General features: G+C 33.1%; 3 protein-coding genes across 3 annotated transcripts; 2 read left to right on the plus strand and 1 right to left on the minus strand.

The window, feature by feature from the left end:
- Positions 1-22,300: 22,300 nt before the first annotated feature.
- Positions 22,301-37,624, plus strand: LOC143230161 (vascular endothelial growth factor A-like). Its single transcript, XM_076463241.1, has 5 exons — positions 22,301-22,584; positions 23,625-23,651; positions 25,639-25,817; positions 34,829-35,121; positions 37,439-37,624. The coding sequence occupies exons 1-5, from the start codon at positions 22,521-22,523 to the stop codon at positions 37,485-37,487; spliced, it is 612 nt and encodes a 203-aa protein (XP_076319356.1). The 5' UTR covers positions 22,301-22,520; the 3' UTR covers positions 37,488-37,624.
- Positions 37,625-38,299: 675 nt separating this feature from the next.
- On the minus strand, positions 38,300-52,185 carry LOC143230160 (major facilitator superfamily domain-containing protein 6-like). The gene is made up of 4 exons (XM_076463240.1): positions 51,936-52,185; positions 42,322-43,793; positions 40,423-40,569; positions 38,300-39,239 (listed from the first exon to the last, which is right to left on the minus strand). The coding sequence occupies exons 2-4, from the start codon at positions 43,319-43,321 to the stop codon at positions 38,827-38,829; spliced, it is 1,560 nt and encodes a 519-aa protein (XP_076319355.1). The 5' UTR covers positions 43,322-43,793; positions 51,936-52,185; the 3' UTR covers positions 38,300-38,826.
- Positions 52,186-54,886: 2,701 nt separating this feature from the next.
- Positions 54,887-121,604, plus strand: LOC143228464 (tyrosine-protein kinase Btk-like). The gene is made up of 9 exons (XM_076459720.1): positions 54,887-55,031; positions 68,855-69,088; positions 74,484-74,579; positions 77,089-77,170; positions 79,268-79,447; positions 117,857-117,900; positions 118,364-118,450; positions 118,720-118,784; positions 121,535-121,604. Exons 2-9 carry the CDS (start codon positions 68,909-68,911, stop codon positions 121,602-121,604), a joined length of 804 nt encoding a protein of 267 aa, XP_076315835.1. The 5' UTR covers positions 54,887-55,031; positions 68,855-68,908.
- The last annotated feature ends 1,546 nt before the right edge of the window (positions 121,605-123,150 follow it).

Genomic DNA, 123,150 nt, shown 5'->3' on the forward strand with positions numbered 1-123,150 from the left:
CTAATGATATGACAGTTTACCTTGAACTTGTGTACTTTAACTAATGATATGACAGTTTACCTTGAACTTGTGTACTTTAACTAATGATATGACAGTTTACCTTGAACTTGTGTACTTTAACTAATGATATGATATAACAACTTACCTTGAACTTGTGTACTTTAACTAATGATATGACAGGTTACCTTGAACTTGTGTACTTTAACTAATGATATGACAGTTTACCTTGAACTTGTGTACTTTAACTAATGATATAACAGGTTACCTTGAACTTGTGTACTTTAACTAATGATATGACAGTTTACCTTGAACTTGTGTACTTTAACTAATGATATGACAGGTTACCTTGAACTTGTGTACTTTAACTAATGATATAACAGGTTACCTTGAACTTGTGTACTTTAACTAATGATATGACAGGTTACCTTGAACTTGTGTACTTTAACTAATGATATGACAGGTTACCTTGAACTTGTGTACTTTAACTAATGATATGACAGGTTACCTTGAACTTGTGTACTTTAACTAATGATATAACAGGTTACATTGAACTTGTGCACTTTAACTAATGATATGACAGTTTACCTTGAACTTGTGTACTTTAACTAATGATATAACAGGTTACCTTGAACTTGTGTATTTTAACTAATAATATGACAGGTTACCTTGAACTTGTGTACTTTAACTAATGATATAACAGTTTACCTTGAACTTGTGTACTTTAACTAATGATATAACAGGTTACCTTGAACTTGTGTACTTTAACTAATGATATTACAGTTTACCTTGAACTTGTGTACTTTAACTAATGATATGACAGGTTACCTTGAACTTGTGTACTTTAACTAATGATATACAGGTTACCTTGAACTTGTGTACTTTAACTAATGATATAACAGTTTACCTTGAACTTGTGTACTTTAACTAATGATATGACAGGTTACCTTGAACTTGTGTACTTTAACTAATGATATGACAGGTTACCTTGAACTTGTGTACTTTAACTAATGATATGACAGTTTACCTTGAACTTGTGTACTTTAACTAATGATATAACAGTTTACCTTGAACTTGTGTACTTTAACTAATGATATGACAGGTTACCTTGAACTTGTGTACTTTAACAATGATATAACAGGTTACCTTGAACTTGTGTATTTTAACTAATAATATGACAGGTTACCTTGAACTTGTGTACTTTAACTAATGATATAACAGGTTACCTTGAACTTGTGTACTTTAACTAATGATATGACAGGTTACCTTGAACTTGTGTACTTTAACTAATGATATAACAGGTTACCTTGAACTTGTGTACTTTAACTAATGATATGACAGGTTACCTTGAACTTGTGTACTTTAACTAATGATATAACAGGTTACCTTGAACTTGTGTACTTCAACTAATGATATAACAGTTTACCTTGAACTTGTGTACTTTAACTAATGATATAACAGGTTACCTTGAACTTGTGTACTTTAACTAATGATATGACAGGTTACCTTGAACTTGTGTACTTTAACTAATGATATGACAGGTTACCTTTAACTTGTGTACTTTAACTAAAAATATAACAGTTTACTTTGAACTTGTGTATTTTAACTAATCATACGACAGTTTACCTTGAACTTGTGTACTTTAACTAATGATATGACAGGTTACCTTGAACTTGTGTACTTTAACTAATGATATGACAGGTTACCTTGAACTTGTGTACTTTAACTAATATATGACAGGTTACCTTGAACTTGTGTACTTTAACTAATCATATGACAGTTTACCTTGAATTTGTTTACTTTAATTAAAGATATGACAGTTTACCTTGAACTTGTGTACTTTAACTAATTATATGACATGTTACCTTGAACTTGTGTACTTTAACTAATGATATGACAGTTTACCTTGAATTTGTGTACTTTAACTAATGATATGACAATTTACCTTGAATTTGTTTACTTTAATAAAGATATAACAGGTTACCTTGAACTTGTGTACTTTAACTAATGATATAACAGGTTACCTTGAACTTGTGTACTTTAACTAATGATATGACAGGTTACCTTGAACTTGTGTTCTTTAACTAATGATATGACAGGTTACCTTGAACTTGTGTACTTTATCTAATGATATGACAGGTTACCTTTAACTTGTGTACTTTAACTAATGATATGACATGTTACTTTTAACTTGTGTACTTTAACTAAAATATGACAGTTCTCTTTGAACTTGTGTATTTTAACTAATCATACGACAGTTTACCTTGAACTTGTGTACTTTAACAATTGATATAACAGGTCACCTTTAACTTGTGTATTTTAGCTAATAATATCACAGGTTACCTTGAATTTGTGTACTTTAACTAATCATATAACAGTTTACCTTTGACTTGTGTACTTTAACTAGTGATATAACAGATTAACTTGAACTTCTGTACTTTAACTAATTATATTACAGTTTACCTTGAACTTGTGTACTTTAACTAATGATATGACAGGTTACCTTGAACTTGTGTACTTTAACTAATGATACTACAGGTTACCTTGAACTTGTGTACTTTAACTAATAATATAACAGATTACCTTAAACTTGTGTACTTTAACTAATAATATGACAGGTTACCTTGAACTTGTGTACTTTAACTAATAATATGACAGGTTACCTTGAACTTGTGTACTTTAACTAATGATATGACAGTTTACCTTCAATTTGTGTACTTTAACTAAGATATAACAGTTTACCTTGAACTTGTTTACTTTAACTGTTAATATGACAGGTTACCTTGAACTTGTGTACATTATCAATTGATATAACAGGTCACCTTTAACTTGTGTATTTTAACTAATAATATGACAGGTTACCTTGAATTTGTGTACTTTACCTAATGATATAACAGGTTACCTTGAACTTGTGTACTTTAACTAATGATATGACAGGTTACCTAGAACTTGTGTACTTTAACTAATATATGACAGGTTACCTTCAACTTGTGTACTTTACCTAATGATACAACAGGTTACCTTGAACTTGTTTACTTTAACTAATGATATAACAGGTTACCTTGAACTTGTGTATTTAACTAATGATATGACAGGTTACCTTGAACTTGTGTACTTTTTCTAACGATATATCAAGTTATCTTGAACTTGTATACTTTAACTAATGATATAACAGTTTACCTTCAACTTGTGTACTTTAACTAATGATATAACACGTTACCTTGAACTTGTGTACTTTAAATAATGATATGACAGGTTACCTTGAAGTTGTGTACTTTAACTAATGATATTACAGGTTACCTTTAACTTGTGTACTTTAACTAAAAATATAACAGTTTACTTTGAACTTGTGTATTTTAACTAATCATACGACAGTTTACCTTGAACTTGTGTACTTTAACAATTGATATAACAGGTCACCTTTAACTTGTGTACTTTAACTAATAATATGACAGGTTACCTTGAATTTGTGTACTTTAACTAATCATATAACAGATTACCTTGAACTTGTGTGCTTCAACTAATGATATGACAGTTTACCTTAAACTTGTGTACTTTAACTAATAATACGACAGTTTACCTTCAACTTGTGTACTTTAAATTATGATATAACAATTTACCTTGAACGTATGTACTTTAACTAATGATATAACAGGTTACATTGAACTTCTGTACTTTAACTAATGATATGACAGGTTACCTTCAACTTGTGTACTTAAAGTTATGATAAGACACGTTACCTTGAACTTGTGTACTTTAACTGATATACAACAGGTTACCTTGAACTTCTGTAATTTAACTAATGATATGACTGGTTACCTTCAACTTGTGTACTTTAACTAATGATATAACAGGTTACATTGAACTTGTGTACTTTAACTAATGATATGACAGGTTACCTTGAACTTGTGTACTTTAACTAATGATATGACAGGTTACCTTGAATTTGTGTACTTTAACTAAAAATATAACAGTTTACCTTGAATTTGTGTACTTTAACTAATGATACGACAGTTTACCTTGAACTTGTGTACTTTAACTAATAATATAACAGTTTACCTTGAACTTGTGTACTTTAACTAATGATACGACAGTTTACCTTGAACTTGTGTACTTTAACTAATGATACGACAGTTTTCCTTCAACTTGTGTACTTTAAGTTATGATATAACAATTTACCTTGAATGTATTTACTTTAACTAATGATATAACAGGTTACCGTGAACTTGTGTACTTTAAGTTATGATATAACACGTTACCTTGAACTTGTGTACTTTAAGTTATGATATAACACGTTACCTTGAACTTGTGTAGTTTAATTAATGATATAACAGGTTACCTTAAACTTCTGTACTTTAACTAATCATATGACAATTTACCTTGAATTTGTTTCTTTAATTAAAGATATAACACGTTACCTTGAACTTGTGTACTTTAACTAATGATATAACAGGTTACCTTGAACTTGTGTACTTTAACTAATGATATGACAGGTTACCTTGAACTTGTGTACTTTAACTAATGATATAACAGGTTACCTTAAACTTGTGTGCTTTAACTAAAGATATGACAGTTTACCTTGAACTTGTTTACTTTAACTGTTAATATGGCAGGTTACCTTGAACTTGTGTACTTTAACTAATCATATAACATTTTACCTTGAACTTGTGTACTTTAACTAATGATATAACAGGTTACCTTGAACTTGTGTACTTTAACTAATGATATGACAGGTTACCTTGAACTTGTTTACTTTAACTAATCATATGACAGGTTACCTTGAACTTGTGTACTTTAACAATTGATATAACAGGTTACCTTTAACTTGTGTACTTTATGACTAATAATAATGACAGGTTACCTTGAACTTGTGTACTTTAACTAATGATATAACAGTTTACCTTGAACTTGTGTACTTTAACTAATGATATGACAGTTTACCTTGAACTTGTTTACTTTAACTAATGATACGACAGTTTACCTTGAATTTGTGTACTTTAACTTATGATATAACAATTTACCTTGAACTTATGTACTTTAACTAATGATATAACAGGTTACATTGAACTTCTGTACTTTAACTAATGATATGACTGGTTACCTTCAACTTGTGTACTTTAACTAATGATATGACAGGTTACCTTCAATTTGTGTACTTTAACTAATGATACGACAGTTTACCTTGAATTTGTGTACTTTAACTAAAAATATAACAGTTTACCTTGAATTTCTGTACTTTAACTAATGGTACGACAGTTTACCTTGAACTTGGGTACTTTAACTAATGATATGACAGTTTACCTTCAACTTGTATACTTTAAGTTATGATAAAACAATTTACCTTGAATGTATTTACTTTAACTAATGATATAACAGGTTACATTGAACTTGTGTACTTTAACTAATGATATAACAGGTTACCTTGAACTTGTGTTCTTTAAGTTATGATATAACACGTTACCTTGAACTTGTGTAGTTTAACTAATGATATAACAGTTTACTTTAAACTTCTGTACTTTAACTAATGATATGACAATTTACCTTGAATTTGTTTCCTTTAATTAAAGATATAACACGTTACCTTAAACTTGTGTAGTTTAACTAATGATATAACAGGTTACCTTGAACTTGTGTTCTTTAACTAATGATATGACAGGTTACCTTGAACTTGTGTACTTTAACTAATGATATAACAGGTTACCGTAAACTTGTGTACTTTAACTAATGATATGACAGGTTACCTTGAACTTGTATACTTTAACTAATGATATGACAGTTTTCCTTTGACTTGTGTACTTTAACTAGTGATATAACAGATTAACTTGAACTTCTGTACTTTAACTAATTATATTACAGTTTACCTTGAACTTGTGTACATTATCAATTGATATAACAGGTCACCTTTAATTTGTGTATTTTAACTAATGATATGACAGGTTACCTTGAATTTGTGTACTTTAACTAATGATATAACAGGTTACCTTGAACTTGTGTACTTTAACTAATGATATGACAGGTTACCTTGAACTTGTGTACTTTAACTAATATATGACAGGTTACCTTGAACTTGTGTACTTTAACTAATGATACAACAGGTTACCTTGAACTTGTTTACTTTAACTAATGATATAACAGGTTACCTTGAACTTGTGTATTTTAACTAATGATATGACAGGTTACCTTGAACTTGTGTACTTTAACTAAAATATATCAAGTTACCTTGAACTTGTATACTTTAACTAATGATATAACATTTTACCTTCAACTTGTGTACTTTAACTAATGATATAACACGTTACATTGAACTTGTGTACTTTAAATAATGATATGACAGGTTACCTTGAACTTGTGTACTTTAACTAATGATATGACAGGTTACCTTTAACTTGTGTACTTTAACTAATAATATACAGGTTACCTTGAACTTGTGTACTTTAACTAATCATATAACAGGTTACCTTGAACTTGTGTACTTTAACTAATGATATGACAGTTTACCTTAAACTTGTGTACTTTAACTAATAATACGACAGTTTACCTTGAACTTGTGTACTTTAAGTTATGATATAACAATTTACCTTGAATGTATTTACTTTAACTAATGATATAACAGGTTACCTTGAACTTGTGTACTTTAACTAATGATATGACAGGTTACCTTGAACTTGTGTACTTTAACTAATGATATGACAGGTTACCTTGAACTTGTGTACTTTAACTAATGATATGACATGTTACCTTTAACTTATGTACTTTAACTAAAAATATAACAGTTTGCTTTGAACTTGTATATTTTAACTAATCATACGACAGTTTATCTTGAACTTGTGTACTTTAACAATTGATATAACAGGTTACCTTTAACTTGTGTATTTTAACTAATAATATGACAGGTTACCTTGAATTTGTGTACTTTAACTAATCATATAACAGTTTTCCTTTGACTTGTGTACTTTAATTAGTGATATAACAGATTAACTTGAAATTCTGTACTTTAACTAATTTTATTACAGTCTACCTTGAACTTGTGTACTTTAACTTATGATATAACGATTTACCTTGAACTTATGTACTTTAACTAATGATATAACAGGTTACCTTTAACTTGTATATTTTAACTAATCATACGACAGTTTATCTTGAACTTGTGTACTTTAACTAATGATATGACAGGTTACCTTCAACTTGTGTACTTTAACTAATGATACGACAGTTTACCTTGAATTTGTGTACTTTAACTAAAAATATAACAGTTTACCTTGAATTTGTGTACTTTAACTAATGCTACGACAGTTTACTTTGAACTTGTGTACTTTAACTAATGATATGACAGTTTACCTTGAATTTGTATACTTCAAGTTATGATAAAACAATTTACCTTGAATGTATTTACTTTAACTAATGATATAACAGGTTACATTGAACTTGTGTACTTTAAGTTATGATATAACACCTTACCTTGAACTTGTGTAGTTTAACTAATGATATAACAGTTTACTTTAAACTTGTGTACTTTAACTAATGATATGACAGTTTACCTTGAATTTGTTTACTTTAATTAAAGATATAACACGTTACCTTGAACTTGTGTACTTTAACTAATGATATAACAGGTTACCTTGAACTTGTGTACTTTAACTAATGATATGACAGGTTACCTTGAACTTGTGTACTTTATCTAATGATATAACAGGTTACCTTGAACTTGTGTACTTTAACTAATGATATGACAGGTTACCTTGAACTTGTGTACTTTAACTAATGATATGACAGGTTACCTTGAACTTGTTTACTTTAACTGTTAATATGGCAGGTTACCTTGAACTTGTGTACTTTATCAATTGATATAACAGGTCACCTTTAACTTGTGTATTTTAACTAATAATATGACAGGTTACCTTGAATTTGTGTACTTTAACTAATGATATGACAGGTTACCTTGAACTTGTGTACTTTAACTAATGATATGACAGGTTACCTTGAACTTGTGTACTTTAACTAATATATGACAGGTTACCTTGAACTTGTGTATTTTAACTAATCATATGACAGTTTACCTTGAATTTGTTTACTTTACTTAAAGATATGACAGTTTACCTTGAACTTGTGTACTTTAACTAATAATATGACATGTAACCTTGAACTTGTGTACTTTAACTAATGATATGACAGTTTACCTTGAATTTGTGTACTTTAACTAATGATATGACAGGTTACCTTGAACTTGTGTACTTTAACTAATGATATACAGGTTACCTTGAACTTGTGTACTTTAACTAATGATATAACAGGTTACCTTGAACTTGTGTACTTTAACTAATAATATGACAGGTTACCTTGAACTTGTGTACTTTAACTAATAATATGACAGGTTACCTTGAACTTGTGTACTTTAACTAATGATATGACAGTTTACCTTGAACTTGTGTACTTTAACTAAGATATAACAGTTTACCTTGAACTTGTTTACTTTAACTGTTAATATGGCAGGTTACGTTGAACTTGTGTACATTATCATTTGATATAACAGGTCACCTTTAACTTGTTTACTTTAACTACTGATATAACAGGTTACCCTGAACTTGTGTATTTTAACTAATGATATGACAGGTTACCTTGAACTTGTGTACTTTAACTAATGATATATCAAGTTACCTTGAACTTGTATACTTTAACTAATGATATAACAGTTTACCTTGAACTTGTGTACTTTAACTAATGATATAACACGTTACCTTGAACTTGTGTACTTTAAATAATGATATGACAGGTTACCTTGAAGTTGTGTACTATAACGAATGGTTTAACAGGTTACCTTGAATTTGTGTACTTTAACTAATGATATGACAGGTTACCTTGAACTTGTGTACTTTAACTAATGATATGACAGTTTACCTTGAACTTGTGTACTTTAACTAATTGATATAACAGGTTACCTTGAACTTGTGTACTTTAACTAATAATATTACAGGTTACCTTGAATTTGTGTACTTTAACTAATGATATAACAGATTACCTTGAACTTGTGTGCTTCAACTAATTATATTACAGTCTACCTTGAACTTGTCTACTTTAACTAATGATACGACAGGTTACCTTCAACTAGTGTGCTATAACTAATGATACGACAGTTTACCTTGAATTTGTGAACTTTAACTAATGCTACGGCAGTTTACCTTGAACTTGTGTACTTTAACTAATGATACGACAGTTTACCTTCAACTTGTGTACTTTAAGTTATGATATAACAATTTACCTTGAATGTATTTACTTTAACTAATGATATAACAGGTTACCGTGAACTTGTGTACTTTAAGTTATGATATAACACGTTACCTTGAACTTGTGTAGTTTAATTAATGATATAACAGGTTACCTTGAAACTTGTGTACTTTAACTAAACATATGACAATTTACCTTGAATTTGTTTCCTTTAATTAAAAATATAACACGTTACCTTGAACTTATGTAGTTTAACTAATGATATGACAATTTACCTTGAATTTGTTTCCTTTAATTAAATATATGACAGTTTACCTTGAACTTGTGTACTTTAACTAATGATACGACAGTTTATCTTGAACTTGTGTACTTTAACTAATGATATCACAGTTTACCTTGAACTTGTTTACTTTAACTCTTAAAATGGCAGGTTACCTTGAACTTGTGTACTTTAACTAACGATATAGCAGGTTGCCTTGATCTTGTGTACTTTAACTAATCATATGACATGTTACCTTTAACTTGTGTACTTTAACTAAAAATATAACAGTTTACTTTGAACTTGTGTATTTTAACTAATCATACGACAGTTTATCTTGAACTTGTGTACTTTAACAATTGATATAACAGGTCACCTTTAACTTGTGTATTTTAGCTAATAATATGACAGGTTACCTTGAATTTGTGTACTTTAACTAATCATATAACAGTTTACCTTGAACTTGTGTGCTTCAACTAATGATATGACAGTTTACCTTAAACTTGTGTACTTTAACTAATGATACGACAGTTTAACTTCAACTTGTGTACTTTAAGTTATGATATAACAATTTACTTTGAACGTATGTACTTTAACTAATGATATAACAGGTTACATTGAACTTCTGTACTTTAACTAATAATATGACAGGTTACCTTGAACTTGTGTACTTTAACTAATCATATGACAGGTTACCTTCAACTTGTGTGCTATAACTAATGATACGGCAGTTTACCTTGAATTTGTGTACTTTAACTAAAAATATAACAGTTTACCTTGAATTTGTGTACTTTAACTAATGCTACGACAGTTTACCTTGAACTTGTGTACTTTAACTAATGATATGACAGTTTACCTTGAACTTTTGTACTTTTACAAATGATGTAACAGGTTATTTTTAACTTGTGTACTTTAACAAATGATATAACAGGTTACCTTGAACTTCTGTACTTTAACTAATGATATGACAGTTTACCTTGAATTTGTGTACTTTAATTAAAGATATGACAGTTTACCTTGAACTTGTGTACTTTAACTAATGATACGACAATTTACCTTTAACTTGTGTACTTTAACAAATGATATGACAGTTAACCTTGAACTTCTTTAATTTAACTAATAATATGACAGTTTACCTTGAACTTGTGTAATTTAAATAATGATATGACAGTTCACCTTGAACTTGTGTAATTTAAATAATGATATGACAGTTTACTTTGAACTTGTGTACTTTCACTAATAATATGGCAGGTTACCTTGAGCTTGTGCACTTTAACTAATAATATGACACGTTACCATGAACTTGTGTACTTTAACTAATGATATGACATTTTACCTTGAATTTGTGTACTTTAACTAAAGATATAACAACTTACTTTGATCTTGTGTACTTTAACTAATGAAACGACAGGTTACCTTGAACTTGTGTACTTTAACTAATCATATAACAACTTAGCCTGAACTTGTGTACTTTAACTAATAATATGACAGTTTTCCTTTGACTTGTGTACTTTAACTAGTGATACAACAGATTAACCTGAACTTCTGTACTTTAACTAATTATATTACAGTTTACCTTGAAATTGTGTACTTTAACTAATGATACGACAGGTTACCTTGAACTTGTGTACTTTAACTGTTAATATGACAGGTTACCTTGAACTTGTGTACTTTAACTAATGATAACACAGGTTACCTTTAACTTGTGTGCTTTAACTAATAATACGACAGTTTACCTTGAACTTGTGTACTTTAACTAATATATGACAGGTTACCTTGAACTTGTGTACTTTAACTAATGATATGACAGGTTACCTTGAACTTGTGTACTTTATCTAGTAATATAACAGTTTACCTTGAACTTGTGTACTTTAACTAATGAAACGACAGGTTACCTTCAACTTGTGTACTTTAACTAATGATATAACAGCTTAGCCTGAACTTGTGTACTTTATTTAATAATATGACAGTTTTCTTTTGAATTGTGTGCTTTAACTAGTGATATAACAGATTAACTTGAACTTCTGTACTTTAACTAATGATACGACAGGTTACCTTAAACTTGTGTTCTTTAACTAATGATACGACAGTTTACCTTCAACTTGTGTACTTTAACTAAAGATATGACTGTTTACCTTGAACTTGTTTACTTTAACTGTTAATATGGCAGGTTACCTTGAACTTGTGTACTTTAACTAATCATATAACATTTTACCTTGAACTTGTGTATTTAAACTAATGATATAACAGATTACTTTGAACTTGTGTACTTTAACTAAAGATACGACAGTTTACCTCGAACTTGTGTACTTTAAGTTATAATATAACATGTTACCTTAAACTTCTGTACTTTATCTAATGATATGACAATTTACCTTTAACTTCTGTACTTTAACTAATAATATGGCAGGTTACCTTAAACTTGTGTACTTTAACTAATGATATGACAGTTTACCTTTAACTTCTGTACTTTAACTAATAATTTCGCAGGTTACCTTAAACTTGTGTACTTTAAGTAATGATATGACAGTATACCTTGAACTTGTGTACTTGATCTAATAATATAACAGTTTACCTTTAACTTGTGTACTTTAACTAATAATATTACAGGTTACCTTGAACTTGTGTACTTTATTTAATGATATGACAGTTTACCTTCAATTTGTGTACTTTAACTAAAGATATAACAGTTTACCTTGAACTTGTGTACTATAAGTAATAATATAACAGGTTACCTTAAACTTCTGTACTTTAACTAATGATATGACAATTTACCTTTAACTTCTGTACTTTAACTAATAATATGGCAGGTTACCTTAAACATGTGTACTTTAAGTAATGATATGACAGTTTACCTTGAACTTGTGTACTTTATCTAATAATATAACAGTTTACCTTTAACTTGTGTACTTTAACTAATAATATGACAGGTTACCTTGAATTTGTGTACTTTAACTAATGATATGACAGGTTACCTTGAACTTGTGTACTTTAACTAATAATATGACAGGTTACCTAGAACTTATGTACTTTAACTAATATATGACAGGTTACCTTGAACTTGTGTACTTTAACTAATCATATGACAGTTTACCTTGAACTTGTGTACTTTAACTAATAATATGACAGGTTACCTTGAACTTGTGTACTTTAACTAATGATATGACAGTTTACCTTCTATTTCTGTACTTTAACTAAAGATATAACAGTTTATCTTCAACTTGTTTACTTTAACTGTTAATATGGCAGGTTACCTTGAACATGTGTACTTTAACTAATCATATAACAGTTTACCTTGAACTTGTGTACTTTAACTAATTATATGACAGGTTATTTTGAACTTCTGCGCTTTTACTAATCATATGACAGTTTACCTTGATTTTCTGTACTATAACTAATGATATAACAGGTTACTTGAATTTGTGTACTTTAACTAATGATATGACAGGTTACCTTGAACTTGTGTACTTTAACTAATGATATGACTACTTACCTTCAACTTGTGTACTTTAACTAATGATATAACAAGTTACATTGAACTTGTGCACTTTAACTAATGATATGACAGGTTACCTTCAACTTGTGTGCTTTAACTAATGATACGACAGTTTACCTTGAATTTGTGTACTTTAACTAAAATATAACAGTTTACCTTGAATTTGTGTACTTTAACTAATGATACGACAGTTTACCTTGAACTTGTGTACTTTAACTACTGATATAACAGGTTTCTTTGAACTTGTATACTTTAACTAATGATATGACAGTTTACCTTGAATTTGTGTACTTTAACTAATGATACAACAATTTACCTTTAACTTGTGTACTTTAACTAATGATATGACAGTTAACCTTGAACTTATGTAATTTAACTAATTATATGACAGTTTACCTTGAACTTGTGTACTTTAACTAATAATTTCGCAGGTTACCTTAAACTTGTGTACTTTAAGTAATGATATGACAGGTTACCTTTAACTTGTGTACTTTAACTAATAATATGACAGGTTACCTTGAACTTGTGTACTTTATTTAATGATATGACAGTTTACCTTCAATTTGTGTACTTTAACTAAAGATATAACAGTTTACCTTGAACTTGTGTACTATAAGTAATAATATAACAGGTTACCTTAAACTTGTGTACTTTAACTAATGATATGACAATTTACCTTTAACTTGTGTACTTTAACTAATAATATGGCAGGTTACCTTAAACTTGTGTACTTTAAGTAATGATATGACAGTTTACCTTAAACTTGTGTACTTGATCTAATAATATAACAGTTTACCTTTAACTTGTGTACTTTAACTAATAATATGACAGGTTACCTTGAACTTGTGTACTTTATCTAATGATATGACAGTTTACCTTCAATTTGTGTACTTTAACTGAAGATATAACAGTTTACCTTCAACTTGTGTACTTTAACTAATGATATAACAGTTTACCTTGAACTTGTGTACTTTAACTAATCATATGACAGTTTACCTTGAACTTGTGTACTTTAACTAATAATATGACAGGTTACCTTGAACTTGTGTACTTTATCTAATGATATGACAGTTTACCTTCTATTACTGTACTTTAACTAAAGATATAACAGTTTATCTTGAACTTGTTTACTTTAACTGTTAATATGGCAGGTTACCTTGAACATGTGTACTTTAACTAATCATATAACAGTTTACCTTGAACTTGTGTACTTTAACTAATTATATGACAGGTTATTTTGAACTTCTGTGCTTTAACTAATCATATGACAGTTTACCTTGATTTTCTGTACTATAACTAAGGGTATAACAGGTTACTTGAATTTGTGTACTTTAACTAATGATATGACAGGTTACCTTGAACTTGTGTACTTTAACTAATGATATGACTGCTTACCTTCAACTTGTGTACTTTAACTAATGATATAACAAGTTACATTGAACTTGTGCACTTTAACTAATGATATGACAGGTTACCTTCAACTTGTGTGCTATAACTAATGATACGACAGTTTATATTGAATTTGTGTACTTTAACTAAAAATATAACAGTTTACCTTGAATTTGTGTACTTTAACTAATGCTACGACAGTTTACCTTGAACTTGTGTACTTTAACTACTGATATAACAGGTTTCTTTGAACTTGTATACTTTAACTAATGATATGACAGTTTACCTTGAATTTGTGTACTTTAACTAAAGATATAACAACTTACTTTGATCTTGTGTACTTTAACTAATGAAACGACAGGTTACCTTGAACTTGTGTACTTTAACTAATCATATAACAACTTAGCCTGAACTTGTGTACTTTAACTAATAATATGACAGTTTTCCTTTGACTTGTGTACTTTAACTAGTGATACAACAGATTAACCTGAACTTCTGTACTTTAACTAATTATATTACAGTTTACCTTGAAATTGTGTACTTTAACTGTTAATATGACAGGTTACCTTGAACTTGTGTACTTTAACTAATGATAACACAGGTTACCTTTAACTTGTGTGCTATAACTAATAATACGACAGTTTACCTAGAACTTATGTACTTTAACTAATATATGACAGGTTACCTTGAACTTGTGTACTTTAACTAATGATACGACAGGTTACCTTGAACTTGTGTACTTTATCTAGTAATATAACAGTTTACCTTGATCTTGTGTACTTTAACTAATGAAACGACAGGTTACCTTCAACTGGTGTACTTTAACTAATCATATAACAGCTTAGCCTGAACTTGTGTACTTTATTTAATAATATGACAGTTTTCTTTTGAATTGTGTGCTTTAACTAGTGATATAACAGATTAACTTGAACTTCTGTACTTTAACTAATGATACGACAGGTTACCTTAAACTTGTGTTCTTTAACTAATGATACGACAGTTTACCTTGAACTTGTGTACTTTAACTAAAGATATGACTGTTTACCTTGAACTTGTTTACTTTAACTGTTAATATGGCAGGTTACCTTGAACTTGTGTACTTTAACTAATCATATAACATTTTACCTTGAACTTGTGTATTTAAACTAATGATATAACAGATTACTTTGAACTTGTGTACTTTAACTAAAGATACGACAGTTTACCTCGAACTTGTGTACTTTAAGTTATAATATAACATGTTACCTTAAACTTCTGTACTTTATCTAATGATATGACAATTTACCTTTAACTTCTGTACTTTAACTAATAATATGGCAGGTTACCTTAAACTTGTGTACTTTAACTAATGATATGACAATTTACCTTTAACTTCTGTACTTTAACTAATAATTTCGCAGGTTACCTTAAACTTGTGTACTTTAAGTAATGATATGACAGTATACCTTGAACTTGTGTACTTGATCTAATAATATAACAGTTTACCTTTAACTTGTGTACTTTAACTAATAATATGACAGGTTACCTTGAACTTGTGTACTTTATTTAATGATATGACAGTTTACCTTCAATTTGTGTACTTTAACTAAAGATATAACAGTTTACCTTGAACTTGTGTACTATAAGTAATAATATAACAGGTTACCTTAAACTTCTGTACTTTAACTAATGATATGACAATTTACCTTTAACTTCTGTACTTTAACTAATAATATGGCAGGTTACCTTAAACTTGTGTACTTTAAGTAATGATATGACAGTTTACCTTAAACTTGTGTACTTGATCTAATAATATAACAGTTTACCTTTAACTTGTGTACTTTAACTAATAATATGACAGGTTACCTTGAATTTGTGTACTTTACCTAATGATATGACAGGTTACCTTGAACTTGTGTACTATAACTAATAATATGACAGGTTACCTAGAACTTATGTACTTTAACTAATATATGACAGGTTACCTTGAACTTGTGTACTTTAACTAATCATATGACAGTTTACCTTGAACTTGTGTACTTTAACTAATAATATGACAGGTTACCTTGAACTTGTGTACTTTATCTAATGATATGACAGTTTACCTTCTATTTCTGTACTTTAACTAAAGATATAACAGTTTATCTTCAACTTGTTTACTTTAACTGTTAATATGGCAGGTTACCTTGAACATGTGTACTTTAACTAATCATATAACAGTTTACCTTGAACTTGTGTACTTTAACTAATTATATGACAGGTTATTTTGAACTTCTGCGCTTTTACTAATCATATGACAGTTTACCTTGATTTTCTGTACTATAACTAAGGGTATAACAGGTTACTTGAATTTGTGTACTTTAACTAATGATATGACAGGTTACCTTGAACTTGTGTACTTTAACTAATGATATGACTACTTACCTTCAACTTGTGTACTTTAACTAATGATATAACAAGTTACATTGAACTTGTGCACTTTAACTAATGATATGACAGGTTACCTTCAACTTGTGTGCTATAACTAATGATACGACAGTTTACCTTGAATTTGTGTACTTTAACTAAAAATATAACAGTTTACCTTGAATTTGTGTACTTTAACTAATGCTACGACAGTTTACCTTGAACTTGTGTACTTTAACTACTGATATAACAGGTTTCTTTGAACTTGTATACTTTAACTAATGATATGACAGTTTACCTTGAATTTGTGTACTTTAACTAATGATACAACAATTTACCTTTAACTTGTGTACTTTAACTAATGATATGACAGTTAACCTTGAACTTATGTAATTTAACTAATTATATGACAGTTTACCTTGAACTTGTGTACTTTAACTAATAATTTCGCAGGTTACCTTAAACTTGTGTACTTTAAGTAATGATATGACAGGTTACCTTTAACTTGTGTACTTTAACTAATAATATGACAGGTTACCTTGAACTTGTGTACTTTATTTAATGATATGACAGTTTACCTTCAATTTGTGTACTTTAACTAAAGATATAACAGTTTACCTTGAACTTGTGTACTATAAGTAATAATATAACAGGTTACCTTAAACTTCTGTACTTTAACTAATGATATGACAATTTACCTTTAACTTCTGTACTTTAACTAATAATATGGCAGGTTACCTTAAACTTGTGTACTTTAACTAATGATATGACAGTTTACCTTAAACTTGTGTACTTGATCTAATAATATAACAGTTTACCTTTAACTTGTGTACTTTAACTAATAATATGACAGGTTACCTTGAACTTGTGTACTTTATCTAATGATATGACAGTTTACCTTCAATTTGTGTACTTTAACTAAAGATATAACAGTTTACCTTCAACTTGTGTACTTTAACTAATGATATAACAGTTTACCTTGAACTTGTGTACTTTAACTAATCATATGACAGTTTACCTTGAACTTGTGTACTTTAACTAATAATATGACAGGTTACCTTGAACTTGTGTACTTTAACTAATGATATGACAGTTTACCTTCTATTTCTGTACTTTAACTAAAGATATAACAGTTTATCTTGAACTTGTTTACTTTAACTGTTAATATGGCAGGTTACCTTGAACATGTGTACTTTAACTAATCATATAACAGTTTACCTTGAACTTGTGTACTTTAACTAATTATATGACAGGTTATTTTGAACTTCTGTGCTTTAACTAATCATATGACAGTTTACCTTGATTTTCTGTACTATAACTAAGGGTATAACAGGTTACTTGAATTTGTGTACTTTAACTAATGATATGACAGGTTACCTTGAACTTGTGTACTTTAACTAATGATATGACTGCTTACCTTCAACTTGTGTACTTTAACTAATGATATAACAAGTTACATTGAACTTGTGCACTTTAACTAATGATATGACAGGTTACCTTCAACTTGTGTGCTATAACTAATGATACGACAGTTTATATTGAATTTGTGTACTTTAACTAAAAATATAACAGTTTACCTTGAATTTGTGTACTTTAACTAATGCTACGACAGTTTACCTTGAACTTGTGTACTTTAACTACTGATATAACAGGTTTCTTTGAACTTGTATACTTTAACTAATGATATGACAGTTTACCTTGAATTTGTGTACTTTAACTAATGATACAACAATTTACCTTTAACTTGTGTACTTTAACTAATGATATGACAGTTAACCTTGAACTTATGTAATTTAACTAATTATATGACAGTTTACCTTGAACTTGTGTACTTTAACTAATGATACGACAGTTAACCTTGAACTTGTGTAATTTAAGTAATGATATCACAGTTTACCTTGAACTTGTGTACTTTATCTAATAATATAACAGTTTACCTTTAACTTGTGTACTTTAACTAATAATATGACACGTTACCTTGAACTTGTGTACTTTAACTAATGAAACGACAGGTTACCTTGAACTTCTGTACTTTAACTAATCATATAACAGCTTAGCCTGAACTTGTGTACTTTAACTAATAATATGACACGTTACCTTGATTTTGTGTACTTTAACTAATGATACGACAGTTTACCTTGAACTTGTGTACTTTAACTAAAGATATAACAGTTTACCTTGAACTTGTGTACTTTAACTAATTATATGACAGGTTATTTTGAACTTGTGTACTTTAAATAATAATATGGCAGTTTACCTTGAACTTCTGTACTATAACTAATGGTATAACAGGTTACCTTTAATTTGTGTACTTTAACTAATGATATGACAGGTTACCTTGAACTTGTGTACTTTAACTAATGATATTTCAGTTTACCTTGAACTTGTGTACTTTATCTAGTAATATAACAGTTTACCTTTAACTTGTGTACTTTAACTAATAATATGACACGTTACCTTGAACTTGTGTACTTTAACTAATGAAACGACAGGTTACCTTGAACTTCTGTACTTTAACTAATCATATAACAGCTTAGCCTGAACTTGTGTACTTTAAATAATAATATGACAGTTTTCCTTTGACTTGTGTACTTTAACTAGTGATATAACAGATTAACTTGAACTTCTGTACTTTAACTAATTATATTACAGTTTACCTTGAACTTGTGTACTTTAACTAATGATACGACAGGTTACCTTGAACTTGTGTTCTTTAACTAATGATACGACAGTTTACCTTGAACTTGTGTACTTTAACTAAAGATATAACACTTTACCTTAAACTTGTTTACTTTAACTGTTAATATGGCAGGTTACCTTGAACTTGTGTACTTTAACTAATCATATAACATTTTACCTTGAACTTGTGTATTTTAACTCATGATATAACAGATTACCTTGAACTTGTTTACTTTAACTAAAGATACGACAGTTTACCTCGAACTTGTGTACTTTAAGTCATAATATAACATGTTACCTTTAACTTCTGTACTTTAACTAATAATATGGTAGGTTACCTTAAACTTGTGTACTTTAACTAATGATATGACAGTTTACCTTGAACTTGTGTTCTTGATCTAATAATATAACAGTTTACCTTGAACTTGTGTACTTTAACTAATGATATGACAGGTTACCTTCAACTTGTGTACTTTAACTAATGATATGACAGGTTACCTTGAACTTGTGTACTTTAACTAATGATATAACAGGTTTCTTTGAACTTGTGTACTTTAACTAATGATATGACAGCTTACCTTTAACTTGTGTACTTAAACTAATGATATAACAGGTTACCTTGAACTGTGTACTTTAACTAATGATACGACAAGTTACCTTGAACTTGTGTACTTTAACTAATGATATAACAGGTTACATTGAACTTGTGTACTTTAACTAATGATATGACAGGTTACCTTGAACTTATGTACTTTAACTAATGATATGACAGGTTACCTTCCACTTGTGTGCTATAACTAATGATACGACAATTTACCTTGAACTTCTGTAATTGAACTAATGATATGACAGTTTACTTTGAACTTGTGTACGTTAACTAAAGATATAACAGTTTACCTTGAACTTGTGTACTTTAACTAATGATATGACAGTTTACCTTGAACTTGTGTACTTTAACTAATGGTATAACAGGTTACCTTGAATTTGTGTACTTTAACTAATGATATCACACTTTACCTTGAACTTGTGTGCTTTAACTAATGATACGACAGTTTAACTTGAACTTCTGTACTATAACGAATGGTTTAACAGGTTACCTTGAATTTGTGTACTTTAACTAATGATATGACAGGTTACCTTGAACTTGTGTACTTTAACTAATGATACGACAGTTTACCTTGAACTTGTGTACTTTAACTAAAGATATAACAGTTTACCTTGAACTTGTTTACTTTAACTGTTAATATGGCAGGTTACCTTGAACTTGTGTACTTTAACTAATCATATAACATTTTACCTTGAACTTGTGTACTTTAACTAATGATATAACAGATTACCTTGAACTTGTGTACTTTAATTAAAGATACGACAGTTTACCTCGAACTTGTGTACTTTAAGTTATGATATAACAGGTTACCTTAAACTTCTGTACTTTAACTAATGATATGACAATTTACCTTTAACTTCTGTACTTTAACTAATAATATGACAGGTTACCTTGAACTTGTGTACTTTAACTAATGATATGAAAGTTTACCTTCAATTTGTGTACTTTAACTAAAGATATAACAGTTTACCTTGAACTTGTGTACTTTAACTAATGATACGACAGTTTACCTTGAACTTGTGTACTATAACTAATGGTGTAACAGTTTACCTTGAACTTGTGTACTTTAACTAATGATATGACAGTTTACCTTTTACTTTTGTACTTTACATAATGACACGACAGTTTATCTTGAACTTATGTACTTTAAGTTATGATATGACGGTTTACATTGAACTTTTTTATTTTAATTTATGATATAACAAATTACCTTGAACTTGTGTACTTTAACTAATGATATGACAGTTTACCTTTAACTTGTGTACTTTAACTAATGATATGACAGGTTACCTTGAACTTGTGTACTTTAACTAATGATATAACAGATTACCTTGAACTTGTGTACTTTAATTAAAGATACGACAGTTTACCTCGAACTTGTGTACTTTAAGTTATGATATAACAGGTTACCTTAAACTTCTGTACTTTAACTAATGATATGACAATTTACCTTTAACTTCTGTACTTTCACTAAAGATATAACAGTTTATTTTGAACTTGTGTACTTTAACTAATGATATGACAGGTTACCTTGAACTTTTGTACTTTAACTAATGATATGACAGGTTACCTTGAACTTGTGTACTTTAACTAATGATATGACAGTTTACATTGAACTTGTGTACTTTAACTAATGATATAACAGGTTACCTTGAATTTGAGTAATTTTACTAATGATAGGACAGGTAACCTTGAAGTTGTGTACTTTAACTAAAGATATAACAATTTCTCTTGAACTTGTGTACTTTAACTAATGATACTACAGTTTACCTTGAACTTGTGTAATTTAACTAAAGATATAATAGTTTACCTTGAGCTTGTGCTCTTTAACTAATGATACAACAGTTTACCTTGAACTTGTTTACTTTAACTGTTAATATGGCAGGTTACCTTGAACTTGTGTACTTCATTTAATGATATAACAGGTTACCTTGAACTTGTGTACTTCACCTAATGATATAACAGTTTAAACCGAACTTCTGTACATTTACTAATGATATAACAGTTTAAACCGAACTTCTGTACATTTACTAATGATATAACAGTATACACTGAACTTATGTACTCTAAATAAACATTTAGCAGTTTACATTCAAACTATTTCAATAATTCGGGGATTTAAGAAACCATCCGTTATTTTTTTTATTTGTTCGCACAACAGTTATTTTGGTGTTGAAACTATATTTATAATAATAACCCTACCTGACACATGTGGTTCTGCATCTGTTTCTGTGAGTTGCTTTATTATAGCATATTGTTAGTATTAACTCAAACACTCGAGTCAATCATAGAGCATGTTAACTTTTACTGTTTTAAAGTACACTATCAGAACAACTATGTCAGTAAGTAAATATAGCACAACTAGAATAGTTTTAACATCAGTTCTATGAACTTAACTATTGTTATTTACATTTTTTTTGTTTTACTCCAAACAAACAATATTTTTCTGTTCACTGTTTTAGATTCCAGAATCAGTTCTTATAAGAATGAAAGATGTTGAAAATCCCACTGAATTCATGACTCAATTCCTCAGCTATATTCCACTCCAAGGTCAGAATCCCTAGAACAACATCTTAAATGTGTTGTATGATATCTGTAATTCTCAGATACAGTTAGCTTCTAATTCAAAATTGTCTTCATATATATTAAACGTATTTTAAGTTTTTCATAATCTCTTTTAGAGTTCTAAACTGTATAATTCATTAGTTTGATCAAACTGGAGAACTAGTATTTCTTTAAAAGATTTACTTTATTAGTTGGTGGTTAAGTAATTAGATTAAATTAAACAGTTATTGATTGTTTTAAAGACTTCTTGTGTTCTGTTGTACTGTACATCACTTACCCACATTTTTACAGACGGTGTTAATATTTGTAAAGGAGCTCAGTTTTGAAAGTATTATTTTGAAAACAGATGTTTCAGTTTTTAATATATATTTACGTTTCTGATTTAACTTCTTTGTTAGAGTTTAGTTTGACATTACTTTTCATTGTATTATTCTTCTCTACCACCAGTTCTCTCCATGATAATTTATCTCTTTTCTGACATTGGACATTTCATCACTGTTTGGTTCAAGATTCAAGTCAACATTAACTGGCTAAGCTTTATTAAGATTTATTCCCTTTGGTTATGTTAACCATATGATCATTTAGTTTGTTTCCCTCTCTATCTCTCTCTTTATATACATATGTACTATTTTATATAGGTGGCGTTTAAATTAATTAACATTGCAAATAAATCAAAGCAATGTACACTTTTTGCATTTGATAAATCATGCTTGTATATAAGTCATGCTTGAATATAAATTTTAAAAGTTTTTTGTGGTTTGGACTTCTAACTGCTGTATCAATTTCAAACTTTTATGAATCTTGAATCTCTAACAATTTAGTGACTTTAAAACCTTGGGTGTGTTAGATCTCTAACACCATCATTGTTGGCCCTCTAACACCATCTTCGTAAATTGTAATTTGTTTTATGTCTTTCAACTTTAAAAATTCTGTATAAATTTTGAAAGCTCTCATAAATGTTGTGTTCTCACCAATGTTATTATATTTTGTTGATTTACTAAATTAATGTGTTTTTTTTTTTACAGGGAGACTGAGTTCAAAGAACGGCCAAAGTAAGTTTTTATTTTCAGCTTGTCTTCTAACATTCTTGAACTATGTGTGACAGTTAGGAAGTTTTGAGCTACTTAAATTCAAAAGTTGCTCAGAGAGCATGAACACTAAGTTCACAAGTGTAAAGATTTGTGTTTAATACAAGTTGCCATGTGTGCTGCCACCTTGTGACAATTTTCTTTACTCAGACTCATATTTTCTGGAGTAACCAGTGACTCATTAATAAACTTAATGGCTTCAAATGCTAACACTTAGGATTCCATACCTGTAGTGAGCACAGCACAGAGGGTCCATTCTGCAGCTCTGTGTTTAACAATTAACACACCTGATAAATGGTCTTTTTAACTATTGATCTTGTAACTCCTGGATCTTTTTGTGAAATAAACCCCAGTGATTGTTTGACAAACATGTTGGATGGAAATAAGAATCTGATACTACAAACATATATCTATCATTTAATTTGAAACTTAGAGGATTTTATTTTCAGTTAAAATATGATGTCTAATGAAAACTTAGTTCAACAATGTTATGACTTCATTTCCCTTTGAGTATCATGTGGAAACAGAAAGACAAAGGATACAAGTTTGGAGGACTCCAGAATAACAAAAAGAAAAAATACAATTAATGAAGATAAAGACCGATGAAATATCACAAAACAGGAAGAACAAAGTATGCACCATAAATCCTCTCAGAAACAGAAAGTAACAGGACAAACCAAATATAAACCATAAATATTCAGAAAAAACAGGAAGTAACAGGAAGAACAAAGTATAAACCATAAATACTCTGATAAAACAGGAAGAACAAATATAAACCATAAATACTCTGAAAAAACAGGAAGAACAAAGTATGAACCATAAATACTCTGAAAAAACAGGAAGAACAAAGTATAAACCATAAATACTCTGAAAAAACAGGAAGAACAAAGTATAAACCATAAATACTCTGAAAACACAGAAAGTAACAGGACAAACCAAATATAAATCATAAATATTCAGAAAAACAGAAAGTAACAGGACAAACAAAATATAAACCATAAATACTCTGAAAAAAACAGAAAGTAACAGGAAGAACAAAGTATAAACCATAAATATTCAGAAAAAAACAGGAAGTAACAGGAAGAACAAAGTATAAACCATAAATACTCTGAAAAAACAGGAAGAACAAAGTATAAACCACAAATACTCTGAAAAAACAGGAAGAACAAAGTTATAAGTATAACAGGAAATAACAGGAAGGACAAAGATAAAAACTATGAGTACTATGAAACAATAAAAGACAAAGAAAAGAAGTAGAAACTGATGTGTGGAACACCAAGAGATGAACAGTAGATGTTATTTGTTGAAACAACTGAGGAAGAAGAGATGACTATATCAAATAACAGTAGACAGATTACCTTTTAATATATAATATGACAAATAATGTTTATTTTAACAAAGAGCATGTTAATGATGTAACATTAACTCCAGTTTTACAAAGTGTATCAGGTTGTAAATTTACTCGTATTTCAACATTTTCATTTGATGCCCTTTTTAAATAAAATATTCATCACGTGATTCACTGGTATAGCAAATCTGTATATCTTATCTGACATAGCACAGCTGTTTAAGATTTATGTCTAATGTGGTATGTCACAACTGTGTGAGATTATATCTCACCAGGTGTATCACAACTGCACATTTGATTTGATATAGCACAGTTGTGTAATATATATGTTCATCCTGCTATAGCACAACTGTGTAAGTTGCACATTTGACCAGGTATAGCACAACTCCATAAACGTATATCTCACCTGTTATATCACAGCTGTATATCTGATTTGGTATATCATAACTGTGCAAGATATATATCTGGCTATGTATATCACAATGGTATGTCTGACCTCATATAGCATAACTGTACATCTACCCTGATAAAACACTTAATTTGTGTCAGACCTTGTGTATCACAACTGTATATCTTATCTGGTATATTTATCATTTTATTCAGATAATATAGCTTCCAGTGCCAAATGTAAACCTGAACTACAAGTAGTGGAAATACCAAAACCCCATGATTCTATGACAATCATATGGCCATCTTGTACTCGGATCAACAGATGTGGAGGTTGTTGTTCAAGCTCTCTACTTGATTGTGTCCCAAAGAGAACCAGCACAATACATTTGAAGGTACCTTCTAAAACCTGATATTAGGGCATCTCATAAAAAAAAACGTTTTAAAAGAAAATATCCTAGAATTTAATAAAAGTAAGTTTGGAAATTATTTAATAATATACTTGTGAAAACAGAAAATATTTTATGTTTTCTCCAAACGTTAGGCCTCATAAATGGTAAATAATGTCCTTCTAAAGGTAAGTGCCAAATAAAAGCAGTAACATCAATATGGAAGAAGTTCTGCCCTCAACACTTAAGATTTACAAAAACATCAGAGATTTTCTTAATAATTCAAGTTAACCAGTGAAAATATCACTGTGCTTCAAACATCACCACTTACTATATTCTCAATTATGTTCAAAAAGTAACCATTAAACTCTTTCTAAAGCACAGTTTATTTTCAACATAAGAATGGTTCTACATAATACGGGAATATGTTGCAAACAAATGAATAGTGGGGAAGAAATGTGTAGATTCATCTTACCCACCGGTTTTATTTTTAGCTGAAATTCAGCATTGCTGCTACTGCAAACATATCCTGTCTTACATTATACCAGTGGTTCTCAACTTGCGGCACATTACGACAATCTGAAAATTATCGCAGCACACCTGGAAAGCCTTAAAGATTTGTTTTAGGTGGTACACGTTATACGGCAAGCGTTAAAACCCTTAGAACGAAAATCACAGCCAAAGCAAGCGATAATAATGTCATTGTGCATCACGTTTAGATACACATAACACAGAAGAGTTAACTTAAAAAGCTTTAGAATGAAAATGAGTGTCGTTCTAAGGCTTTTTAACGATTTTGTGGTATAGCAGAAAAATCAAAACTTTTTATTGTTACATGTTTTCAATGTGACGCTTGTGCCTACTTCCAAGAGCAAATCAAATTGTAGCGAGGCTCTAACGTAGACAAACAAGTTCGCATTTCATCATCAACTGTAAGAAGCCTCTCTCTCTTTCTGCCTTTAATTTCAGTAGATGCTGAAAATCAAGTTTCGCAAAACCACGAAGAAACAAATGAAAGCAAAACTTCAACTGCTTTTGAACTGGTTGCAGGATATGAATTTTTAATGGAGATCCAAAACTCATCCAGGCTCTTTTCGGGAAACAATGACTGACAAAATTTGTCGTTTCGTAAATCAATGAGCTGTTCTTCTTTCTCAGTTGTAAGATTTGTTGTCTCGTTGATTCCGAATGGATAGGTTACCCAGTGATATTCGTCGACAGCAAGTGACGGAAAGTAATGTTTTAGTGCGGACTGTAGGTCGCTTAATGTGTTCACAATTTGAGGGACAACTTTCTTCTTTGACGGACATTCGTTAACAGAAGGAAAACAATTGAGGACTCCTTTCGAGATCTTATTCTTCCACAGCGTCACCTTTTCATCGAAGGCCTTCAGTTTGGACGTTGCAGTAATTGTGTTTTCAGATGGCCCTTGGAGATTTAAGTTCAGAGAATTTAATTTGTTAAACAAGTCGAAGAGAAATTGAACCTTCAGCCACCAGATCTCATCATGAAAAGAAAATTCAAAACCTGCTTCCTCAACCTCCAAGAAAGAAATTACTTCAGTTTTTAGTTGGACAAGACGTTTTTCCACCTTTCCTTTCGAAAGCCATCGAAATTCAGTGTGATAGATACAGTAGTTTTTTGTAGTCTGAATCCATCGCCTCACAGAGAAGAGAGAAAAGTCGAGATTGAAGTGGCCGAGACTTGATGAAATTCACCACTTAAATAACTTGATTAATAACAGACTGCAAATCTTTTGGCAAAGATTTAGAGGCGAGCGTCTCTCTGTGAACCATGCAATGAACAATCCTGATGTTTGGATTTTGTTGGCACACTAGAGTGACGAATCCCTTCTTTTTTCCTTGCATTGAAGGACAGCCATCGGTGCAAATGTTGACACAGTTATTCCAATGTAATTTGAAGAGCAAAATGTTTTCATTCACCAACTCGAAAATGTCTTAGCCTTTCGCTGTACTTTTTAAATCTTTGCTAAATATGTATTCGTTTACGATTTTTCCATTTTTTATGAATCGAACAAAAGCCAGAACTTGAGCTTTTCTACTAACGTCAGTAGATTCATCAACTTGAAGAGACAATAGCAGAGACAATTCATCTTCAGGCTCTTTGAAGTGTTTCAAATCCGACGACAAGTCTACAATTCTGCACGTAATTGTGTCATTGGACAGTGGAACTTGCGTAACCTTTTTGGCGGCATCCGTTCTAAGAATAGTTTCAACAATGATTGCTTATGCTGGTGCAATGACTGATTCGGCCTCTGTATGTGTTTTCTTGTATTTTGCCAACAATTCAGAAACCTTATAACTTGCAATCAATCCTTTTTAGGGCGGCTTCAGGTAGTTCACAAGCTTCCTTGATTGTTCATGTTGTTGAGCCGCGAGATTCTCGAAGTATTCTTTTGGTTTATGTTTCACAGCTGAATATTTTGTTTCCAAGTGTCTCTTCACTTTGCTAGGAACAAGCGCCTCGTTCGATAAAGCTGCATTGCAGAGTAGGCAGAATGGTAATTGAGAATGTTCCGATTCCAAAGCAATAAAACCGTATTTGATGTATTCATTTTTGTACTTTCGTTTGATTCCTTCCTTTTGATTCAACACATTCTCCTTTGCAGCACCAGACTTACTTAAATATTCTTCCATGGACAGTAGCGGCGCCAGGGGGGCTTGAGTCCACCAAAAATGAGCCAAGCCCCCTCAGCCCCCCCAATATTGTTACCTACATATATTCATAAAATATGGAAAACACAATTATCGTTGTTACTTAATAATTAACATCAAAGAGACATAGATCTGTAGAACTCAACGTCTTCATTAAGACGGAAGTATGTGTCATGCGTCCCATAGCAACGTACTGAATACACTGAAACTCATGTGTTGTATTGCCGCTCCCTGTGTAATGCCATTCTATCTTGAGCTTTGAAGAAGATTAGACAACCACGTTGATTTCAAGTTACAACAGATCATCAGGGATTTTACTTGATAAACCAAAGGTTTCACAGGTATTTACCCATTAATTTCATTTATCTTTTATTGAAAAGTAAAACATAGCATGCATATACAAGTGTATTGTGTATAGGTCAAAACTATGAAGCATTTCGCCGGTGTTGTGTTCTCTGTGAGATCATTTTGCATTGTTTATCAACCATCCAAAATTGTACTGATGATTGTAGCATACACTTAAAATTGTGACTTACAATCCAATTAATGTTATACTTATGATTACATAATAACCTTAAATGTTAACTAGCCAAATAATATTTCTAAACAATTCTAGAATGAATTTTGAAATTGTCGTTGGGCTATTTGTAGCTTTACTCTTAATGGCTTATTAAATGTTCAATCTAAGCTAATCTTGATTTCCTTTATTTTTATGTATTACCTTGGATGGAATTTAGGTGAGCTTCTACTTTTACATATACGCATATTTTCATAAACAGATGATTTCTAATTTGTAATAATGAATTATTAATCAGAGTACGAGTTTCCAATGAAAACTGCATTGAAAACGCAGTTCAAAATAGCACACCTTTCTGAAATGTATCTTTGTATTTACATTATTATAATTTACCATCTATACTTCATATTGATGGCATTTTGGGAAGCCACTCCACAGTTTACCTCAGCCCCCCCCCAACGAAAATATCCTGGCGTCGCCACTGTCCATGGATAAATGATAAAGCTAATTCATACACGATAAGCACGAAGTTCTGCAGTTGATATAAAATTCCCACCTACAGCGTAGTAGCTGTAGCTTACCGCAGAATGAACCGTCCTTCTCTGTGGGTATTTGGGTCGGTTAATTTTTGAATACCCAGGAGGGTCAGGTGCGTGAGACACTCCATCCCTAACTTTGGTGTCGTCTACTCTTGGAGTGTGTTATTGGGTCGAACTTTGGGCCAGAGTATTGTCCAGTACTCAGGGCAATTTGCCCCTGTTTTGTTTTATTTAAAGTTTTTTTCTTTTTTTCCTTCACTTGTATATATATATATGCGTATTCTATTATAGGTCTGATGTATGTTTTGTAGATTTTTATTATATTATAATCAAAATCCCAATGTAGTAATTACAGGAGATTTAAATAGCAAACAAATTACATTTAACTGTAGATGTACAAACCCAAATGGTAAAATACTTTATAAATTTCTAGTTGAAACTAATATGATATTAAATGATGCAACATCGACACATACCTCGTATGCACTTTGCACTAGTGAAATACTGGGACAATGCTTGTGTTCGTACAATACGAGTCTTAAATTTGTAAACTTCTATGTTGGTCACGATTTAGACAGTGACCACCTCCCAATTTGGTGTATCTTCAAGTTGGTCACAAGTTAGACAGTGATCACCTCCCAATTTGGTGTATCTTCAAGTTGGTCACAATTTAGACAGTGACCACCTCCCAATTTGGTGTATCTTCAAGTTGGTCACGATTTAGACAGTGACCACCTCCCAATTTGGTGTATCTTCAAGTTGGTCACAATTTAGACAGTGACTGCCTCCCAGTTTGGTGTATCTTCAAGTTGGTCACAATTTAGACAGTGACCACCTCCCAGTTTGGTGTATCTCCAAGTTGGTCACAATTAAGACAGTGACCACCTCCCAATTTGGTGTATCTTCAAGTTGGTCACAATTTAGACAGGGACCACCTCCCAGTTTGGTGTATCTTCAAGTTGGTCACAATTTAGACAGTGACCACTTCCCAGTTTTGTGTATCTTCAAGTTGGTCACAATTTAGACAGTGACCACCTCCCAACTTGGTGTATCTTCAAGTTGGTCACAATTTAGACAGTGACCACCTCCCAGTTTGGTGTATCTTCAAGTTGGTCACAATTTAGACAGTGACCACCTCCCAGTTTGGTGTATCTTCAAGTTGGTCACAATTTAAACAGGGACCACCTCCCAGTTTGGTGTATCTTCAAGTTGGTCACAATTTAGACAGTGACCACCTCCCAGTTTGGTGTATCTTCAAGTTGGTCACAATTTAAACAGGGACCACCTCCCAGTTTGGTGTATCTTCAAGTTGGTCACAATTTAGACAGTGACCACCTCCCAGTTTGGTGTATCTTCAAGTTGGTCACAATTTAGACAGTGACCACCTCCCAACTTGGTGTATCTTCAAGTTGGTCACAATTTAGACAGGGACCACCTCCCAGTTTGGTGTATCTTCAAGTTGGTCACAATTTAGACAGTGACCACCTCCCAGTTTGGTGTATCTTCAAGTTGGTCACAATTTAGACAGTGACCACCTCCCAGTTTGGTGTATCTTCAATCTCGCCCCCCACACACACACTTAAACAAAATTAAAGTAAACGATAAACTAAATTATAAAAAGTCTAATTGGCCATTATTTCAAACTGTCATAAACCAGTCTTTACCAACTGAAGTACTAAATTTTGCTGCGGACGCATCAGATATAGATGCATATAGTCATATAATCTCTGAGTGTCTGAAACATGCAGCCAACAACTAGATACCAAAACAAAAACACATCACAACAACACACTCATGGCAACCACATCAAGAAATAATACACCTAATAAAAGACAGAAAACTATGCAGACAGTATATACAAAATCGAAACCCCACACTAAGAACACAAATAAACTGTAAGAAATAAAATAAGACATCAAATCAGACAACAAAAACAAGATAGTTGGGACACATTCTGTTCAGAACTAAATCACAAAACAGATCCAAAACAATTCTGGACACACTTGAAAAGACATACGAATACAGGAAAAACAAACACAGAATACCCACCACTCGAACTACATGACAAAACAGCATACACTAATATAGAAAAAGCTGAGATGTTTAAAAAAACACGTTCAAAACACATCATGAGCCAGACATGAACAGATACTTCTATGATAAAGTCAGTAACTTTACTGATCATAACAAAAGTGTATACACACCAATATTCCCAGTAAACACATTATTAAAACCAAAGAAAATAATAGACTGCAGCACTCATCAACTAATAAAAGATATAACAGTAACGGAAGTACAAACAGCTATCAAAAACACAAAAACAAAGCACCTGGAGAAGATGGCATCCAAGCTATCCTCCTAAAATATGGCACTCAGAGATTATATGAGCATCTTACAGCCTTATTTAACCTATCATTATCAGCTGGATGTATCCCTGTTTCTTGGAAGGAAGCAGTAATATTAATGTTCCAGAAAGAAGAAAAGCCAGCAAATAAACCAAACAACTACTTCCCAATTAGCCTAACCAGTTGTATCAGCAAAATTTTAGAAAGAATAAGACATTGAGAAAGCATTTGGCACGGTCTGGTGTAACAGATTACGCCATCGGTTAACGGAAATGGCTTTACCCCAAGGAATTATTCGCTGGCTATCTAACTTTCTGGAAAACAGAACGTGTAAAGTAGATGTGAATGGGACCCACTCAGGGTCCTTTTCATCCGAGGCTGGAGTCCCACAGGGAGGGGTAGTTAGCCCTATATTATTTATCATGTATGTGAGTGATATGCCACTGTCGGACCTAAATTTAGGTTTTGCATCACAATTTGCTGATGATGTAGCAGTCTGGAAAAGTGCCCTCACTCCTTCAATGGCAGCAATAAACCTCCAACCAGTCCTAAACAATATAGAAGAATACTGACAGAAATATAGAATAAAAATTAATATTCCAAAAACCCAAGTAGTATTATTCAGCATATTAAATAAACTAAAAAAAGATCCACCCAAGTTATACATGAATGGATCACTTTTACAGACTGCTACTTCTGTAAAATTTCTAGGACTCACTTATGATACCAAATTAACGTGGATACAGCATACAAACAATATCCTGATAAGAATCTGGAAAAGAGCAAATTATGCAAGAAGTCTTTCTGGTAAAAATCAAGGAACATTACTGCAGAATGAGAACATGTTCCAGACAGCAGTTTGATTGTTTGATGCATCATTTATGATGCACAAAGTGCTTCTTGCACCACAATTAAACTAACAGTCGAACCGTTGCAGTCGAGAATGAAATTTAAGTATGAACTTCTCAGTGCTCGAGTTCAATGAAAACCATCGAAAGTTTTGGAAGGTTTCAGAGTGTCTCCATAGTAGATTTTATTAACTGATGTGTTCGACTTGCTTGTAAAATCCCAAGAAAAACACCACGGCACACCTGCCAATCTCTTGTGGCACACTGGTTGAGAATCACTGCATTATACTGATATTCTTCTTATCATGGTAATATCTTCAAAGTTAACCAGTGAACTTTTGTTAAACTGATATTCTTCTTATCATGGTAATATCTTCAAAGTTAACCAGTGAACTTTTGTTAAACTAATATTCTTCTTATCATGGTAATATCTTCAAAGTTAACAAGTGAACTTTTATTAAACTGATATTCTTCTTATCATGGTAATATTTCAAAGTTAACCAGTGAACTTTTGTTAAACTGATATTCTTTTTATCATGGTAATATCTTCAAAGTTAACCAGTGAACTTTTGTTAAACTGATATTCGTCTTATCATGGTAATATCTTCAAAGTTAACCAGTGAACTTTTGTTAAACTGATATTCTTCTTATCATGGTAATATCTTCAAAGTTAACCAGTGAACTTTTGTTAAACTGATATTCTTCTTATCATGGTAATATCTTCAAAGTTAACCAGTGAACTTTTGTTAAACTGATATTCTTCTTATCATGGTAATATCTTCAAACCAGTGAGCTTTTATCAGAGTGGTATTCTTCTTGTCATGGTAATGATTATATATTTAATGTTCATAAATATAAGGCTGTAGCCTCTGTATTTTGTTTGGTTTTGATTTTGTTTTAATTTCACTCAAATTTACTGAGTGACTATCTGCTCCAGCTGTCCCAGTAAAAGACTGGATGGAATGCAGATAGTTATCACCACTCAGTGCCAAATCTTGGGATTAACCATTGCATAATAATGTCTCCATGACTAAAAGGGCAAGCATCTTTGGTGGGACAGGGAGTGAAACCCACAACATTCATGTTGCAGGTCAAATGCCCTAACCATCAGGCCATGCCAACAAAACTGAATACATATAAAATTTGGCAGACATGGCAAATCATGCTTTTAGTTAGAACTGTATATGTATGTGAATATAATGTATTATCTATAATAATCAGTATTTTCAAAAAATAAGTACATATGTGATATGGTAGGTATGGGCAACTCGGATGTTTCATTAAAAATGGATTTTTGTGTATAGTGTGACACAAGTATTTCTAAACATAATTTGATAGACATGCTAAGAAAAACAATTAATAAGAAACCTATTTCAACATCAAAATATTTTTATTAATTCATAAACCTTTGTGTACTTAGAATCAAGGCTAGGTGACCTGAATAAGGTAACATCTTTCAGTTATATATCTAACTGCTCTATGTTATAATGGCTTATTCTAAGAGTAATCAAGGCTAAGTGTCCTGAATAAGACATCTCTTTTTAGTTATATTTCTTACTGGTTTTTGTTATAATAGCATATTCTATTCAAGGGTAATTATCCTGAATAAGGTAAAATTTTGTAGTTACATTTCTAACTGGTCTATGTTACAACAGCATATTCTAACAGTATTCAAGGCTAGGTATCCTGAGTAAGGTAACATTTTCTAGTTATATTTCTAACTGGTCTTAGTTATATTGGCATATTCTGATGGGATTAAAGGTTAAGTATCCTAAATAAAGTAACATTTTTCAATTGTGTTTCTAACTGACCTGTGTTATAACGTTATATTCCATCAGTAATAAGAGCTATGTATCCTTAGTAAAGTAAAATTTTACAGTTATGTTCCTAGCTGGCATGTATTATAATGTCATATTCTAACAGTAATCAGAGCTAGGTATCCTGAATTATGTAATACTTTACAGTTAAATGCTGAGTGAGCTGTGTTATAATGTTGTATTCTAGGAGATAGCCAAAGATATGTATCCTGCATAAGGTAACATTTTGTAGTTACATGTCTAACTGGTATGTGTTATAATGTTGTATTCTAACAGGTACTCAAAGCTAGGTATACTGAAGCAGGCACTGAAAGATTTGAGTTTCAAAATTTTGAAACAATAGACATGGAGAAACATGAGGAATGTTCATGTGAATGTAAGCAGAAGCCGTCTGACTGCACCCATTTACAGACATACCAGCAGCACCTGTGTCAATGTGTCTGTGTCAACCAAAGCACAGCTAATACCTGTAATGACGAACAGATCTGGGATTCAAGAGACTGTGTCTGCAAATGTAAAATGTCAACAGACTGCTCCACAGGGAATTTCTTCAACCATCAAACATGCAGGTAGGGTTATGTTCAATGTCACTACATCTCGACCATTAGACTCACTGTAAGATACTCCCAAACATCACTACATCTCATCCATCAGACTTAAGTAAGATACTTTTCAACATTGCTATATCTCAACCATCAGACTAAAGTGAGATACTCTTCAACACAACTACATCTCAACTATCAGACTTACACTAAGATACTCTTCAACATTGCTACATCTCAACTATCAGACTAACACTAAGATACTCTTCAATACTACTACATCTCAACTATCAGACTTACACTAAGATACTCTTCAACATTGCTACATCTCAACTATCAGACTAACACTAAGATACTCTTCAATACTACTACATCTCAACTATCAGACTTACACTAAGATACTCTTCAACATTGCTACATCTCAACTATCAGATTTACAGTAAAATACTCTTCAACATTGCTACATCTCAAATATCAGATTTACAGTAAGATACTTTTCAACACTGCTACATCTCAACTATCAGACTTACACTAAGATACTCTTCAACACTGCTACATCTCAACTATCAGACTTACACTAAGATACTCTTCAACACTGCTACATCTCAACTATCAGACTTACACTAAGATACTCTTCAACACTGCTACGTCTCAACTATCAGACTTACACTAAGATACTCTTCAACACTGCTACATCTCAACTATCAGACTTACACTAAGATACTCTTCAACACTGCTATGTCTCAACTATCAGACTTACACTAAGATACTCTTCAACACTGCTACATCTCAACTATCAGACTTACAGTTAGACACTATTCAACATTGCTACATATCAACTATCAGACTTACACTAAGATACTCTTCAACATTGCTACATCTCAACTATCAGACCTAAAGTAAGACACTATTCAACATTGCTACATCTCAACAATCAGACTTACACTAAGATACTCTTCAACACTGCTACATCTCAACTATCAGACTTGCACTAAGATACTCTTCAACATTGCTACATCTCAACTATCAGACTTACAGTAAGATACTCTTCAACATTGCTACATCTCAATTATCAGACGTAAAGTAAGACACTCTTCAACACTGCTACATCTCAACTATCAGACTTACACTAAGATACTCTTCAACACTGCTACATCTCAACTATCAGACTTACACTAAGATACTCTTCAACATTGCTACATCTCAACTATCAGATTTACAGTAAGATACTCTTCAACATTGCTACATCTCAACTATCAGACTTAAAGTAAGACACTATTCAACATTGCTACATCTCAACTATCAGACTTACACTAAGATACTCTTCAACACTGCTACATCTCAACTATCAGACTTACAGTTAGACACTATTCAACATTGCTACATCTCAACTATCAGACTTACACTAAGATACTCTTCAACATTGCTACATCTCAACTATCAGACTTAAAGTAAGACACTATTCAACATTGCTACATCTCAACTATCAGACTTACACTAAGATACTCTTCAACACTTCTACATCTCAACTATCAGACTTACAGTTAGACACTATTCAACATTGCTACATCTCAACTATCAGACTTACACTAAGATTCTCTTCAACACTGATTCATCTCAACTATCAGACTTACACTAAGATTCTCTTCAACATTGCTACATCTCAACTATCAGACTTACACTAAGCTACTCTTTCATATTCCTCCATCTCAACCTATATTTACATCTCTATAGTTTTATATTATAAATCTTAAAATTAAAAAAAGTTTAATGTTTTTTTTCAAGCATGTTTCACAAGAATGTATTATTTAACTAGAATGTATTATTTCACAATAATGTATAATATTTCACAAGATTGTATTATTTAACAATAATGTATTATTTCACAAGATTGTATTATTTAACAAGAATGTATAATTTAACAAGAATGTATTATTTCACAATAATGTTTTATTTAACAAGAATGTATTATTTCACAATAATGTATTATTTCACAAGAGTGTATTATTTAACAAGAATGTATTATTTCAAAAGATTGTATTATTTCACAAGAATGTATTATTTAACAAGAATGTATTATTTCACAATAATGTATTATTTAACAAGAATGTATTATTTAACAGGAATGTATTATTTCATAAGATTGTATTATTTCACAAGAGTGTATTATTTAACAAGAGCGTATTATTTAACAAGAATGTATTATTTCACAAGAATGTATTATTTAACAATAATATATTATTTCACAAGAATGCATTATTTATCTTGTGAAGTTTTAAAAAACATACATTAATTTTTTTCTTTCTACGTCTATTAACAAATACAATTATAAATCGTTTTACAGGTGTGAATCCTTTGTCATTAGCCGAATAGGTTCATCAAACTTTCCATAAACTTACAATGGATGTTTCTCAGTTCTCAACTTTATGCCAGATGTCTATGTAGCCAAGTTATACTCCTGCCAACTACTTCAAATATAATAAAAACTCCTTACATTAAAAAAATGTCCAATAAATGTTTGGTTTATCAACAGTTTAGTTTTTAATAATTTATTAATATTGAGTTCATTAATAAAAAATGTACAAACTAAAGTTGATTTAATGTAACAATAATAACCATCTAGCTATGAACTATAGTAACTGGAGATGGTTTAATGTAACAATAATAACCATCTAGTTATGAACTATACTAACTGGAGTTAGTTTAATATAACAATAATAATTGTCTAATTGTATAATATATTAACTGCCATTAGGTTATTGCAACTAATAATTCTCTAATTATGAACTGTACTAATTGGAGTTTGTTTATTTTAACAGTAATAATTGTCTAGGTATGAACTTTACAAACTGGAGCTAGATTATAAAACACTACTGAGTGTTGTGTTCTCATGCTACTCAGACTATTGATTCCTGTATTATCCTATATATGAGGAGGTTAGTATACAATCATGTAATCGTACAATGTTGTGTCACCAGAAACACTGGTAATCTTACAGTAATGTATTATCAACACTGTTACTAACAATACTAAACATTTATAACAACTTTTCATTTCAATAGTTATTATATTTTGTACGTAGAAACTTCTGTAACTTCTTCATTTCTTGAGACCGTAGTTATTGTTTTGGTAATGGTGAACAAGACTTTAAATAAGTGTGGAATTTAATAACATTCACACCCTCTGCTCCATTTTCCAGTGTTTGTTTTCTTTTTTATACTTATTACCTGACTCTTTTACAACATTTCTACTTGTTCCTAAAACTGCAGTTTGTAATGACTGGTTAATCTTTGTCAGTTATTTCTGTCAATTCAGTTTTAGAGAAATTCTGCTAGGTGTCACTTTTTTGTTGTATAATTCAACTGTTGTCTTTTTTATACTATTCTCCACTCTTCAAATGACTGATTTTCACATCTCTTTTAAAAACTGATACAACTGAGTCATAATTTTTTAATTCATCCTTTAGTTTCAAATCATTTCTTTCCACATCTGTCATTATACTTTCTTTTCTTAATTACTGTTTCCAGAAATGTCACTACTTTTCATTAAATTATTGAAGAAAACCCAAACAAGTAAAAACGTCACAATTTTGTACAACTTATCTCAGTATCTGTCGAGGATTCCATTTGTTCCAGATCACTCTCTTGTACAGGAGTTAGTGAAAGTCTGAATCCATGAGAAGGGCGACTTGGATATTTACTGGAGTGACTAGCTTCTCCAGTCCAGGGTAAACTATGACTCCGCCTGTCCTTCACCTGTAGACTTCCAGATGAAAAAATTTGGACATAGTGATGTTTTTTTCAAGTATAAAATGGAACAAGGTAAACTGTGACTTCGTCTGTCCTTCACCTGTAGACTTCTAGGTGAAACAACATTGATGTGATGATGTTTTTCTGAGTATGGACTAGTATAGCTACAAGTAGAAGATAAATTGTGACTTTGCCTGTCTTTCATTTGTAGACTTTTATGTGGCAGAATGTAGGTATGACAACGTTTATTGACAGACAGAATGAAAGAAACACTATTTGTAGATACATTTGTCAAAACTAAAGAGCCAAAAATAGGAACTTCCAGAAATCCTAGATGGGAAAGCACACCAGTGATCTTCAGCACTCTCTTCCATTTTTCTTGCTCGTTCTGAGAATCTGTAATTAAAGTATACAAATTATAATCACTTTCTGTATGTATATAAAGTGTGTAATTCATACGGCACTTTCAGAAATATAAAACAAGGTAAAAATAATATGGTTTTCATTGAGCAACTGCACTTTAACCAAGTTATTGCTTCAATAACATCATTATTAAGCTAATGATAATTAAGAAATGATCGTTGATACAAAATCTAAATAACATTTGTCATTCATCTGAGGGGTAAAATATGAGCACTTATAACCCTAAATACTGGGTTACAGAATACAACTCATTCTATCGCTTTCTCTTTAATAAAAGAAACTAATATAACAAACAATTTTGTTGTCTTACTACATGAAGTATTCACTCTTTTGACACTGTGATCTAGTTTTTAAACAAATACACAAAACAACAAAATAACTCTCAGTTCCTTCATTTGATAAAATGTATACTGTTCTGAAACTATGGACTAGGAGTTGTTATACAAATACACAAAACAACAAAATAACTCTCAGTTCCTTCATTTGATAAAATGTATACTGTTTTGAAACTATGGTCTAGGAGTTGTTATACAAATACACAAAATAACTCTCAGTTCCTTCATTTGATAAAATGTATACTGTTCTGAAACTATGGACTAGGAGTTGTTATACAAATACACAAAACAACAAAATAACTCTCAGTTCCTTCATTTGATAAAATGTATACTGTTCTGAAACTGTGGACTAGGAGTTGTTATATAAATACACAAAACAACTCTCAGTTCCTTCATTTGATAAAATGTATACTGTTTTGAAACTATGGTCTAGGAGTTGTTATACAAATACACAAAATAACTCTCAGTTCCTTCATTTGATAAAATGTATACTGTTCTGAAACTATGGTCTAGGAGTTGTTACACAAACAGGTATTTGTACTTACATTCTTTCTGATGGTCAACTTAGTTCAGTAATACTCAGGTATTTTTTGTACCTTACATCATTTCTGATGGTCAACTTACTTTAGTAGTACTCGAGTATTTTTTGTACTTATATCATTTCTGATGGTCAACTTACTTTAGTAGTACTCAAGTATTTTTGTGCTTACATCATTTCTGATGGTCAACTTACTTTAGTAGTACTCAGGTATTTTTTGTGCTTACATCATTTCTGATGGTCAACTTACTTTAGTAGTACTCAGATATTTGTTTGTATTTACCATTATTCTTATTTCTCAGGTAAAATAGATTCACGAGGTAACAAAAGCCACTCATTCCAGCACAAATGTAAGAATACACTCTAAATGTTTTCCGAAATCCCCAGAAGTTGATAAAGTAGCCACCACTGAAGCTGCCCAGGGACCGTCCTGAAATGTAACATTTAAAATATTTCAACTGAAACTATCAATAAACTTTAACATACAACACATCAATTACTTCAGTGATTCATGGGTATTATACAATAAACATATAACTCATTATTTTGACAACCATCATTACAACCGGTCACTCTTTTAGTTTACAGTTATTAACAAAATGTAAGATCTTTGGAATCCAGTTTCATGCATAAAAAGACACTTTACCAAACAATTTCTTCCATGACATCTAGTGTAAAAAGCTATCAACTAGCAACTTGTTCCATGGGTTTCTTAATTATAGAATCTTGTCTTGTGCTGCCCTCCAATGTTCAACCTTTCATTTACCAACTTGTATTTTATCCACAGTATCCCAACCTTTCATCTGCTAACTTCTGTAGTTTGTCCATAGTATTCAAACCTTTCACCTACTAACTTCTGTTATTTCTCCACAATATTCATGCTTGTCTTTTGTAATATCATATTATTTCTCCACAGTATCCAAATGCTTCACCTGTGAACTTGTATGATTCATTCAACATGTGTATCATGTTGTTCTACAGTAAACAAACCTGTCTTCTGATATTTTCACATTATGTAAATCTGATCATTTATCCCATGATTTTCCAACTTTTACACTTATCATGTGTTTCTCCTACTTCTAAACCTCTTACATGACAATTTGCTCATGTTCTTCCAATTAAGCTTGGCAACTTGTCATAAGCAATAAATACCAATTATGCATACAATCAGTTATAAGAATACTTGTGAACAATAAATTGATTATTGTAATCATCTTGGATGTTGTCTGTAATAAGAACTGAATGTTGAATTCACTCATTTGTTTCTCTCTAAAACTTTAAGAATGGTATAAAATTGAGTAAATGTGCAATGTGTGTTTTTGTAGTCAACTCTCCCCAGTGGGTTAGTGATAAGTTTATTGGCTAACAATGCTTAGATCCAAGGTTTTATTCTCTGTGGTATATAGAAATAAAATAATCATCATTTACCTAAAAACAACAAGAGGTTATTCTAATTGATAATTGGATATTTCTATCATATAAACTTTATTATTTTCAGATTAACATCTAATAAAAAGTATTCATTTTAAATACAAAAAGTGATAATAACTTAAATTAGAGTTAACCATAGTAGAGAATGCATGCTTGAAATATTTCATTCGTAAGTACTATGTCTTTCGTATTCTGGCATGCACTAATATCCTATATTAACTCACATTGTTTGGCGCAGCACTTCTCTCAGTGTTTGGTGCTTGGAGAACCAAACCTTGCAGGCACACTCGGAGGGTCTCCTTGTCTATATGATATAGCCCCCGAACTAAACGTGCACCAATAAGGTTTAAGACATAACAATCCATCTTTAAGATAAACTAATAATTCATCAAAAGGAGGATAAAAATAATCATTTTGGTATCAATAGTACAGGTCACACTGACATCAACATAAATTAACAAGATGTTAGTTTAACAAGTGTCTCTGATGTGAACATTAAAACTTTACTAATGATTTGTCTCCATGTCGATGTAAGAAATACTTCTGGAATTAAGTCGATTAATTTTGAGGCCAATGTAACAACTACTTCTGAGATAAAGTAATTTTACTCTAGTTTATAATTGATGGCATTTTGTTTAGATTTAACAACTTGAATCAAATATTAATGAAGATAAAAATTTAACTTTGGATATCTGTGGAATCACATATCTGAGAGACCAATTGATAACATTAAAATTTGACGTAAACTTACCCATAATGAAATGTGTACTGATCCAAAGCATCTTCATCGTGTCAATTGTCTTCAAAGGAACCAGGTGGTAGCAATATAACATTATACCAACAGCAGATAAAGTAAGGGTGAAATTCTCCAATGTTCCATAGAAAAGGCAAATATACGGGTTGTACACATATGAATATCCAATAAAACGTATCACATATGCTACAAAAGCTACAATAGTGGCATTAAAATAACCAATATTTTTGGTTATCCAAGTGGAGAAAATTGTCATTGGAATGCTTGTACCAGCATTAATGGTTAAACTCACTCCTAATAAAAAAGTAGGCGAACTCACTTCACTCTCGAGAAACCAGAAGAGAAAATTTTCTAGAAAGCCCCAAGAAATTCCCAAAATTAAGACGTGAAAAAGCATCACATTTATTTCTGGCTTCGAAAGAAGAATCTTCAAGTTTTTAAAAGAATTCTTGGAAGATAATTTCGGGCTGAAGTCAACAAAAAGAGACACAAAAGCTCCTGCTGTATAAAGTGTTGCATATAGGTAAAAGCAAGGCCTGTAGTCCTTAATATCTTTACCTGCACTTAGCAGGTCGACCAATCCGCCACTTATTGGAGCAAACAAACATACAGCAACTGCATGCCACATATGTTGGTAACCAACATCTGCATCTAACTCTTTTACAATAACTGTAGATGCAACATCAAATAGGCCATTTAAAATAGCTATTCCTAAAGATACGCTGAAACGAATTGCCAGATACATCCAGAAAGTTCTAGAATATCTCGTCTCAGATGCATTAACACACGTAGCAGCGTTACAAGCACTTCTTATGTCACAAGAAATATGACAACCTTTAAACAAAAACAATTTATTTGTAGAACCACATATCAAGTTTCGATACTGAGTTCCACCATACGTGATATTACTCTTAATGATATCTACTAAAATATTTCTAGGCACCTTGTTAAACTTTATGGATTTAACTAAGTTTGAAATTTCAAAAGTAAGTATCATGTTATCTGTAAGTTTTCCACAATACTTTGCTTCTGTGTCAAAGTTCACGAAACAGAAATCAATGGTGTTTGGAAACACTAATTCTGAGGAACAATTAGTTGAGCAGTTTGTGATTTTTAACACCAGATGATCAAGATAACTTGAATTTCGAATAGAGCACGAGTATTTGTAAATAGATAAAAGTAGGTAAAGTTTGAAAGAGAACACTTCATGCTAAAATTCAAATCATTGTGTGTCGTCTTTGTGTCAACAACAGGAATGAATGTTAATCCTAAACAAGTGATGGCGGAATATATCAGAAAAATAAAAAGCAGTAATCTAATACTGCCAACACGATCAGCTAAGATTCTAACGAAAGGCATTTCAAACAAACCAATGAAAGGTTGGACAGCAAATATGATTGCAGTTTGTACAACAGGAATTCCCAAAGACTTGAGGTGAACAGGAAAATATGGGTAGAGAGCAGCCTGACCTGAAAAAAAAATGTAGCTTCAGAAACAATACGACCTTATGTTATATAAATTTAAGAACAACACTATCTTACCTTATGTAACCTTAGAAACAAAATTTTATCTTACATTATTTAACCTTATAAATAACACTAACTTATATTACGTAAGTTTAGACACAAAACTATCTTGCGTTAGGTAACTTTAAAAACAACACTGTCTTACCTTATATAGCTTTAATAACAACATTGTCTTACATTATATAACTTTAAAACAACACTATTATGTTATGTAAGTTTAGAAACAACACTATCTTACGTTATATAAGTTTAGAAACAACACTATCTTACGTTATGTAAGTTTAAAAACAACACTATCTTACGTTATGTAAGTTTAAAAACAACACTATCTCACAATATATAAGTTTAAAAACAACACTATCTTACGTTATGTAAGTTTAAAAACAACACTATCTTACGTTATGTAAGTTTAAAAACAACACTATCTCACAATATATAAGTTTAGAAACAAAACTATCTTACAATATATAAGTTTAGAAACAACACTATCTTACGTTATGTAAGTTTAAAAACAACACTATCTTACATTGCCAATAAGAAGAATATTAGTTGCATATTAATAATTTTACATATTACATTACATTATTATATGAAATGGACGTTTATAAACTGAGATAAGGCACAGTATATTAAAACGACTTTGAAACCTCATTCTATTAACAACTTCTGCTACTGTGTATATATCTTTCGGCTGTTACTAAACGTCACATGTAAACTACGGCCAAGTAAGCCTTATTACACGTTTATTTCTTATGCAACAAGTTGATACATATTTCTTTTTCTTTTAATATCATTTAGCACAAGGAATATCCCTGTTTGGTTTCTAGCGTCGTTGAGTACAAGGGATACTCTCTTTGTTTTCTAATGTCCTTGAGTACAGGAGATATCTCTATTTTCTAGTGTAATTGGGTACAAGGATATCCTTCTTTGATTTCTAGTGTCACTGAGTAGGAGAGATAACCTTGTTTGTTTTCTAGTGTCATTGAGTAGAAGAGATATCTCTGTTTTCTAGTGTCATTGGGTACAAGGATATCCTTCTTTGATTTCTAGTGTCACTGAGTAGGAGAGATAACCTTGTTTGTTTTCTAGTGTCATTGAGTAGAAGAGATATCTCTGTTTTCTAGTGTAATTGGGTACAAGGATATCCTTCTTTGATTTCTAGTGTCACTGAGTAGGAGAGATAACCTTGTTTGTTTTCTAGTGTCATTGAGTAGAAGAGATATCTCTGTTTTCTAGTGTCATTGGGTACAAGGATATCCTTCTTTGATTTCTAGTGTCATTGAGTAGAAAAGATATCTCTGTTTTCTAGTGTAATTGAGTACAAGGATATCCTTCTTTGATTTCTAGTGTCACTGAGTAGGAGGGACAACCTTGTTTGTTTTCTAGTGTCATTGAGTAGAAGAGATATCTCTGTTTTCTAGTGTAATTTGGTACAAGGATATCCTTCTTTGATTTCTAGTGTCACTGAGTAGGAGAGATAACCTTGTTTGTTTTCTAGTGTCATTGAGTAGAAGAGATATCTCTGTTTTGTTTTCTAGTGTCATTGGGTACAAGGATATCCTTCTTTGATTTCTAGTGTCATTGAGTAGAAGAGATATCTCTGTTTTCTAGTGTAATTGGGTACAAGGATATCCTTCTTTGATTTCTAGTGTCATTGAGTAGAAGAGATATCTCTGTTTTCTAGTGTAATTGGGTACAAGGATATCCTTCTTTGATTTCTAGTGTCACTGAGTAGGATCTCTAACCTTGTTTGTTTTCTAGTGTCATTGAGTAGAAGAGATATCTCTGTTTTCTAGTGTAATTTGGTACAAGGATATCCTTCTTTGATTTCTTGTGTCACTGAGTAGGAGAGATAACCTTGTTTGTTTTCTAGTGTCATTGAGTAGAAGAGATATCTCTGTTTTCTAGTGTAATTTGGTACAAGATATCCTTCTTTGATTTCTAGTGTCACTGAGTAGGAGAGATAACCTTGTTTGTTTTCTAGTGTCATTGAGTAGAAGAGATATCTCTGTTTTCTAGTGTCATTGGGTACAAGGATATCCTTCTTTGATTTCTAGTGTCATTGAGTAGAAGAGATATCTCTGTTTTCTAGTGTAATTGGGTACAAGGATATCCTTCTTTGATTTCTAGTGTCACTGAGTAGGAAAGATAACCTTGTTTGTTTTCTAGTGTCATTGAGTAGAAGAGATATCTCTGTTTTCTAGTGTAATTGGGTACAAGGATATCCTTCTTTGATTTCTAGTGTCATTGAGTGGAAGAGATATCTCTGTTTTCTAGTGTAATTTGGTACAAGGATATCCTTCTTTGATTTCTAGTGTCACTGAGTAGGAGAGATAACCTTGTTTGTTTTCTAGTGTCATTGAGTAGAAGAGATATCTCTGTTTTCTAGTGTAATTGGGTACAAGGATATCCTTCTTTGATTTCTAGTGTCACTGAGTAGGAGAGATAACCTTGTTTGTTTTCTAGTGTCATTGAGTAGAAGAGATATCTCTGTTTTCTAGTGTAATTGAGTACAAGGATATCCTTCTTTGATTTCTAGTGTCACTGAGTAGGAGAGATAACCTTGTTTGTTTTCTAGTGTCATTGAGTAGAAGAGATATCTCTGTTTTCTAGTGTAATTTGGTACAAGGATATCCTTCTTTGATTTCTAGTGTCACTGAGTAGGAGAGATAACCTTGTTTGTTTTCTAGTGTCATTGAGTAGAAGAGATATCTCTGTTTTCTCGTGTAATTTGGTACAAGATATCCTTCTTTGATTTCTAGTGTCACTGAGTAGGAGAGATAACCTTGTTTGTTTTCTAGTGTCATTGAGTAGAAGAGATATCTCTGTTTTCTAGTGTCATTGGGTACAAGGATATCCTTCTTTGATTTCTAGTGTCATTGAGTAGAAGAGATATCTCTGTTTTCTAGTGTAATTGGGTACAAGGATATCCTTCTTTGATTTCTAGTGTCACTGAGTAGGAAAGATAACCTTGTTTGTTTTCTAGTGTCATTGAGTAGAAGAGATATCTCTGTTTTCTAGTGTAATTGGGTACAAGGATATCCTTCTTTGATTTCTAGTGTCATTGAGTGGAAGAGATATCTCTGTTTTCTAGTGTAATTTGGTACAAGGATATCCTTCTTTGATTTCTAGTGTCACTGAGTAGGAGAGATAACCTTGTTTGTTTTCTAGTGTCATTGAGTAGAAGAGATATCTCTGTTTTCTAGTGTAATTGGGTACAAGGATATCCTTCTTTGATTTCTAGTGTCACTGAGTAGGAGAGATAACCTTGTTTGTTTTCTAGTGTCATTGAGTAGAAGAGATATCTCTGTTTTCTAGTGTAACTGAGTACAAGGATATCCTTCTTTGATTTCTAGTGTCACTGAGTAGGAGAGATAACCTTGTTTGTTTTCTAGTGTCATTGAGTAGAAGAGATATCTCTGTTTTCTAGTGTAATTTGGTACAAGGATATCCTTCTTTGATTTCTAGTGTCACTGAGTAGGAGAGATAACCTTGTTTGTTTTCTAGTGTCATTGAGTAGAAGAGATATCTCTGTTTTGTTTTCTAGTGTCATTGGGTACAAGGATATACTTCTTTGATTTCTAGTGTCATTGAGTAGAAGAGATATCTCTGTTTTCTAGTGTAATTGGGTACAAGGATATCCTTCTTTGATTTCTAGTGTCATTGAGTAGAAGAGATATCTCTGTTTTCTAGTGTCATTGGGTACAAGGATATCCTTCTTTGATTTCTAGTGTCACTGAGTAGGATCTCTAACCTTGTTTGTTTTCTAGTGTCATTGAGTAGAAGAGATATCTCTGTTTTCTAGTGTAATTTGGTACAAGGATATCCTTCTTTGATTTCTTGTGTCACTGAGTAGGAGAGATAACCTTGTTTGTTTTCTAGTGTCATTGAGTAGAAGAGATATCTCTGTTTTCTCGTGTAATTTGGTACAAGATATCCTTCTTTGATTTCTAGTGTCACTGAGTAGGAGAGATAACCTTGTTTGTTTTCTAGTGTCATTGAGTAGAAGAGATATCTCTGTTTTCTAGTGTAATTGGGTACAAGGATATCCTTCTTTGATTTCTAGTGTCATTGAGTGGAAGAGATATCTCTGTTTTCTAGTGTAATTTGGTACAAGGATATCCTTCTTTGATTTCTAGTGTCACTGAGTAGGAGAGATAACCTTGTTTGTTTTCTAGTGTCATTGAGTAGAAGAGATATCTCTGTTTTCTAGTGTAATTTGGTACAAGGATATCCTTCTTTGATTTCTAGTGTCACTGAGTAGGAGAGATAACCTTGTTTGTTTTCTAGTGTCATGGAGTAGAAAAGATATCTCTGTTTTGTTTTCTAATGTCATTGGGTACAAGGATATCCTTCTTTGATTTCTAGTGTCATTGAGTAGAAGAGATATCTCTGTTTTCTAGTGTAATTGGGTACAAGGATATCCTTCTTTGATTTCTAGTGTCATTGAGTAGAAGAGATATCTCTGTTTTCTAGTGTAATTGGGTACAAGGATATCCTTCTTTGATTTCTAGTGTCACTGAGTAGGATCTCTAACCTTGTTTGTTTTCTAGTGTCATTGAGTAGAAGAGATATCTCTGTTTTCTAGTGTAATTTGGTACAAGGATATCCTTCTTTGATTTCTTGTGTCACTGAGTAGGAGAGATAACCTTGTTTGTTTTCTAGTGTCATTGAGTAGAAGAGATATCTCTGTTTTCTCGTGTAATTTGGTACAAGATATCCTTCTTTGATTTCTAGTGTCACTGAGTAGGAGAGATAACCTTGTTTGTTTTCTAGTGTCATTGAGTAGAAGAGATATCTCTGTTTTCTAGTGTAATTGGGTACAAGGATATCCTTCTTTGATTTCTAGTGTCATTGAGTGGAAGAGATATCTCTGTTTTCTAGTGTAATTTGGTACAAGGATATCCTTCTTTGATTTCTAGTGTCACTGAGTAGGAGAGATAACCTTGTTTGTTTTCTAGTGTCATTGAGTAGAAGAGATATCTCTGTTTTCTAGTGTAATTGGGTACAAGGATATCCTTCTTTGATTTCTAGTGTCACTGAGTAGGATCTCTAACCTTGTTTGTTTTCTAGTGTCATTGAGTAGAAGAGATATCTCTGTTTTCTAGTGTAATTGGGTACAAGGACATCCTTCTTTGATTTCTAGTGTCACTGAGTAGGATCTCTAACCTTGTTTGTTTTCTAGTGTCATTGAGTAGAAGAGATATCTCTGTTTTCTAGTGTAATTGGGTACAAGGATATCCTTCTTTGATTTCTAGTGTCACTGAGTAGGAGAGATAACCTTGTTTGATTTCTAGTGTCATTGAGTAGGAGAGATATCTCTGTTTTCTAGTGTCATTGGGTACAAGGATATCCTTCTTTAATTTCTAGTGTCACTGAGTAGGAGAGATACCTCTGTTTTCTAGTGTCATCGAATAGAAGAGATATCTCTGTTTTCTAGTGTCATTTGGTACGAGAGATGTCTATTTGTTTTCTACTGTCATTGAGTATAAGGGATATCTCGGTCTTGGAGATTCCAAATAATCTATATAATCTGAGTGTATGAATATTTTATCTCGGAAAGGATTGTTACATATATTTTACAAAATTAATTTATTATTTTCTGGCATCACCCTATGGTATATCAAAATATCGTACATTTCTACAGCCTGACATCGCATGACTAGTCATGGTAGATAGTGATATTACCTGTGATCTGAGGAAAAGTGGATTTATTGAGTCTGAGATAATCCATTAAAAGCAATATCTTGTTGCATATATAACACAAGTAAACTCACAGTGTTTGTATTTAATGTGTTAATAAAGATTATTATTTAACGTTGTATTCTGTCTCATTATTCTGTTCGATATCACAATTGAGTTATTCACAGACTTAGCATTACGTCACCTCTGATACTTGACCAAATTTCCTATTATTTAGTGGATTTATTTGATTGCTTGAAAGTTAACTCAGTTTCATCTGACTATACACGAACAACGACAAATTGTGGACGCGATAAGTATTGTTCAACGATGATTTATATCGGCTGTGGTTGTGACGTAACTTGTTAATATGCAATTTAGACATAGGTTTAATATAATGTATTCAATGCTCCGAAACAAGAATTATTTTCGATAAAATATCGCAGAGGAAAAAAAAAGGTGTGAAAATAAAAAAATTCGAGAACAAATGTTTGTGTTGTTTTTTGTAAGAATATAAAGATTAAACCGGAATAAAATATCTAGAGTTAACAACGTAAAGAATAAACCGGAATAAAATATCTAGAGTTAACAAAGTAAAGAATAAACCGGAATAAAATATTTAAAGTTAACAAAATAAAGGGTAAACTGGAAGAAAATATCCAGTGTTAACAAAATAAAGAATAAACCGGAAAAAAATGGATAATTTTAACAAGAGTAAACTTGAAGAAAATAAGCAGTTTTAACAAAATAAAGAGTAAACCGCAATAAAATATCTAGAGTTAACAAGATAAAGAGTAAACCGCAATAAAATATCTAGAGTTAACAAGATAAAGAGTAAACTTGAAGAAAATAACCAGTTTTAACAAGATAAAGAGTAAACCGAAAGAAAATGATTAATTTTAACAAAATAAAGAGTAATCCAGAATAAAATGGCTAGTTTTAACAAAATAGAGAGTAAATATTTTCATATATAATTTCAAAATATCAAAAGAACGTGTCGAACATTTTCAGATATAATTACACGTTATTAAAAGAATGTACAGAACATTTCGAGATGCAATCTCACAGTATCAAAAGAATGTATAGAACATTTAGAGATATAATTACACAGTATCAAAGAATGTATAGAACATTTAGAGATATAATTACACAGTATCGAAAGAACGTGTCGATCATTTTCACATGTAATTTCACAATATAAAAAGAAAGCGTCGAACATTTTCAGATATAATTTCACAGTTTCAAAAGAACGTGTCGAACATTCTAAAATGTTGTTTCAATCAATATGTGTTCAAGTATAAAAGTGGATTTATAGATTTGGTTATAGACAATAATTATCGATTGACACTGTTTGCTACTTTAAAACTCACAAATCTACATTTAATAAAAGTATTTTTTTTTCTTTTAGAAGAGTAAGGTTTGAAAACGGTTTCTGACATAAAGAAGAAACGTTTCTACATCGGAATAGAGTTTGCATATTTTAAAATTTTGTAAGTAAACCAGCAATCTTTTCGTTTCTACGTTTGCTTGTTTTTGAATAGAAATCTGCATAATTGGCTGTTTATATAAGTCTTACCCACTGAAACGATCGAAACCCAAATTTTAATGTTTCAATCATTGAGCTACTGTTCGTTTCTCACGATCTTAACATAAATAAACGAAAAGTAAACTATTGGATGAATGAAAATACTTGAAACGTGACCCGTGAGGTTTAGCAGTTGTATTTAAATACATCTGACAGAATAAAAACACAACACGCCAGCTGTTCTCTGAAACCCGGAACAAAGTAGGATGTTTGTTTTGTTTTGAAGTTTTGCGCAAAGCTACACAAGGGCTAGCTGCGCTAACCGTCCCCAATTTAACACTATAAGACTAAAGCCCGGCATGGCCAAGCGTGTTAAGGCGTGCGACTCGTAATCTGAGGGTCGCGGGTTCGCATCCCCGTCGCGCCAAACATGCTCGCCCTTTCAGCCGTGGGGGCGTTATAATGTGACGGTCAATCCCACTATTCGTTGGTAAAAGAGTAACCCAAGAGTTGGCGGTGGGTGGTGATGACTAGCTGCCTTCCCTCTAGTCTTACACTACTAAATTAGGGACGGCTAGCACAGATATCCCTCGAGTAGCTTTGTGCGAAATTCGAAAACAAACAAACAAACACTATAAGACTAGAGCGAAGGCAGCTGGGCATCGTCATCCTCCTCACACTCTTGGATTACTTTTTTTACCAACGAATAGTGGCATTCACCGCAAGTTTATAACGCCCCCCACGACTGGAAGAGCGAGCATGTTTGGTGCGACGGAGATTCGAACATGTAATCCTCAGATTACGAGTCGAGCGCCCTAACCACCTATTTATGCCGTACACAGTAAGTGAGTTCTAAATATAGTAATAATATTTGTTACCTGCATGTGTTATGAACATTAAAATCTTGATTGCCAGTAAATCCTTTCTTCTCGAATCTTCCCAGAATGATTTCATGGTAAACAAAAACAACAACAGTTTATCTATTGAATGAAACATTAAAATTGATCAGCACTGAAAAGTTCCAATCATCGAAAAAGAAATAAGTTATCATATGATTTCCTTTTCAATAATCGATTATGAAACATTTTTCTAAGACAACAACTTTCTGTTCTTCCCACAAGTGTTTAATCCTGGGTTTAACGACAGATTTTTATTATGTATGCTCACGTTACCTCACCATTCGTATCGTTAACCGAGATAACCTGGAAACCTATATCGTGCGAGAAACAAACAAGATAAACACATTTCTCAGATTAAATGATGAAGACGTTGTTCGTAGAATTTTGAATTTTCAGTACATTGCACTCAGCTTGAGAATATTTGACAAAATGAAGAGAAATATTATTTTATACTTTTTGTAACATTTTGTGTATTTAGTAATTTGGGTTGAGTTTTCAAACTTGTGTTAAAACTACAGTCCACTTATAGCTGTAAGGAAACAGTTGGAATATTTCATGCACAAGCCAGATCGTTGGTAATGTTAACTGCTCATCTGCAAATTATTTTACTAACTGCTATTATAAATAATTTATTCAGATCGAAAGGCTTTCAAACAAATAAATACATTATAAACAGTCATAAAACAATCTGAAGTAATAGCGATGGAAACTACATTGTGGTAACTAATCATTGAAGCTTGTATCACTTTTACAGAAGTGGTTGATAAATCATAACTAGAATCATTCGCTAGTAATTGGTTACCGGTCAGGGGTAGTTTTAAGCCTAAATGTCTAGTCAGCTAAAAAAATGAGGCCCGGAAGATTCTATTCATGATAATATTATACATCATGAAAAAGCAAATAGGAGCCCGACCTAAAGAGGGGTTCGATCAGCTTCAGCCGACCGTTAAATCGTCAGTGGTTTCTGTGAATAATTTGTTTTCATATGGTAATTCATCACTTATTATTAATAAGTTTTTTAGGAACTTCAAAAGAAATTCAACTATTAACTAGTATTTTCTAAGATTTGGCCTGTAAGGTGTATTCATTAGTTTTTCATGGAGTTTCGTCCATTAGAAAGAGTTCGGTGGTTTCTAAGAAGATTTGGTTGGTAAGGTGTTATTTTTAGTTTCCAAGTGGATTCATCTGCTAGAAAGTGTTTACTGTTTTCAAGTAAATTAATTATTTAGAAAAATGTTCTGTGGCTTTTAAGTAGATTCAGTCAATAGAAAGTTGTCTGTGGTTTTGAAGTAAATTCATCCATTAAAAAGTGTTCTGCGATTTTTGAGTAGTTTCATTCATTAGAAAGTGTTCTGTGGTTTTTGAGTAGTTTCATCCATTAGAAAGGCTTATATGGTTTTAATCAGATTCATCTACTACAAAGTGTCCTGTAGTTTTCAAGAAGTTTCATGGATTAGAAAGTATTCTGTGGGTTTTTAGTAGATTCAACCATTAGAAAGTTTTCCGTGGTTTTTAAGTACCTTTACTCAGGTTTCCAAGAGAGCTCAGCCGGAGTGTAATAAATGGCATTTGCAATGCATGTGTACTGAAACTGCACTTTATTTGAGATGTTTACTGCCCCACTGATACAAATACTTGTTTGTAAGTAAATGTTATCTCACTGTTCTTAATCTTTAACAAACATGGATAAATAATGGTGTCATGATAATAGGTACTTAAAGCTTAGTTCTTCTGTAAGATAAATAGCTTTATCTTGTTTTATGAAACTCTATAACACAAAATCTCCAGCTTAAAGTAAATACTACTACTTTTGTTAAATCATTCATATTTCCATATCCAAATCGGAACTACAACTTAAAGATAAACTTTTTCTCAGATTGATTTATCAGTCATACCAATTAGTAGTCACGTTTTACGTAGAAAATAAAATGATTTATAGATTCAACATTAGTGTACAGCCTCAAGTTCTGACAGAACACGTTGCACTCAGGCTCATTTCGTACGCATAGAGAAATAAAACTAACAAAAATACAAACAATTTTTATATTTCGCAAGCAAGCTACAAGAATTATATGTAGCAGAAGTGTCGCTTATGTGTCCCCTTTTCACGTCTACACTTTTGACCGATCCCAACCAAACTTAGCATGCATCCTTAGAGGTTCCAGGGACTGATATAGGAGTCGACAGTTCGGATGTAACCCCTTTATTTATTTACCTTGCTATTATTCTATTGATCTACATCAACTTGAAAGGCTTTCTTAGGACATCCTAGGAAATGGCATAAGAGGTTAAGGTTCAGATTTGCCCTCTATGACACTCCATGTGGCCCCATGTCTTTCCAAGCCCGTTAATTAGTCCGCTACAAAAGTTTAATTCATCTATCTTAGTAGAAAGACTTATGATATCACAAATCTGCAACTAAAATGTTTTATACAACCCAGAGCTGATAGACTAAAAGCAAGACAACTAGTCAACATCACCTTCCACCAACTTTAAGATTATTGGTATTTGACAGTTATTCTTATAACACATCTGTCATGCCAAAGAGTGGAATTGACCTTGAAACTTGGAGACTCGAATTCAGAGTCCGGCTCACTGACTACTTTGCAATACGAGACTCATAAATATTTCAGGATAACACAAGAACAGTACAAAAAAAGACAACAGAAGATATACCTTTAAAAATATATTTTAGCAAATAAAATTTTATAGAAAATCTGAAAACCTTCTTTTTATAGCAAGCTTCGCAAAAGTTATAATATAGTTAATAAAACAATCTGATGTTTAATAATAAGGCAACACGCCTTCGTATTTCACTGTACATAAATTTGTACCTCTGAGGGTAAAAAAATTCATATAAGCGAAATGAAAAACGAGGTTTAATGTCTATTTGTAATAATTCGACAATGACCGTATATGGCACAAAAATATGGATTAAATAACAACCTACCCTCTGGTGTCGAAGAGTCCAAAAAATGTATTTCATTCACATTAACAAATGAAAGGAAAAAATTAGGGTATGGGAATAACTAAGCGTCATTGTGGCTTGTTAAAAGAAAAGCTAGACATTTGAAGGTAAATTTACTTCTTTACAAAGTTTAGGTTATTTTTATGAACATTTAATTCAGTTGTATATCAGCAATATGGAGAAGCTGGTAGTATCTTTAACACAAGCATAAACAGTCGTTCTGTTTTAGGCCTAATGTTAGTTATACTAATTATTACTTCTACTAAGTTAGAGTACATTATTATTTCAAGTTATTGTACAGAGTAATAAAAATTAATATAAATTATAATGTAATTTTTAACCGTAATTTTGTTATTTAAATGTTTACGAGTAATATGTCATTATAATGTAAATAACATTTTGGGCTGAAGTTGTGGTGTTATAAATTTATGAAGTTATTTTAGCTTGATTAATAATTATTATTAATAATAATATTATTTGACAGTGTTTAAAGTTAATATCATAAAATTCTTTGCTGTTTATTACTTTTATTCTGAGTCGTACTGTAATTCGTGGCCTGTCTATATTTTAGTGAAATTGTTAATTCCATTACGTTTACAAAACATACTGATATTAACACTTACTAACACCATATTTATCACATTTAATTCCTGTTGTCTTTGTTATGAAATATAAACCTTTTCTTATTTTGTACTGATCATACCCAAATAAGACAGATCAATGTTCTATTGAAACTTGTAGAATGTTCCACCAACAATAAAACTTGAAATGTAAATTGCTATTTTCATAATTATTATATTAGCACAATGTACTTCCCTACAGAAGTTACTAATTCTGTAATAGATCTGCAACTTGAGTTTTTACAACCTGTGGCTCAGTAAAAACTAAAAGTTAAAAAGCAGTTTTGGTAAGGTCTTAACTTCAGTCAAGATTTACTATGAAATATTGTGGCAGGGTTTCAGTATCATTTGTTATAGACAGCAGTTCTGTAAAAATGATAGTGTGCCCCCTGATTGTAACACTTGGAGCATATTAGTTACTATATTAAGTTACAAGAAGCTGCTATAATTTTGTTAGATCTGATGTGGTTTTAGTGGAATAAAATGTGAAAAGGCACAATTATACCAAATGAAAATAAATCATACATGTTAAAAATTATAAATGTGATATTTAATTCTGTTAAGTTTTTGGTTCAAATATCAGAGTACTGAATGTGATCATCTTGTGTTAGGATTTCTAGTATTTATAACGTATTGTTACTACCTTTATCTTAGTAGCAGGAAAAAATTAAATTACAGAAGAATAATTAGGTCAGATATTGCTTTGATGTAGAAAGTAAATTATGTAGCAATTCATATTTAAATATATTCTGAAAAATCGAATCTTTGCTAATCTATTAACATGTTATAGTAATTTATTACAGATGTTAAGTTACTGCAAAAGTTACATTGTCATAACCATTTAATTACCTCTGATTAGTCACCAGGTATTGCTAAGGGATCTATATAAAGTTTTGCATATATGATTGTCATGATTTTCAAAGGACACTTGGAGATAGTGCATGAAGTAAATAATTAGTGTTTTAATTGTTTTGTAATTTGTGTTGTTCCTTCTTTAATGTTGGTTCAGAGATTGTTAGGTTTTAAAGAAACTATCATGAATGCAATAATAACCAAAAATTGTGTAGTGCTAAATGATTGAGGACACAGTAGTGAAGGATTTGTAAATAATAGTTTACTCAGCTATTAACATGCACTATATTTAGTTCAGAGACTTGTTTGAGTGATTGGCATCTCGCAGTTGATAGCTCCTCCAATGTGATTGCCACCAGTCAATCTAATTTTACCTTTTGTAATGTGAAACTGCTTCAAATTTATTTTGGATGGTTCTGGATATAAGAAACCTCTGTGTTTACAAGCATGTGTTATTGCACAGTTAAAACATTTGAAACCAGCACTAAACATTATGAGTAAACAACATGACAGTTTATGCAACAAGCTACTTGTTTTGATCAAGGTTAATAATTAATAAGTTATTATCACAAATAACATAAGTGTTACAGGGATTGAATATGTTATGTTATAATGATTTTAGAATCTTGCTATATCATTACAGTTCTTGTTTCCATGTCTTGTCATGCTTTATCTTGTAATAGCCCTCCTTTCTTAGGTTCTGTGGGAAAAGTTTGTTGTTAGGCTATCATATTTAAAGCAAACCACTCATTCTTTCATACTTTTCATAATCCATCTAGCATATGAGAAGGATTTTTTTTTCCCAATACTTGTTCCAGCAGGCTGATTGCATAGAAATTTCTAGGCTTTGAATCTTTCTACGAAACAGCATGAATACTCATGTCAGTTTTCAGTTGTTTGGATATTCATGATGTAGAAACAGCATATGCACATGTGATTTTTCCAGGTGGAGATCCATCTTGATTATACTACATATTGTTGCCTAAAACATATGGACTTTTTGTTACTCATCTATGTATTCATGGACTCTTGTCTGTTTTAAGAGTCACACTTTATATGGCTAGAGTATGACTTGTTTCAGGTCTTATTCTAGATTTTTCTGGTGCACTTTGATGATATATATTTCTTCATTTTCATACTGTTTAGCATTTAATAGGTAGTGTGTTGTCATACAAAAGTAATCAATTTTCAAAATGGTATATTACAGCCCTTTCCAAAACAAAATATTAGTACTTCAGAGCAGACAGGAGATTTAGAATTTCACAAATTGTGAAATTCCTTGCAAGTAATGAGATGATATAGTCACAATGGTTGCTACATGTCTTACTAATTTTCTAAATCCTATAAAATGTGATTTGATAGTTTCACATCAAACTTGATAATATAGGAAACTATTTCAAAAATTATTGAGAGGTTATTCAAATGATACATTCAAATAATTTTTTTAAATATGGGGTGTACTGAATAAGTTTACTCAGTTAATGGAGTAATGGCTTAGTAAGATTTATAATACAAAATATGTCATTATTACTACCACACGATGGTGATTTACATAGTTTTCTGTTCTTCACTAAAAACAGTGTTATCATGAGAGATTCTTAGAAACAATAATAAAAAAATTCTAATGAGAAATAAGCAAGTTGTGAAACCCTTCAGTAAATTTATTGTTCACCTTGTCTAAAATACAATGTTTTTGAAATTAAATATGATAGATTGTGAATTTTGCTTCTTTACAACTATTACAAATTAGAATTTCAAGTTACTTTTGTGAATTTTTAGGTTTCTTTGTGAACATCTATGATTACTATTTGGGGTTTAACTTTATTTGTGCCTTAAGTCTCAGGATCAAACTGTGTATGGATACTGGACATGGTTGCTTTATGAAAGATATAATAATTAATTCTTTACAACTGGTCTGAATTTTTACACTTGTACCTGAACTATCAAATGGCAAAAAGAAAAAGCCAATCTCCTGATGTTCATTGGATAAATACTTGGGATACACTTAACACACTAGCTTTTTGCTAGCTGGCCACCACTGATTTCAAGATGTGCAAGGAGGAGGATGTAAAAAATTCAAGTAGCCTAAAGTGTTGCACATCATTGAAATAATAATCTGTGATAACGAGAAAACACTTGTAGAGAAAATTATATATGTAAAAAGTGACTGGTACGAGTAGAGAAAGCTGTTTTTTACATATGTAATGTTGCACATCATTGATGTAGAAAAGTTAAATGAGCTAGGTATCAGCTGTTATTGCCAGATTTGTGTTTTTTAAATTTAAACTAATATCCCTATAAACATAAAAGTATGTACAGTTAGGCCAATTTTAAAAGATTTGTGTCCAGTCTGTACAATAGGAAATAGTGAGGTTGAATTTAATAAACACCTTTTTGATGTATCATCCAATTAAAGCTAGCAACAAAACAAGATTTCTTGGGATTATCTCATGACAGGTATATTCTATCTACTTTATGGTCACAACATCAATATTACATACTAGGCCTACATAGCCCATTAGTATCAGTTTATTTGAATAAGGCAAGTGCAATTCATTAATTGCTGTACTGCAACCTGATGAATGTTGAAATACATCTTGACTTTGTTTTTGTTGTAAGGATAGGGAGGTAGAAAGCAATATTTGAAACTGTTTGAAGCATGTTGACTGTTGAAGATATCAGTGAAACTGTTTATGTTTAGAACATGGTAAATGTTGATATCAATGAAACTGTGTGTTTAGAATATGGTAATGTTGATATCAATGAAACTGTGTGTTTAGAATATGGTAATGTTGATATCAATGAAACTGTGTGTTTAGAATATGGTAATGTTGAAGATATCAATGAAACACTGGTTATGTTTGGAGCATGGTGGATTTTGAAGGATATCTGTGAAACTGGTTATGTTTGGAGCATGGTGGATTTTGAAGGATATCTGAAACTGGTTATGTTTGGAGCATGGTGGATTTTGAAGGATATCTGAAACTGGTTATGTTTGGAGCATGGTGGATTTTGAAGGATATCTTTTAAACTGGTTATGTTTGGAGCATGGTGAATGTTGAAGATATCAAGGAAACACTGGTTATGTTTGGAGCATGGTGGATTTTGAAGAATATATGTGAAACTGGTTATGTTTGGAGCATGGTGGATTTTGAAGAATATATGTGAAACTGGTTATGTTTGGAACATGGTGAATGTTGAAGATATCAAGGTTATGTTTGGAACATGGTGAATGCTGAGGGATATAAATGAACCACTGGTTATGTTTGGAACATGATAAATACTGAGGAGTATAATTGAAACTGGTGATGTTTGGGACATCGTGAATGTTAACCCTTTTGCGACAGGCTCATTATAATATACAAGTTCATCTACACATTTGTACATATGTATTTGTAGTATAAATTTTGATACAATGTGTGTATCTCCACAAAATTTTGTAGACCTTCATTAAAGATTACAAGTATTTTGTACACAAAAAATTAGATATTTTTAATGAAATATTTTTACTAGATTTTTTTGTGAAAATATTCTGTCTCATTTGTTGTATGAGTGGAAAGTGATTTCATGTTATGATTAAAACAAGAACTATTCTTTGTTCCAAAAATCATAAATATTGTTTGTGCAATCTCTTAAAACCTCCTAATTACATTTCAGATGTTTATATATATATTACATTAACCTATCTGTTATACATAGATAACATCACTTGCATTGATGCAGTACACATACACTCAGGTTACATATCAAATAATCTACAACTGGCTGTTAAACATCCATGTCTTGGTTGTGTTTTCATGCACTAGCAACTAGTATGTATAGCAACATTTCAATTATTTTATATATGTATATATATTATTACAGTTTAGAAATAAATTATTAAACTTATTTTCTTGAAATATAGAACAATAAATCAAGAGGTAAAACAAAAAGTTATCTCTTTTCACTATGATATTTGAAGTTGAGTGCTGTTGGACATATGTTGCTAAGCCTTTTAAGATTTTGCATGTAGAAGTTATCAAACACAATTTTTTTATCCATGATGACGAGAAAACTCACTTGTAGAGAAAAATAAATTTGTAAAAACAGCTGGTAAATACATGGGCATTCCTCAAATACGTAACATCAGCCAGCTCATTCATCGAAGACTCTTTTAATTTCAAATCCAACTTTAATCAACTGAATCAGTTTCGATGTAATATCCCTCTTTACAACAGTCCCAACCACTGAAGTTTGCAAGATAGCCTTGGAACTCTATATCCAAGACGCTAACTCAACAATAGACATTCCCAGCAACCAATTGGCAACTGTCACAGAATTCACCACGATGAAGACAAACTTCATGTTCAACAACCACAACTATATACAAACAAATGGCCTAAGCATGGGCAATCCAGTATCACCAGTTCTAGCCAATATTTTGACACAAGTTGAAACACAAAATAATTAACACAGCATTACGTCCACCACTATACTGGTACAGATATGTATACAACATAATTGCGAAATTCACATCTACAGAACACACACTTAATTTTTCAATCACATTAACTCTATACTTCCCAAATGTTCACATGTGAACAAGATGAAAGCAATCAAATATCATTTCTTAACCTCAAAATTGAAAGAACTGACACAGAAATCCACCGAAAAATCACCCATACTGGACTATACATTCCTTGGGACTCAGCACATGAAACAAAACAAAAACTCTATACTAAGAAACCAAATAAACACAGCCACAAAACTATGCTCACCAGATAAAATTAACGATGGATTAGATGAAATGAAACAATACTTTATTGGCATCAATAAGTTTCCTCTACAAACTTTAGAAAACATTACATGCACACACCCAGGCATAAAGCAAAATCAACTAAGAAAAGTAAATATATCCCATGAATTAAAAAATCACGAAATCATATACTGCTGCATACCATATATTCCTGACATCAGCAGACAAATAACCAACATTTGGCAAAAACTAGTAACAAAATATGACATTCCAGTTAATACCAAGTTTATTTAAAAACCAGGCACAAAACTGAGGTCTATACCATGTAAAAACTACACTGACAAACACACCACTAATGTTATTTATAAAATACAATGTGATAACTGCCAAGACTTCTGTATTGAAGAAACAAGTAGAAAAATGGAAACCAGATTCAAAGAACATAAAAGTCACCTTCACACGTTTTCGAACACTGCAAATCAAATAAACACATCATAACCATAGAAAACACTCAAATACCAAATAAACAAATGCAAAACTCCAGCCCAAAATAAACCAATACAAAAGAACACCTTTATACCTGTATTAATAAATATAATCCAACATCTGAGCATGCCCTCTACATTCCCACACTCAATTACACAACCACCTTCAAACATGTGGTGAGCTACTGGTCAGTAACCCTTTCTTTCTTTGTGAACCTGAAAATGAGTGAAGAAGATCGAAACATTGTTCGCTCTTCTACACATTGCTTTCTCTACCCATATCAGCCGTTTTTGCATATATACAATTTTTTTGTTTTATATATACAGTTGAATAACGAAAGAATCATAAATGACTACACTGATACCAGAGAATTTCACTATAATGTATTAAGCTTGGTAACTAAGAGGTATTTAGATTTTACAAAATATAAAACTTCTAGCAAACTATTAAAGACACAACCTACCTTCTTCATGTGGTAGCATATGGATTCAAATGGCTGAGAACACCAGTAAGGGGACATTATAAGCTATTGATTAGTTGTTGAAGTCAGTATATGTAAGGGATGGTGTCCAAAAATGGAAAGAGGTGAACAGGGCCAGTATGTTTAATTTAATACATGAGCCATTTCTTGGTAAAATAAAAAGATTTTAGGTTCTTATTTTGTATTCTAGCTTGTTTATATTATTAATTTGAGTTCCTAATTTGTACTCCTCAGTGAGGATTCCTGTATGTTGTGAGGGAAGATTCTGTTCTTTTAGTTTACCTCCTCTGGGATCTAAATATCCACCAACATGTTTGCTGTGTGTGGCGACCCGTGTAGGGGAGGAGAGGATTCTGGTGGTTGAGGGGTTCAACCTGAACACACCACTTTGGCTTTGAATTCCTGTAGACAGGCAGCCTTTGTGTGGTCCCTCTTGGGTCAGTCGGCTGGTCCACTTTGGCTAGGGTCAACCAAGTACCAGTGTTGGAAGTTCTCAACATGGGATGTGGACATTGTGTCTGGTGCTGGTGTTTGGTTATAGTGCTCACGAAACCTTGGCATTGCTGCAGTATCCTTGGTTGACATTGTAGTGTGTCCCCTCATTGGGCTCCATGGTGGATGGGGCAAGTGGGCATCGAAATTTCCTTTTTTCCTATGGATCCTCCAAATAAAAATTTAAATAAAATAGTGAAAAAAACAGTCCATAGGTAAACGACCACATCTTGAAGTTTCTGAGCAGCAATCTTCAACATCTGTTCCACCTGTTGTACCTCATTTTCTTATCCTACATTCTTTTTCAGAGAAACTTTTAGGGCATATGGCCCCCTTTTTTATTCAGAAGGGACTGGAGAGACTTGCTTGCTCTCCAAAGTCAGTAAAGAAGCTTCAATCTGGAGACATGTTGGTGGAAACATCCACATCTCAACACACTGAACTCTTGAATTCAAAAGCAGTTGGGGATATATTTATTGAGGTTATACCTCATGCTACTTTTAATTCATCACGAGAAGTTATTTTTGAGAGGAAGTTGAAGAACATCCCCCGAGTCAGAGATTCTCGCTGGATTCTCTACTCAAGGAGTTTCTGCAGTGAGACATATCTCCACTTGCAAAGATGGAGTCACAATGCTGACCAATATTCTTGTTCTGACATTTACATTACATCGTGCACCTGCCACTATCAAGGCAGGTTATCTTAATTGTGGGGTATGGCGGTACATTCCAAACCCTCTCTGATGTTTCCGGTGTCAGAGGTTTGGTCACTTAAAGATGTCATGTCATGGTTCCCTGACATGCTCTCGTTGTGGTGGCAAGGACCATGATGCCTGTGAGTGTGAAAAAAACCCTCATTGTGTCAGTTGCAATGGCTCTCACCCATCCTACTTTCATTCTTGCCCTAAATGGTTGGAAGAAAAAGAGGTGCAGCGTTTGAAAACTATTTATAACGTTACTTATCCTAAGGCTCAAAAGTTGCTGTCCACCGCTTCATCTTGGATGTATGCTGCTGTACTTCATTCCACAACTGCAGTGGAAGTGCAGACAGATCTCTCTGTGCCTCCAAGAGAATCTTTCTCAAAACAAATGCAAAGTGTTTTGACCTCCATGGTTAAAAATGTTGATCAATCAACTTCGACACCTATCTCTGTCCCTTATATACATTCCACCATATCCCAAGATCCACATCCTTTGGTTCCAGGTGCAGGCATCTCCTCTGATACATCTTCTTCTCCCACCTCAAAATGCAAAACAATCATTTGTTCAAGTCTTCAGTCACTTGAATCCCCTTCCAACAGCAAAGACCTGCCCAATCGACCCAGGGCAGGATTCATGGAGGTTGATAGACATCCCTCACATAAGGACAGTAAGGAAAAACGATGTGGTCATAAACAGAAGGGATCTTTGGCCAATTTGCCAACACGTAATTAAAAATGGCCACCTTGATACAATGGAACTTTCAAGGTTTACTTTTTAATCTGGATGACATCAAAACACTGATTGCTTCCCACCATTCTGTATGTCTTTCCTTACAGAAAACATTTCTGAAACCTGCCAATACAGTCACCTTTTAGCAGTTTTCTTTGGACAGAAATAACAGGCTGTGTGATGGACGAGTGCATGGAGGGGTGGCACTGTTAGTTGATCAGCATGTGCCCACCCTCTCTTTGCCACTCGACACACCCTTGGAGGCAGTAGCCATCTGTGTTTCCTTGGGTCATACCATCACTGTTTATTCTCTCTACCTGTTGCCTGGAGACACCTATGATCAATCAGACCTTGACGCGCTCATTGAATAATTGCCATCTCCCTTTTTAAGCGTAGATATCATCCCCACTGGGGAAGTGCTGATGTTTATAGGCAGAGTCACTCTGTAGAGCTATGCAATCTGATCACAGCCTTTCTCTTTTCAATACTGGTTCTTCCACTTATTTTCACGTACCTAGTGAGTCCTTTACTGCTATTGATCTCTCAGTTTGTTCTTCCTCGTTATTCTCCCATTTTTCATGGAGGGTTGACAATAATCCATGAGGCAGTGATCATTTTCCTATAATTTTGAGAGGCTGGCCGTGGTTGATGCCACTTGACCAGTGTGTCTTGGTGGAAGCTGTATCAGGCAAACTGGCCCGCTTTCACTGCTCTTGCAGAACTTGATTGTGCTGTCATCTGTAGGCCATCAATAGACGCCTGTGTGGCAGCAGTAACTGATTGTATTATACAAGCAGCTGCTCAATGTATTGCTAAAACCTCAACATGTTTTTCCACTATATCGTCATCTGTGATGGAATCCTGCCTGCCACATGGCATGGAAGGCTCAAAAACAAGCCTGGGATACTTTTTGTAGATATCTCACACTCTTGAACTGCATCACTTTCCACCAGGCCTGTGCACCTGCTCGGTGGGTAAGACATCAAAGCCAGCAGGAATCTTGGATTAAGTTCACAACCAACATATCTTCTACCACTAGTTACAAAGTCATATGGGACAAGATTCAAAAGGTCAGTGGGCAGTGAAATTCTGTCCCCCTCTTGATCTTACTCTCTGATGGCCAAGAAGTAGCTGATATCCGGAGCATCGCTGATACTCTAGGTGAAAGCTTTTGCCAGGTATCTAGCACTTTTGCTTCTTCCTCCACCTTCTTAGTCATCAAGACTCGGGCAGAACGATCACCTCTTTCCTTGAGCTGATTGTCTCTATGACTATAATCGTCCCTTTACACTCGTGTAATTGAAACTGGCCCTTCATCGGTCTGGCAGTACATCGGTTGGACTAGATGATGTACACTATGACATGCTGCGCCTTCTGTCTTCTGCTTCTCTTGATATTCTTCTAATTGTTTTTAACCAGATCTGGGAGGAGAATGTTTTTCCTGATGCCTGATGCCAGGCTATTATCTAACCTTTCTCTAAGTCTGGGAAGGATCCCAAGATTCCTACAAACTACCATCCAATTGCTTTGATGAGCTGTCTCTGTAAGACCTTAGAGAGGATGGTTAATGCTCATCTTGTTTGGTTATTTGAATCAAACAGCCTCCTCTTGCCCACCCAGTGTGAGTTCCAACGATAGCGCTCCACAATGGACCACCTGATTTGACTTGAAACATCAATCAGAGGTCTTTCTTAAATGACAACATCTTGTATCAATATTCTTTGATATTGAGAAGGCTTATGATACAACATGGAGGTATGGCATTTTGCAAGACCTCCATATATGGGTTATGTGGCCATTTGCCCATTTTTATTAAACATTTTTTAATAGGCAGGAGATTCCAAGTTCATGTGGGTTTGACACTTTCCCGTTCTTTTCTACAGGAACTTGGAGTCCCTCAGGGCTGTGTTTTGAGTGTCACACTTTTCAGTATAAAGATTAATGCCATCACTGAACAACTCCCTCACAGTTGCAAACAGGCTCTATGTCGACGACTTTCACATCTTGTGTCGGTCGCTGAACATGAGATATAGTGAGCAGCAGCTACAAACTATCCTCAATCATGTACTGAAGTGTACCACAGCAAATGGCTTTAATTTCTCTCCCTAAAACCATTTGCATGCACTTTTGCTCCCAACCGGGGATTCACCCTGATCCTGAACTCGTATTGGCAAAGTTGTGCTGCCTATGGTTCCTGAGACCAAGTTCTTGGGGCTTATCTTTGACCATAAGTTGACCTTTATACTACACATTAAGCAGCTACGGTTCAAATGTACAAGAGCACTGAACATTCTCTGTGTCCTCTCTTCCACCACTTGGGGAGCGGATCGATGTTCTGTGCTGAAGATATATTGTGCTCTTATTCGATCGAAACTCGACTATGGATCACTGGTCTATGGCTCTGCCAGACCCTTGGCCTTAAAGATGCTGGACCCTATTCATCATCAAGGACTTCAGATCTGTACTGGTGCTTTCTGCCCTCCCCAGTTCAGAGCTTATACATAGAGTCTCATGAACCGTCTTTGCATCTTCTCCGTTTGCAACTGTCTTTACTATATGCTTCGAAACATCATTCCTTATCAAAGCATCCCACCTGGGATTGTGTTTTCCTTCCTCAGTGGGCTATACTTTTTCAGAAGAGATGATCTGCCATTGCTCCTTTTGGCCTTCGTATTCAGGTGCAATTGGATGAATTGGGTCAGTCCTTGGACAACATTGCAGTATCCACTAGTCAGCCCATCCCACCATGGCTTATTACAGTCTCCAAATGTGACCTTTCTTTGAGTCATCTGAGAAAAGCAGACACTCCCGATTGGAAGTACCGTCTTTTATTTACTGAACATCTTTCAAACAATATTTCCATTCCTATTTATACAGATGGTTTAAAATCAGGTAACTTTATGGGCTCTGCCATGGTTTGTTGTGGTTCGGTGGTTGCATGCAGAATCCCCTCTGCAGCTTCTGTGTTCACTGCTGTATTTCATTTCTCTTGCCCTGGATCACATAGAAGCTAAGCAGTACTCAAACTGCACTATTTATACTGACTCGCTTAGTTCTCTATTGGCCCTGGAATTGCTTTATGTTGGTTCACACCCTGTTCTCACCAATATTCAAAACCGACTGAGCCATTTCTCTTTAACATCTACTTCTATCCAGTTTGTCTGGGTACTGGGCCATGTTGGTATTTGCGGGAACGAGCTCTGACACTATCACTGCTGCAGCTAAATCTGTCTGCTCTGGCACTATCACCACTGTGCCTATTCCATACATGAACTATGGTCCTGTATTCAGGATCTAACAGTTGTTCATCTCCATGCCAACTGGCAGTCCACTTTTAGTGCACCAGTGTGTAGTTTGTTTAACACTCAGATCACAATAAGCCACATTTTAATTTCAACAACAAGTTCTGTCTTTGTTCTGTAACGTTAGACAGTGCAAATAAAACCCTATATTGGGCTTTGGCCATCTAGCTTCCATAAGGTTTGGCAAACTTCAGGTGGCTGACGGTGGTTCTTGTACTTACCTGTTAGTCTTCCTGGTGGGTTATTATAATTACCATTATGCTACAGAAAGTCATTTACAACTTCTCTTATTGTAGTTTCTCTCTTAAAGTTGTAGACTATATGTCAACATTGGTTTTATTCTATTTATGTTTTTAAACTCTGTTTTGTTTTACCTTCATTTCCTTTTATGAATTTTACTTTTTTACCAAATGTTTGGAGCAGATAACCTAGCTGCTTCATGCCATAAAACACTGAATCAACCAACCAATCAACCTAATTTGTATGCACCTGTAGCTCAGTATTTTGACAACAGAAACATCTAATTTTAAACAGTACTGCATTCAGTTTACCACACAACTTGCTAAAGTGTATATTTAAGTATGTTCTTTTAATATTTACTTTTAAATTAAGAAATTAACTCACATATAATATTAAAGTTTGAATTATAATCTACAATTTGATTTCAACTTTATTCACATAAATTCATAAAATAGTAGTTCAATAAAATATCGAATGCAAGTCAACAAACATGATGGCATGGCTTTTGACATGTGACCCATTGCAAAAGGGTTAAAAGATATCAGCGAAACACTGGTTACGTTTAAACATGCTGAGTACTGAAAGATAATTTTGAAGTTCCTTGTAATTGTAGCACATTGAATGTTGAAGTCTCAAACTTTTTATAACATGGTTAATGTTAACAGAAACCTATTATACAATGTGTTGATAGAAGGCCACGAATTGTTCTGGAAGATGGCTGCAAAGTATTTTGTGTTTACAGCTGATGAATTTTGATAACTTTGTTTGTAACCTGTAAAATATTGAGAGAATCTTGTCACTGTAATACAAGTGTTTACAGAAGTCCATGGAGTCTCTTTTTTTTCTTTCCACAACATGAAGTGTAACAAATTTGGATATGTACATGTATATAGTTTTTATATAATTGCCTTTTTATGTGCGTATGGTTCAAATAATACAAATATCTTCACTGTAAACACACATTACTAATAACATTATCTAATCTAATACATTACATTTACATTACTAATTTATGAAGTCTGATCTAATACCTTACACTAACATTATTAATTTATGAAGTTTGATCTCATACCTTACACTCATTAATAATTTATTACATCATCTAATCTAATAACTTACACTCTCATTACTGATTTATAAAGTTATATTATGTAATACCTTACACCCACATTACTAATTTATGACATCATCTAATCTAATAACTTACACTTGTATTTAATGCCATCTAATCTGTATTACCTTAAATCCATATTACTAATATGTAACATCATTTAATCTGTTTTGTTTTGCAGATGAATTGTGGTGGTGGTATTGAGTGAGTGTCAGATGAATGTCTTAACACCTTCATGCCCAGAAGACTTTTGATGAAGCTCTGCAGTATGGCAGAGATGGAGGAGGAGACAATAAAACAGGCTTTTATGGTGAAGCGTTCCCAAAATAAAAAACTTGTAGGTCCTGTTAACTTCAAATCTCGCTGGTTTGTCCTCACAGCAAAAACTCTATATTATTATGATGGAAACCCAGAAGTAAGTAATAATACATGAGTGCTAGTCATGTCTGCTACATCATACAAAATAGGTGATATGTGCATTTAGGTCTTCCAGTTACTTGTACCTGTTAAGTTAATTAATCTTATTCCAACATTGAGAACAGTTGAGTGGTAATATATTTAGCTTTAATTAATAAAGTTGTCTCTTAATGTGATTTATTTTAATTGAAAAAGTTATTCTTATGGTTAAAATATGAGTGAGGCTATCTATGTATTCATTTATGTAATTATTCCATATTGAACAATGTTTTTTATCACTTGATTATCCCATAACAAGTCCATACTACTTTGTTTTATGAACTCTAACACTTGATTATTCTGTAGGTAGTCCATATTACACAGCTGTGTTTTATGTTCTTTGATGCATGATTATTCCATAGCTAGTCCACATTACACAGCTGTGTTTTATGTTCTTTGACATTTGATTATTCCATAGTCAGTCCATATTACACAGCTGTGTTTTATGTTCTTTGACACTTTATTCCATAGTCAGTCCATATTACACAGCTGTGTTTTATATTCTTTGACACTTGATTATTCCATATGTAATACACATTACACAGCTATGCTTTATGTTCTTTAACACATGATTATCCCATACTAGTCCATGTTACACAGCTACGCTTTATGTTAACACTTGATTATCCCATAGCTAGTCCATATTACACAGCTACGCTTTATGTTAACACTTGATTATCCCATAGCTAGTCCATATTACACAGCTGTGTTTTATGTTCTTTGACACTTGATTATTCCATAGTCAGTCCATATTACACAGCTGTGTTTTATGTTCTTTGACACTTTATTCCATAGTCAGTCCATATTACACAGCTGTGTTTTATATTCTTTGACACTTGATTATTCCATATGTAATACACATTACACAGCTATGCTTTATGTTCTTTAACACATGATTATCCCATACTAGTCCATGTTACACAGCTACGCTTTATGTTAACACTTGATTATCCCATAGCTAGTCCATATTACACAGCTGTGTTTTATGTACTTTAGCACATGGTTATACCATAGCTAGTCCATATTACACAACTGTATTTTATGTTCTTTAACACTTGATTATCCCATAGGTTGTCCACATTATGCAACTGCTTTTTATGTTAACACATGATTATCCCCTAGCTAGTCCATATTACACAGCTGTGTTTTATGTTCTTTAATACGTGATTATCCCATAGCTAGTTCATATTACACAGTTGCGCTTTGTTTTTCAAGACATAATTATATCAGAGCTAAGTTTTTATTTCACAGCTGTGTTTTATGTTCTTAAACACATGATTATACCAGATCTAAGGCCATATTACACAGCTGTGTTTGACTAAGCTGGAATTTGGTTATAATATTAACCTTGGACAAATTTAGAGATGTATCTGAATTCTCTAATTCATTTATTAATTTTTCGATTGAATTGATAATTTTAAGGTAACTGCTTTGTTGCACTAAAGGTACATTTATTATATGTATCATGTGATAATTCACTTGTGTGGCCAACCATTAACACTCCTACGAAAAGTGGGGCCTATTAGGCCCCAGAGCAACTTGAAAGGTTATTAATATTAGGCTAATAATTTTGTATTTAAATGAAATTGCCATTTAAATCCATTAATGAATGGATTAACGAGATTCCCACTGCCCCTATCTACTATCTAGCGAAACCACAGCCAGGGGAACGGGCTTGGAGAAATCAGGACTAGAAACGTCTTTTCATAGGAGTGTTAAAAAGGGCTATTGTATAATTTGTATTTATTGATCTGAAGTAGACAGTGTGTAGAAGTGGTAAGTAAACAAATACATGTATGTTTTGTGTCATTGATTTAAAGAAAACCATATGACAATTAAATAACTTTAATTGAGACTTTCAATCTTTCAGTAATTACACAAACTGAAGTTTGATCACAACACATTTCAAGCAAAATTTTATTCAGATTTATTCATTTTAATCAGAATATTAGACTATATCTATTCATTCAAAACATAATGTTGATCAAAATATTTATTCCATGCTTATGGTTAGTCAGACTTTATTCATTCTAAACATGATGGTAGTCAGACTTTATTCATTCTAAACATGATGTTAGTCGAGCTTTATTCATTCTGAAAATAATGTTAGTCAAACTTTATTTCTTCCAAATATGTTGTTACTCACCCATACTAAGGAAAATATTTGTCAAACGTAATAATTGGCTGTTTTATTCTTAATGTAAAAGTAATTCAAGTAATTATAACATTTAATATTCTTACAAAAAAGTGTTTGGTTTTTTAACCTGTAGGATAAATAAAACAGTATCCTTCAGTTAAAGTAGAAAAATGGTTGAGGTTTATTTAAGCCAGTGTTTCATCATTGTGACTTCATGGAGGCAATAACCAGGTACAACGTATAGAAAGTGATTAAATAGAACCACAGTTTGCTTTGTGTCAATTCCATTCCCTTTGTTCTGTCTTTTAAATTAACCTCAGCCCATGTGTTTGCTGTGTGTGGTAACCTGTTAAATTTCTCTGCAGTTTCTCTGTTCACTGCCAAGTTGTGTACCACTTCTCTCTCCTTGGATCACGTAGAAGTTATGCAGTACACTGATTGTGATATTTACATTGACTCTCTTAGCTTCCTACTGGCCCTGGAATCACTTAACATTAGTTAAGTGGTTGACTTATTTTTTTCTTCAGTTAGTATCTACTTTTCCTGGATACCTAGTCACATTGTTAATTATGGGAACAAGCTCAATGACACAGTACTTTTTCAGATCAAACCTTAAATTATTTTTTGGCCATGATGTTTCCATAAGGATCACAAGAAGGAAGTTGTCCAGGCTAGGTTACACATTGGTCACAGTTTTAACCTATCATTTTCTTTTATCAGTGACTGATCTACCAATATGTGGCCTTTATGACACATGTCACAGTAACCCACATTTGACTGTTATGCTATTATTATAACTCTGAGCAATGACATCTTTATACATGCTTGTTTTCTGTGGGTTTAACTCTCGATAGTGTCAGTTATGATAGCAACACTGTCCATCTTGATTCTCTTTTAAACTTTTCATGAGTCATTGGCCTTTTTAATTCTATTTAATTTTTTTATCTGATATTTTTATATTTTGTACCAACAATTTGGCCAGGATAGTCTGATCCCTTTGCAGCAATACATGTCAAACGAACAGCTAACTATTTGGCCAGGATAGTCTGATCCCTTTGCAGCAATACATGTCAAACAAACAGCTAACTATTTGGCCAGGATAGTCCGATCCCTTTGCAGCAATACATGTCAAACGAACAGCTAACTATTTGGCCAGGATAGTCTGATCCCTTTGCAGCAATACATGTCAAACAAACAGCTAACTATTTGGCCAGGATAGTCTGATCCCTTTGCAGCAATACATGTCAAACGAACAGCTAACTATTTGGCCAGGATAGTCTGATCCCTTTGCAGCAATACATGTCAAACGAACAGCTAACTATTTGGCCAGGATAGTCTGATCCCTTTGCAGCAATACATGTCAAACGAACAGCTAACTATTTGGCCAGGATAGTCTGATCCCTTTGCAGCAATACATGTCAAACGAACAGCTAACTATTTGGCCAGGATAGTCTGATCCCTTTGCAGCAATACATGTCAAACGAACAGCTAACTATTTGGCCAGAATAGTCTGATCCCTTTGCAGCAATACATGTCAAACGAACAGCTAACTATTTGGCCAGGATAGTCTGATCCCTTTGCAGCAATACATGTCAAACGAACAGCTAACTATTTGGCCAGAATAGTCTGATCCCTTTGCAGCAATACATGTCAAACGAACAGCTAACTATTTGGCCAGGATAGTCCGATCCCTTTGCAGCAAAGTCAAACGAACAGCTAACTATTTGGCCAGAATAGTCTGATCCCTTTGCAGCAATACATGTCAAACGAACAGCTAACTATTTGGCCAGGATAGTCTGATCCCTTTGCAGCAATACATGTCAAACGAACAGCTAACTATTTGGCCAGAATAGTCTGATCCCTTTGCAGCAATACATGTCAAACGAACAGCTAACTATTTGGCCAGGATAGTCTGATCCCTTTGCAGCAATACATGTCAAACGAACAGCTAACTATTTGGCCAGGATAGTCTGATCCCTTTGCAGCAATACATGTCAAACGAACAGCTAACTATTTGGCCAGGATAGTCCGATCCCTTTGCAGCAATACATGTCAAACAAACAGCTAACTATTTGGCCAGGATAGTCCGATCCCTTTGCAGCAATACATGTCAAACAAACAGCTAACTATTTGGCCAGGATAGTCCGATCCCTTTGCAGCAAAGTCAAACGAACAGCTAACTATTTGGCCAGAATAGTCTGATCCCTTTGCAGCAATACATGTCAAACGAACAGCTAACTATTTGGCCAGAATAGTCTGATCCCTTTGCAGCAATACATGTCAAACGAACAGCTAACTATTTGGCCAGGATAGTCTGATCCCTTTGCAGCAATACATGTCAAACGAACAGCTAACTATTTGGCCAGGATAGTCCGATCCCTTTGCAGCAATACATGTCAAACGAACAGCTAACTATTTGGCCAGGATAGTCCGATCCCTTTGCAGCAATACATGTCAAACGAACAGCTAACTATTTGGCCAGGATAGTCCGATCCCTTTGCAGCAAAGTCAAACGAACAGCTAACTATTTGGCCAGAATAGTCTGATCCCTTTGCAGCAATACATGTCAAACGAACAGCTAACTATTTGGCCAGGATAGTCTGATCCCTTTGCAGCAATACATGTCAAACGAACAGCTAACTATTTGGCCAGAATAGTCTGATCCCTTTGCAGCAATACATGTCAAACGAACAGCTAACTATTTGGCCAGGATAGTCTGATCCCTTTGCAGCAATACATGTCAAACGAACAGCTAACTATTTGGCCAGGATAGTCCGATCCCTTTGCAGCAATACATGTCAAACGAACAGCTAACTATTTGGCCAGGATAGTCCGATCCCTTTGCAGCAATACATGTCAAACGAACAGCTAACTATTTGGCCAGGATAGTCCGATCCCTTTGCAGCAATACATGTCAAACGAACAGCTAACTATTTGGCCAGGATAGTCCGATCCCTTTGCAGCAATACATGTCAAACGAACAGCTAACTATTTGGCCAGGATAGTCCGATCCCTTTGCAGCAATACATGTCAAACGAACAGCTGACTATCATTTCTTTTTTTCTGGTGTAAGATGGTTTGTGTTTCTTTTACCTTAAAATATTTACAATTAATATTTGAAGCAGTCATACATCTTACTTCAAATAATGCTATAAATTAAAACAGGTTTTTAATAGTATTTTATGTAATATCTGTTATTTATTATGTTTTGTTTCAGAAAAGAGGTAAAGAAAAAGGCAAAGTGGATTTGAAGACAATAAAATATGTGGAATGTCTTCATGATGATGCTCTTGGCAAAAAGTTTACTTTTCAGGTAGAGTTTAAAAGTGTAAATGGATTGATTGATTTATTATTCTTAATTTTATTCTTACCTGTCTACACTACCCTCTCTTATGAGTATGATGACCTTGTTCATACTTCAATACTGTTAATTTTAGTCTTACCTGTCTTCACCTCTCTCTCTTATGAGTATGATGACCTTGGTAATTTTATTCTTACCTGTCTACACTTACCTCCCTTATGAGTATGATGACATTGTTCATACTTCAATACTGTTAATTTTATTTTTATCTGTCTTCACCTCCCTCCCTTATGAATGTGGTGACATTGTTCATACTTCAATACTGTTAATTTTATTTTTATCTGTCTTCACCTCCCTCCCTCATGAATGTGGTGACATTGTTCATACTTCAATACTGTTAATTTTATTTTTATCTGTCTTACCTCCCACCCTCATGAATGTGGTGACATTGTTCATACTTCAATACTGTTAATTTTATTTTTATCTGTCTTCACCTCCCTCCCTCATGAATGTGGTGACATTGTTCATACTTCAATACTGTTAATTTTATTTTTATCTGTCTTCACCTCCCACCCTCATGAATGTGGTGACATTGTTCATACTTCAATACTGTTAATTTTATTTTTACATGGATTAACTCCTTTGTTATTGGTTTTTTTTTCTGTATGTCAGAAGAATTTAGTTAGGTGTTTTCTGTTTCCTCCAGGTACTTTAGTGTTATTTCTTAATTTGAAGCACATTAATTAGATACAATTTTATTGTATTTAGATTTTAATTTCATGGCCAAGCGCGTAAGGCGTGCGACTCGTAATCCGAGAGTCGCGGGTTTGCTCGAAGTCGCTTAAACATGCTCGCCCTCCCAGCCGTGTGGGGGCATATAATGTGACGGTCAATCCCACTATTCGTTGGTAAAAGAGTAGCCCAAGAGTTGGCGGTAGGTGGTGATGACTAGCTGCCTTCCCTCTAGTCTTACACTGCTAAATTAGGGACGGCTAGCACAGATAGCCCTCGAGTAGCTTTGTGCGAAATTCCAAAAAACAAACATATTTTACTTTATTATATCTTATTTGTTTCAACATATTTGCATATTTGAAAGGCATATTTTTTTTTTATATCCAAGCCAACATTTCATGGATTCACAAGGCTTCTCTTCAATATGGTAATATTGGCTCTGGACACCCGATAACGTGTTACAACAAATAACAGTTTTCAAGGATAGAAAAATATAATAAATTATTAAAATAGATTGTATGTGAAATGTAAAGAAATTAATAAAAGAAGACGGTTTAAGATAATCTCATGAAATATTAAAAGGTATGCACATTTTTCCTCTGTATTAATTTGAATCATTTCATTGTACTATACAGTAAACTATGTAGTATAAGTTGACAATAGTAGCTACAGTTACTAATATTGTAGAGAAAATGAAATATATATAAAAGTTTAATTTAAATTCAAAACACATGATATTCACCTAAGAGGTTTCAGAGGTTATGCAAATGAAATTTGAAGCCTATAAGCTGGAAAAAGTAATTTTATAATTGTGTTGCTTTGTTGGTCTTATGAGAGGCTACTTGGGTACCCTTCTGTAAATGTAGAGTTAATGAAGTTTTGAAACCTTTTGATTTTATTATATAACTCAAAACAATGGTGTGAGCAACTTTCACTGAGGTGACATTGTTTCAAATGGAGTATCCACTTTCATAAGTATTATTAATAACTAGCAGTAATTAAAACCAAAAACTCATAATTCTAGTTTAAAAATTTTAGCATTACCCCTTGAAGGTAGTTTTTTTTATAGGAATTTGGTGGTCCTGATAACCTATTAAGTACAGGGTGAAACAGGAATTTCCATCCAGTTATAGATAATAAATATTGCATTTGGAATCTCATTGTATTTAGAACTTGGTTAAAATATAACTTTCATATGTCTATTGAAACACTGCATTAAAAGAAAGTAAAGAGAAAGCTTTGTAAAAAATAAGTAAATATATGGATGGCTGATGTCGATCCTTCACAAACAAGATAGTGGGGATGGCAGTTGTGTAAAGATGGTGCAAATGTTAACAATACAATCTTGTTTGTATTGTTTTTGATGGATTAATATTATTCATCTGTACATTTAATTTCTGTTTGTAAAGAGTGTTTTTTTACATATTTACAGATGTCTGAACAACCATCTTTAAGGCTTAACATTGTGTTCTTTCATTTAAAACAGGGCTCCTTTTGCTGTATATAAAGAGTACTTGAATGAATTCAGGTTAGCACTTGATACTTGAAGAACTAGCTCAATAATAAATTTTAGGCTGTAACCTGCTGACTGTTATGGTAGACTTTTTGGTGAACCTTCAGTGAGCTGCTTTACAGAGTGACACTCGTAACTAACACGTTAAGTAAAAATTATCTAGACTTATAACTAGAAAAAATGAAATGTCAAAACTGATAAATAAAGAATGGTTATTTTTGCCTGTTCAATAAATGCCAGTTGTTTTCACAATATAATTTAACTGTTTATCTCTAGGTTGGTCATAAGGATTACTGGCTGTATATAATAGCATCCTCAGAGGAACAAAGGAGAGAGTGGATTGATTCTCTGAGAAAATGTAAGGAATATACTTTCATTAATGAAATATTGTATTTTTTAATGAACTAGTTACTATTTTTGTACAAAAATAAATGGGTTTTATGTAAAACATTATGAAGGCATTTCCAATTATAACATGAACAGTGCATCAATAGTTTACCTCTGTTGTATGGCATACTGCATTACATAGAATCTTTAGTAATACATGATCAGCTTTACAACTAAATGTAGGAAACAAATGTAGGTTGAGCTGGTTAATGTCAGTTTTAGTGAAGAAATGTTTCTCAAGTCTGTACCCATGTTGATATTAGTAGAAATAATTTCAGTGTTTCTAATAAAACTTAAAAACACAAGAGCTTTTACATAATATAAATTACAAAAAACAAATAACACATTCTTGAAAAGATAAGTTTTTACAGGCATTAAACATAATATACGTATCACTGTTTCATACTATTTGGTTTTCTGAGATAGTATCAAAATGGTTTACAATTAGTGATTGCTCGATAAGGTGTTATAAAAATGTATTTGAAATGTTGTTGTATACTCTATTTTAATTACAGTTTTAATACCCATACCAGCCATTTTTGAACACATTTTTACTTTGAATGGGTTTCTCGTCATCATGTTTTTTGTTCGTGCTAAAAAATGTTTTGTTTTAAAAGTTATTTAATCACAAGAAAACTCATGCACTTTGTACTTTCCAATGTTTTTTATTTAAAGGAATAATTAAACACAAAAACTTCAAACATTGTTTCTGTTCTTAGAGAAATGTAGTTTATTTCAGTCATGACTAGTTACAATTGTGAGGAAACAACATACATTAAACCAGTGATGAGCCAAGTATAGCTTATTAGTCAGTGGGCCAAGCTGGATATTCAAGGATTAATTTCCATTATTGATAAAAAGAGAAATCACTCTTCACATTTTGGTAGTGTTATGAGAGTAGCAGTCAAATCTCACTATTAGATCAGAGTAATCCAAAAGTTGATAGTGGGTGTTATTGACTAGTAGCCTTCTCTTTAATTCATCAGTTAAAAATTAGTGATAATTAGTAACTTTAAGTCACTTTGCATGAATATCTGAAAACAAACTCAACTTTTGGAACAACACCCTTTGGGGCACCATATAACTGAAAGAAGGGTGTATAAGAACAGTTATTGAAATAACCCATTGTTTTGTCAATGCTATTCAGTGGGGGAGGAAATAAGAGACTTGGCAAAATGGTTATACTTAAGATTAACACTTTAATAAATGGTTATACTTAAGATTAACACTTTAATAAATGGTTATACTTAAGAATGACACTTTAGTAAATGGTTATACTTAAGAATGACACTTTAGTAAATGGTTATACTTAAGATTAACACTTTAATAAATGGTTATACTTAAGAATGACACTTTAGTAAATGGTTATACTTAAGAATGACACTTTAGTAAATGGTTATACTTAAGAGTGACACTTTAGTAAATGGTTATACTTAAGAGTGACACTTTAGTAAATGGTTATACTTAAGAGTGACACTTTAGTAAATGGTTATACTAAAGAATGACACTTTAGTAAATGGTTATACTAAAGAATGACACTTTAGTAAATGGTTATACTAAAGAATGACACTTTAATAAATGGTTATACTTAAGAATGACACTTTAGTAAATGGTTATACTTAAGAGTGACACTTTAGTAAATGGTTATACTTAAGAGTGACACTTTAGTAAATGGTTATACTACAGAATGACACTTCAGTAGTTGGTTATACTAAAGAATGATACCTCAGTAGATGGTTATACTACAGAATGACACTTTAGTAAACGTTTATACTTAAAAATGACATTTTAGAAAGATAAGTTAGGTTAGGAACCTCTGATGTAAAGGGGGTAGTGGGAGGTAATTTACAGATGATTGTAAAGTATAAGGTTCATAAATTGGGCTTAGTATCCAAAAACTGACATATCTCAAACTGTAATATTATAACAAGTATCTTTCAAACTTTGTAAGATATTGTAAAAGGTACAAGCTGTGAGAAACAGTATTACATACAGATAATTAATGTTAGAAAATAGTTACTAATTTTATGTTGTAGTTTACAATAGTGTCTGTTTTTACATATCTTAGTGTGTTCTGAGAACAAAACCCTTCTTGACAAGTACCATGCTGGTGTGTGGTTGAATGGGCGTTGGACTTGCTGTGGTCTTACAACCAAGTACTCTCAAGGATGCTACACAGCATGGAAACCTAGTAAAGCTGAGACTCCTATAGATAAGTTAGTTCCTGAACAGCTAGCAGTAACTTTAGGTAAGCAATGGAACCCCTTTATTAACTTTTTAAACCTGTTTGTTGTATTATTATATGTTATACTTTTAAGATAGTTTCAATAGGAAAAATCAATTTTTGAAAAAACGTCTTTGTAATCATTCATATATTGCAGAATACCAGATAGTTTTCCACAACTGTAGAGCATTTACACTGAGAGATTCTGTCAGAATGGAGTTATTGAATTCTGTGGTTGAATGTAAATTTGATTTGAATTGTGTGGGTGGACGTGAGCATAGTTTATATTGTGTGGGTGGATGAAAATGCCATTTGAATCAAGTTTGTACATTCCAATTCAATTTTTCCTTTAATAAATATTTAGTTCAAACTAAATAAAATAAGGCATGTTTATTTCTTTGAAATGGTTTGATTATATACATATCTTTAGAAAAATCACAGTTAAAATCAGTGCATTAGTTGTTGTTAAAAGCAAGTGAAATATTTGGAATTAAGTTTAAATAATTTGTTTTTAATGAAAGAAACATACGAGTGCATGTTAACCTGACTGTTAGAAGGATATGAAATACGTGACAAGAATCCTGGTAACATTGAGAGCTTTCGCAAGGTGCTCAGACTATAGGATTAGTCATTTGTTATCATCTTACTATGGCGAGGGAATGTTAGTAAGTGTGAATCTAAAGGTATTTTATTTACTGAAACTGGTCAGTATTTCTGTAACTGCATAGAAATACTAAGTACATTAGTGATTGAGATAGAAGTGAAGTATGCACCTGTGTCAGACTACAGATCAGGTTTAGTGAGTAACAAGTTTGTTATTAGGTGTGATTTTGAACGTGTGAGATATTTTATAACACATCATATTTAGTGAGTAACAAGTTTGTTATTAGGTGTGAATTTTGAATGTGTGTGATATTTTATAACACATCAGGTTTATGGAGTAACAAGTTTGTTATTAGGTGTGATTTTGAACGTGTGTGATATTTTATAACACAGGTTTAGGGAGTAACAAGTTTGTTATGAGAGATGTGATTTTTAAGGTGAGATATTTTATAATATATCAGATTTATGGGGTAACAAGTTTGTTGTGAAGTCTGAACCTTATTCATTCTTATGATGATTTTAACAGACTATTCTAATATCCTACTTAACATGTCACTGGAATTCTCATGTACCACTCTAGATTTAGATACTTAACACTAATATCCCAAGTAATGTGTCATTTACCATTCCTTAGTTATTGATTTTCATGTAATAGTATTCAACTTAACTAAATTTTAGTTTTATTGCCCTTTGAATGTTATCAGACAACATTCTGCACTATTTTAAGTTATAAATCAGTCATGACATGTACAGCTCATGTTACACCATCAAATTACATTAGCTGCAAGCTGCTATGTGCTGTCCACAAGCTTGCCTCGTGAAACATTTTCAATGTATTATTATTATTATTATTATTAGTTGTTTTACCTAATTTAAGCTTAAGTAACCTAAACAGATTCCTATTTTTATACCTTAATAAATGAATAATAAACATGAAATACAGTACTTACCCAATATCCTTTTTTCTTGCTATTGGGAAGGACACTTAGGCCTATATTCTTACACTTATCGTAGTAATGCACTAAATGTGTATATTGTTAAACAATGCACCAAAGAACATAGACCAATGAAATCTAAAAAGTAGACAGTTTTCCCTAACCCTCACATTTTTTCAGACTTTCTAGCTGTATGACTAGAGCCATTTCAAATTCATCCAAGCCTGTCATATTTCTCATGGGAACTAAGTTCGTATTCTGAGTGAAATTGACAGTTATCTGTTCAGAACAGAACATTATGCAATACATTACTTGATAAATGAAAACAATTACTTTCTGTTGATTATAGGAAATGTATAATTAAATGTAAAATAGAACTATTAACCAATCCTGAAAGTGAGGATGTGACGGGTGGGTGAAGTAGGAGGCATCTGATTTTGTTATTGGTAGTTCTGAAACCAAAATTGAAGGCATCTGATTTTGTTATTGGTAGTTCTGAAACCAAAATTGAAGGCATCTGATTTTGTTATTGGTAGTTCTGAAACCAAAATTGAAGGCATCTGATTTTGTTATTGGTAGTTCTGAAACCAAAATTGAAGGCATCTGATTTTGTTATTGGTAGTTCTGAAACCAAAATTGAAGGCATCTGATTTTGTTATTGGTAGTTCTGAAACCAAAATTGAAGGCATCTGATTTTGTTATTGGTAGTTCTGAAACCAAAATTGAAGGCATCTGATTTTGTTATTGGTAGTTCTGCAACCAAAATTGAAGGCATCTGATTTTGTTATTGGTAGTTCTGAAACCAAAATTGAAGGCATCTGATTTTGTTATTGGTAGTTCTGAAACCAAAATTGAAGGCATCTGATTTTGTTATTGGTAGTTCTGAAACCAAAATTGAAGGCATCTGATTTTGTTATTGGTAGTTCTGAAACCAAAATTGAAGGCATCTGATTTTGTTATTGGTAGTTCTGAAACCAAAATTGAAGGCATCTGATTTTGTTATTGGTAGTTCTGAAACCAAAATTGAAGGCATCTGATTTTGTTATTGGTAGTTCTGAAACCAAAATTGAAGGCATCTGATTTTGTTATTGGTAGTTCTGAAACCAAAATTGAAGGCATCTGATTTTGTTATTGGTAGTTCTGAAACCAAAATTGAAGGCATCTGATTTTGTTATTGGTAGTTCTGAAACCAAAATTGAAGGCATCTGATTTTGTTATTGGTAGTTCTGAAACCAAAATTGAAGGCATCTGATTTTGTTATTGGTAGTTCTGAAACCAAAATTGAAGGCATCTGATTTTGTTATTGGTAGTTCTGAAACCAAAATTGAAGGCATCTGATTTTGTTATTGGTAGTTCTGAAACCAAAATTGAAGGCATCTGATTTTGTTATTGGTAGTTCTGAAACCAAAATTGAAGGCATCTGATTTTGTTATTGGTAGTTCTGAAACCAAAATTGAAGGCATCTGATTTTGTTATTGGTAGTTCTGAAACCAAAATTGAAGGCATCTGATTTTGTTATTGGTAGTTCTGAAACCAAAATTGAAGGCATCTGATTTTGTTATTGGTAGTTCTGCAACCAAAATTGAAGGCATCTGATTTTCTTATTGGTAGTTCTGAAACCAAAATTGAAGGCATCTGATTTTGTTATTGGTAGTTCTGAAACCAAAATTGAAGGCTATAAAAATTTTTGTTTGTCTGAGCAATGACAATTTTATTGGAAGGAACTTATGCTTAATTGTATACATATTGAATGGGTGGTGGATAACTAGAGAAGACAATGCCTATAGAAAATGAGTTACACTGGGGGAATTCAGGATGTTATTTAAATACTGTTTTGTAAAATTAAAAAGCTTGTGTACTATTAAGATATGGATTATTAACCATGATTTTATGCTGTTGTAATTGGTATAACATAAATTAGTTGAATAAAATTTTTGATGTAAGATACTAAAACTACCATTCTTTAGTTCCAGGTGCTTGTATACTAATATCCTGCTTAACTTGGCATTTGAATTTTCACTTACCACATATCATTTGTAGATACTTGTACACTAATACCTTATTTAAATATATTGAGCTGCAGTAAATAGTCGTCTTGTTTGGAGACTGAACTCTGTTGTTGTCTGAACAGGCATTTGTTGCTACTGTGTTATGGCTACTATAAGTATTTTTTGTTCTGAAACTGAAATCATTTGTTGGAGAAGTGATTGTTTCTCCCGGTGTTATGGCTGCTGTAATGTTCATTTCTGAGACTCAAAACATTATTTATTTTGGGTTTGGCTAGGTGATTTAATTTATATAAGATTAGGACAATGTGTATTAAAATAGCCAATGTTTAATATTGGTAAGTATTTATAAATGAGACTGTTTCCAGGGTTAGAATATAATAAACATTGTTTTACTGTAAGATTGGGAACAATGTTGTACACTCACATTTCAATGTCTTACTGCATCATTTTTTGGATTGATAGTCTGGTTTTGGAATATCTCATTAAGTGTTGTCTTCATTTCTTTAATATATCTGTATGATATAATTGATTATCTGTGAGTAACAATTACATTGATTATTGTTTCATAAAGTATCAATTAACTGAAATTGTCACAACATAAATCAACTGCTTCATGTTAGGGTTTTCAGTTATTAACTGTTTTTGATTACTCCAGCTATCCAACTTGTTAAGCACAAAGCTACATAAGGGGTGGGGTTGCCTCATAGTTTCATTTAATGGTAATAGCAATGAAATGAAACTATGAGGCTTTCTGGCTACTTAAGTGTATATTTACATTGCATCTAACTTATGATTATGTAAATGTATTGTTTAATGCTGTATAAACAGGCTCTGATCCAAGGGAAAGTTCCAAATGGTTTAAACACTCCTCGTATATTTTGTTAATTAACAACTTTAATGTTGTATGAGCAGAAATAAACCTAGAGGAGTGGTCCAAGGGGGCAAATCTTCCTCAACTCAAATTTAGGGGAGTGGTCCAAGGGGGCAAATCTTCCTCTACTCATTCACTTCAAAATTTAATAACCATAATGATGCACAAGTGTCTGTGGAGAGGGACATGGATATTACAACCTCTGGAATTTAATATTGTATTAGAAAGTGTGAAAGTAGGGGGTTAATATTAGGTGGATCAAACCCCATCTGCTTATTTGTTTAAAAAAAAAAAACAGCCACATGTCACTACACTGTTATATAGCATCTAATGGAAAAATATATGATTTACTTCAAACAGTACAGCTGTAGTCTACAGTATTCCAGATAAGGCCTCAGCACCTACCCCTCTGTGTGAATTCATGTACGTGGTGAGGGGACCTCCCAGAGAAGGTTCTGTTCCTTCAGTTAACATCCTCTGGGATCTAGACATCCACCCAGGTTTGCCGTGCATTGTGGCACATGAACGAGGGGAGAGAATCCTGATGGTTGAGGGGTCCGATCCTAACACACCACTTTGGCCTTGAATTCCTGTAGACATGCAGCCTTGGGGTCCTGCCCCCACGGTCACTCAGCTAGTCCACTTGGGCTACCAAGTACCAGTGTTGGATGTTCTCAATGGGTGTTGTGAACATTGTATCTGATGCTGGTGTTTGGGTATAGTGCTCAAAAAACCTTGGCTTTGCTGCAGTGACCTTGTTTGTCACTGCAGTGCGTCCCCTCATAGGGCTTCATGGTGGGTGGGGTCAGTGGGCAGCAAAATATTCTTTCTTTATTATGGATCTACTAAATAAAAAATTTAGATAAAATAGTGAAAAAACAGTTCATAGGTAAACGACCACTTCTTGAAGATTCTGAGTAGGAATCTTCAACCTGTGTAACACCTGTACCTTATTTTCTTATACTACATTCTCTTTCACATAAATCTTAGGAGTAAATGTCTCCCTCTTTTATTCAGAAGGAACTAAAGGGACTTATTGGCTCTCCCTAAGTCAGTCAAAAAGCTTTGCTCTGGTCACGTATTGGATATTGGTGGAAACATCCACTCCTAAACACAGCGAAGTCCTTTTGCATTTGAAAGCCATTGGGGATATACCTATTGAGGTTACTCCCCATGCTACTTTGAATTCATCACACGGAGTTATTTTTGAGAGGGATTTGAAGAACATCCCTGAGTCAGAGGTCCTTGGTGGTTTCTCTACTGAAGGAGTTTCTGCAGTGAGGCATATCTCTAGATGCAAAGATGGAATTATGATACTGACCAGTGTCCTAATTTTGACTTTTGCATCACCATGTTCACCTGTCACCATCAAGGCAGGTTAACTTAATTGCAGGGCATGGCCATATATTCTGAACCCTTTTAGATGTTTCCAATGTTAGCAGTACGATCACTCAAAAGCATTGTATCATGGGACCTTGACATGTATTTGTTGCAGGTGCTTAGGACCACAATACCTATATATGTAAAACATACCCTCACTGCATTAATAGTAATGGCTCTCACCTGATATATATTTTATTCTTGCCCTAAGTGGGTGAAAGAAAAAGAGGTACAGCATTTGAAAATGATTCAAAACATTTCTTACCCTGAGGCTCAAAAAGTTGCTGTCCACCACTTCACCTTGGACATATGCTTCTGCACTTTGTTCCACTGCTATAGTGGGAGTGAACATGTATCTCTCCATGCCTATGGAGTAATCATTCTCAAACCATGTGAAAAGGCTTTTGACCTCCATGGTTAAGAAAGTTGAATCAATGTCAACACCCATCTCTGTCCCTACCATTCATTCCAGCAGACCCCTAGATCCACTTCCTTTGGTTCTAGGTATGGGCATTTCCTCAGGTGCATTTTCATCTCAGGCCCCAAGATACAAATTGATCATTTGTTCATGCCCTCAGTTGCTGGAATCTTCTTCCAATGAGAGAGACCTGTCTAATCGACCCAAGACAGGATTCATGGAAGTCAGTAGACCTCCCTCAATTAAAGATAAAAGGCGTAGTTGAAAACAGAAGAACTCTACACCCAATTCACCTTCGCATAAATAAAAATGGCCACTTTGGTACAGTGGAACTGTCGAGGTTTACATTCTAATCTAGATGACATCGAAGCACTGATTGATTCTTACCATCCTGTATGTCTTTCCTTTGAGGAAACATTTCTGAAACCTGTAAATAGTCACCTTTTGGCAGTTTACTTTGTACAGAAGTGACAGGTTGTGTGGTGGACAAGTGCATGGAGGGGTGGCATTGTTGGTCAATCAGCATGTGCCCACCCTGTCTTTACCACTCGACACACCCTTGGAGGCTGTAGGCATCCGTGTTTCCTTGAATCATACCATCACTGTTTGTTCTTTCTATCTGTCTTGTGAAGAGACCTATGATCAATTAGACCTTGATGCTGTCGTTGAACAGTTGCTGTCTCCCTTTTTAATCCTGGGGGACTTAAATGTACATAATTTCTTTTGAGGAGTAGCTGATATTGATGGGAGGGGGTCGTTCCCTAGAGTATATGCTCTTAGATCACAACCTTTATCTCTTCAATACTGGTTCTTATACTTATTGTCATGCACCTAGTCAATCTTTTACTGCTGTTGATCTCTCAGTTTGCTCTCCTTCACTATTTCCCTACTTTCTTCAGAGGGTTGATAGTAACTAACTAGATTATTTTCCTATCAGTTTGAGAGAGATATTGGCCATGGTTGATGCCACCTGATCACGTACCCTGGAGGAAGCTGGATCAAGCCAACTGGTCCACTTTCACTGGTCTCATAGAACTTGATCCTGCCATCATCTGTAAGCCATCAGTAGATGACTGCATAGCAGCAGTGACTGACTGTATTGTCCAAGCAGCTGCTCAGTGTATTCCTAAAATATCTACACGTTATCCATGATACCTTCATCTATGATGGAATCCTGTCTGCCACATGGCATGGTAGGCTCAAAAATGGACCTAGGATACCTTTTGTAGGTATCCCACACTCTTGGACTGCATCACTTTTCAGCAGGCTTGTGCTCATGCTCACGAGGTAAGACGTCAGAGGAGAAGAAATCTTGGATTAAATTCACAATCAGCATCTCTTCTACAACAAGTTTCAAAGTCTTATGGGATAAGAGTTGAAAGGTCAGTGGGCAGTGTAATTTTGGCCCCCTCTCAATCTTGTTCTCTGATTGCCAGGAAGTAGCCAATGCCTGGAGCATCTCTGATACTGTTGTTGAAAGCTTTTGCTTGGTATCTAGCACTTCTGCTTCATCCTCCACCTTCCTAGCCATCAAGACTCAGGCCAAGTGATCACCTCTTTCCTTTTGGGCTGATTATCTCTATGACTATGATCTCCTCCTTTATGTTGGTGGAACTCAAACTGGCCCTTGATTGGTCTGACAGTACATTGGATGAACCTGCTGATATACACTGTGAGATGCTGCACCATCTATCTCCTGCTTCTCTTGCTATTTTCGTGATTGTTTTTCACCTGATCTGGCAGGAAAATGTTTTTTTTCTGGTGCATGGCATCAGGTAATTGTCCTTTTTTTGTCTAAGCCTGTGAAGAATCCCAAGATTTCTTCAAACTACCAGTCACTTGTTTTGACAAGCTGTCTGTTAGACTTTAGATAGGATGGTTAATGTTCGTCTTGTTTAGTTCCTCAAATCAAACAACCTTCTCTTGCCACCTAGTATGGGTTCTGGTGACACAGCTCCATCATGGATTTGACTCGCAATGTCAATCAGAGAAGCCTTTCTCAAATGACAACATCTTGTATCAATATTTTTTGACCTTGAGAAGGCTTACAATACAACATGTAGGTATGACATTTTGCGAGACCTCCATTTATATGGGTTACGTGTCCATTTGCCCATTTTTATTTCAAAAAAATTTAATTGACAGAAGATTCATGTTTGTGTGAGTTTGACACTTTCCTGTTCTTTTCTACAGGAACTTGGAGTCCCACAGGGGTGTGTTCTGAGTGTCACACTTTTCAGTATATAGATTAATGCTGTCACTGAACAACTCCCTCTTACTGTTGCTGACGGGTTCTATGTCGATGACTGACACAAGATGTGAGGTTTATTAAGCTGCAGCTACAGACTGCTCTTAATCATTTACTGAAGCTGATCACAGCAAATGGTTTTAACTTCTATCTCTCTAAAATCATTTGAATGCACTTTTGCTGCCAACGGAATATTCACCCTAATCTTGAACTCTATGTTGGTGAAGTTGTGTTTCCCATTGGGACTTATCTTTGACCATAAGCTGACATTTATACCACACATCAAGCAGTAATGAATCGAATGTACAAGAGCACTGAACATCCTCCATGGGCTCTCTTCCACCACTTGGGGAGTGTATTGATGTTCTGTGCTAAAGATATGTTGTAATCTCATTTAACTGAAACTGGTCTATGGCTCTCCCAGGACATCAGCCTGAGGCTTTCACATTGCTTTAGCCGATAACTTGTGCACAGAGTCTCATGATCCTCCTCTTCACCTTCACCATTTGCAACTGTCTTTACTGCATGGTTCAAAACTTCAATTCCTACCACAGGCCCACTTGATGATGTGTACTCCTTCCTCAGTAGGTCATGCTTTTTCAGAACAGACGATCTTTCATTGTTCCTTTTGCCCTTTGTATCCAGGTGTAGTTGGATGAATTTGGTCTGTCCTTGGATAACATTGCTATATACATTGGTCAGCCCATTCCACTATGGCTTATTATCATCCCAAATGTGTCATTTCTTTAAGTCATCTGAGAAAAGCGGATACACCCGATTGGAAGTACCATCTTTTAATTTGCTGAACATCTTTTAAATCATCCCTCCATTCCCTTTTATACTGATGGAAAATGGAGGGTTGATTTGAAATCAGATGACTCTGTGGGTTCTGCCATGGTTTGTTGTGGTTTCGTGATTGCAAACAGAATCTCCTCTGCAGTTTCTGTGTTCACTACCATACTGTATGCCATTTTTCTTGCCCTGGAATCGGTTCATATTAATTCTCACCAATATTCAAAACATGTATACATTAAAGATTTCTATCTCACCTAAAACATTAAAGATTCCTATTTCACCTAATACATTATATGATTTGCTATAAACTCTGTTTTTACTACATGGTGATGTAAAATAAACTCAAAACTCCACAGATGTTAAAAATTGATTTTTGTTATTGTTTTCCAAACAGTCATGAAATATACATTTGTCATTATGTTAGTGTCTAAAATGCAAGTTGTATGACTGTTTTAAAACAAAGTTCATATTTTTGTTTATGCTCATCTGCAAGTGATTTACCTGTAAATAAAAAGCCCACTTTTAATTATTTGGAATTTTTCTGTGCATCTCAAAGAATTACTTTCTCCAAAGAACTTATGGCCTCTTTAATATGTATTACCCATTTCTTGATTTTCATATGTTTACCTTAGTATTTGTACAGATCTTGGTTTAATTATTTACTGATCAAACATGTCTAAAGAAAGTTGAAATCAATATTTCTTTGTAGTTTCTTTAAATGTTCCTTTTGTTATGAATTGTGAAAGTATTTGTGTACTGAATTACATCTGTTTGAAAGCTGTAGGAATTACCTTAAATGAGAATATATCAAATAACATGAGATAAAGTTAGCTTGTACAGTTGAGGTAGGTTGAATAGGTAAAAAAGAAAACTATTAAAAGTTTAACAGCAACAAATGTTTAATGTTTGTAGAATTTGTCATCGTGTGGATCAAGCAATTTATTTAGTTACAGAAATATAGTATGAAACAAGACTGGAGATTACTAAATATAGTATGAAACAAGACTGGAGATTATTAAATATAGAATGAAACAAGACTGGAGATTACTAAATATAGTATGAAACAAGACTGGAGATTATTAAATATAGAATGAAACAAGACTGGAGATTACTAAATATAGTATGAAACAAGACTGGAGATTATTAAATATAGAATGAAACAAGACTGGAGATTACTAAATATAGAATGAAACAAGACTGGAGATTATTAAATATAGAATGAAACAAGACTGGAGACTATTAAATATAGAATGAAACAAGACTGGAGATGACTATATCTAGTATGAAACAAGACTGGAGATTATTAAATATAGAATGAAACAAGACTGGAGATTACTAAATATAGTATGAAACAAGCCTGGAGATTATTAAATATAGAATGAAACAAGACTGGAGATTACTAAATATAGTATGAAACAAGACTGGAGACTATTAAGTATAGAATGAAACAAGACTGGAGATGACAATATATAGTATGAAACAAGACTGGAGATGACAATATATAGTATGAAACAAGACTGGAGATGACAATATATAGAATGAAACAAGACTGGAGATTATTAAATATAGAATGAAACAAGACTGGAGATTACTAAATATAGTATGAAACAAGACTGAAGATTATTAAATATAGAATGAAACAAGACTGGAGATTATTAAATATAGAATGAAACAAGACTGGAGATTATTAAATATAGTATGAAACAAGACTGGAGATTATTAAATATAGTATGAAACAAGACTGGAGATTATTAAATATAGTATGAAACAACACTGGAGATTGTTAAATATAGTATGAAACAAGACTGGAGATTACCAAATAGAGTATGAAACAAGACTGGAGATTGTTTCAGGTTTAATAGTTATCTTGTTGATGTTTGGTTTTACTGTTTATATTATTTAATCCCAGTGTTTATGAAAGGAGATTTTTATTGTCTTCACAAAACAAGAAGAGATGTCATCAAATATAATGGATGGAACTTAGTCGAAATTAACAATTCTTTCACCAAACTGAAAATATCCAGATTATATTTAAAAACAATTTCTGGCAAAATTGAAATTCCAAACAAAAAATGTTTTTTTTTTCACAAAATGCTTCTAGTAATGTTCAAATAATGTCTGTCACATAAAACCAAAGGTAATTTGAAAGCTACTTTGGAAAACTGAAACAGTCTTAACACCATGTTGGAATAACATAATAGTTTAAAAACATTCTAAAGTTAGTTTTGTTCTTTTACTGTACATTATTTGATTTGCAAAAACTACTACATACCAAGCTCTAGTCTTGCCAACCACAGTTATTCTTGTTGTTCTAAGCCTTTTACTGGTTGTCCAAGTTGTTTCATACTGTATTCTGTGAAGGTCATACTGGTGTTGCATGAGTAATGTTACATGAAGGTCCTGTAAGTATTACATGAGTAATGTTCTGTGAAGGTCCTATAGGTGTGGCCCAAGTAATGTCTTCAAATGTTACTTGAGTGTAACTTCAGTATTGTTCAGTGAATATCCTACAAGCATCATCCATGTATTATTCTTTGGCCCTACTGGTTTAATCCAAGTAATGCTCAATGAAGGTCAGTCAGGTATTACCGTAGTAATGCTCAGTGAAGGTCTGTGAGGGATAACTTGAGTAATACTCACTAAAGGTCATTCAGGTATAACTTTAGCAATGCTCAGTAAAGGTCAGTCAGGTATAACTTGAGTAATGCTCAGTGAAGGTCATACAGGTGTTACATGAGTAACGTTATGTGAATGTCCTCCAAGTGTTACTTGAGTGTGCTCAGTAAATGTTAGGTACAACTTGAGTAATGCTCAGTAAAGGTCAGTCAGGTCTAATTTGAGTAATACTCAGTGAAGGTCAGTTAGATATAACTTGAGAAATGTTCAGGGAAGTCAGTCACTTATAAGTTGACTAATATTCAGAAAAGGTTAGTCAGGTATAACTTGAATTATGTTCATTGAAGGTAAGTCAGATGTTATCCGAGTAATGTTCAGTGACAGTTGCACAAGTGTTACCTGAGTAGTGTTTTGTGAAGGGTCTACAGATGTTACATGAATAATGTTATGTGAAAGTCCCACAGGTGTTCCCTGAGTAATGTTATGTGAAGGTCCTACAGGAGTAAGATGAGTAAGGTGGTGTGAAGTTCGTGCAGGTGTCAGATGAGTAATGTTGAGTGAAGGTCAGTCAGGTATAACTTGAGTAATGCTTAGTGAAGGTCAGTCAGGTATAACTTGAGTAATGCTTAGTGAAGGTCAGTCAGGTATAACTTGAGTAATGCTGAGTGAAGGTCAGTCAGGTATAACTTGAGTAATGCTTAGTGAAGGTCAGTCAGGAAAAACTTGAGTAATGCTGAGAGAAGGTCAGTCAGATATAACTTGAGTAATGCTGAGAGAAGGTCAGTCAGGTATAACTTGAGTAATGCTTAGTGAAGGTCAGTCAGGTATAACTTGAGTAATGCTGAGTGAAGGTCAGTCAGGTATAACTTGAGTAATGCTTAGTGAAGGTCAGTCAGGTATAATTTGAGTAATGCTTAGTGAAGGTCAGTCAGGTATAACTTGAGTAATGCTTAGTGAAGGTCAGTCAGGTATAACTTGAGTAATGCTGAGTGAAGGTCAGTCAGGTATAACTTGAGTAATGCTGAGTGAAGGTCAGTCAGGTATAACTTGAGTAATGCTTAGTGAAGGTCAGTCAGGTATAACTTGAGTAATGCTGAGTGAAGGTCAGTCAGGTATAATATGAGTAATGCTGAGTGAAGGTCAGTCAGGTATAATATGAGTAATGCTGAGTGAAGGTCAGTCAGGTATAACTTGAGTAATGCTTAGTGAAGGTCAGTCAGGTATAACTTGAGTAATGCTGAGTGAAGGTCAGTCAGGTATAACTTGAGTAATGCTTAGTGAAGGTCAGTCAGGTATACCTTGAGTAATGCTTAGTGAAGGTCAGTCAGGTATAACTTGAGTAATGCTGAGTGAAGGTCAGTCAGGTATAACTTGAGTAATGCTGAGTGAAGGTCAGTCAGGTATAACTTGAGTAATGCTTAGTGAAGGTCAGTCAGGTATAACTTGAGTAATGCTGAGAGAAGGTCAGTCAGGTATAACTTGAGTAATGCTGAGAGAAGGTCAGTCAGGTATAACTTGAGTAATGCTGAGAAAAGGTCAGTCAGGTATAACTTGAGTAATGCTGAGAGAAGGTTAGTCAGGTATAACTTGAGTAATGCTGAGAGAAGGTCAGTCAGGTATAACTTGAGCAATGCTGAGAGAAGGTCAGTCAGGTATAACTTGAGTAATGCTGAGTGAAGGTCAGTCAGGTATAACTTGAGTAATGCTTAGTGAAGGTCAGTCAGGTATAACTTGAGTAATGCTTAGTGAAGGTCAGTCAGGTATAACTTGAGTAATGCTGAGAGAAGGTCAGTCAGGTATAACTTGAGTAATGCTGAGAGAAGGTCAGTCAGGTATAACTTGGGTAATGCTTAGTGAAGGTCAGTCAGGTATAACTTGAGTAATGCTGAGTGAAGGTCAGTCAGGTATAACTTGAGTAATGCTTAGTGAAGGTCAGTCAGGTATAATTTGAGTAATGCTTAGTGAAGGTCAGTCAGGTATAATTTGAGTAATGCTTAGTGAAGGTCAGTCAGGTATAACTTGAGTAATGCTGAGTGAAGGTCAGTCAGGTATAACTTGAGTAATGCTGAGTGAAGGTCAGTCAGGTATAACTTGAGTAATGCTTAGTGAAGGTCAGTCAGGTATAACTTGAGTAATGCTGAGTGAAGGTCAGTCAGGTATAATATGAGTAATGCTGAGTGAAGGTCAGTCAGGTATAATATGAGTAATGCTGAGTGAAGGTCAGTCAGGTATAACTTGAGTAATGCTTAGTGAAGGTCAGTCAGGTATACCTTGAGTAATGCTTAGTGAAGGTCAGTCAGGTATAACTTGAGTAATGCTGAGTGAAGGTCAGTCAGGTATAACTTCAGTAGTGTTCAGTGAAGGTTAGTCAGATATAACTTCAGTAGTGTTCAGTGCAGATCAGTCAGGTATAACTTCAGTAGTGTTCTATGAAGGTGAATTAGATATAACTTCAGTAGTGTTCTATGAAGGTCAATTAGGTATAACTTCAGTAGTGTTCAGTGAAGGTTAGTCAGGTATAACTTCAGTAGTGTTCAGTGAAGGTTAGTCAGATATAACTTCAGTAGTGTTCAGTGAAGGTCAGTCAGATATAACTTCAGTAGTGTTCTATGAAGGTGAATTAGATATAACTTCAGTAGTGTTCTATGAAGGTCAGTCAGGTATAACTTCAGTAGTGTTCTATGAAGGTCAGTCAGGTATAACTTCAGTAGTGTTCAGTGAAGGTTTGTCAGGTATAACTTCAGTAGTGTTCTATGAAGGTCAGTGAGGTATAACTTCAGTAGTGTTTGGTGAATGTCAATCAGATATAACTTCAGTAGTGTTCAGTGCAGGTCAATCAGATATAACTTCAGTAGTGTTCTATGAAGGTCAATGAGGTATAACTTCAGTAGTGTTCGGTGAATGTCAATCAGATATAACTTCAGTAGTGTTCAATGAGAACTTTGTACGGTTTAATTGGAGGAGTGTTTTTTACAGTATCTAAAGTTACATGTTGACAAACACGTGAAGGTTGTAAAGATATTTCCCTTAAGATCTATGATTGTTTTTAGTTGTGGACTGAATTATGTTGAATGGGTCTGTATAATTTACTTGGAAGTTTAATGTAATGGACGTTACTTTCTACATGTTTGTTCGAGTATGGAAAAATCCGTCTTTCACGGTTGGATCTTCTTATAATTGTTATAATCATGACATATGGTTGACAGATTTAACATATAGTCTGAAGCACTGTAGATAGTTAGAACGTATATCGTACGAAACATTTCTTGTCAGTTTCACTGGCCCAGTTACTAAAGTACAAAACAAAACGTGTGCTGATGTCACAATATTCTTAAACAATGTTCCAACTTTTGATTTTACTGCGGCACTAGCTAGCGTAACTACTCAGTTGGCGAGACTGATTGACGTTCTCGCGTGATCATGCGATGATGTAATTACCATGGTGATGAGTTCATCTTCACGCTGTGTTACTGTCAGGAGTTGTCCTTCGTCCCAATATATATCTTCTTATCGTGTAAAGAGAACTTTCTCTCTAAAGTGGGAAGAACATGAATGTGGTATTTACGTGGTTAGGTAGGAGGTTTCTACGTTCGTTTACAAATATTTGTAAAATGTTACGAAACTTCTGTTTAAAACTTTATTTGAAATGGATTCTGTGATTTTCTGTCTAAACGTTTTATATGGAATACATTCCACAATCTATTGTGTTATGTTTGTATTCGTGATTCTTGTCATACCGTTGATTATTGTACTTCATTCTATGTCGCTATAGTTATTATGTAGTGTTTATACACGTGGTTTATGTCATACCGTTGATTATTGCACTTCATTCTATGTCGCTATAGTCATTATGTAGTGTTTATACACGTGGTTTATGTCATACCGTTGATTATTGTACTTCATTCTATGTCGCTATACTTATTATGTAGAGTTTATACACGTGGTTTATGTCATACCAGTGATTATTGTACTTCATTCTATGTCGCTATAGTTATTATGTAGTGTTTATACACGTGGTTTATGTCATACCGTTGATTATTGTACTTCATTCTATGTCGCTGTAGTTATTATGTAGTGTTTATACACGTGGTTTATGTCATACCGTTGATTATTGTACTTCATTCTATGTCGCTGTAGTTATTATGTAGTGTTTATACACGTGGTTTATGTCATACCGTTGATTATTGTACTTCATTCTATGTCGCTGTAGTTATTATGTAGTGTTTATACACGTGGTTTATGTCATACCGTTGATTATTGTACTTCATTCTATGTCGCTGTAGTTATTATGTAGTGTTTATACACGTGGTTTATGTCATACCGTTGATTATTGTACTTCATTCTATGTCGCTGTAGTTATTATGTAGTGTTTATACACGTGGTTTATGTCATACCGTTGATTATTGTACTTCATTCTGTCGCTATAGTTATTATGTAGTGTTTATACACGTGGTTTATGTCATACCGTTGATTATTGCACTTCGTTCTATGTCGCTATAGTTATTATGTAGTGTTTATACACGTGGTTTATGTCATACCAGTGATTATTGTTCTTCATTCTATGTCTCTATAGTTATTATGTAGTGTTTATACACGTGGTTTATGTCATACCAGTGATTATTGTTCTTCGTTCTATGTCTCTATAGTTATTATGTAGTGTTTGTACACGTGGTTTATGTCACACCAGTGATTATTGTTCTTCATTCTATATCGCTCTAGTTATTATGTAGTGTTTATACACGTGGTTTATGTCATACCAGTGATTATTGTTCTTCATTCTATGTCTCTATAGTTATTATGTAGTGTTTATACACGTGGTTTATGTCACACCAGTGATTATTGTTCTTCATTCTATATCGCTCTAGTTATTATGTAGTGTTTATACACGTGGTTTATGTCATACCAGTGATTATTGTTCTTCATTCTATGTCTCTATAGTTATTATGTAGTGTTTATACACGTGGTTTATGTCATACAAGTGATTATTGTTCTTCATTCTATGTCGCTATAGTTATTATGTAGTGTTTATACACGTGGTTTATGTCATTCCGTTGATTATTGTACTTCATTCTATGTCGCTATAGTTATTATGTAGTGTTTATACACGTGGTTTATGTCATACGAGTGATTATTGTTCTTCATTCAATGTCGGTGTAGTCATTATGTAGTGTTTGTACACGTGGTTTATGTCATACCGTTGATTATTGTACTTCATTCTATGTCTCTATAGTTATTATGTAGTGTTTATACACGTGGTTTATGTCATACCGTTTATTATTTTTCTTCATTCTATGTCGCTATAGTTATTATGTAGTGTTTATTCACGTGGTTTATGTCATACCGTTGATTATTGTACTTCATTCTATGTCGCTATAGTTATTATGTAGTGTTTATACACGTGGTTTATGTCATACCGTTGATTATTGTACTTCATTCTATGTCGCTATAGTTATTATGTAGTGTTTATACACGTGGTTTATGTCATACCAGTGATTATTGTTCTTCATTCAATGTCGGTGAAGTCATTATGTAGTGTTTATACACGTGGTTTATGTCATACCGTTGATTATTGTACTTCATTCTATGTCTCTATAATTATTATGTAGTGTTTATACACGTGGTTTATGTCATACCGTTCATTATTGTACTTCATTCTATGTCGCTATAGTTATTATGTAGTGTTTATACACGTGGTTTATGTCATACCGTTCATTATTGTACTTCATTCTATGTCGCTATAGTTATTATGTAGTGTTTATACACGTGGTTTATGTCATACCGTTCATTATTGTACTTCATTCTATGTCGCTATAGTTATTATGTAGAGTTTATACACGTGGTTTATGTCATACCGTTGATTATTTTTCTTCATTCTATGTCTCTATAGTTATTATGTAGTGTTTATACACGTGGTTTATGTCATATCGTTCATTATTTTTCTTCATTCTATGTCGCTATAGTTATTATGTAGTGTTTATACACGTGGTTTATGTCATACCGTTTATTATTTTTCTTCATTCTATGTCGCTATAGTTATTATGTAGTGTTTATACACGTGGTTTATGTCATATCGTTCATTATTTTTCTTCATTCTATGTCTCTATAGTTATTATGTAGTGTTTATACACGTGGTTTATGTCATATCGTTCATTATTTTTCTTCATTCTATGTCGCTATAGTTATTATGTAGTGTTTATACACGTGGTTTATGTCATACCGTTGATTATTTTTCTTCATTCTATGTCGCTATAGTTATTATGTAGTGTTTATACACGTGGTTTATGTCATACCGTTTATTATTTTTCTTCATTCTATGTCGCTATAGTTATTATGTAGTGTTTATACACGTGGTTTATGTCATATCGTTCATTATTTTTCTTCATTCTATGTCTCTATAGTTATTATGTAGTGTTTATACACGTGGTTTATGTCATATCGTTCATTATTTTTCTTCGTTCTATGTCGCTATAGTTATTATGTAGTGTTTATACACGTGGTTTATGTCATATCGTTGATTATTTTTCTTCATTCTATGTCTCTATAGTTATTATGTAGTGTTTATACACGTGGTTTATGTCATATCGTTCATTATTTTTCTTCATTCTATGTCGCTATAGTTATTATGTAGTGTTTATACACGTGGTTTATGTCATACCGTTGATTATTGTACTTCATTCTATGTCTCTATAGTCATTATGTAGTGTTTATACACGTGGTTTATGTCATACCGTTGATTATTTTTCTTCATTCTATGTCTCTATAGTTATTATGTAGTGTTTATACACGTGGTTTATGTCATATCGTTCATTATTTTTCTTCATTCTATGTCGCTATAGTTATTATGTAGTGTTTATACACGTGGTTTATGTCATACCGTTCATTATTGTACTTCATTCTATGTCTCTATAGTTATTATGTAGTGTTTATACACGTGGTTTATGTCATACCGTTGATTATTGTACTTCATTCTATGTCTCTATAGTTATTATGTAGTGTTTATACACGTGGTTTATGTCATACCGTTCATTATTGTACTTCATTCTATGTCGCTATAGTTATTATGTAGTGTTTATACACGTGGTTTATGTCATACCGTTGATTATTTTTCTTCATTCTATGTCTCTATAGTTATTATGTAGGGTTTATACACGTGGTTTATGTCATATCGTTCATTATTTTTCTTCATTCTATGTCGCTATAGTTATTATGTAGTGTTTATACACGTGGTTTATGTCATACCGTTGATTATTTTTCTTCATTCTATGTCTCTATAGTTATTATGTAGTGTTTATACACGTGGTTTATGTCATATCGTTCATTATTTTTCTTCATTCTATGTCGCTATAGTTATTATGTAGTGTTTATACACGTGGTTTATGTCATATCGTTCATTATTTTTCTTCATTCTATGTCTCTATAGTTATTATGTAGTGTTTATACACGTGGTTTATGTCATACCAGTGATTATTGTTCTTCATTCTATGTCTCTATAGTTATTATGTAGTGTTTATACACGTGGTTTATGTCATACAAGTGATTATTGTTCTTCATTCTATGTCGCTATAGTTATTATGTAGTGTTTATACACGTGGTTTATGTCATATCGTTCATTATTGTACTTCATTCTATGTCTCTATAGTTATTATGTAGTGTTTATACACGTGGTTTATGTCATACCAGTGATTATTGTTCTTCATTCTATGTCTTTATAGTTATTATGTAGTGTTTGTACACGTGGTTCATGTCATGCTCTTGGTTACTGTGTTTCATGCTATATTGGTATAGTTATTATGTAGCATTTGTACACGTGGTTCATGTCATGCTCTTGGTTACTGTGTTTCATGCTGTATTGGTATAGTTATTATGTAGCGTTTGTACACGTGGCTCATGTCATGCTCTTGGTTACTGTGTTTCGTGCTATATTGGTATAGTTATTATGTAGTGTTTGTACACGTGGTTCATGTCATGCTCTTGGTTACTGTGTTTCGTGCTATATTGGTATAGTTATTATGTAGTGTTTGTACACGTGGTTCATGTCATGCTCTTGGTTACTGTGTTTCGTGCTATATTGGTATAGTTATTATGTAGTGTTTGTACACGTGGTTCATGTCATACTCTTGGTTACTGTGTTTCGTGCTATATTGGTATAGTTATTATGTAGTGTTTGTACACGTGGTTCATGTCATGCTCTTGGTTACTCTGTTTCATGCTATATTGGTATAGTTATTATATAGCGTTTGTACACGTGGTTCATGTCATGCTCTTGGTTACTGTGTTTCGTGCTATATTGGTATAGTTATTATGTAGTGTTTGTACACGTGGTTCATGTCATGCTCTTGGTTACTGTGTTTCATGCTATATTGGTGTAGTTATTATGTAGTGTTTGTACACGTGGTTCATGTCATGCTCGTGGTTACTGTGTTTCATGCTGTATTCGTGTAGTTATTATGTAGTGTTTGTACGCGTGGTTCATGTCATGCTCTTGGTTACTGTGTTTCGTGCTATATTGGTATAGTTATTATGTAGTGTTTGTACACGTGGTTCATGTCATGCTCTTGGTTACTGTGTTTCGTGCTATATTGGTATAGTTATTATGTAGTGTTTGTACACGTGGTTCATGTCATGCTCTTGGTTACTGTGTTTCGTGCTATATTGGTGTAGTTATTATGTAGTGTTTGTACACGTGGTTCATGTCATGCTCTTGGTTACTGTGTTTCATGCTATATTGGTGTAGTTATTATGTAGTGTTTGTACACGTGGTTCATGTCATGCTCTTGGTTACTGTGTTTCATGCTATATTGGTATAGTTATTATGTAGTGTTTGTACACGTGGTTCATGTCATGCTCTTGGTTACAATGTTTCATGCTATATTGGTGTAGTTATTATGTAATGTTTGTACACGTGGTTCATGTCATGCTCTTGGTTAAAATGTTTCATGCTATATTGGTGTAGGTATTATGTAGTGTTCGTACACGTGGTTCATGTCATGCTCTTGGTTACTGTGTTTCATGCTATATTGGTATAGTTATTATGTAGTGTTTGTACACGTGGTTTATGTCATACCAGTGATTATTGTTCTTCATTCTATGTCTCTATAGTTATTATGTAGTGTTTATACACGTGGTTTATGTCATACAAGTGATTATTGTTCTTCATTCTATGTCTCTATAGTTATTATGTAGTGTTTATACACGTGGTTTATGTCATATCGTTCATTATTGTACTTCATTCTATGTCTCTATAGTTATTATGTAGTGTTTATACACGTGGTTTATGTCATACCAGTGATTATTGTTCTTCATTCTATGTCTCTATAGTTATTATGTAGTGTTTGTACACGTGGTTCATGTCATGCTCTTGGTTACTGTGTTTCATGCTATATTGGTATAGTTATTATGCAGCATTTGTACACGTTGTTCATGTCATGCTCTTGGTTACTGTGTTTCATGCTGTATTGGTATAGTTATTATGTAGCGTTTGTACACGTGGCTCATGTCATGCTCTTGGTTACTGTGTTTCGTGCTATATTGGTATAGTTATTATGTAGTGTTTGTACACGTGGTTCATGTCATGCTCTTGGTTACTGTGTTTCATGCTATATTGGTATAGTTATTATGTAGTGTTTGTACACGTGGTTCATGTCATGCTCTTGGTTACTGTGTTTCGTGCTATATTGGTATAGTTATTATGTAGTGTTTGTACACGTGGTTCATGTCATGCTCTTCGTTACTGTGTTTCGTGCTATATTGGTGTAGTTATTATGTAGTGTTTGTACACGTGGTTCATGTCATGCTCTTGGTTACTGTGTTTCATGCTGTATTCGTGTAGTTATTATGTAGTGTTTGTACACGTGGTTCATGTCATGCTCTTGGTTACTGTGTTTCATGCTGTATTGGTATAGTTATTATGTAGTGTTTGTACACGTGGTTCATGTCATGCTCTTGGTTACAATGTTTCATGCTATATTGGTATAGTTATTATGTAGTGTTTGTACACGTGGTTCATGTCATGCTCTTGGTTACTGTGTTTCATGCTGTATTGGTGTAGTTATTATGTAGTGTTTATACACGTGGTTCATGTCATGCTCTTGGTTACTGTGTTTCATGCTATATTGGTATAGTTATTATGTAGTGTTTGTACACGTGGTTTATGTCATGCTCTTGGTTACTGTGTTTCGTGCTATATTGGTATAGTTATTATGTAGTGTTTGTACACGTGGTTCATGTCATGCTCTTGGTTACAATGTTTCATGCTATATTGGTGTAGTTATTATGTAGTGTTTGTACACGTGGTTCATGTCATGCTCTTGGTTACTGTGTTTCGTGCTATATTGGTATAGTTATTATGTAGTGTTTGTACACGTGGTTCATGTCATGCTCTTGGTTACTGTGTTTCGTGCTATATTGGTGTAGTTATTATGTAGTGTTTGTACACGTGGTTCATGTCATGCTCTTGGTTACTGTGTTTCATGCTATATTGGTGTAGTTATTATGTAGTGTTTGTACACGTGGTTCATGTCATGCTCTTGGTTACAATGTTTCATGCTATATTGGTGTAGTTATTATGTAGTGTTTGTACACGTGGTTCATGTCATGCTCTTGGTTACTGTGTTTCGTGCTATATTGGTATAGTTATTATGTAGTGTTTATACACGTGGTTTCTGTCATACCGTTGATTATTGCACTTTGTTGTATGTCGGTGAAGTTATTATGTAGTGTTTGTACACGTGGTTCATGTCATGCTCTTGGTTACTGTGTTTCATGCTATATTGGTGTAGTTATTATGTAGTGTTTGTACACGTGGTTCATGTCATGCTCTTGGTTACTGTGTTTCATGCTATATTGGTGTAGTTATTATGTAATGTTTGTACACGTGGTTCATGTCATGCTCTTGGTTACAATGTTTCATGCTATACTGGTGTAGGTATTATGTAGTGTTCGTACACGTGGTTCATGTCATGCTCTTGGTTACTGTGTTTCATGCTATATTGGTATAGTTATTATGTAGTGTTTGTACACGTGGTTTATGTCATACCAGTGATTATTGTTCTTCATTCTATGTCTCTATAGTTATTATGTAGTGTTTATACACGTGGTTTATGTCATACAAGTGATTATTGTTCTTCATTCTATGTCGCTATAGTTATTATGTAGTGTTTATACACGTGGTTTATGTCATACCGTTGATTATTGTACTTCATTCTATGTCTCTATAGTTATTATGTAGTGTTTATACACGTGGTTTATGTCATACCGTTTATTATTTTTCTTCATTCTATGTCGCTATAGTTATTATGTAGTGTTTATTCACGTGGTTTATGTCATACCGTTGATTATTGTACTTCATTCTATGTCGCTATAGTTATTATGTAGTGTTCGTACACGTGGTTCATGTCATGCTCTTGGTTACTGTGTTTCATGCTGTATTGGTATAGTTATTATGTAGCGTTTGTACATGTGGCTCATGTCATGCTCTTGGTTACTGTGTTTCATGCTGTATTGGTATAGTTATTATGTAGTGTTTGTACACGTGGTTTATGTCATACCAGTGATTATTGTTCTTCATTCTATGTCTCTATAGTTATTATGTAGTGTTTATACACGTGGTTTATGTCATACAAGTGATTATTGTTCTTCATTCTATGTCGCTATAGTTATTATGTAGTGTTTATACACGTGTTTTATGTCATACCGTTGGTTATTGTACTTCATTTTATGCTGCTATAGTTATTATGTAGTGTTTATACATGTGGTTTATGTCATACCGTTGATTATTGCACTTCGTTCTATGTCGCTGTAGTTATTATGTAGTGTTTGTACACGTGGTTCATGTCATGCTCTTGGTTACTGTGTTTCGTGCTATATTGGTATAGTTATTATGTAGTGTTTGTACACGTGGTTCATGTCATGCTCTTGGTTACTGTGTTTCATGCTATATTGGTATAGTTATTATGTAGTGTTTGTTCACGTGGTTCATGTCATGCTCTTGGTTACTGTGTTTCGTGCTATATTGGTATATTTATTATGTAGTGTTTATACACGTGGTTTCTGTCATACCGTTGATTATTGCACTTTGTTGTATGTCGGTGAAGTTATTATGTAGTGTTTGTACACGTGGTTCATGTCATGCTCTAGGTTACTGTGTTTCATGCTATATTGGTGTAGTTATTATGTAGTGTTTGTACACGTGGTTCATGTCATGCTCTTGGTTACTGTGTTTCATGCTATATTGGTGTAGTTATTATGTAATGTTTGTACACGTGGTTCATGTCATGCTCTTGGTTACAATGTTTCATGCTATATTGGTGTAGGTATTATGTAGTGTTCGTACACGTGGTTCATGTCATGCTCTTGGTTACTGTGTTTCATGCTATATTGGTATAGTTATTATGTAGTGTTTGTACACGTGGTTTATGTCATACCAGTGATTATTGTTCTTCATTCTATGTCTCTATAGATTTTATGTAGTGTTTATACACGTGGTTTATGTCATACAAGTGATTATTGTTCTTCATTCTATGTCGCTATAGTTATTATGTAGTGTTTATACACGTGGTTTATGTCATACCGTTGATTATTGTACTTCATTCTATGTCGCTATAGTTATTATGTAGTGTTTATACACGTGGTTTATGTCATACCAGTGATTATTGTTCTTCATTCAATGTCGGTGTAGTCATTATGTAGTGTTTATACACGTGGTTTATGTCATACCGTTGATTATTGTACTTCATTCTATGTCTCTATAGTTATTATGTAGTGTTTTTACACGTGGTTTATGTCATACCGTTGATTATTGTACTTCATTCTATGTCTCTATAATTATTATGTAGTGTTTATACACGTGGTTTATGTCATACCGTTGATTATTTTTCTTCATTCTATGTCTCTATAGTTATTATGTAGTGTTTATACACGTGGTTTATGTCATATCGTTCATTATTGTACTTCATTCTGTGTGTCTATAATTATTATGTAGTGTTTATACACGTGGTTTATGTCATACCAGTGATTATTGTTCTTCATTCTATGTCTGTATAGTTATTATGTAGTGTTTGTACACGTGGTTCATGTCATGCTCTTGGTTACTGTGTTTCATGCTATATTGGTATAGTTATTATGTAGCATTTGTACACGTGGTTCATGTCATGCTCTTGGTTACTGTGTTTCATGCTGTATTGGTATAGTTATTATGTAGCGTTTGTACACGTGGCTCATGTCATGCTCTTGGTTACTGTGTTTCATGCTGTATTGGTATAGTTATTATGTAGTGTTTGTACACGTGGTTCATGTCATGCTCTTGGTTACTGTGTTTCATGCTGTATTGGTGTAGTTATTATGTAGTGTTTATACACGTGTTTTATGTCATATCGTTCATTATTGTACTTCGTTCTATGTCGCTATAGTTATTATGTAGTGTTTATACACGTGGTTTATGTCATCCCGTTGATTATTGCACTTCGTTCTATGTCGCTGTAGTTATTATGTAGTGTTTGTACACGTGGTTCATGTCATGCTCTTGGTTACTGTGTTTCGTGCTATACTGGTGTAGTTATTATGTAGCATTTGTACACGTGGTTCATGTCATGCTCTTGGTTACTGTGTTTCATGCTGTATTGGTATAGTTATTATGTAGTGTTTGTACACGTGGTTCATGTCATGCTTTTGGTTACTGTGTTTCATGCTGTATTGGTATAGTTATTATGTAGCGTTTGTACACGTGGTTCATGTCATGCTCTTGGTTACTGTGTTTCATGCTATATTGGTATAGTTGTTATGTAGTGTTTGTTCACGTGGTTCATGTTATGCTCTTGGTTACAATGTTTCATGCTATATTGGTGTAGTTATTATGTAGTGTTTATACACGTGGTTCATGTCATGCTCGTGGTTACTGTGTTTCATGCTGTATTCGTGTAGTTATTATGTAGTGTTTATACACGTGGTTTATGTCATCCCGTTGATTATTGCACTTCGTTCTATGTCGCTGTAGTTATTATGTAGTGTTTGTACACGTGGTTCATGTCATGCTCTTGGTTACTGTGTTTCATGCTATATTGGTATAGTTATTATGTAGTGTTTGTACACGTGGTTCATGTCATGCTCTTGGTTACAATGTTTCATGCTATATTGGTGTAGTTATTATGTAGTGTTCGTACACGTGGTTTATGTCATACCGTTGATTATTGTACTTCATTCTATGTCTCTATAGTTATTATGTAGTGTTTATACACGTGGTTTATGTCATACCGTTGATTATTGTACTTCATTCTATGTCGCTATAGTTATTATGTAGTGTTTATACACGTGGTTTATGTCATACCGTTGATTATTGTACTTCGTTCTATGTCGCTATAGTTATTATGTAGTGTTTATACACGTGGTTTGTCATACCGTTGATTATTTTTCTTCATTCTATGTCTCTATAGTTATTATGTAGTGTTTATACACGTGGTTTATGTCATACCGTTGATTATTGTACTTCATTCTATGTCTCTATAGTTATTATGTATTGTTTATACACGTGGTTTATGTCATACCGTTGATTATTGTACTTCATTCTATGTCTCTATAGTTATTATGTAGTGTTTGTACACGTGGTTCATGTCATGCTCTTGGTTACTGTGTTTCGTGCTATATTGGTATAGTTATTATGTAGTGTTTGTACACGTGGTTCATGTCATGCTCTTGGTTACTGTGTTTCGTGCTATATTGGTATAGTTATTATGTAGTGTTTGTACACGTGGTTCATGTCATGCTCTTGGTTACTGTGTTTCATGCTATATTGGTATAGTTATTATGTAGTGTTTGTTCACGTGGTTCATGTCATACCGTTGATTATTTTTTTTCATTCTATGTCGCTATAGTTATTATGTAGTGTTTATACACGTGGTTTATGTCATACCGTTGATTATTGTACTTCATTCTATGTCGCTATAGTTATTATGTAGTGTTTATACACGTGTTTTATGTCATACCGTTGGTTATTGTACTTCATTTTATGCTGCTATAGTTATTATGTAGTGTTTATACATGTGGTTTATGTCATACCGTTGATTATTGCACTTCGTTCTATGTCGCTATAGTTATTATGTAGTGTTTATACACGTTGTTTATGTCATCCCGTTGATTATTGCACTTCGTTCTATGTCGCTGTAGTTATTATGTAGTGTTTGTACGTGGTCTCATGTCATGCTCTTGGTTACTGTGTTTCGTGCTATATTGGTATAGTTATTATGTAGCATTTGTACACGTGGTTCATGTCATGCTCTTGGTTACTGTGTTTCATGCTGTATTGGTATAGTTATTATGTAGTGTTTGTACACGTGGTTCATGTCATGCTTTTGGTTACTGTGTTTCATGCTGTATTGGTATAGTTATTATGTAGCGTTTGTACACGTGGTTCATGTCATGCTCTTGGTTACTGTGTTTCGTGCTATATTGGTATAGTTATTATGTTGTGTTTGTACACGTGGTTCATGTCATGCTCTTGGTTACTGTGTTTCATGCTATATTGGTATAGTTATTATGTAGTGTTTGTTCACGTGGTTCATGTCATGCTCTTGGTTACAATGTTTCATGCTATATTGGTATAGTTATTATGTAGTGTTTGTTCACGTGGTTCATGTCATGCTCTTGGTTACAATGTTTCATGCTATATTGGTATAGTTATTATGTAGTGTTTATACACGTGGTTTATGTCATACCAGTGATTATTGTTCTTTATTCTATGTCGCTATAGTTATTATGTAGTGTTTGTACACGTGGTTTATGTCATACCGTTGATTATTGTACTTCATTCTATGTCTCTATAGTTATTATGTAGTGTTTATACACGTGGTTTATGTCATACCGTTGATTATTGTACTTCGTTCTATGTCGCTATAGTTATTATGTAGTGTTTATACACGTGGTTTATGTCATACCGTTGATTATTGTACTTCATTCTATGTCTCTATAGTTATTATGTAGTGTTTATACACGTGGTTTATGTCATACCGTTGATTATTGTACTTCGTTCTATGTCGCTATAGTTATTATGTAGTGTTTATACACGTTGTTTATGTCATCCCGTTGATTATTGCACTTCGTTCTATGTCGCTGTAGTTATTATGTAGTGTTTGTACACGTGGTTCATGTCATGCTCTTTGGTTACTGTGTTTCGTGCTATACTGGTATAGTTATTATGTAGCATTTGTACACGTGGTTCATGTCATGCTCTTGGTTACTGTGTTTCATGCTGTATTGGTATAGTTATTATGTAGTGTTTGTACACGTGGTTCATGTCATGCTTTTGGTTACTGTGTTTCATGCTGTATTGGTATAGTTATTATGTAGCGTTTGTACACGTGGTTCATGTCATGCTCTTGGTTACAATGTTTCATGCTATATTGGTATAGTTATTATGTAGTGTTTGTTCACGTGGTTCATGTCATGCTCTTGGTTACAATGTTTCATGCTATATTGGTATAGTTATTATGTAGTGTTTATACACGTGGTTTATGTCATACCAGTGATTATTGTTCTTTATTCTATGTCGCTATAGTTATTATGTAGTGTTTGTACACGTGGTTTATGTCATACCGTTGATTATTGTACTTCATTCTATGTCTCTATAGTTATTATGTAGTGTTTATACACGTGGTTTATGTCATACCGTTGATTATTGTACTTCGTTCTATGTCGCTATAGTTATTATGTAGTGTTTATACACGTGGTTTATGTCATACCGTTGATTATTGTACTTCATTCTATGTCTCTATAGTTATTATGTAGTGTTTATACACGTGGTTTATGTCATACCGTTGATTATTGTACTTCGTTCTATGTCGCTATAGTTATTATGTAGTGTTTATACACGTTGTTTATGTCATCCCGTTGATTATTGCACTTCGTTCTATGTCGCTGTAGTTATTATGTAGTGTTTGTACACGTGGTTCATGTCATGCTCTTGGTTACTGTGTTTCGTGCTATACTGGTATAGTTATTATGTAGCATTTGTACACGTGGTTCATGTCATGCTCTTGGTTACTGTGTTTCATGCTGTATTGGTATAGTTATTATGTAGTGTTTGTACACGTGGTTCATGTCATGCTTTTGGTTACTGTGTTTCATGCTGTATTGGTATAGTTATTATGTAGCGTTTGTACACGTGGTTCATGTCATGCTCTTGGTTACTGTGTTTCGTGCTATATTGGTATAGTTATTATGTTGTGTTTGTACACGTGGTTCATGTCATGCTCTTGGTTACTGTGTTTCATGCTATATTGGTATAGTTATTATGTAGTGTTTGTTCACGTGGTTCATGTCATGCTCTTGGTTACAATGTTTCATGCTATATTGGTATAGTTATTATGTAGTGTTTGTTCACGTGGTTCATGTCATGCTCTTGGTTACAATGTTTCATGCTATATTGGTATAGTTATTATGTAGTGTTTATACACGTGGTTTATGTCATACCAGTGATTATTGTTCTTTATTCTATGTCGCTATAGTTATTATGTAGTGTTTGTACACGTGGTTTATGTCATACCGTTGATTATTGTACTTCATTCTATGTCTCTATAGTTATTATGTAGTGTTTATACACGTGGTTTATGTCATACCGTTGATTATTGTACTTCGTTCTATGTCGCTATAGTTATTATGTAGTGTTTATACACGTGGTTTATGTCATACCGTTGATTATTGTACTTCATTCTATGTCTCTATAGTTATTATGTAGTGTTTATACACGTGGTTTATGTCATACCGTTGATTATTGTACTTCGTTCTATGTCGCTATAGTTATTATGTAGTGTTTATACACGTGGTTTATGTCATACCGTTGATTATTGTACTTCATTCTATGTGTCTATAGTTATTATGTAGTGTTTGTACACGTGGTTCATGTCATGCTCTTGGTTACTGTGTTTCGTGCTATATTGGTATAGTTATTATGTAGCGTTTGTACACGTGGTTCATGTCATGCTCTTGGTTACTGTGTTTCGTGCTATATTAATATAGTTATTATGTAGTGTTTGTACACGTGGTTCATGTCATGCTCTTGGTTACTGTGTTTCATGCTATATTGGTATAGTTATTATGTAGTGTTTGTTCACGTGGTTCATGTCATGCTCTTGGTTACAATGTTTCATGCTATATTGGTATAGTTATTATGTAGTGTTTGTTCACGTGGTTCATGTCATACCGTTGATTATTTTTTTTCATTCTATGTCGCTATAGTTATTATGTAGTGTTTATACACGTGGTTTATGTCATACCGTTGATTATTGTACTTCATTCTATGTCGCTATAGTTATTATGTAGTGTTTATACACGTGTTTTATGTCATACCGTTGGTTATTGTACTTCATTTTATGCTGCTATAGTTATTATGTAGTGTTTATACATGTGGTTTATGTCATCCCGTTGATTATTGCACTTCGTTCTATGTCGCTGTAGTTATTATGTAGAGTTTATACACGTGGTTCATGTCATGCTTTTGGTTACTGTGTTTCGTGCTATATTGGTATAGTTATTATGTAGCGTTTGTACACGTGGTTCATGTCATGCTCTTGGTTACTGTGTTTCGTGCTATATTGGTATAGTTATTATGTTGTGTTTGTACACGTGGTTCATGTCATGCTCTTGGTTACTGTGTTTCATGCTATATTGGTATAGTTATTATGTAGTGTTTGTTCACGTGGTTCATGTCATGCTCTTGGTTACAATGTTTCATGCTATATTGGTATAGTTATTATGTAGTGTTTATACACGTGGTTTATGTCATACCAGTGATTATTGTTCTTTATTCTATGTCGCTATAGTTATTATGTAGTGTTTGTACACGTGGTTTATGTCATACCGTTGATTATTGCACTTCGTTCTATGTCGCTATAGTTATTATGTAGAGTTTATACACGTGGTTCATGTCATGCTTTTGGTTACTGTGTTTCGTGCTATATTAGTATAGTTATTATGTAGTGTTTGTACACGTGGTTCATGTCATGCTCTTGGTTACTGTGTTTCATGCTATATTGGTATAGTTATTATGTAGTGTTTGTACACGTGGTTCATGTCATGCTTTTGGTTACTGTGTTTCGTGCTATATTGGTATAGTTATTATGTAGTGTTTGTACACGTGGTTCATGTCATGCTTTTGGTTACTGTGTTTCGTGCTATATTGGTATAGTAGTTATGTAGTGTTTGTACACGTGGTTCATGTCATGCTCTTGGTTACTGTGTTTCGTGCTTTATTGGTATAGTTATTATGTAGTGTTTGTACACGTGGTTCATGTCATGCTCTTGGTTACTGTGTTTCGTGCTATATTGGTGTAGTTATTATGTAGTGTTTGTACACGTGGTTCATGTCATGCTCTTGGTTACTGTGTTTCGTGCTATATTGGTGTAGTTATTATGTAGTGTTTGTACACGTGGTTCATGTCATGCTCTTGGTTACTGTGTTTCGTGCTATATTGGTATAGTTATTATGTAGTGTTTATACACGTGGTTTCTGTCATACCGTTGAGTATTGCACTTCGTTCTATGTCGGTGTAGTTATTATGTAGTGTTTGTACACTTGGTTCATGTCATGCTCTTGGTTACTGTGTTTCGTGCTATATTGGTGTGGTTATTATGTAGTGTTTGTACACGTGGTTCATGTCATGCTCTTGGTTACTGTGTTTCATGCTATATTGGTACAGTTGTAATTGTCATGTGTTTCTACACTGGAAATTTGTGAGAATAAATTAAATCTGTTCAGATTAAAGATAAAACTTGTCAAGTTCTCTTTATGGAATGAACGTTATTTCTACAGATTGAAGAATACCTTTTCCGTATCTTCTGTTTGAAGAATAAACGTAATATTTAGTAGATTGGAAGAATACAATTAACTTATTACTTCGATCATTATATTTTTATGTGAGAATAAGTGCAATTAATGTTACATATAGAAAAGTATGCACCTAATTGACACCTACGTATTGTATACAACTAATTGACACACTACGTATCGTACACAACTAATTGACACACTACGTATTCTCTTGTATGCACCTAATTGGCACACTACGTATTCTCTTGTATGCACCTAATTGACACACTACGTATTGTATACAACTAATTGACACACTACGTATCGTACACAACTAATTGACACACTACGTATTCTCTTGTATACAACTAATTGACACACTACGTATTCTCTTGTATGCACCTAATTGGCACACTACGTATTCCCTTGTATGCACCTAATTGACACAGTACGTATTCCCTTGTATACAATTAATTGACACACTACGTATTTTCTTGTATGCACCTAATTGACACAAGACGTGTATTCTCTTGTATACAACTAATTGACGCACTACGTATTCTCTTGTATACAACTAATTAACACACTACGTATTATCTTGTATGCACCTGATTGACACACTACGTATTGTATACAACTAATTGACACACTACGTATCGTACACAACTAATTGACACACTACGTATTCTCTTGTATGCACCTAATTGACACACTACGTATTCCCTTGTATACAACTAATTGACCCACTACGTATTCCCTTGTGTGCACCTAATTGGCATAGTACGTATTCCCTTGTGTACAACTAATTGACACACTACGTATTCTTTTATTCCGTGATGATTAGAAAACCTACTTGTAGAAAGAAAAAAAAAATATATATATATACGTAAAAATGACTGGTTTCGGTTGAGAAAATTTTATGTAGTGGAGCGAACAACTTTTGGACAAAGAAAGAAAGAGGTAACTGACCGATAGCTGACCACATGTTTGAAGGTGGTTGTGTAATTGAGTTTATAAATGTAGAGGGTGTGCTTAGATGTTTAATTATATTTATTAATATAGGTATAAAGGTGTTCCTTTGTATTGGTTTATTTTGGGCTTGAGTTGTTGTACAAGTAAGGCTTCTTTAATTTTGTTTATGTTTGTTTATTTATATACTTCAAATATTAAATATCAATTAGATGGATATAAAAGAATACCTAGTGTGTTAATTAGTTGATTATCAAAAAGAATACGCAGTGTGTCAATTAGTTGGACACAAAAGAATACTAACTGACACACCACGTATTCTTTTGTGATAATGAAAGTGAGATCAAATTTTTTCTTACGTTTGGTGTGTATTGTCAAACTTTGATAATTCTTGATTGGTAAAATTAACATGTTTTAGAACTCATTTTGATGTCTAAATTTCGAGTTCAGCATTTCAGTGAGACCATAACCTAAAATATACAGGTTTTAACCAGTATTGTCATGTGTGTGCGCAATTCTAAAACTTAGGTACAAGCTGCGAGTTTTGATAATGTGTACTGTTAACGACATGCAGTGGTTTCCATGGAGGCTTGAGTCGAATTTTGTTATCTCACAGTTTGCTTGTTGACTCTCGTTTTTTCCATATTTATTATAATCTCATGTAAAAAACAAACAAAGTGTCTATCAGGAAAGATACTTCAAATTGTAGTACTATATGTTAATGTTTCTGTAGGATGTCGTTTTTACACTAATCAAACTTAACAATGTAGTACTATATATGTAAAAACGGCTCGGTTGGGTTGAGAACTTTTTTTTACGTAGAAACCTGTAAACCTGAAGACGACCGAAGAAGGTCGAAACGTTGTTCACTCCTCTACGTAAAAAATTTTCTCAACCTAAACGAGCTGTTTTTACATATATATTTTTCTACAAATGGGTTTTCTCGACATCACTAATGTAGCACTATATACTATTGTTTCTGTAGGATCTAGTACTTACACTAACCAAACGTCAGAGTGTACCACTATGTTAGTTTCTGTAGGATATCGTGCTTACACTAACCAAACGTCAGAGTGTACCACTATGTTAGTTTTTGTAGGATATCGTGCTTACACTAACCAAACGTCAGAGTGTAATACTATGTTAGTTTCTGTAGGATATCGTGCTTACACTAACCAAACGTCAGAGTGTACCACTATGTTAGTTTCTGTAGGATATCGTGCTTACACTAACCAAACGTCAGAGTGTAATACTATGTTAGTTTCTGTAGGATATCGTGCTTACACTAACCAAACGTCAGAGTGTAATACTATGTTAGTTTTTGTAGGATATCGTGCTTACACTAACCAAACGTCAGAGTGTACTACTATGTTATTGTTTCTGTAGGATCTAGTACTTATACTAACCAAGCGTGAGAGTGTAATACTATGTTAGTTTTTGTAGGATATCGTGCTTACACTAACCAAACGTCAGAGTGTACTACTATGTTATTGTTTCTGTAGGATCTAGTACTTACACTAACCAAACGTCAGAGTGTACTGCTGTATGTTATTGTTTCTGTAGGATCTAGTACTTATACTAACCAAACGTCAGAGTGTACTACTGTATGTTATTGTTTCTGTAGGATCTAGTACTTACACTAACCAAACGTCAGAGTGTACTACTATGTGGTATTGTTTCTATAGAATCTAGTACTTACACTAACCAAACGTCAGAGTGTACTACTATGTTAGTTTCTGTAGGATCTAGTACTTACAGTAACCAAACGTCAGAGTGTACTACTATGTTAGTTTCTGTAGGATCTAGTACTTACGCTAACCAAACGTCAGAGTGTAATACTATGTGGTATTATTTCTATAGGATGTAGTACTTACACTAATCAAATTCCCAATGTTTAATTATGTGGAGATAGAAATGTTGTTAGGGATGAAGTAAAATGTCGTAAAGTTTGTGAACTATTCCTAGATGAATTTATATAATAAAATATAACTTCTACTGCATCAGATGATCATATTTTTAAATTATGAAGCCTGTTATTGTTTTGTATTGTTTTTATAATATTTTAACTGTTATCAACTTCTACTTTTCTGGTAGTATTGAGGTCAACCAATCAACCCGTTTTGTTGTGTGTCGTACACTTAGGAATGTAAACAGTAGTAAACCCGTTCTCTCTGTTAGTTTGGAATGAAAACGTATGAACAGTAGTAACAAACATGTGGTTTTCCTGGTAGTCTTGAAGTGAAACTTTTGAAGAATAACAACAAACCCCTGTTATTTCTTAGTCTTGAAGTGAAACTTGTGAAAAGTAATAACAAACCTGCTTTGTCTTGTAGTCTTATCTGTGAACAGTAACAACAAACCCCTGCTTTGTCTTGTAGTCTTATCTGTGAACAGTAACAACAAACCCCTGCTTTGTCTTGTAGTCTTATCTGTGAACAGTAACAACAAACCCCTGTTTTGTCTTGTAGTCTTATCTGTGAACAGTAACAACAAACCCCTGCTTTGTCTTGTAGTCTTATCTGTGAACAGTAACAACAAACCCCTGCTTTGTCTTGTAGTCTTATCTGTGAACAGTAATAATAAACCCCTGCTTTGTCTTGTAGTCTTATCTGTGAACAGTAACAACAAACCCCTGCTTTGTCTTGTAGTCTTATCTGTGAACAGTAATAATAAATCCCTGCTTTGTCTTGTAGTTTTATCTGTGAACAGTAACAATAAACCCCTGCTTTGTCTTGTAGTCTTATCTGTGAACAGTAACAACAAACCCCTGCTTTGTCTTGTAGTCTTATCTGTGAACAGTAACAACAAACCCCTGCTTTGTCTTGCAGTCTTATCTGTGAACAATAATAATAAACCCCTGCTTTGTCTTGTAGTCTTATCTGTGAACAGTAACAACAAACCCCTGCTTTGTCTTGTAGTCTTATCTGTGAACAGTAACAACAAACCCCTGCTTTGTCTTGTAGTCTTATCTGTGAACAGTAACAACAAACCCCTGCTTTGTCTTGTAGTCTTATCTGTGAACAGTAACAACAAACCCCTGCTTTGTCTTGTAGTCTTATCTGTGAACAGTAATAATAAACCCCTGCTTTGTCTTGTAGTCTTATCTGTGAACAGTAACAACAAACCCCTGCTTTGTCTTGTAGTCTTATCTGTGAACAGTAATAATAAATCCCTGCTTTGTCTTGTAGTCTTATCTGTGAACAGTAACAATAAACCCCTGCTTTGTCTTGTAGTCTTATCTGTGAACAGTAACAACAAACCCCTGCTTTGTCTTGTAGTCTTATCTGTGAACAGTAACAACAAACCCCTGCTTTGTATTGCAGTCTTATCTGTGAACAATAATAATAAACCCCTGCTTTGTCTTGTAGTCTTATTCAGAACAGTAACAACAAACCCTGCTTTGTCTTGTAGTCTTATCTGTGAACAGTAACAATAAACCCCTGCTTTGTCTTGTAGTCTTATCTGTGAACAGTAACAACAAACCCCTGCTTTGTCTTGTAGTCTTATCTGTGAACAGTAACAACAAACCCCTGCTTTGTCTTGCAGTCTTATCTGTGAACAATAATAATAAACCCCTGCTTTGTCTTGTAGTCTTATCTGTGAACAGTAAAAACAAACCCCTGCTTTGTCTTGTAGTCTTATCTGTGAACAGTAACAACAAACCCCTGCTTTGTCTTGTAGTCTTATCTGTGAACAGTAACAACAAACCCCTGCTTTGTCTTGTAGTCTTATCTGTGAACAGTAACAACAAACCCCTGCTTTGTCTTGTAGTCTTATCTGTGAACAGTAACAACAAACCCCTGCTTTGTCTTGTAGTCTTATCTGTGAACAGTAACAACAAACCCCTGCTTTGTCTTGCAGTCTTATCTGTGAACAATAATAATAAACCCCTGCTTTGTCTTGTAGTCTTATCTGTGAACAGTAACAACAAACCCCTGCTTTGTCTTGTAGTCTTATCTGTGAACAGTAACAACAAACCCCTGCTTTGTCTTGTAGTCTTGAAATGAAACGTGTGAACAATAATAATAAACCATGTTTTACCAGGTAGTTTTAAAGTCAAACTCGTAAGCAATAATAACAAACTTCTATTTCCCTTGGTAGTTTAGTGGTCAATCTTGTTAAGTGACAAGTGTGAGTGAAAAACATAAATAGTAAACAGTGTAATCAGAATACAGTTGTTAAAAGTAACTTCCTTATTACAGAGCTAATTTAGTACAGTATTTAAGATAGAGCTTGTAGAAAATGATATATTCAGGTTTCCATTGCAACAGGTTAGAGATCTGTATAAAACTGTGTGTGCTACATCCATAGTGGAACCGGTTTTAACACTTATTTTTCTCAGTATAATGTTGGTTCTGATAACCACTAGCAATGAACAAGTAACTTAGCAGAAATCGTGACAATCTATATACTGTTCCGTTAGTTTATTTGTTGACTCCACAATGTTTCTAACTGCCACAAGGAAGTGATTTCTGTGTGGTTGTATGAACGCGACAGTGGAAGTTTCGTGCATTCCTTAGGTTGAACATCACGTGGTACCGTTATGGACTCAGTGGTTGTTCCATAGTGTTTTACACTTCAGGGTTGTAGTGGTAGTTACATTTCTTTCGTAATGATGGTTCGAACTTCGAGTAAGTATGTATCTTAGAAACGATTTAAAACCTTTTATTACAGAATATCTAAACGTTATTAGTATTACTACCGGTACTTTGTTCTCTCTCTCTCTGTCTCGTCACTTAGCTTCCAATACAACTTTATTTTTGATGACGGACTTAATAATTTGCAAACAATGTTCAGTTCATTTTTTTGGTTGGTCTTGGTAGCAGTAAACGTAAACACAGATGCAAAAAATGCTCGTTTGTTGAGAAAATATTTTATAGAAGATGAATAACGTTTCGACCTTCTTCGGTCACAACAGGTTTGTGAACCTGACGATGACCGAAGAAGGTCGAAACGTTGTTCGCTCTTCTATGTAAAATATTTTCTCAACCCAAACGAGCCATTTTTGCATATAAATTTCTCAACAAGTGGGTTTCTCGACATCACTGATTAATGTTTTCTTTAAAACTACAAGTTTTTATTACAATGGGTAGTAACGCCCCTAAGCCAAGTGTTGTTTCGTTAAGACTCTAATCACCTCTAACAGTTGTTTTATTCATATATTTTTAAATTACTGTTTTCTTCTGTCTGAACAACCATGTTACATATATTTGTTGTCTTCTGTACTTAACGTTGTTCTACTTACAGGTGGTGGTTGCACTGTGAGCATGTAGGTGTCACTAGTTAAGATAAACCTAACTTGAATATACAGGTCGATAACCTCGTTTGTAATGGTAAATGTAATTCGTGCAAGTCAAAACGCAGTTTATTACATAACAACTATGATATTTCTGTACTAGTATTTAAAACTGAATAAAACAAGGTTGTGGTAAAATGGTAATATGTCTTAAATACTTCCTATTGAAAACAAACCTGGATAAAACAGGTTGTGATAAAGTGGTAATATGTCTTAAATGTTTCACTTTGAAAGCAAAACTAGATAAAACAAGGTTGTGATAAAGTGGTAATATGTCTTAAATGTTTTACTTTGAAAACAAAAGTGGATAAAATAAGGTTGTGATAAAGTGGTAATATTTCCTAATGTGTAAGTAACAGTTTTGATATATTTGTGTTAGAAAAAGTAAAATTTATTTGATGGCTCTGTCTTTACTTATGTACTCACACGTAGGAAGTATTTCAAACTAGTTGAATTTAAAATAGTTTGGGGTTTATTGTAATAGTTTTCTTTGTTTTATAGGCAACATAAAAAACAATACTCCTCCTGTTAACACAAAGACAGGGGTAAGTTGTGGTTTATACAGTGTTTGTTTTTGTTAACTAATATAAATAAAACTTATCATGGATTCCATATTGGAGAACACCTTTAGAATGTTGTAGATAGTGCATTACAGTGTATTTTCTTTCAAATCTATCTGATAAAACATGTCTTGATAGTCATTTAAAACTAATACTCATCTGTTGGTACATTCTGTCAGTGTTTTGAGCAAGATACAATATTCATAATAGAAAACAACTATGATTACTTACATGTGTGTTCTTTATACACAGCCAGCACTGACAGATTTAATAATTTAATGTATTTATGTATTCTGAATCCAAAAGTTAGATTTTCTATAGATCCAGATATTACTCTGCCTGTATATATCAGTGTTACATTAAAGTTCAGTATGTTATGACTCACTCTGTCATTACATATTGCATGACACTGTGCAGGTCAAGTAATATATAACCTTTGTACTTCCAGCTAGTAAAGCCTCCATCTGAGCCAAAGATGGTTGTTGCTCTTTATCCATTCCAGGCCATAGAAGAAGGTGACATATCTCTTGAAAAGGTTAGTAATTAACAAAAAACATCCCTATTAATAGTCAGTTGTTGTACTAGGTTTGTTATAAAAAGTAAGACCATAGAAGAAGGTGACATATGTGTTGGAAATGTTAGTAGTTAATAATAAACACTGTGTTAATAGTTAGTTGTTGTACTAGGCTTGTTGTGATATTTGTATATTTACCTTCCTAGTACAGTGCCAGTTGGACAAATACTGATATTGTTCTTGAAAGTAACATACCTTACAGATGGTTTGTATTTAAAATTTAATTATAGGGGGAAGAATATGAAGTTATTGATGATTCCAGAGAGCATTGGTGGCAAGTGAAAGACAAGTTTGGGTGAGATATTTGTCATCTTTATTCTTTTTGTGTGGGTTCATTTTCTGGGATCAACCTTGTAACCTTTTTATGTTTGTAATAGTTTTATTCTGTTACTTTTAACCTAGTAAGCACATGTTCACAAAATTTGGCAGATTATTGGTAAAAATTACAAGGATTTCATATGCAAAATATGTGAGTTTTTTTTATTAAGTTTTAAGGTTTGTTAAGAAATGGTTTCTCATGCACTTTATGTTTGCATGTTGCCTATCTAACTTGCAATGTAGCTTTCATTTTAAGCTCAAAATATTTTTATGCATTAAAAATTTATCAGATTTCTTATGCAAAATCTTTATAATGCCTAGATAATTTTATCAAATATATCTTAAGTTAAACTCTACATTTTGTTATTTCTACTAACAAATCTGTATAAGATCAGTCACTTTGACCTATCTTGTAACCAAAGTATAGAATTACAAAATTAATATATATAAATTATGCCTTTTTCAGTCTTGAGTGACAAGAGATTATAATAGAAAAACATAAATGTTTGAACTATATAGCTTAAGTTTTGTAACATTATACATTTATATATAGTTACTATTTTTATAATATTGACCTTTACTCATGCCTGGCTAACAGTGAAGAAGTTACAATGACACGGTACACATGTACTCATGACCATTTCCATTAATATAAAACTGAGCTTTAGTTTTTGCAAAGTGTTCCTGTTTTGGCTTTTGTGTTGCACTAGTATTTGGTCAAATACAGTCATATTTGAATTATTATGCATTATATATGTACACAGATTATTATTGTTTACAAACAATTTTTCAAAGTTATTTTTAAAACATAGAATAGTAAATAAAGAATTACACAATTATCTCTTCTAGTAATGACCTTTGTACTTGTTTTTGCTTGTCTTAATTTGCTAAGCCTCGTGAAATTTGTACATGGAGGATATGAAACAAAATAATATTTTATAGGTTTTATATATGATAAAAAGAGTGGATGTTATTAAAGCGTCTGGGAAAATCACTAAGGGGACATCCTGAGCTTTCGATTAGTTATTCACATGTCGTATATAGAAGTAAATGTATATAAGGGCCCATTTACAAATATTGAAAGAGATGAGGAGGGAGCCACTGTCTGATTAAAAGAGATGAGCAGGGAGCCACTGTGTCTGATTGAAAGAGATGAGCAGTGAGCCACTGTGTCTGATTCACAAAATACAGTAATAGCTCAGCAGATAGAAAGGATAAAAGGTTTTTATTTTACATTCTAGATTTTCAATATGGGTAATTCATACAAAATTATAGACTTTGTATTTTGACATTACAAACATCGAATTTGAACCAGTGCTATATTCAACATACCACATAACACAAAAATAGATGTTTAGGTGTGTTTGTTTCACATTTACTTTTAAGTTAAAAAAACAAGTATAATATAAACATTTGGATTATAATCCACATTTTGATACCAAACATAGAGCTAAATCCATAAAATAGTAGTTCAATAAAAATTTGAATGCAAGTGTACAAATGAGATGACATGGTCTTTGACTCTATGAGTTGTTTCAAAAGGGTTAAACTGGTAAGTTATACCCCTCAATGTTCTACTAATTTTAGTGAATCTGTTAATTAAATTAACCTGATGTTTTACTGCAATTAGTGGAACAAAATTTAATATTCATTATGGAGTTCGTCAAGGCTCATTTATTGGCCATCTGTTATTTATGTTAATGATTTAATATCTGTATATTAATGATATGACTTGTTAGAAGCAGATTCTCTTGCAAAGTGGTACAAAATAGTGAGTGGTGAATTTCTTCCTGTCACCACTTGACTTAAGTTTTAAATTGTATGTGAATATTTAAAGAGAACAATTGAATGTCAATTTGAAACTGAATGAATATGCTTCATTCATGGTTTATGCAGTTAGGATTCTTGGAGTTATTATTCAGAACAGACAAATGGAATAAACAAATAGAAATAACTTCCAAAACACTTGCTATGATAGCATATAGTATGACATAGTATTAAGGAAACATTTCCACATCAAGCACTTTATAAAATTTATCACACCTTTTGTTCGAGTCAAGTGATTAATTGTACTGATGTATCGGGTACAAATTTTGTGCATCAAGACCAATCTGGTTATTACACAAAAGAGTCTTAAGGCTAATGGTTAGTTTTCTGTAAAGACTATCTGTGACCAGCAAATTTAATAAACATGGAGTTTTAATAGCTCACCAAGCTTGTCTTTACTCATTCATTTGTATTGCAAAGGATATTATAATACTTAATCCTGATTAGAACTGAAGAAAGCTTTCTTTTGAAGAAGAACAAACCTACGTGTCCACAAAAAACAAAACAAAAAACAAACACGTCCACAGAAAAAAACAAACTTACATGTCCACAAAGTAATTCCGTTTGGAGTTCGATGTACTATTATTATCATTCGGCTTCCATTATTATAAAAATAATTCCATTAGATGTTTAGTTAACTGTAAGTACCAATTATTTTCAAATAAAAATGTCCAATTATGTATATTCCAGTTACTCTCTGTAGGGTTTAACACACGAATTATTATTGTGTGTAGTTATTTATTTCTAGTTATTTATCCATAATGACAGTAATTTGTTTAATCAATAAAATAAAATAATAATCTCATGTGAATACGTGTTAATCATATGATGATTACAAGAAGCTTTCAAGGTATTAAAATTGGATAATATATCTGTATTAATGTGTGCCATATTTCTTAGACAAATAGGTTTTATTCCCAGTAATTATGTGGAAGAAAAGGCCTCAGTTGGACTCAGACAGTTTGAGTAAGTACATTTTAAATAATTAAAAATTATGTTAAATTTTGTGGTAAAATACTTTAATAGTGAATTTATTTCATGTAACTACTGTATGTTATTGTTTCTGTAGGATCTAGTACTTACACTAACCAAACGTGAGAGTGTACTACTGTATGTTATTGTTTCTGTAGGATCTAGTACTTACACTAACCAAACTTCAAAGTGTACTACTGTATGTTATTGTTTCTGTAGGATGGTTAATAAGGGCTGACACATTTAGATGATGGTTAATAAGGGCTGACACATTTAGATGATGCTTAATAAAGGCTGACACATTTAGATGATGCTTAATAAAGGCTGACACATTTAGATGATGCTTAATAAAGGCTGACACATTTAGATGATGCTTAATAAAGGCTGACACATTTAGATGATGGTTAATAAGGGCTGGCGCATTTAGATGATGCTTAATAAAGGCTGACACATTTAGGTGATGGTTAATAAAGGCTGACACATTTAGGTGATGGTTAATAAAGGCTGGCACATTTAGATGATGGTTAATAAGGGCTGACACATTTAGATGATGCTTAATAAAGACCGACACATTTAGATGATGGTTAATAAAGGCTGACACATTTAGATGATGGTTAATAAGGGCTGACACATTTAGATGATGCTTAATAAAGGCTGACACATTTAGATGATGCTTAATAAAGGCTGACACATTTAGATGATGGTTAATAAGGGCTGGCGCATTTAGATGATGCTTAATAAAGGCTGACACATTTAGGTGATGGTTAATAAAAGGCTGACACATTTAGGTGATGGTTAATAAAGGCTGGCACATTTAGATGATGGTTAATAAGGGCTGACACATTTAGATGATGCTTAATAAAGACTGACACATTTAGATGATGGTTAATAAAGGCTGACACATTTAGATGATGGTTAATAAAGGCCGACACATTTAGATGATGGTTAATAAAGGCTGGGCGATTTAGATGATTAATAAAGGCTGACACATTTTGATGATGGTTAATAAAGGCCGACACATAATAATAATGGTTAATAAGGACTGGCGATTTAGATGATGGTTAATAAGGGCTGACACATTTAGATGATGCTTAATAAAGGCTGACACATTTAGATGATGCTTAATAAAGGCTGACACATTTAGATGATGCTTAATAAAGGCTGAAACATTATAATGATGGTTAATAAAGGCCGACACATAATAATAATGGTTTATAAGGGCTGGCTTATTTAGATGATGGTTAATAAAGGCTGGCACATTTAGATGATGGTTAATAAGGGCATAGCATTTAGATGATGGTTAATAAGGGCTGACGATTTAGATGATGGTTAATAAAGGCTGACGATTTAGATGATGGTTAATAAAGGCTGGACGCATTTTGATGATGATTAATAAAGGCTGACACATTTTGATGATGGTTAATAAGGACCGGCGATTTAGATGTTTAATAAAGGCTGACGATTTAGATGATGGTTAATAAAGGCTGACGATTTAGATGATGGTTAATAAAGGCTGACGATTTAGATGATGCTTAATAAAGGCT

This window comes from Tachypleus tridentatus, chromosome 10, assembly GCF_004210375.1.
Source record: "Tachypleus tridentatus isolate NWPU-2018 chromosome 10, ASM421037v1, whole genome shotgun sequence".
In the NCBI taxonomy this organism is placed as follows: domain Eukaryota; kingdom Metazoa; phylum Arthropoda; class Merostomata; order Xiphosura; family Limulidae; genus Tachypleus; species Tachypleus tridentatus.

What these genes read in the sequence shown, in the direction of transcription:
- LOC143230160 (XM_076463240.1), bottom strand. Translation starts at nt 43,321, where the DNA reads ATGATACTTACTTTTGAAATTTCAAACTTAGTTAAATCCATAAAGTTT. An exon ending in CAGTACACATTTCATTATGG is followed by an intron (nt 40,570 to 42,321) that starts GTAAGTTTACGT and finishes GTTACATTTCAG; the next exon opens with GACGGTCCCTGGGCAGCTTC. An exon ending in CCTGAGAAATAAGAATAATG is followed by an intron (nt 39,240 to 40,422) that starts GTAAATACAAAC and finishes CTTTAATTACAG; the next exon opens with ATTCTCAGAACGAGCAAGAA.
- LOC143230161 (XM_076463241.1), top strand. Translation starts at nt 22,521, where the DNA reads ATGAAAGATGTTGAAAATCCCACTGAATTCATGACTCAATTCCTCAGC. An exon ending in GAGTTCAAAGAACGGCCAAA is followed by an intron (nt 23,652 to 25,638) that starts GTAAGTTTTTAT and finishes CATTTTATTCAG; the next exon opens with ATAATATAGCTTCCAGTGCC. An exon ending in CCAGCACAATACATTTGAAG is followed by an intron (nt 25,818 to 34,828) that starts GTACCTTCTAAA and finishes GTATTCTAACAG; the next exon opens with GTACTCAAAGCTAGGTATAC.
- LOC143228464 (XM_076459720.1), top strand. Translation starts at nt 68,909, where the DNA reads ATGCCCAGAAGACTTTTGATGAAGCTCTGCAGTATGGCAGAGATGGAG. An exon ending in GCAAAAAGTTTACTTTTCAG is followed by an intron (nt 74,580 to 77,088) that starts GTAGAGTTTAAA and finishes GTTTATCTCTAG; the next exon opens with GTTGGTCATAAGGATTACTG. An exon ending in CTGTTAACACAAAGACAGGG is followed by an intron (nt 117,901 to 118,363) that starts GTAAGTTGTGGT and finishes TTGTACTTCCAG; the next exon opens with CTAGTAAAGCCTCCATCTGA.